This window comes from Gopherus evgoodei, chromosome 14 (assembly GCF_007399415.2).
Source record: "Gopherus evgoodei ecotype Sinaloan lineage chromosome 14, rGopEvg1_v1.p, whole genome shotgun sequence".
Classification (NCBI taxonomy): Eukaryota; Metazoa; Chordata; order Testudines; family Testudinidae; genus Gopherus; species Gopherus evgoodei.
In genome coordinates, this window is record NC_044335.1 from 4,081,977 (window position 1) to 4,186,259 (window position 104,283).

The 104,283-nt window shown below is 45.9% G+C and overlaps 2 protein-coding genes across 3 annotated transcripts; both read right to left on the reverse strand.

Annotated features, from left to right (window-relative positions):
• Positions 1-27,516: 27,516 nt before the first annotated feature.
• On the reverse strand, positions 27,517-64,991 carry GMEB2 (glucocorticoid modulatory element binding protein 2). Of its 2 annotated transcripts, XM_030533238.1 has the most exons (10): positions 64,888-64,991; positions 54,656-54,849; positions 42,977-43,074; positions 41,541-41,668; positions 39,637-39,740; positions 36,578-36,735; positions 34,562-34,633; positions 33,512-33,649; positions 29,919-30,041; positions 27,517-29,649 (listed from the first exon to the last, which is right to left on the reverse strand). In XM_030533238.1, exons 2-10 carry the CDS (start codon positions 54,784-54,786, stop codon positions 29,000-29,002), a joined length of 1,602 nt encoding a protein of 533 aa, XP_030389098.1. In that variant the 5' UTR covers positions 54,787-54,849; positions 64,888-64,991; the 3' UTR covers positions 27,517-28,999. The 2 variants fall into 2 exon arrangements, with proteins under 2 accessions (XP_030389098.1, XP_030389099.1); XM_030533239.1 differs by lacking the exons at positions 54,656-54,849; positions 64,888-64,991 and having other exon boundaries at positions 41,541-41,663; positions 42,977-43,063.
• A 3,916-nt stretch (positions 64,992-68,907) lies between these two features.
• On the reverse strand, positions 68,908-101,040 carry STMN3 (stathmin 3). Its single transcript, XM_030533594.1, has 6 exons — positions 100,937-101,040; positions 99,741-99,859; positions 79,002-79,097; positions 77,913-78,088; positions 76,614-76,805; positions 68,908-75,574 (listed from the first exon to the last, which is right to left on the reverse strand). Exons 2-6 carry the CDS (start codon positions 99,757-99,759, stop codon positions 75,515-75,517), a joined length of 543 nt encoding a protein of 180 aa, XP_030389454.1. The 5' UTR covers positions 99,760-99,859; positions 100,937-101,040; the 3' UTR covers positions 68,908-75,514.
• Positions 101,041-104,283: the final 3,243 nt, after the last annotated feature.

The window sequence follows — 104,283 nt, forward strand, 5'->3', positions numbered from 1 at the left end:
CCGCCCCCTGCATGCACCATCCCCCAGCACCGCCCCTGCATGCACCGTCCCCCAGCACTGCCCCCTGCATGCACAGCCACCCCCTCCAGCACCGCCCCCTGCATTCATCGCCCCCCAGCACCGCCCCCTGCATGCACAGCCACCCCCTCCAGCACCGCCCCCTGCATTCATTGCCCCCCAGCACCGCCCCCTGCATGCACAGCCACCCCCCTCCAGCACCACCCCCTGCATGCACCGTCCCCCGGCACCGCCCCCTGCATGCACAGCCACCCCCTCCAGCACCGCCCCCTGCATGTACAGCCACCCCCTCCAGCACCGCCCCCTGCACTCATCGCCCCCCAGCACCGCCCCCTGCATGCACAGCCACCCCCTCTAGCACCACTCCCTGCATTCATCGTCCCCCCAGCACCGCCCCCTGCATGCACAGCCACCCCCTCCAGCACCGCCCCCTGCATTCATCGCCCCCCAGCACCGCTCCCTGCATGCACACCACCCCCTCCAGCACCGCCCCCTGCATTCATCACCCCCCAGCACTGCCCCCTGCATGCACATCCACCCCCTCCAGCACCGCCCCCTGCTTTCATCGCCCCCCCAGCACCGCCCCCTGCATGCACAGCCACCCCCTCCAGCACCGCCCCCTGCATGCACCGTCCCCAGCACCGCCCCCTGCATGCACCGTCCCCCAGCACTGCCCCCTGCATGCACAGCCACCCCCTCCAGCACCGCCCCCTGCATTCATCACCCCCCAGCACTGCCCCCTGCATGCACAGCCTCCCCCTCCAGCACCGACCCCTGCTTTCATCGCCCCCCCAGCACCGCCCCCTGCATGCACAGCCACCCCCTCCAGCACCGCCCCCTGCATGCACCGTCCCCCAGCACTGCCCTCTGCATGCACAGCCACCCCCTCCAGCACCACCCCCTGCATTCATCGCCCCCCAGCACCGCCCCCTGCATGCACAGCCACCCCCTCCAGCACCGCCCCCTGCATTCATCGCCCCCCCAGCACCGCCCCCTGCATGCACACCACCCCCTCCAGCACCGCCCCCTGCATTCATCATCCCCCAGTACAGCTCCCTGCATGCACAGCCACACCTCCTTTATGCACCCCCTCCAGCACAACCCCCTGCACACACAGCCATGCCCCCTGCATGCACCGCCCCCTGCATGCACAGCCACTCCCTCCAGCACTTCCCCTGCATTCATCATCCCCCCAGCACTGCCCCCTGCATGCACAGCCACCCCCTCCAGCACCGCCCCCTGCACGCACAGCCACACCTCCTTTATGCACCCCCTCCAGCACAACCCCCTGCATGCACAGCCACGCCACCTACACTGCCCTGTGCATGCACAGCCCCCTGCACACACTGTCATGCCCCCTGCACCGCCCCGTGCATGCAAAGCCATCCCCCTCCAGCACCGCCCCCTGCATGTACCGTCCCCTGGTACCGCCCCTGCATGCACAACCACGCCCCCTGCATGCACAGCCAGTCCCCCTAGCCTCCCTCCAGCCCTGAGAGCAGACCCAGCACAGCCCCCTGCATACATAGCCTCCAGCCTCCAGCACCATCTCCTGCATACCACATCACCCTCCCACCCCAGCCTCCCTCCAGGCCGGAGACCAAAACCAGCACTGCTCCCTGCATGCAGAGCCCCCATCTCCATGCCCGGAGAAGGCACAAAGCCAGCACCACCCTCTGCATACACATCCACCCTCTACTTGTCTCCAGCACCAACCAGCCCACTCCAGTCCATGCTGACTACCCCCATCTCCTTTCCAGCCTAGGGTGGGGCCAAGTCAGAGTCAGCACCACCCAGTCTCCTGCATGCACAGCCCTTCTGTTCCTCCCTCCTTCCTGCATCCAACCCATCACTCCAGGCAGCTTCTTCCCCTCCCGCTCCGCTTTACTGCTGCCCTCCTTGCCTTTCCATCAAAAATAACCCGGCCCTGAGGGGGCAGACAACACCCAACTTGCTGCATCCACGCAGTCTCTGCATAGGCACTGCCCCCCACAGAGCTCCAGCTGAGCGTCCTGCCTAGCCAAAGCTCCCCCATGCCCTGAACTGAAGCACCGAGCAAGTATAATGCCTGGGCTGGGTTACCGGGAATGGAATCCAGGACCCCTGCCCCTGCCAGCTTGTTATAAATGGTCCCTGGGATCCTGAACTTGGGCTCCTGGGTGGTAAATTAGATCCATAGATTCCAAGGCCAGAAGGGCTCACTGGGATCAGTCTGACCACCTGCATAATAAAAGCCATGGACTCTCCCTGAACTAATTCCTGTTGCCCTAGAGCAGAACTTTTAGCAAAACATCCAATCTTGATCGGACAATGGCCAGTGCTAGAGAATCCATCACAGCCCGTGGTGAGTTGGTCTAGTGGTTAATTACCCTCGCTGTTCAAATGTTGCACCTTATTTCGAGTCTGAATTTGTCTCGCTTCCACTTCCAGTGATTGGATCTTGTTCGACCTGTCTACTAGAACGAAGAGCCCACTGTTAAATATTGGTTCCCTATGTAGGTGCTTACCGACTGCGATTAAGCCAGCCCTTAATCTTCGGTCTTTGTTAAACTAAATAGATTTGAGGTCCTTCAGTCTATCACTTTAAGGCAAGTTTTCATTAAAACGTGATATACATTGACTTTAGCAAAGCTTTTGATACAGTCTCCCACAGTGTTCTTGCCAGCAAGCTAAAGTATGGATTGGATGAATGGGCTATAAAGTGGATAGAAAGCTGGATTGTCGGGCTCAACAGGTAGTGATCAACGGCTTAGTGTCTAGTTGGCAGCTGGTATCAAGCAGTGTGCCCCAGGGATTGGTCCTGGAGCCTTTTTTTTTTCCAACATAGATTCATAGATTCTAGGGCTGAAAGGGACCTCGAGAGGTCATTGAGTCCAGTCCCCTGCCCTCATGGCTATCTTCATGAATGATCTGGATGATGGGATGGATTGTACCCTCAGCAAGTTCAGGGATGACTTTAAGTGAGGAGGAAAGGTAGATACACTGGAGGGTAGGGATAGGGTCCAGAGTGACCTAGACAAATTGGAGAATTGCGCCAAAAGAAATCTGATGAGGTTCAACAAGGACAAGTGCAGAGTCCTGTACTTCGGAAGGAAGAATCCCATGCACTATTACAGGCCGGGACCGACTGGCTAAGCAGCAGTTCTGCAGAAAAGGACCTAGGGGTTACAGTGGACGAGAAGCTGGATTTAAGTCAGCAGTGTGCCCTTCTTGCCAAGAAGGCCAACGGCATATTGGGCTGCATTAGTAGGAGCATTGCCAGCAAATCGAGAGAACGATTATTCCCCTCTATTTGGCACTGGTGAGGCCACACCTGGGGTATTGTGTCCAGTTTTGGGCTCCCCACTATAGAAAGGATGTGAACAAATTGGAGAGAGTCCAGTGGAGGGCAATGGAAATGATTAGGGGCCTGGAGCACATGACTATGAGGAGAGGCCGAGGGAACTGGGGTTATTTAGTTTGCAGAAGACAAGAGTGAGAAGGGATTTGATAGCAGCCTTCAACTACCTGAAGGGAGGCTCCAAAGAGGATGGAACTCGGCTGTTCTCAGTGACGGGAGATGACAGAACAAGGAGCAATGGTCTCAAGGGGGAGGTCTTGATTGGATAATAGGAAAAACTATTTCACTAGGATGGTGGTGAAGCACTGAGAGGGGTTACCTAGGGAGGTGGTGGAATCTCCATCCTTAGAGGTTTTTAAGGCCCGGCTTGACAAAGCCCTGGCTGGGATGATTTAGTTGGGGCTTGGTCCTGCTTTGAGCAGGGGGTTGGATTAAATAACCTCCTGAGGTCTCTTCCAACCCTAATCTTCTATGATTCTATGGCTTACATTCTTTGTTCCTCGATGTGTGACTTTACATTTCACTGCATTAAAACACATTGTTTGCTTGCACCCATCTTACCAATTAATCCGGATCACTCTGTATTAGAGACCTGACCTCTTCATTATTTACAATTCCCCCAAACTTTGTTTCATCTGCAAACTTTATCAGTGTTTTCTTCAGATTTTGTGTTTTCTTCCAGGCCATTAATAAAAATGATAAATAGCGTAGGACCAAGAACTGATCCCCTCAGGGCTATTGAAAACACACCTGCTTGATGCTGTTCCCTGCATGGTTACATTTGAGACCTATCGGTTAGCTGAGGTGTAATTAATTTAATGTGTGTGACCCCAGCACACTGTTAGTCCCCGATTTTCCCCCAGAAATGTATGTCCTGTTCTGCTCAGCCCTCTCCTGGACAATATGACTATATTATGTCCGTTGTTCCTGTAAGGAAATAATATGCACACAACTTGCTACCCCAAATGGAGTCACCCAGACAGTTCAACCTGAACACGCTGAAAACAATAAAACTAGTTTATTAGCAACAAAGAGAGATTTTAAGAGAGTAAAAGTATTGAGGCATTGAAAGTTAGAAATAGTTACAAGAAAAATACTGATAAAACATTTATGAGAGCCTAACTTAACAAACTGTATTAGATTCAAGCAAAGTTTCTCACCACATGCTCCAGCAGCTTAGTGACCAAACTCTCACGTCAGAACCACACTCTCCTCCCGACCAAGTTCAATGGCTTTTTTTCTTTGACTTGGGTGAGATGCCAGAGACAGACAGGGACAGAGAGGGGGGTCACCCCGTGGTAATCTTTAAAGCTGGTAGGAGTCAGGTTGTGGCTTCCCGATTGCAGTACGCACAGACATAGCTGGGAGTGATTTACATGCTGGAGATGGTTTGTGAGCAGTCCAGGCTGGAGGCTCCAGCATCAAAGGCATTGCAAAAGGCACCCCAGGTACAGGGCAGAGGTGACACAACTACGCCTGGACTGTACCCTAGTATGCCACTGGGTGTCAATTGAGTTTGTATCATTTTAATTTCTTAATCAAAATGTTGCGTGTCACCAGGGGCAGCTCCAGGCCCCAGCACGCCAAGCATGTGCTTGGGGCGGCATGCCGTGGGGGGGCGCTCTGCCGGTCGCCGGGAGGGCGGCAGGCAGGGTGCCTTCGGCGGCATGCCTGCGGAGGGTCCGCTGTTCCCGCAGCTTCAGTGGACCTCCCGCAGGCGTGCCTGCAGACGATCCCCTGTTCCCGCAGCTTCACTGAAGCCGCGGGACCAGCGGACCCTCTGCAGGCACACCTGCGGGTGGTCCACCGGAACCGCGGGACCGGCGAGCGGCAGAGCACCCCCTGTGGCATGACGCCGTGCTTGGGGTGGCAAAATGTGTAGAGCCGCCCCTGCGTGTTACCAAGTCAAATGCCTTACAGCAGTCTATTACATCAACTCTATTACCTTACCTTGTAATTTCATAACAAAAATCACGCTAGCTGCCTAGATCTATTTTCCATAAGTCATGTTGAATGTCATTAGTTATATAGTCATTGTGGAGGTGAATGCCTGGCTGCGAAGATGGTGTCGCCAGGAGGGCTTTGGCTTCCTCGACCACGAGATGCTATTCGAGGAAGGACTGCTAGGCACAGATGGCGTTCACCTTTCGAAGAGGGGAAAGGCCTTATTTGCGCACAGACTGGCTAACCTAGTAAGGAGGGCTTTAAACTAGGTTCGACGGGGACAGGTGAGCAAACCCCACAGGTACGTGGGGAACAAGACCTGGGAGATGGGTTGGAAACAGGAGGGAGCATGGGCTATAATGGCAGAGAGGAAGGAGGGTCAGGGCAAAGCTGGGAGGCAGGATCAAACCAGTATCTTAGATGCCTATATACAAATGCAAGAAGTATGGGTAATAAGCAGGAAGAACTGGAAGTGCTAATAAATAAATACAACTATGACATTGTTGGCATTACTGAAACTTGGTGGGATAATACACACGACTGGAATGTTGGTGTGGATGGGTATAGTTTGCTCAGGAAGGATAGACGGGGAAAAAGGGAGGAGGTGTTGCCTTATATATTAAAAATGTACACACTTGGACTGAGGTGGAGATGGACATAGGAGACAGAAGTGTTGAGAGTCTCTGGGTTAGGCTAAAAGGGGTAAAAAACATGGGTGATGTCGTGCTGGGAGTCTACTACAGGCCACCTAATCAGGTGGAAGAGGTGGATGAGGCTTTTTTCAAACAACTAACAAAATCATCCAAAGCCCAAGATTTGGTGGTGATGGGGGACTTCAACTATCCAGATATATGTTGGGAAAATAACACCGTGGAGCACAGACTATCCAATAAGTTCCTGGACTGCATTGCAGACAACTTTTTATTTCAGAAAGTTGAAAAAGCTACTAGGGGGGAAGCTGTTCTAGACTTGATTTTAACAAATAGGGAGGAACTTGTTGAGAATTTGAAAGTAGAAGGAAGCTTGGGTGAAAGTGATCATGAAATCATAGAATTTGCAACTCTAAGGAAGGGTAGAAGGGGGTACAGCAGAATAGACACAATGGATTTAAGGAAGGTGGATTTTGGTAAGCTCAGAGAGCTGATAGGTAAGGTCCCATGGGAATCAAGACTGAGGGGAAAAACAACTGAGGAGAGTTGGCAGTTTTTCAAAGGGACGCTATTAAGGGCCCAAAAGCAAGCTATTCCGATGGTTAGGAAAGATAGAAAATGTGGCAAAAGACCACCTTGGCTTAACCACGAGATCTTGCATGACCTACAAAATAAAAAGGCGTCATATAAAAAATGGAAACTAGGTCAGATTACAAAGAATGAATATAGGCAAATAACACAGGAATGCAGAGGCAAGATTAGAAAGGCAAAGGCACAAAATTAGCTCAGACTAGCTATGGGAATAAAAGGGAAACAAGAAGACTTTTTATCAATACATTAGAAGCAAGAGGAAGACCAAGGACAGGGTAGGCCCACTGCTCAGTAAGGAGGGGGAAACAGTAACGGGAGACTCGGAAATGGCAGAGATGCTTAATGACTTCTTTGTTTCGGTCTTCACTGAGAAGTCTGAAGGAATGTCTAATATAGTGAATGCTTACGGGAAGAGGGTAGGTTTAGAAGATAAAATAAAAAAAGAGCAAGTAAAAAATCACTTAGAAAAGTTAGATGCCTGCAAGTCACCAGGGCCTGATGAAATGCATCCTAGAATACTCAAGGAGTTAATAGAAGAGGTATCTGAGCCTCTAGCTATTATCTTTGGGAAATCATGGGAGACGGGGGAGATTCCAGAAGACTGGAAGGGGGCAAATATAGTGCCCATCTATAAAAAGGGAAATAAAAACAACCCAGGAAACTACAGACCAGTTAGTTTAACCTCTGTGCCAGGGAAGATAATGGAGCAGGTAATTAAAGAAATCATCTGCAAACACTTGGAAGGTGGTAAGGTGATAGGGAATAGCCAGCATGGATTTGTAAAGAACAAATCGTGTCAAACTAATCTGATAGCGTTCTTTGATAGGATAACGAGCCTTGTGGATAAGGGAGAAGTGGTGGATGTGATATACCTAGACTTTAGTAAGGCATTTGATACGGTTTCACATGATATTCTTATAGATAAACTAGGAAAGTACAATTTAGATGGGGCTACTATAAGGTGGGTGCATAACTGGCTGGATAACCGTACTCAGAGAGTAGTTGTTAATGGCTCCCAATCCTGCTGGAAAGGTATAACAAGTGGGGTTCCGCAGGGGTCTGTTTTGGGACCGGCTCTGTTCAATATCTTCATCAACGATTTAGATGTTGGCATAGAAAGTACGCTTATTAAGTTTGCGGACGATACCAAACTGGGAGGGATTGCAACTGCTTTGGAGGACAGGGTCAAAATTCAAAATGATCTGGACAAATTGGAGAAATGGTCTGAGGTAAACAGGATGAAGTTCAATAAAGATAAATGCAAAGTGCTCCACTTAGGAAGGAACAATCAGTTTCACACATACAGAATGGGAAGAGACTGTCTAGGAAGGAGTATGGCAGAAAGAGATCTAGGGGTCATAGTAGACCACAAGCTTAATATGAGTCAACAGTCTGATACTGTTGCAAAGAAAGTAAACGTGATTCTGGGATGCATTAACAGGTGTGTTGTAAACAAGACACGAGAAGTCATTCTTCCGCTTTACTCTGCGCTGGTTAGGCCTCAACTGGAGTATTGTGTCCAGCTCTGGGCATCACATTTCAAGAAAGATGTGGAGAAATTGGAGAGGGCCAGAGAAGAGCAACAAGAATGATTAAAGGTCTTGAGAACATGACCTATGAAGGAAGGCTGAAGGAATTGGGTTTGTTTAGTTTGGAAAAGAGAAGACTGAGAGGGGACATGATAGCAGTTTTCAGGTATCTAAAAGGGTGTCATCAGGAGGAGGGAGAAAACTTGTTCACCTTAGCCTCCAATGATAGAACAAGAAGCAATGGGCTTAAACTGCAGCAAGGGAGATTTAGGTTGGACATTAGGAAAAAGTTCCTAACTGTCAGGGTAGTTAAACACTGGAATAGATTGCCTAGGGAAGTTGTGGAATCTCCATCTCTGGAGATATTTAAGAGTAGGTTAGATAAATGTCTATTAGGGATGGTCTAGACAATATTTGGTCCTGCCATGAGGGCAGGGGACTGGACTAGATGACCTCTCGAGGTCCCTTCCAGTCCTGGAGTCTATGAGTCTATTACTTATAATTAATTTTTATCAATCAAGTCCCATATCAGCCATTCCATTACTTTGTCCAGGATCAATGTCAGACTAACAGGCCTATAATTGCCTGAGTTGTCCCTTGTACCCTTTTTAAATACTGGCACAACATACCTTTCTTCCAGTCTTGTGAAACTTCCCCAGTGTTCCAAGACTTCTTGAAAATCAACACACATGGTCCAAAGAGTTCCTCAGCCAGCTCTTTTAACTTTCTTGGACGTAAGTTATCCAGACCTGCTGATTTTAAAATGTCTAGTAGTTGCTGTTTAACATCCACCTGAGTTCTTGTTGGAATGGAAAGTAATTCATTTTCATCAATTATGACTAAATCGTCTAACTTTTTCCCAAGCACAGAACAGAAATATTTATTGATCACTTCTGCTTTTTCTGCAATAGTAGTGAACGTTACACCATTGTTACAATTCCTTTTGTTCCTAATATACCTTAAAAACTTCTTTTTATTGTCTGTAACTCTGCTGATGATTGAGTTCGCCTTCTGTCTTTTTGCTTCCTTTATCAATTTTTTACAATTCAGAGCTTCTGATTTAAATTAACTGCTTTCACCTTCCCCTTTCTTCCAGTTGTTATACATATCAGCTTCCACTGCCCTTCTAAGTCAGGCTGGTTTTTTTTAACCGGTATGACTTTCTTCTTTCTCAGATGAATCTTCCTAGCAGGTTTCAGTAATACCAACTAGATCAAATTTATGCTCATAAATATGCAATTCCAATTCCTCTTGTTTATTACCCAGGCTCCTAGCATCAGGTCAGCAGACAGGGGGTCAAATGGGGCAATTGCCCAGGGGCCCAGGTGATTTAACAGGGCCGCTCCTGGCACCGCTCCAGGCACTGCTCTGGGCACTGTGCTTTGGGGGGCCCATGGGCTGTGCTGGAAGTGACAGATTTGTCACTTCCACCCCAGACCATGCGCCCCCCCCCCCCCCAGGAATGGCCCTGGCCCTGGGAATTTCTGTCTGCCTAGCATTGGTGTATAGCCTTAGGCAACTTAAGAATTTCTTCTCTTCACCTATTTTGGTGTCTTGATTAATTTTGTTTGTAATATCTTGATTTTGTTGTAAAGAATGCTTGTTTGTTCCCTCTTTTCACCCTCTTCTTTTGTTACTAGCTTAACACCCTCCTGTCTGGTCCTACCGCCTCTCTTCAAGACGACTGGTTCTCCTTCTAAGATAATAAATAGTTATAAATAATTTCAGGGACCCAATTCAAAGCACCTTTTACTGGTATAATTGCATCCACACTAAGTGAGTTGTAACAGCTTAATTATGCCAGTGCAGGTAAAAGTGGTTCAGTTTTTGCATGTAAACAAGGTCCAATCAGTTTCCCTTCTGTGGATAAATCAGTTTCATTTTCCATTTCTTAGTGCCACCAGCACTATTGCACAAGATTGCAGAGGAAAGTTCAAATCCAAGCCAAAGTCATTTATTTGAATTGAGCACAAGCCTCAGTGTCAACATGCCTGTTCATAGCAGGATCTGTAAAACTTTTAATCACAAAACAAATTTTGGGCCTAGCCAACAGGGGGCCTGATCCTGAGAGGAGCTAAATACCCTCAATTCCCACTTCAGGAGGTACCTGGCTCCTGGCAGGTTTGGGCACAGAGTCCCTTTAGCATTTGATGTTTTCCTCCCTCCCAGTGTCGGTACCTGGGTGTTGTATACAGAATTTAGTGCAAAGGGGATCTGGTCAGAGCAGCCTTTAGCTGCCACCTCAGTACAAATCATAATGATCAGGAAAGTTACTGAAGAAAATGCCAACTCCCGTGACCCCAGTGATAGCTGCTTCCTGTGTGCCTTCAGGTCCTGGCTGCTCACTTTACTACCAGCACTAAATGTTTAATTGTTTATTCCTCTTAGCCCTGCAGCACCAATACAGCTATGGCAGAGAGAGCGGGATTCTGTCCTGCCCTGCACATCATTAACAAAAAACAGCTGAGAAGTTCCTATTGTGCAACTTCATTAAGAGAGATGATGCAAGAGGCAGAAAGAGGGTGGCTGGGCTCTCTGGTCACTGGAGAATGAGAAGCAATGACATACAGAAAATTCCTGTCTGGACTTATAAAGTGAGCAAAGAGGACCTAGTAGCGGAATAAATACACAATCCCACTGTATCATCCTTGCAGTAACTTTCCTGTCTGTAACTGCCTGGAGGAGGGGAATAATCAGAACGAACTAAGTGCAAACCGAACACCCCACTATCAGCTGAACTATGGCTGAGGAATTTGTGTAAATAGCCAGTCACAGACATGTGATTATGTATCATGCAGGGACGTTCAGGCCCAACCATATTCTCACTCAAAGACAAAATAGTCCAGAATGAGGGACATAGTTCTCATGTATAATGCCCAGCTAACCAGCAGAGTTATGTCATGTGAACTCTTTGCACCAAGGGTGGCCCCTGATCTTGTTACAACAGTTCCATTGTGCACTCCGTGGACAGGATCTTATCAATGGTCCAGAATGGTGCTTAATTCAGGAACAGTGTTAAGGCCCCCTGTAGCAGGGTGAACGGCCCCTTGGTTGTTCACAGCCAGAGGCCATGTAAGAACAGCTGCTTGGGGCTGGGAGAAAAGATTATTAAACCCAGCTAGGAAGGGGTCAGGTGAGTCTTATAAAAGGGCTGGAAGTGCTCCCTTAAAGGCTGTAAGAAGGAGGTTATTTCCTACAGCAGATCCTGGAGGTGGGGAGAGATGCAAGAGGAAAGGCCTCCAGGTTCCTGCAACCTGCTTGGGTCAGTGGAATAGCTTGTGATGTTGCTTTGTGTTTGAAGAACAAACTGTGCCCTGAAGGAAGGGCCCGAACAGACTCTGGGTGCAACATGCATCCTTCCTGGGCTGAGGAGACAGGCCAGCCGCCAGCACTGCCTGCCCCATGGAACCAGTCCAGGAGCCAGCCATGTCAAACTGAGATTCCCCCACAGCGTTCTGCTTGTTGTAGCGGGACAGTTCCACCAGCAGCAACGTCATCCTAGTCCTGCACATGCCATGGTTTCTACTCATGCTGCCTCCAGTGGTGCTCCCGCCGGGGGGATTATGGCTGCAAACAGTGAAGGTCTCAGCAGTGTTGAGAGCTCTCATGATTTCATCATGAATCTTACACTCTTGGGTGTTTTTTCTTAAAACTCCAGCTCCTGGAGTCATGGGATTAGGGAAGAATTTCAGCTTTCTTTAAAAAACAAAAGTTTCTAGACCTCATTGTGGGGGAGAAAGCTTGCAAAAGTGACCTATATAGGCCCATGAAAACAGAATTTTCCCCCACCCACCACCCCTGCAGCTAGGGTGACCAGATAGCAAATGTAAAAAATGTAAAAAATCAGGAAAGGCGGTAGGGTATATAGGTCCTATATAAGAAAAAGCTCCCAAAATCAGGACTGTCCCTATAAAATCGGGATGTCTGGTCACCCTACTCCCAGCATTTATTAAGAAATCATATGATTTTTTTAAAGCTAGTCTCATAACTCGGGGGTGGGGAGGCTTGACTCATTATTTCAAATCTTTGGCATTGACAATGTTGTCTTCATGTCTGCTTCAAAAGCTGGCTATAAACACCGCCCAAAACCCAAACAGAGGCACAAAGGGAAAGCAAGAGAATGGCTGAGGTGGCCTGCTGTTTGGCCAGCTGTGCTCAACAGGACTGTGGCCATAGGAACCAAGAGGAAACACTAAAGGACCACTCCACCATGGCCACAAAGGTACATGGAAATGCTGCAGTTCCCAGCTTGATGCTCAACAGTTCAGTTCTTGAAAACAGAGAAAAAGCAGGAGAGTAGCTATGATCCTGATGGGTGATTTCACAAAGACGGGAGTGGGGAGAGAGATTCTGAAAAAAAATCGAGTCACTGGGAGTCAGAATTTGGTTGTTATGAAACACGATGCAAAAGAAACACTGCAGGAAGTTACAAGTTTCTGTTTCCATTTCTCACACTGAGCAGCTAGAAAACAGGCAGCCTCCGAAGCTGTGTTGATGTAGTTTTCCCTGCCACTCCTCCCAGAGGGAGGGCCTTTGTTTGCAGAGACCCAGGGATGAGGAACGCCCTCACGCAGGCTCTTACGCAGGCTGTTTCTGGGTTTGATACGAGAGCACAATGTTGCAAGACAGTCAAGAGAACCCAGCAGCTCCTAAGTGCTGAATACTCAATAGCCAAGGAGAACAGCCTAGCCAGGGCAAGATTCCACCTGCTGAAGCTGGAGGATGATGATGGGAGGGCGAGGGGGACTTTGCAGTCCTCCTCCCCCATCAACACCATCCTGCTGAGGGCAGCATAGGCTGCAAGCTGCTAGGAGACTGAACATACATCTTAGCTGGCAGTCCACGGGCCCCGGGGCCTATTATTTGTAGACTAGTGTAGTAGTCGGGGGTTGCTCCTGGTTCGTAATCGAGGCCAGCAAGACTTCAGCAGGAGAAACGAAACCTAGCATGTTTCCCAGCTGTCACAGAAATGTAATCAAGTGTTTGAGTGAGTCAGCGTCATGCTGTCAGCCTCATAAGTCTCTTATGCAAATAGAGTGGTGCTCATTATTTACAGGCTGTTGTTCGGGACTAGGTCACTCCTGGACGCTAGCCACCTCTGTGTGGGCCAGAGGAATGCCACCCTACTGCAGGCATCGGAAGGGGGAGAGAACAGCAGTATCCGACAGCTAGCCGGGCATTTGGGGGTGCATAAGTGAACATGGTGGCTGACATAGGCGGCAGGTTATATACATTTGCGGTGCCCGGGCTTCAGGAATATTCAGGGCCGGGTGCCCTGCTCCAGCAATATTTGGAGCTGGGTCTCTCTCCCGGCCCTGCCTGGATTGGGCCCCGGCCCCTGCAGGCCTCCCCTGCTGCGTCCCTGCCTGGAGCAGGTCCCAGCCCCTGCCTGCCACCCCTCCCCCCACCGCGCCTCTCCCCTGCCGGCCTCCCCTGCTGCGTCCCTGCCTGGAGCAGGTCCCAGCCCCTGCCTGCCACCCCTCCCCCCACCGTGCCTCTCCCCTGCCTGCTCCTGCTGTCGGAGCAGAGCAATTCCCAGCAGAACTGCTGTCTGCTGCCCTGGGGTCCTAGTGCCTGCCCTCCACTAATGCTAAGGCAGGCTGCCCTTACTCTGCCCTAGCCCTGAGCCTCTCCAACACCCCAAACCCTCATCCCCAGCCAGAGCCCTCATCCCCCTGCACCCTAATCCTCAGCCCCAGCCCTGAGTGCCCTCGCATCATGAACCCCTCATCCCTCTGCACCCTAATCCTCAGCCGCAGCCAGAGCCCTCATCCCCACAGCCCTCACCCCTGCACTCCCTCCTATCCCAACTCCCTCCCAGAGGGTGCACTCCCTCCCCACACACGCCTTCCCACCCCCAAACTCCCTCCCAGAGCCTGCACCCCTCACCCCTTCCTATGCCCCCACCCCCAGCCCAGAGCCTGCACCCAAACTCCGTCCCAAAGCCTGCACCCCTCACCCCCTCCTGCACACCCACTCCCTGTCCCAGCCCGGAGCCTGCACCCAGCACTCAAACTCCATCCGAAAGCCTGTACCCTGCACCCTAATCCTCAGCCCAGGAGCTGCACCCGAGACCTCCCCCTCCCAAGCCCCCTCCCAGAGCCTTAGGCAGGTGGGGGTGGAGTTGGAGGGCGGGTTCTAGGCATCACCAAAATTTCTACAAACTTGCCCCCCATAGCGGCTGAATGAGCCATTCTCTGGCAGTCAGGGTAAAGGACGGACACCCGGGAAACCTGGGCTCTGGGCCCAGCCCTGCTTTGTGGTCTTGGACAAATCATTCCACCTTGGGGGGCATATTGTCACTGCACAGCTAGCCTAGCTTGAGAGAGAGCAGCCACACTGGGAACTTATCTTGAAGTTGCTGTGTCCACACTAGCACTGTATTAACCATATGTGGGCCTGGGGTTTTGGGGCGCACTTCCCATGCTTCTTTGTGCTGTGGTCAGCTGAGCCTCTCCGTGAGTTCTTCCCCACTAAATTGTGAGAGATCTTATCTGTCCTTTCCAGACATCTGGACAGGAAGGCACAAGGACGACTAGGGGCATTAGCCTGTGTCCACACTGCAGAGCCAGGTTAGCTGCTGTCAAGCTGTGTTCACTTAGGCTTTAGCCTGTCCGCTCGGCCAGCCCAGCCCACCTGAGTTAAGGTTTGTGTGCGTGGACGGGACGGGCTGAGTTATAAATTTAAGTTAACTTTGCACTGAAGCCAAGCCCCAGATCTCACTTTGAAAAGGGGGATGCCTGTCTGCTTTGTGAAGTGCTTCCATATCCATGGCTGCAAAGCACTAAGGATAGTAGTAGCATTAGTACAGATGTAGACTTTTTCACAGAGCCTGTAAACAAAGATTTTTACAAATCCATCTACATTTGGTCTCTCCACATGGGGAAAGCGTTGCTCTGGTCCCTAGTTGACAGCAACCTTGCTTTGTCCCTAATTAAAGGGTCACCTACCTGATGAGTTTTACAGACACGGTATTTAGGTTTTCACATTAGATAACAAACATGATTCATATTCCTTGAATACCAAAACCAGCCCTCTTTTTGATTTCTGAGGTCAATGCAATGTGGGTTGTTTTTTTTTCTTTTTTAAACTTGCACTAGAGAAAACATGATTCCCTGAGTGTTGTTGCCCAAAAATAGGACTTATCTCAAATATACAATCCCTAATTAAGCAACTGTAATTGTTTCGTCAGACTCACTTTGAAAGTAAAACAGGGCAGACACTGCTGCCAGGAGGTGCCCAGCACGGCAGGGCATTTGGCTATAGGCAGAAACACCTCTGCCAAAACATGGCCAAACCCATGACATGTATGTAATCTGACAGAGGCAAGACTAGGGAATTCTATCAGGTGTGTCATATCCCATTCCCCTTGTGTGGATCCAAGGTGACAGTCCATTCCTCACTGACTTTCTGCTGTCTTTTCCTAGTGTGTTCACCATTCTCCTGCCTCCTGTCTATAATGTGATTATGCTGCCGTGTAAATAGACACATGTGACGAACTGGGAATGTTCTTAATGTTGCTCTGAATACTGTGTTGGTGCCTCAGTGTCCCCTAGGCAGTTCTTAATATCTAGGTGGTGGAATCAGGGTGTGTGATTGCTGCAGAGCAAAGGGCCAGTGCACCTAAATGCCTGGCACTCCGTCTCCTAGCAACTGATGGCCTGGGCCCCTCCTCTGCAAAGGTGCCAGCTGAAGGTGTTGGAGACAAAGGGATCAGGTGACCTTCTGGCCCGGGAAAGGAGCTGAGCAGAGAGGAGGGGCTGGAGGGGTTGTTAGTCTGGAGCTGGCTGAGGGCAGACGTGGGGGTCTGGCTCACTGCCCCCCAGAATGGACCCGGCCGAGGGGTCTGGTTCGCTGTATCTACAAGCTCTGTTTTAGACCCTGTTCCTGTCATCGAATAAACCTCTGTGTTACTGGCTGGCTGAGAGTCACGTCTGACTGTAAGGTGGGGGTGCAGAACCCGGTGGCTTCCCCAGGACCCCGCTGGGGCGGACTCGCTGTGGGAAGCGCACGGAGGGGCAGAGGATGCTGAATGCTCCAAGGAGAGACCCAGGAGGTGAAGACGTGTGAGCTTCTTGCCCTGAACAAGTCTGCTCCAAGGGAGAGGAGGCTCCCCAAAGTCCTGACTGGCTTGGTGGGGAGCTGTTCCAGAGCATCACCCGGGGACTCCGTGACAACACAGAACTTCAGTTTTTTTTCCCTACCACTTAGCTGTGGTCTAAAAATGTAAGGCTCTCATTTGTTTTTTAACATTGTATATATTCTAATCTGTAGTGCTTCTGGTTGCAAAGAAAACTTCTGAGAGCGAGCTGAATGCAATCAACACAGCAGTCTTTGCCTAAGCCTACAGCTATCTCAGAGCAATAGTTCTGAGAAATGTGTGAACTGCTTCCATTTATCTAACTTGAATATTAACTCTGAAGCCTAATGTCGGCAGGCTGAATGTAAGCTTGGTTAACAATTTAACTGTTGATAATTTTACCAGAAACAATGAATAACGAACGACCTCAGGACAGGGTGCATTGGAGCAGCTAGTTACTGAGTGAGAAATAAGGAAGTGAAATCTTTCCTCCAGCTTTAAAGAGCCTCCACTCCTGGCCAAAAGAGGATGAGATGCATTCCTCCTTCCCAGTACCAGAAGCCTCAACTGTCTCCTAGCCAGCAAGGCCGGCTCTAGCCATTTCGCTGCCCTAAGCATGGCGGCATGCCTCAGGGGGCGCTCTGCCGGTCGCCGGTCCTGCGGCTCCGGTGGACATCCCGCAGGCGTCCCTGCGGAGGGTCCGCTGGTCCTGCGGCTCCGGTGGACCTCCCACAGGCGTGCCTGCGGATGCTCCACTGGAGCGGCGGGACCAGCAGACCCTCCACAGGGACGCCCGCGGGAGGTCCACCAGAGCCGTCTGCTGCCCTCCCGGCAACTGGCAGAGTGCCCCCGGCGACATGCCGCCCCAAGCACGCGCTTGGCGTGCTGGGGCCGGCCCTGCTAGCCAGCAAACCCCAGTGCTCCTATGACAATTTCAGCAATGTAGCCATGACATCATCTGCCATTCACCATGAAATGCACCTAAGCACCCCTAAGCTGTTCTGTTGAGTGGAATGGGAGAACTGTTGAAAGATCTAGCCTCTTTCCCTCTTTGAGAATCAAGCATATTGTATTTCAGTGCAGAATATTTTAGGCCCCTGATTTAGCAAAGCACCTGAGCACCTGATTAAATTTCATTTAAATCATTGGGACTTAATTACATAATTACCTGTGCTTTGCTGGGGCAGGTCTTTGGCCTGGCCTATTTTGGCTAGGGATGTGATTTTTTCCCCCCCAATAGTCAAAGCAGTACAGCCCCTAACATGGGATAGTTTTATCCAGGCCTTTTATTCCCATACAGACGGTTTTGTCTTAGTACTTATGTAGCCCCCCCTCACGGGGATATCTGAGCACCTCATGCTCCGCCGGAGATTTAGCCTCATGTCACCCCTGTACTGTAAGGGAGGGCTATGGTCCCTTTGTACAGATGGAAATTGAGGGCCAAAGACACTCAGGTACATGCCCAAGGTCATAGAGTCAATGGCAGAGCCTGTACTTGACCCAAGGTCTCCCAAGGGCTATGCCAGCACCCTAACCTCTGAGCCATCCTTACTCTCAGAAGAGATTGCTCTACCAGCAGAGTCCCGACAGTAAGCTATATCGCTATAAGCTCTCTTATACCAATATAACTGCATCCTCACTAGGGGGTTAACTAGAGAGGTGCAATTAAAGCAACTTTGGCTTGCAGACAAGCCCTCGAGGGGATACTTAAGCATGTGCTGCCATCCTCCCTGTAACTTACTGTCCAGTAAGCAGCGTGGCTCAGTCCTGCGTATGGAGCGGAGAGTAAGTACCCTTGGATGACAGAGGAACCTATCAGCAAGACCAAAGACACCTGTTCTGCAAATGCTGTGATAGTGCAGGGGAAACCCAAATTGTTATGAAAGTGTATGAGACCTGCGCAGCCACAAAATCTGCTCACCTGCCTGTACCATGGTGTTTGTGACAAGGACTCTGACTCTGCTGCTTTTACAGAGCCTGTTTTTACTCCCGTCAGACACTTATTCTGCTCAGCCCAAGCAGAATTTTACAAGGCTGGACTAGAACCAGAAAGTGGAACTGACCAGTTCTGTTGCCCTGTTTGTGCTGAATGAAATGCCAAAAGGAGAGATTCACCAATAAAATACAGATCTACTGTGACAATCCTTCACATTGCACTAACCTCAGCTATTGATAATCACAGGTATAGATTTTAAGAAAATTACACTACATTTTTTGTACCTTGACATCACTCCTGTGAATTACCACCAGGGGATTTGCACAAGGTAGGCTCTGCCTGCTCACTGAGCATTCGGAGTCTGTCTCGCAGCTGATGGATGTTGGCACAGATGCTTTATCAGCAGAGAATCTGGTCCCCTGAGCCTGGGGGATGCTGGACCAAAACTCCAAGTCTGAAGAAGCAAAACAAATTACATTATGCTGGGGAAAAATAAACCCAGCAAAACCTAGTTGCTGCAGGGTGTAACGATACCATCAGGTATCACTCCACCTAGGAGTGCCACAGATAGACAATCAGCTGCCGGAGTTAGGTTTTAGAGTATTTCTGGCAGGGTTATTCTGGTCCTTATGCCACACCCTCTTGTGTCCTACTGATAGCTATGCGGAACACAATATTTGCCAGACAGATTGAAGCAGGTCTCACCTTCAGTCACTACAATCAGAACGTGTCAGGCACTCAGGTCAACTTGGAACTAACAGCAACAGGCTTGTCTTTAGTTTAAAAAATCTGTATTTTCATAGGTAGGCAGGTCCTTGCTTGTAGCCACAAACTAATGGTGCAGGTAGTGACTGTCACCATATTTACTGCTACCATTACTATTGAGAGAGGAAGAATGGTCCACTGGTTAGGGCCTGAGACTTGGGAGACCCAGGTTCAGTTCCCAGCTCCACCACAAACTAGCTTGTGTGACCTTGGGCGAGTCACTTAGGATCACATTTTCAAAGGTATTTAGGCACCTGGCAATGCAGATGGGAGTTAGGCCTCTAGGTGCTTTTGAAACTACTGCTAAGCACCGATTCACATCTTTACACACCTAAATCCCTTTGAAAAACTGGTCCTTAGTCTCTCTCTGCCTCTGTTCCCCATCTATCTAGCAGGGATAATAGCACTGCGCTATCTCACAGGATACTGGGAGGCTAAAGCCATTGAAGATTGTGAAGTGCTCAGATGCTGTAGTGCCGGTGTGTGTGTGTGTCAGATAAATATCTCAGATTGATCACACTGATGTCCACCCAAAAACCTAATAAATCTACCTCCGTCATTTGGTATGACAGGATAAAATGTTGTCACAGAGTCATTGTCAGTTTCCATGGAAATAAGGGCCACATTTTCAAAGTGCAGGGCTGGGATTTTCAAAAGATCCTAAAGCAGACAGGAACTTAAATCCCATTCAATTTCCACAGCAGCTGCTTAATTCCTGCAGTCTCCTTTGGAAATCCAGCCTAGCAGTGCCCCACAAAGGGCAGCATGCACATTTACAACACAAGCTTGGGTAAAGGCATCTAACTTGTCATGTGAGCGCTCATTTATCTGTGTGAGCGCTCATTTACCCAACCTGCATATGCAATCACCATAGCACAGTGGTTGTATATTTGCATGCATGCATGCATCTCTGGCTCTCTCTACTGGAGAATTTTAACCCTAGATGTCTCAGTATATATGTCACAGCAGAATTATCGAAAGACAATGCTCTGTTCTGTTCTTATCCAAGTGCCAGGGAAGGAGAAAAGCACTCTCTTTCTTATAAAATTTAGAAAGTAAAGATTTTAAGACTCCCAAAATAGTAACATAGTGTGTGTTTGGGTTCCATAATTACAAATGAATGCTGATTTTAAAGATTTAGGTTAAAGTCATTGACTTTTTCACTTATTGCCAGGACCCGAATTTTGTGCTCTCAGTTTTTCCTGTGCACACTTGATATCATGGACCTTTAAATAGAACAGGGAGTTGTGCTCTCACTATATCAATGGTACCTTCAGCTGTATCAACTGCTAGTAATAACTACTATTTGCAGTATTTGAGCCAACCAGTCAATCGTGATTTTAAAATATTTTATATATTATATAATATATTAATATTATACAGATATGGATATTTTGAAATCTCAAATCTGTCTACCTGGAGAGAGGTTTCTTTTCCTTTTGGTTTCTGAGCTTTAGGATGTTCTTGGGTCCCTTTATTTATTTATGAATTTTTAAAGAAAAGATTTCTGTTCTGCTGACTTCACCACACGAATAACTCTGCGGTAATTGAGGTCAAACCTTGTTGTACCATGCCTTATTCTTGCCTCTGTGTGCAGATAAACAAGCAAACAAAAAAACCCTAGAACCACATTAGAGAACTGTGTTTCTCCGCTGATAGGCCTCATTTACCCAGCCAGATTATCACCCATAAATTCACACCACAGGTGCAGCATCACCATGGCAACAGCAAATGCCGTAGTGTAGACAGGGCTCAAGCAAGTAGAGAATATGCTGGTAAAAGCGCTGTCTACATGACCAGCTTCCACAACATGAGGGGAGTGTCTCATGTTTGTCAGGGCAGACAAAAAGACTGCCATCAAGGATAAATCATATGAGGCCATCGCTTGGCCACAGTCCTTTTTTCACAGCTATGCTTACACATGGCTGATTTTGTAGCACAACCTGGGCCACATTCAGCATCTTCTAGCCTGTCTCTCATGTATTAGACAAAGGCAGCCCTAGTGGGTACTTAGGTTACTAAGGCTGATTTTACAGTTGTAGAAGATGTTTGGTGGCGTTTACCAAGGCCACGACAGCAATGGATATTAATCTTACCGTTCTAGTTTTACCAAAAAATATAAATAAATCACAGCGCAGACAGCAGATGGACGACATCTTTTCCAAACTGCGCTGTGTTGCAGATTTGCAAACCGAACACATTAGAACTGCACCTCCAGTGCACATATTCCTTATGAACAAGCAACATACTCAACCCTAATCCAAATGAATAATGAGATACTGTAAACGTCCTTTGACAAAAATATCCTACCAGATTAATGAAATTCAGACACAGAAAGGGCACTAATTTTGCTGACAAAGCATATCTGGAATAGCAAGATTCCACGCAACATGGCACAACTAACAGTCACTGTTTAGGCAATCCAGGATTTGCGTATGCGCTGAATTAAAAACTGTTAAAATTGTAACCTATCACTTGAAATTTCAAGAGTTTTCCTGGTCCTGCTTGCAGGGTAGGGGGCTCTGGAGGGAAGCACACAATCTGGATCTATCAGAGTCAGTCTGCAAAAAGCCAGCATACCTAGAACAAAGTAGATGAGCCATGCCTTGCCGTAGGGAGCAGCCTGCTTTGTGTGTCTCTGTTTTTGGTTCTTGTGTGTGAAGATTTTGGATTTTAAGAAATAAAGTAGTGATACATTGCAACCTACAAGAAAGAGTATTCCATAATTGTATCTATTTCTTTGTTTGTATGCTGCGAACATTACAGAAAGAGAGAGGGGCTATTGATCAGAGCTGAGGAGCACTGGCGAAGTTATGTAGGGAAGACTGCAGAGCATCTGTGTATAAAGACCTGTCTGTGCAAGACAGACAGACCTATTAAGCAGTATCATTCAACCCAGGGTGCAGTTATACCAAATCCTGCCTGCCTGGAGTATCCTGCAATACATGAGCCTGAAGTCAGGTGCCTTCTCCCACTTAAGAACAGTCACTGCGCAAGATTCACCCCTGGATTAGGCTGGATTCTGGCAGCATAATCCAGATAACAGAGTTGCAAGCAGCAGAAAGTTTGGCTTGAAGGGGAGTACAGAAGGATAACGTACCAGCAACCTTCACTTTCCAGAGGAAGCCTGAAGTAGGCTAGTACCACCTAGAACTGGTCACAGGTGGGAAATACAGCAATTAATGGGAAACCTAGTGAGGCCTTCACTGGCAGCCTCTCACCCTTCAGGCTGCCTGCCCTTTTCTGACAGCAAATCTCCCTGGGTCACTGTGTTCACTGTTGGGGCAGAGAAGCAATTTGCACCCCAGCTGCTAGTGTGGGTGAATCAACCCCATTTACTACCACTGTACTTAGGATGCATCATTGTCTTTACAAGGCATGTTCTGTTATACTCTTGGAATGGCTGTCATAAGCCAGAAATTCTTCCTATCACATCCATTGGATACAAGACACATTAGAACATCCCCATATACTTCTCTGTATTCACCCTTGACACCTCCAGGTCCCCGGAGCCTGTCCTGCTTGCAGCAGAATCACAGGACACAGCCTAGGACCTATGGGCCTGGCTAATGCTCACTGAAGTCAATAAGGGTGTCTACACTCCAATTACTACACTGCCAGCTGCTTGGCCTGAGGGGCTGTTAAATTGCGGTGTAGACATTTGGGCTCAGGCTGGAGCCTGGGCTCTAGGACCCTGCAAGGTGGGAGGGTCCCAGAGCTAGGGCTGCAGCCTGAGCGTGAACATCTACACGCAATTAAAACAGCCCCTTAGCCCAGGGCCGGCTCCAGGCACCAGCCCAGCAAGCAGGTGCTTGGGGCTGCCAACGGCGAGGGGTGGCAAGTCCGGGTCTTCGGCGACGGATCCCTCACTCCCTCTCGGAGTGAAGGACCCGCCGCCGAATTGCCACTGAAGCAGCGGCAGTAGAGCTGCAGATCGTGATCGTGGCTTTTTTTCCTTTTTGCTGCCTGGGGCGGCAAAAACCCTGGAGCCGGCCCTGCCTTAACCTGATCCCTTTGAGTAGGAGTCAGCTGGCATGGGCCAGCTGCAGATGTCTAACTGCATTGTAAACATACCCTGAGAGTCGTTCCATTCACATCAGTGGGAGCGGGACCAGGCTCTGTGAAAATGGAGGGACTTTCAGGAGCGTGGGTAGGAGGAACAATAAAAACAGACTGTGCTGGCCCCACATCATTGTCAGCACGCCTGCTCTGACTCGCTTGCACAGGGCTGGGTGGTTTGAACCAGCCCTTCCCCCTCCTCAGTGTCAGTTATAGAATAGCAATAGGCCTGTGGGTTAAGGTGGAGTGTGAATGCTTAAAGCAGCCTGACTTTGCTCTGTGCTGGTAACAGATCCACACCCCAGTCCAGCAGGTGGAAAATAACCCCAACAAGGGGATGCACACACCTCTTCTGGCCTTTGTGCTCCTAAGGTACAGAAAAGGGCAACAAAAATGATTAGGGGTGTAGAACAGCTTCCACAGAGGAGAGATTAATAAGACTGGGTCTGTTCAGCTTGGAAAAGAGATGACTAAGGGGGGACATGATAGAGGTCTATAAAATCATGACTGGGGTGGAGAAAGTAAATAAGGAAGTGCTGTTTACCCTTTCACAGAACACAAGAACCAGGGGCCACCCAATGAAATCAATAGACAGTGGGTCTGAACCAAATGAAAGGAAGTACTTCACACAACCGTGGAACTCTTTGCCAGAGGATGATGTGAAGGCCAAAAATATAACTGGGTTCAAAAGAGTATTAGATAAGTTCATGGAGGACAGGTCCATCAAAGGCTATTAGCCAGGGTGGCCAGGAATGCAGCCCCAAGCTCTAGGTGTCCCTAAGCCTCTGACTGCCACAAACTGGGACTAGATGACAGGGGATGAATCACTTGATAAACTGCCCTGTTCTGTTCATTCCCTCTGAAGCCTCTGTCAGAAGACAGGTTACTGGGTGAGATGGACCATTGGTCTTACCCAGTGTGTCTGTTCTTATATTCAAGGAAGTACAGTAGATTCCACTTAATAGCAACCTGGACATTAACAACTTCTGATTAATAGCACTATTTTGCTAGGAACCAATTCAATCTCACTGACTTTAATCTTAATGGGATTTGGATACTGGTAACAACATGTTGCTTATTAGCAACATGTTTTTGGAAGAAAGGGTCCATGATAGGCAGATTTGCAGGGCTGCAACTAGAGAAGGAAGCACTGGGACCTGCTTTCCCTGGCTGCTGCCTTGCTAACCTGCCTGGAGCCAGCACTCAGCAGGTCCCAGTGCTTCTTTCCTTCAGGGAAGCCTCACAAACCTGCTTTCTTCTCATTAGCAACTACCAGAGAATAGCAACTTTTTTTGCTGGAAACTGAGATCTGTTAATAAGCAGAATCTATTGCAGTGAAGAAAATGGAAAAGCACCGATTCTCTCAGGACACCAGGACTTAGGTGTATTTGTCCCTATACACTGAAAAAAAGTGTGCCATGAAATATTAGAAAGCTGGTGAGTTAAGGCCCTAGCAGCCAAGCCAAGCCAACCCTTTTACCTACCAGGCACATGTCTAAAGACCACTGGATTTTAGCCAGCAGCTCCTAAATCACACTTTGGTGTGTAAATCCAGACAAGATCCTGCCTATGCAGCCTACTGTCACCCAGATATACACAGACAGAATAAATGAATGTTAATGGCAGTCATACATATGCATTCTGGGGGAGAACAGACCTCTCCCAATCGTCTCTCTTTTATTCCTGTCGATCTTTTGGCTGCTGTGCTCTGGCAAGCGTCACAATATGCTTCTCTCTAGCCACACCTACTGGCCGCCGGCGGAAGTGCTTCAATAAATTTTACTCTCCATATTGCATTATAGCTCCATATCAGCTTTACAGTGTTTACGACTGTATTGCCAAAATATATGAGGAAAACAGCAGTCTCCTGACTATCATTAACAAACATTCCTCTCACACAACACTTCTTCACAACCTTGGGTATCTCATATCCTTGGGAAAACATTGCAAAAACCTCAGCAACAGACACAGTGTCTCACACAGCAAAACAAATGAAGAATCCTGATTGGATTTCCTGGAGTTGTCAGCGTCTGGCCACTAAACAGTTTAGAGCTTCCAACAAAGCGAGAGAGGGGGGATCAGATACTGAAGCAAATTTGGTTTAATTAGTTTTAATGCTCGACAGCCTCTGTTTATTTCGTTATGCTCTAGGTGCATGCTGTTAACCAGAGGTTGCAGACACACAAAGTAATCCCTGAGCAACATCCTGGCTTCACGTTGCAACATTTGCATAGAGATCCAGCATCTGTGTGTGACATCACAATTTAACAGCCTAATACAGTAGCACACAAGAATACACCCTGAGATATTTAAAAGTCAGTGATTTAAGGCCCTAATATCCATCATGCCAAGCAACACTTTTAAGCTGTGGGTGTCCAGTCAGTAAAGGTCACAACCATAATGTCAGGATGTCACACTGGGATTGTTTAATGGCTTGGTGATGCTATTTAACGTAATCTCTCCCTTCCCTTCCTGGTGAAAGTATGTGTTTTCTTCCTCTACTTGTACCCAAATGCTTAGGAGCAGAGGGAATCCAACCATGCAACTGCTTTTATTCCCATCTCCAATAGGGATAGGGAACTAGCTCCCCACACATTGGAAGGTCATCCCTTCCCTCCACATAATGGGCAGTGGAGAGCGTTCCTGATGTCACCATGCTGCCTGGTGTTGGAGATACAGGCAGTATTGATCAGAACTCCAGGCTCATAAGTGGCAGGTTAAATGCCACACGTGAGAGGCACACAAGGGACATATGTGCTTCCCATGATTATTTCAGCTGACAAGAAAGGTCCCCAACATAGTTAATAGCTGTGCTCTCTCTTTCACCGCGTGGGGGGATGGGGTTGCTAGTATTTCTTTTCATCAGGGGTTCTCAGACTTTTGTACCGGTGACCCCTTTCACACAGCAAGCCTCTGATTGCGACCCCCCCCTTATGCATTAAAAACACTTCTTTATATATTTAACATCATTATAAATGCTGGAGGCAAAGCAGGGTTTGGAGTGGAGGGTGACATTTCGCGACCCCCCCATGTAATAACCTTGCAACCCCCTGAGGGGTCCCGACCCCCAGTTTGAGAACACCTGTTTTACATCTCTGCCAAGCAGATCTGTGGACTCCAAGCTGTTGCTTCAATAGCTTCAATGGAGTCTGAACTCAGTAAAACAAGAGCTAGTGATTCCTGAACCATATCCCTGTGGCTGATTTCTGAACCACAGTCACCTGCTAGGTATTTCTGTTGCTTGTCCCTACTGTGCCCCCTCCACCCCCCATTTAGGGATCTGGGGCATAAACCTGTCTGGGGATTTGGTCCTGCTTTGAGCAAGCAGTTAGACTAGATGACCTCGAGGCCCCTTCCAACCCTGATATTCTAACTAGAGGGAAGGCAGCATAGGGTTCAAATCTTTCATCTTGCCATTTCCTACCCCACCAACCCTCTCTAATTTCTTCCCCATTTCCACCAAGCACCTCTCGTCTGTACGGGCACAACTGCTTTCTCATAGAAGCATCCTAATTCCACCCATTACTGAGACCACCCTCAGCAGCATTTCATAGCGAAGCTGGGGAAGAGAGACAACAAAAGTGAAAGGTCTTTTGAGGTTTGTTGCTTCCTATCCAAAATAGTTGGTTAGGTTTGCATGGTTTTGTCATAAATGTTTCCTGCCTCCTGGAGTTAAGAGCATCAGCCACAGAGAAAACCCTTTATGTAATTAATAACAAGTCTTGGGCTAAGCTTCTTTTCATTCACAAAATAAGGTGATGTCAAGGTTATAATTCACATTTCTGCAAAGCCTTGTTCTGTTTGCTTGCAGATTCCTGCCCTCTCCACCACTCAAAAGAAGAGAAGAAAGAAGACTCTCCTCCTATCATTCAAATTCTATTTCTTAATTTATTAAAAGGCCCTAACACCTTTAAAAATGCTATGTAAAGACATTAACAATAACATGCCTTCACGCATTCTTAGAGTTTTATTAGCACCAACATATGGAATTCCAGGCTGGCCTAGAAAAAACAGTGGTAAAGAAAGCATCAGGGGATGCTAATCTCAAATCTAAAGCTTTGCCACTACCCCTCTACTCCAATATAACGCCACCCGATTGAACACAAATTCAGATATAATGCGGTAAAGCAGCGCTTGGGGGGCTGGGGGGAGGGGGAGAGCTGCATACTCAGGCGGATCAAATCAAGTTCGATATAACGTGGTTTCACCTATAACACGGTAAGATTTTTTGGCTCCCAAGGAAAGCGTTATTGAGATAGAGGTGTATTAAATCTTTCCAAAGGGTTAAGGCAGCAAACAAAGGACACTTCTTTCCTACCAAGCCCCAGTCTAGGTTTCCAGTGACATTCCCTTCACTTTGCTAACAAACTAGTCTATGCTCATGTGAGGGAAAGCACCCTTGGCTTTCTCCTACCACCACAGCACTAGGGAAATAACTTCCTAAGGTATAACCCAAAACAGTGTATTGCCAAAATTTTGGAAGGATTGGCAGTATTTGTTTGCAGGTGTGTGGGGGGGGCATGAGGAGAAGAGGAAGAGGATTCTGTTCATTCTTGGAGCCAGTTTTGTGCTTTAGCTGTAACAATCAGACACAGACAAGGAGATGCATTAAGCCAGCAGCACTCTTTCAAAAATATTTATTAGCTTATTAAAGTGACCTGTTGTTGCTGCTGCTGCTGCCGCCAGATCAAGTTGATAGAAAACCCACACTGCAGGAATCCAGCCCCTTTAACACTGTTTCTAGCTGAAATGTCACTTTCTCTCTCTCTCTCTCACACACACACACACACACTTCTTTTACAAAAATAAGGACAGTAGCGAACCTCTCGGCGAGCTGAATAATCAAGAGTATTTCATATTTGAATATTCTATTTGCATATTCAAACCTTGCAGCCCACAAAATATCCTTTTGAACACTCTGGGACGGGACAAGAACACGCAGCCACACTAGATAAGGCTCATTGGCTAGATGCTTCTGATAAGAGGTTAGCAGAGACATGGAGATGATTAGATTCCACAGTTAACACCTGCTAAGATGGAAGTAGTTCAGATGTCTCTCAGTGCTATTATTTAATTGGTTTCTCTACATACTCAACAGTACAACTGTGCCCCGGACATCATCTTCACAACCAGAAGGGCCACAAGAGTTTCCTTTTTTTAAAAAACCCCAAAGAACAGATTTTTGAGAAAACAGAAGGAGACCCTGAATCCTCAGAAGATACAGATTTTCCACACCTGTCCCTGGATGGAACCAAACCTTTAATAACTGTCCCCCATCCCGCTCTCAATGATCAGACCTGGGAGACCAGCTTCTCACTCAGAATGAGGAGACTGTACATTTGGTAATATTGAGACACCGCATTTAACTACCCAAACCCAACATTACGTGCAGAAACCAGCAACAAGGGTCACTTGGATCAGCCCTGTGACTGCCACGCATCAGAGAACCTTCCCTGGTCCAAGGCTGCTTTACCTCAACTGTCATGCACATTTTTCATGCCGAGTTATGCACTCTGTACCGGCCCACCCACCAGCTTCCCAAACTGCCCTCTGCTGTGAAGGGGAAGCAGCAGACTCCCTAGTATTGCTGGCCTACATGCGGTATTGAATCATGCCAGAACTCAGGAGTGCCCCTTGGCCACTTACCCCTTAGCTTCGGGTAAAATGCCTCATCATCTACTGTTTCCTTAACCTTTCGCTACTTTCTGCTCATTCCCTGTTCTCAGGCCCTGCCCACAAATGCTTCTCTTGACGCTCTGTTCCAGCTGAGATGTCTGGAGACGATGCAGAGCTAGTGAACTAGACATGAAGATGAGATGTGTTCCAGGAAAACATGGGAGGAAAGTTTTATATGTAAACCGGTTAATGGGTCAGTGCGATTCATTTCCCCCCCCTCTTTTTTGGAGGTCTCTTTTTCCCTTTCTTTGGCTCAAACCTCATTATTACTCCTTTTAGCCAATCTACCTCAGAGTCTCAATTCCCTGTGCCCTCTTTATACTGTTCCCTCTTCCCTCAGCGCAGGCAAAGAAAAGGCAGTTCAAGCCAGAGTACGTCACAAAAAAATGTCCCTTCAGGCATGTCCCCTTTTCATTTCTGCTCTGGCTCTTCTGCCACTGTTGTCACCTCAATGGTGGTGGTGTGTTCGTCTGACGCCGTGGCATCCTCAACGGCGCTCGATGGCACCGTCACAATTGTGCTCCCGCTGGGAGCCATTTGTGTTACGTTCTGTATGGTGGTGCCTAGTCCCGGGAGAGTGAGCAGCTGAAAAGGGCTCACCACTTTCACCACAGTGCTACCATCTTGTATGGCTGCCGTGCTGAGGACTGTCAGGTTGGAAGCGTCGGGATGGATCTCAACGGTGTTGGGGAAACTAGAGCCTGAGGAAGCCAGTACAGTATATCCTCCCAATAACGGAGAGGCTGGGGAGCAGGCTGAGGGAGCTTGTGATGTACTTTTCCCAAGCACTGAGGCTGGAAGGGCAGACACCACTTTGCTGAGAGGGAGGTTGGCAAGCTGAGAGACCGGCACTCCTGGGGCCAAGGCAATTTGTGCTGACTGGGTCAGGACTTGAGAGGTGATAGCAGCTGGCCCAGACGTGGCCCTGGTAAGTCTGGGGCGTTTTAAAGGTGCTGGGATGGAGACTGGAGTCAGAGTCATCAGCACGTTGTTGAGATGCTGCGATTTGTGCTTCAGCTCCTTTGCTCGCTTGCGGTGCTCGTCACATTGCTGCTCCAATGCTAAAAACAAGAGACCGTCATGAATGTTAGTATGGGTACTGTCCAACTTCACCTAGCATAAGCTTCCCAGTGGCCATCTTCCTAGTTAACAGCATAGTAACAACTGAAGTACCATAATCAAGGCAATGTAGCTAATTCTGTAGCATCATTCCAAGCTAACTTGATCTAGCATGCATTGGCTTACCAAAATCTACTTTCCTACAAAGAAAAACTCCAGGACAGTATCAGCGATGCTAACAGAAGAACACTGAAATTCCAGTTGGGCATACCTGCTAAATCCCGTGTGTATTGTTCTCTTGAGAGATCCATCTGGCACTTGTGGCTAGCTAGAACTTTCTTTACCAGGTCCAGCATGCCGAAATTCTGGACTATGTTGTTGAGTAAGACAGCATCTTAAAACAGAAAAATAAATACTGATCGTTGAGGAAAGAATCATTCCCCACAGAAAGAATACACCTTTTTTTTTGGTAAAACACAGATATGCCAAAGCAGCAGTTCTCAAACTGTGGGTCGGGACCCCAAAGTGGGTTGCAACCTAATTTTCATGGGGTCACCAAGGCTGACGTCAGACTTGCTGGGGCCTAGGGCCAGGGCCGAAGCCTGAGCCCAACCACCTGCTGGATGGCGGGGCTCAGGTTACAGGTCCCTGACCTGGGGCTGACACTCTTGGACTTTGGACCTCCCACCCAGGGCGGTGGGGCTCGGGCAGGCTCAGTCTTCAATCCCCCTCTTGGGGTTGTGTAGTAATTTTTGCTATCAGAAGAGGGTTGAGTTCCAATGACATTTGAGAACCGCTGCACTAAACTGACATAGCCAAACGTTTTAGGATAATGCAAGAGGTCAGAGCTTAAGAATTCATTAGTATTTATGCGTAAAATACTGAGACAGGAAGGGTGGGGAGAAGCATGAAGGGGTGATTAAGAGACAATAGTCCTTTCTTCCCAAACAGAGATTGATAAGAGAGTTCCTGGGACACATAGTTAGTTGCTATCTGGACAGCAAGCACTGCTGACAGGCTGACCAAAGCATGGTCAGAGGAGATAATTGCTTTCACAGGATACAAACTAGAAGCCTTTTTCTCCCCTCTTTACCAGTGCTGAAAATGCCTTCTCTAGCTCAGTTTATGGGAAGCATAAATCTAGATGAGTTTAGCAAACAATTACTTTTATTTTCATTCTGTTTTCTCAGTGCTTGTATTAAACCTTGTGCTTAAGATGACTGTTGTCTGAGTAATTTCACACAGACATCCCCAAAGAAAAGAAAATCCGATAATTGAAGGGCAAAGAGTTTCTCAAAGTGACACTGCCTCTCAGTCTCAGACATTCCAAAATATGAAGCAGTCATATTGAATTATTTTTTCTATATTCAGTGACATGTGTGAGTGGGAAGGACAGTCAGTTTCCTTCAACCTCCAACTACATCACATGATGCGTCACCTAACGATGCAGCGCAATGAACTGCAGAAACAGACTCAAATTAGCAGGGCATGTGCACAGATGGCAAAGCCAGTGGGAATCTGTTTGCCAGCTGCTGGAAACAAATTTTTACCACAGACTGCATTGCAGATTCTAAGGAAACTATCCTGCACCACTGACGCACCGTCCATATCGGCCAGTTATTTCCAAACCCTACCCTGCATGGGATGCCAGCAAAATAGCATAATTCATTCTGCTATAGTTAAGACTAGCCTTTTTTTGGAGTTCAACTCTAAGTGCTCAAAAATCTACATGGCTACTTGGATTGCCTTGAAATATGGTCTGCCTCATGGGGCACAGGGTTTCGTTAGTGATCCAAATTTGAGGTCATCTGACCAAGCAGGTTTCAAGATACATCTCCCAAAACAACAGTTGAGAGATTCTGGCAACTTTTTTTGGCTCACAGACAAAGCTCAACAAGCGCTCAGACCATTGCATGAGGGTCCCCCAACAGAGTGCATGGCACCCACCAGCCCTTGTGCGCAATCAAATCACACTGCTATTTCAAAAAGCTTTTGCTTCTTATCACAAGCTCCATGTGCTTATTCTTGCTCCTAAGGTATTACACTGAGCATGTGCGGCGTGAGAGGCTAACTATCTGGAAAACTACTTCCACGTCACAGGACCTGGGAGTTCTGAGGGAATGTAACCTGCACTGAATCTGATCTCCATCCCCGGCATTGTGAGTTCAAATCCAATCCAAGGAAGAAATCTGAAGTGAAAAAAGCAGACATGTTGCCCAATCTGCCTCTATCAAAGGGTTTTTTTTATTTTGGGGAATTGTAATCTGAATATAGCAGAATATTCAGAAGGTACTGCAAATATTTTCTGAAAATAAAATAAAATACACGTGAATGCAGTGGGAGAGGAGGCTAATTAGGGGTGCAAGAGTAGGTAGGAACAGGAGAAGAGGGGTTTGGTGTGGAGCCAGGGATGGAATAAATGGGAATGGGTGGCAAGGGAGGGAAGAGTGATTGAGGGGCTCAGATAAGGGGTGAGAGGAGGTATTGGGGAAGGGAGAAGGAAGTGGGTTGGAGAATGTGAGGAGTAGCAGAGAAGATGAGGGTTAGCCCTCAGTTCTCCCATTCAGTATGTGTGCTGGGATCTGCGGGAGTCTTACACCTCTGCAGGGATCTGAGCCCCTTTCCCTGCCCCTGTGTGTTCTGGGATCTAGGGGACCTTGCTTCTCTTGGGGACTCTGAGCACCTCTCCATACCCCTCCATGTGAGCTGGGATCTGGGCTGGGAGGACTGAAGGTAACCATGTAAACATCTGAAGTCCATAGGATGAATAGCTAAAATACATAACATGCCTGGGGAGGGAGCCCAGTTTGAAGGACGGGCGAACTGGATGGACATGGCTAGGGAAGCCTGGCTGAAGCAGAGTCAGAAATCTCAGCTGGAGGTGTGTAGTGGGAGTGGGTCCAGCTCAGTGTATAACCAAGGGAGCATATGGCCCTCTAGTAAGTTGCTGCCCGTGATGTGTACACAGCAGCACAATGCAGGAGATGGCAAGGAGCCGCTTCTTACATGTTAATGGCTTCTACATTGCCAACTAATGGCTTAATGGGATGGTGCACTGGAAGTGTTGGTGGGGAGGAGGGGACTATGTTTTGCAGGGAATAGTGAGGCAAGGATTAGAGAAAGAGAGAGACACCAGTCTCCTCTCACATACTTAAAGTTATTGTAACCCCTACGCAACCTTAACTCTGCCCCCCCGGAGCTGGCATAAGCCACCGGGCATTATCTGCATGCACTCCAGCTGCAGTCACTGCGTCAGGTGTAGTTGTATTGAATAGTGGAGGAAGAGTTGGAGCAGCTTGGAAGAGCTGTGATTGTGATGTGAGGAGATCTGGGTCTGAGTTCCCCGGTGCCGATTATCAAAGGAAAGACGTGCACGTGTCACTTTCAGTGCAGAATCGTCTCAGGTGTCAGCAGCAAGGGGGGATCTGAGAGCAGTCTACGGATCTAATGATGGGAGAGGGGAAATACAGGTTTAGGTGGCATACTGCACGCAGATGTTAAGGGTTGTAAAAGGGTCTGAAGTGGCTGTCAGATCAGATAAAATGTGGTACTCTGTAGGGAGAAGAGTCTCAGTATTTCAGCGCAGGTAGTGCTTGTCCACTACAGTAACAAGGCAGAGTGTGAGTGTGTTATGGGTGCTGTGGGGCAGTGCTCAAGGAGGGCAGAGTTAAGGCTGTGTGGGCCTTTACCTGAACTGTATTTCCTGGTTTTCAGAAGACTGAGTTTTGTTGAACTCGACGTTCTGGGAGGGCATGAGCTATCATCTGGCAACCTTAACTCTGTGTTCACAAAGGTTTTTTGCCATTTAATAATAATAATCAAGACACAGATGTTCCTTATTAGCTCCTGCAATTAGGCACTTACCACTGAGCTGTAAGGGAGGATCCTGGACCCGCTGCTGTAAGCCTTTCATGGTCTCCACAAGCTCCTGGTGAAACTCTTCGATCACTTCTTCCAGCAGCCCTGCATCCTTCAGACCTCGCCAGAATGCAAACGTGTCATCTAGGGGAGCAGCAAGCACAAGAGAACCTCAGACTACCAGGAAAAGGCTGTGGGGGGGCTGAATGACTGATACATCACCATGCCTTACTGTGAGGTAAAAGGGGTGTGCACATCCAGCAATCCCATCGAAAGGCAGGAGCTCACTCTAGACTTTGCTCTGGTGGGGTTTGAAGCAGGAGACATTCTATCTATAGGCAGGTGGGGATGGGGCAAAACCCCGTACGAACAGGCACCCCGAGGCAATGGGGGAAAAGCCAAGTCAATTGTGTAGCTTTAAAGGAAGAACATACTTTCCCTTTACAGTCCCCCCCATTCTCCATATCACACAGGACTGATCCTGCCCAAAGGGCAGAGAAGCTGCAGAAGAACCATGTGAGTCACTTTGAACCCTGAGCCAGGACTGAGGCAGAGCTCCTTCTAGGAGTTTGGCTCACTTCTCTTCCACAACTCAGCACAGGCAACTGGATGCTGCACCACAAATTCCTATCCCATTTGGGTGTCATGTGTTATCCTCCATGATCCTTCGTAATTCTGCTGAGTCAGAGACCCATGGGAGAAATCTCAGAACTCACATCCAGGTTTCTTTGAGGGCAGTGGCCAGAATTTGACCCATGCGTGGGTATTCTGACACTTGGAAGCAATTTCATGCCAAGACGACGTTGTGGCCACACTGCAAACACAAGGGACTTAGTTCTACACTACTATAATCTAAAGCTATGGCAAATAAATACCATGAAGATCAGGCAGCTGAGTATGGGAACACCTACAGGCAGAAACACTTTTCCTACTCACCCTATCTTTTCTTTCTCCTCAACCTTCTCCCCCTACATCCCTTTCAAATGTAGGTAGCCCACATGGAGTATGACAGGAGATATTGATAGCATTGTGTCTTGTGGTTTTCCTGAACTGTACCTCCAATGCTAGTAGTCCAATCACTGGCTTCCTCACAAGTTTCTATGGTGATTGTAGCAGGAGATCCATTTACTGCAACCAAGATTGAAAAGGAAAAGAAAAACACAAGTCATGGCTTGACAAGTCTTACCACATAGCATCAGGTTGTCCCTGCATTATATACCCACTCACTATGTTACATCCAAGAAAACAGGCAAGTCCATGCAGTACTCAATACTGTATGAACTTATCTCCTCCAGCTGAAAGCCAGACAAACAGAGACTCTGAAGTGGGATTAAAAGTCACATGAGACCATTGTGTGAGCTTTGCTTACCTTTCCATACAGCCAGGCAATACCCTGGGCACTATTTACACAACTCTTGCAAATTCTCTTTGCCTTGGGGAGAGTAATTTCTTTATAATAATAATAATAATAATAATAGAAAAATTGATGTAACTGAGGGCTGGCAAGTAGAATTTGTATCTGGTCTGGTAAGTGTTCAGGGCAATTACCTGGCTTGTTGCCAATCTACAGGACATGGAAGAGACAAAATTTTCAAGAGACTGCCTCTGACCTGTGGTTTGACAGGCCTGAAGACTGAACTGACCTCATCATTCCTACAGATAATACACACTGGGATACTGTTCTACCCTTGCTGCCTCTAGCATATATGACTGTGATCATACTCCCGCCCAGACACACGTGACCTCTGCTCTCCATAGCCCTTTCCAATCTCTCTGATACTGTTACTATGGAGATGAAGGAGTCACATGTCAGTTGAGTTGCCAGGAGGATGTCAAGCTGCATGCAGGAGCTGTAAAGCTCAAAATCTGGGCCAGAGATGCAGTGATCATTCTGGGAACACTAGAATGCTCTCCTGAAAGACATAAGCAGTTTGTAACACACTGTAGTTTTCAAATAATTCTTTCCCTGAGGAGTTTATTCCTTCCACTCTGCAAATTTGGTTTTTCCCACTTGTGCCAAATACAGCCTGACACCAACAGTGTGGAACTGCCCTGGTTTGCATGTTAACATCTTGGATTATATTAACAGGACTTCTCACAGCGACAAGGGTTAGAGCCCCACTGTGGGGTAGAACTACCACTGAAATAAACAATGGGTTACACATGTACAGCAACCATAAATACTAGCCCAAAGCATGGAATTCAATTGTTAAATGCTCTGGGCAGAGCCAGCACAAGAGTACAAAAACAATTTTTGCTTTTCTCCCGCAAAATCTATGGCTATCAGATTTTTTTTTTCTGGTAAATTCTCAGTGGTGAAAGGATTTGCAAATATAAGTATTTAGAAATAGGAGCACATTTCCACAGACCATTCCCTGCTTAAGGCAAATCAAATTTATAACTTAAACTCTATAGCAATGTTCTTTTAAATTCATTGTTGTAACCTATTTGTGTGAGATCTGATAGAAATTTAGAGAATTCTATGGCTGCATTTAATCTTTCATCAGACAAAAGCAATAAATAATTCAGAAACAGAGCCTTAAATGAAAATATCTAAATTATTTAGAAGGAAGTCAGTTGCCATCGTTGAAAGAAAGTGCAATAAAAGGGGCCTCAAATCAAGCATGCTGCGACACAGAAATCATGCTCATCTCTGCAGCCTACTGCCACAAACACTGAGGACAGCTAGCAGCTGATCAGATGCTGGCACTGAGGGATGACCACATCACGGGGGGACTACTGCGTTCTTGCGGATTATCTAGAGGCCACAACTTTGGCTATGCAGCTCCTAGTAAGCCAGGATGCAGTATGGGTAACTCTTTAGAATGTATATCATTGTTACAGAGTACCCAAGTGATTTCCTTCCAGGCTGCTACTGCTCTGCCATGCAGCATTACAATGGCTGCTTCTGCATGGTTCCAACATGGGAGACCCAGCAACAGGGGGAGGGGGAGAAGTGAAGGAGGAAAAAGATAACAAAGACAACATTAACTGCATTCATAAGGAAGCAGTAATAAAGCTTTGACTCTTAAGAGCCCCACTAGCGAAGGCTGTGGAAAGCACTCAACATACCATCTGCAGAGGCAGGGGTAAGAGGAATATACTCTGTTGACGTCTGGCTGGTCAGAGATACTCTGGCTCCGGTCAGGTCAATTTTAGTGCTTCGGCAGGTGTTTGAACAGACCTTAGTATGTTGGTAGAAATCCAGCTCTCCAGAGTCCATAATCTTCCTGCAGCACAAGGAATGAGCATGAGCACACACTTGTACCAGTATGTCACAGATACAGTGAGACAGATCACTGAAACACAGCTCCCCTTCTGAAGTTTTTAACTGCATTTCAAACACGTGAACCTCTCAAAACCCTGCACGAATTAACTCTGCACTTCAGCTTCTGCCCTTCTTTTCTCTTAAATTTTAAGACGATTCCAATTGGCCTGGTGGAGAGGAAGCAGGACATGAGATTGCCCTGCAGGATAATCAACTGCTGAAGTGCCCTCAGGACTCCTGCTCAAGAGGCCAATAAAGATCAGAGGGATTGGCAGAGGTAAAGGGCCAAGAGGTGTTTCTCTTTTCTCCCTATTATACAATTCTGTTGGGAACATTAACCAAATTAGTGGCCTATAAATGAAAGTGTGAGTGGGAAAGTCCACTCATTGACAGGAAGAGAGGGGAAGAATTGTTTACCAACAAGACAAGCATTTAATCCCCTTCTATACAGCCTTTACACGTGAGTTTAACAACTATACCACTCACTAGAGTTGAATAGCATGCTAATACATTGCGAATAGGGCAAAACCGTGTCAGCATATTCACATTCACAGATACATGCCAGCGCTTTGAATACAGGAAGCATGGTGGGTAATGTCCCTGAGTCGATAAGCAGGAGGTTAGAAGCGCTGATGGAGAAGTTAATCTGAGATTTACTGGGAATCAGGTTCAAGCACACAGAGTTCTCTGCCTACTGGCTGAACGCCCCGCAGAGGGGTCAGTTAGATGATAATATGCTCAGCTGAGGAAGGGAGAGAAAGTGGAAACAGAGCCATAATGGGCTTCTTTTGACAAACTCCAGGCTTAGTTATCAAACAGGAAGAGGGGTGGGAGAAGGACAAAGGAAGATCTTAATCTGGTCCTATTGGACATCTAATGCCAACACATGCTCCCATCATCACAGAACCTCTATAAAGTATGGCACAATGACAGCCTCAAATTAACAGTGAAATAGCAAAAAGTGGGTTTCCTCTTCATCACCCATTCATCTACCCCGTGTCCTGGAGACTCTCCCTCAGTGTAAAGAAGGGCTGGAAGTAGCTCCTTTTGGAATCTAACAAGGAGATCTCTCAACTCAGCAAAAGGACATTGCCAGAGTGGCACAGATGGTATCCTCACCCCTAGGTACTTCTAGTACTCTGAGCCTCTGCTGGCTGGAGACAACATCTTGAATTACTAGGCTCTGTTTGCCACTAGGTTACTGGGCTGGCCCTCACACATCCTTTGTAAACAGGTTTTGTTCCTCAGAAGACCAGCCTTACCAAAACACTGATGTATTGGGTTACAATGAGTAAAAGCCGATTAGCAATAATACGAGACCAGTTTGTGTAACTGCAGGAGCTCAGTGGGTGGGGCAGCCTTGCTATGAACAGAGCATGGAGCCATTGACAATTCCGGGGTAGGGAATGAGTTCTTTTTGCTTCTGACTATGGATGAAGAAACAAGTGGATTTGGTCAGATAGGAGTATCAAGCTGGTGCTCTGGGAGACCATAACGAAACGAATTTCTGCAGTCAAGGTCAGAGAAGAGGAAGGCACAAATAAGCATTTTGACAAAAAAAGTGGTTTAAGACAGACATAACATAACAGTATGGATAGATTAATCTCATGCAACAGCAGGTGCGGATTCAGTAGGTGGCATTCTTCTCTCAATCAGTAATGAACCAGTGCTCTGGAATGGTGTTCAGGAGTGCTCCACTGCACAAGTTCTGTCTTTTAGAAGAGATGTAAACAGCACAGTCTGACAACTTGTGGCCATTAAAGATCTCACGACACTATTTGTAAGAGGAGATGGGGTTTTAAAAATCAGACTTAAAGGTCAGAAGGGACCATTATGATCATCTAGTCTGACCTCCTGCACAATGCAGGCCACAGAATCTCACCCACCCACTCCTGTATCACACCTGTGACTGAGCCACTGAAGTCCTCAAATCATGGTTTAAAGACTTCAAGGTGCAGTGAACCTTCTAGCAAGTGACCCGTGCCCCACGCTGCAGAGGAAGGCGAAACCCCCCCAGGGCTTCTGCCAATCTGCCCTGGAGGAAAATTCCTTCCCAACCCCAAATATGGCAATCAGCTAAACCCTGAGCATGTGGGCAAGACTCACCAGCCAGAGAGAATTCTCTGTAGTAACTCGGATCCTACCCCATCTAACATCCCATCACAACCCACTGGGCATATTTACTGCTAGTAGTCAAAGACGAATTAATTGCCAAAATTAGGCTATCCCATCATAGCATCCCCTCCATAAACTTATCAAGCTTAGTCTTGAAGCCAGATATGTCTTTTGCCCCCACTGCTCCCCTTGGAAAGCTGTTCCAGAACTTCATGCCTCTGATGGGTAGAAACCTTTGTCTAATTTCAAGTCTAAACTTCCTGATAGCCAGTTTATATTCATTTGTTCTTGTGTCCACATTGGTACTGAGATGAAGGTAAGGAAGGATAAGGAAATTAACAATTGTCTTTCCAAATTTCCTCCGCATTTCCAACTGGATAGTGTATTCTCTTTACTTCCTGTTCTAAATCTGCTGAGCGCTATTGCTGTGTGGCTGTTACACTACTGCCATGTACCACCTAGAGGCAGCTGCATATCATATTGTTGCCCTGGGACTATGACAGACAGTGACAGTCCCTCATTTCTTAACCACCTCTGCCTACCTGCAACAAGGAAAACACTTACATAAAACTGATCATGAGATGGATAGACAGTTATTGGGACAAATTTTCAGTGTATTCAGTGGCACACATATCCACTCAGTCGCTTAACAGCTGTATCAGAGCATACGGAACATCCTCCTGGATTCTCGCAGAAAGAAGAAACCATGGCCATCCAGGCACATATACAGGCAAGCAAAAAGACTAACCTGAGCATGATCCCATTCATTCGGATTGCTCGCTTCCAGTCCTTCAGGGTTGACTTGCCAGCCAAGTGGACAAACTCTTTGGGACTAATTAGGTGATCATCATACTGCAAAGGGGAGAAATGCAACATGGTGTGAGGCAGCAGGAAAAATGTGGACTTATTCCACATGAGAGGACAGGCATATGTTATACCTGGGTGCATAGACTGTATTTAGCACTGTGCCCAGTGACAGAGCAGAACGACCCTGATGGCCAAGTTTTAATATTATTGTTAAAACCAAAGCTGGGCTCAAACCAAAACTCCTGATCTGAACAACCCAAAAGTTTGATAGAACTCTCTGGGCTAGGCCCATCTCTAGTGAAAATCACCCATTAAGATATTGTGATTACACTGAAATATATCCTAACAGGAGCCAAGAGTCTGAACTTTGGCAGAAATTGGTTTCAAATTCTTCTCCTAACCCTGTACACACCACAAAGCATCAGACAGGAAGGCCATACAAGATCCATCCTAATGCGGTTTATGCAAAATATAATTTGCATTATAGTGTGCTGCTCCACACCATGTGCAACTAACACACTATTTTATTTAGCTCTCATCTGCTCCCACTAACTAACAAGCAAACTAGTGACAAAAAAACAGATTGCTCCCACCCACCATTAGTATCCAGTCTTCCTAACAGCATGATGCCCAATGGTCAACCCCACAAGGCACCTCAACAATGACTTGGCTAGAAGAGATGCTAAGACTCAGGTTCTTTGGCTGCTCAATTTTTGGCCTCTGCAGAGTTAGTCAACAAGCACAATTAGTGCCAGTGACAGCAGCCGCTTTTATGATGGGGACATCTGTTCCACTGGGAACCAGATTGAGACAACCAGCATATTTCATATTGAATAGTCATGTGACATCTTTCCCTCATTACTGACCCGGTAGATTTGAACTGGTGACCTAGGACCCCTTCTGAGCTAGACAGTTCTCCTTTAATAAAACTTCTATGGGGAATTCCAGTAGGGATTTACCACCTCCAAGGCTCTTTTCATTCCCTCCTATGTTAAAAGTAAATCTAGTATTTCCAGCTGCTGCATGACAGGAACCATTTATCTACAACAGGAACCAGAGTCAAGTGCAAAGAGGAAGCTGATCTCTGGTGGTAGCAGGCACAACTGATCTGCTCCAGTCTCTACTGTTTGCTTTGGAGAGAGAGACACATGGAAAGATCCATCTCTCCAAAGCAGGGGGAGTAGCCATCTCATCAAAAGCTCTCTGGCAGCACAGCCTGAAAGTAGACAATTCTTAAGGGGCAGATTATTGTTTACCATTGATGCCTTACTGTGTTTTCATTTCCAAAACATATGTTTCATGATAAGTGCCCCCCCCCCCCACTCCTAAAGAGTTTTTTTCACCCCCAACCATCTGGGGTGGAAAGAGTGGAAACAGGTCAATACCATCTTTACCAAGATTTGCATCACCGTATTAATTTCTCTTAAACTGAATTGATAAAGGGAATGTCTAGCTTTTAGAAAACTGCGCAAAGGGAGAGCCAGATTGAAGTTGAAACTCTAGCCAGAGCTGCTCAGTTTTCCCATGAAGCACTAAGTCACAATAATGGACTGTGTGAAGACAATGGTACTTCAAATATTTTCCTCTCCTTTCCCCTTTAAAGCAGGAGCTCAACTTAGTTATAACAGAGCCCTGCATCCTGACACAGTCAAAACCACATATGGATGGAGTTTAGCAAACAGGTAGAGTGATCTACCATAGCAATAGCACTGGAATGCTAGAGTTCATTAGCATCTGTGGTCCTTATTCTCCTTTCTGGACCAGGAAGGTAAGCTAAGAGCACACCTCTTATCTCTATACATGCAGTCCTTCCTTAGGGACCTTCAAAGAACTCTGTACCCTCACCTGGACACATTTCACATTAATGCCTGGGCACACGAACTTCCTCCATATCAGGTTGGCTTTACTATCTCCACAGGTGATGGGATAAACAATCTCAGCCTCCAAGCTGTCCTCCTCTTCAGCCATCTTCACTTCTCACAGGGAATGAGAGGCAGGGATTGAGGCAGGTCAAAAGGAAAATGAGTTATAACTATTGATTACCGTCAAGAGTTAAAGACATTTTGGGACAGAGTTTTAAAGCTTGGGAGCAAAATGAGAAGGCAGTCAGGAAAATCAGGCTCTTCAGACAATTTTTTAGCCAGCCTTCAATACCAAGCAGCCAGATGACCACAGGTAAAATGAACACATGCCTATTTTTGGTGGTCCACAACAGTCAATATGAAAGTTTAGTGGCTGTGACTGAACATTTGACCCTTTATGTGAATGTAGAAACACATGATATAGTCACACACATTATTATGGTGCAACTGTCTATTTTCAAGGTGGTGGGTCTTCCACTGTTCCCAAAGGAGGGCTTATAAGCAGGTAATCATGTCTTTTGCAAAATTAAACACTTGCAAACCCACTTCAACTCAGTTGGTGAATATCTCCTAACTGCCTACACTGGAGTGAAGCCACTGAAGTGAGAGCCACAGGAACATTCCAAGATACAAAAGCATCATTGTCCAAGCCCAAGCATCAATACTTTATTACAGGGATCTGAGAGCTTTGGGGAGTCACCATTTTTATTACTAGAGTAAATTCATTAAACTTAATACAAATAACGAAGAGACCAGCAAGCCCAAGGGAGACTTTCCAAACTAAACTGGTTTATGCCACTTCAGCCCAATTGGCAGAGACATTCTTACAATTTTTGAGTCATAAATTCATCTTCTGCTTGCTTCTGAACCCTGTAATGCTCTTGTAAACAGACAATTTGATGATCCCATGGCTGAACTATGGGCAAAACACACAGGTAGCAGATTTAATGGGGAATAAATTCAAGCAATCCCACTCTTAACCAGGAGAGGGCAGCAGTGTGCTATAAAACCGTAACTGCCCAAAGCACCAGAGAGTCCCGTGGCACCTGATAGAGACTAACACATGTATTGGAGCATGAGCTTTCCCACTTCGTCAGAGGCATATCTGCCCACTCTCCCTTTTGGGCCTTCTCACCTTCCTTTTTGTCACATGCACTTAAGAGGCAGGATTATGGCTCTACTGTTCTGTTTCCTTGAGCAAATAACAGCTACAGTGATGCCTGCAGGAAATGTGTGAAACCATGATCTGATCCTGAAGGTTTCAGTCTGCCTGCCTCTCACTGGCAGTGTGGTGTGCTCCCAGGCAGCTGAGCTAGGCAGACCTGCAGCACCCAAACTCTCAAGCAGCAGGACTGCTGATGCTGCAAACCTGCCATGAGGAAGGTTGCGGTAAAGGCTAAGGCGGTACACTGAACCTACCTAAGACAGCTTCTTTCAGATGCGTGGAAGCTGTGAAGGCAGCAGCGGCTGCAGCAGCTGCATTTTCTGTCTCCAGGGTGTCTTCATTTAGGTCGCCACTGGTAAAAGAGTTGGAGATGAAAAATTAAGGAATTTAGATGAATCATTCTCATTTCTGATCTCTGGAGCGAGCACTGTTTCAAAGGTCATTTGTAATACACTTTGGTGTGAGCCAAAAGATGTCCCCATAATCCCTAGAAATGCAGATCTCTTTCCTTAAGAAAGTATCCACTAGCAAAAGGTAAGTTATCTTTTCCTCACTTAATTAAAAAATTGCAGCCTGATGTTGCCAACTCCAGCCCAGTACAACAACACTTGTGTGATCCCTGTGCTGCAATTTCCTGATGCGCTCATAGGAAGCTGGCTATTTCCCTCCGCCAGCACAATGGAAATCAAAAGCAGACTGTTGCCAGTCACTGGCAGCCTCTTTTAAAAAGATTCCCAAAGGAAGCAAGTGGGCAACAATCCTCAGCTGGCTAGAGGATGGACTAGATGACCTAATAGGTCCTATTTTCCATCTCTAACTTCTATGGTTCTATGCTTCTTAGGAATAGGGCCCCGAGAGGACTGGAAGAATAGTAGAGTATTTCATTTTTCCCCCAGTAAGGGTTAGGCAAAACAAGGAGGAAAGATTAACAGACTTCACCTGGAAGCAGGATTATATTACCTTTGTTTCTGAACTGGAGTGAATCTTGGTGATGTTGGAAAAATGTGGCAGCAGCATGGTGTGGCATGTCAAAAGGATTCAGTTTGATCAGCACCTACAGTAGCTGCTCATTCTGAATTGATGGATAGACATTTGGCATGTCATTGTACTCCAATGAACTTGCCCAGTGTTAAAACGACCAGTTCATATTGAATGGGAAAAGAAGAAGGGGCAAAACAAACATATAGAGGCCCCCTCTACATAGGACTTTTAACCACAATCTGGAAAACTGTGCTTAAGCATGTTTTAAACTTAGTTGTCTGGGTTATAACTAGTTCTGCCAGCTGATGAATGAGAGCAAATTATGTCCAATTATGATGTCTAATGTGTTTTATCCCAGGGGGAGAGCGAGGCTAGGACTCTAAACCTGGATTGAATGCAGTTTGATTCTGTCCATGTTGACAGATGAAAGGGCTTGAATTCATACACCCAGTGAGCATAGGGGCCCCAAACCATGAATTTCTGCAACATTTGTTTTAAATTAAGCTTCTAGACTTTATGGTTTCAAGGATAATTCTGCAAATGTGAACCAAATGCAAACCAAGGCAGTGCTGCTTCCTGAGTCTGGACCCAGACAGCTCCAGTGCCTCAGCTGCTGCGCAGTAACTTTGACCAAACTTCAGAGAGAAATAAATAAATAAAAGTCTTGCCAGTTTCACTGCGTGTTTTCAGAAACTAGCTGTGCAACTGTCAAGGGCCATGTCAGTGTCACACTGCTGCTGCTGGGGAACGGTTTATGCAGCAGCAGAGACAGGAACTATGTTTACTCACAGGGTAGGAGGATCCAGGAAATGGAGACCTGAGGAAGGAGTAGTGAAACCTGCCCTGCTTGCAACAACCAAAAGGCTCTGGAGGAGCAAAAAAAAAAAAAAAAAAAAGGAATCTATTCTCTGATCCAACTGTAAGAGGGAGGCATATCTTTCATTTTATCTACTAACTAGAGGCTGATACATGATATGGCACCTCGAAGCAGGAACTGGGGGCAGGAACTGGTAGAAATCCCACCCAGCCGCTGGAGGAGGCGGCAGGAGATGCTGGGCTTCTAACTGAAGTGTTCCACCTGGATCTCACAAGTGGTGTTACCCCTCCTCTTGCCATGTCCTGGCACACAAATGAGTTACACCATGGTCGGCCTGATTGTTAAACATGGTGAAGACAGGACTGGAAGAAGAATGAAGTGTGTGTGCGCATGCTGGAAAGGGATTACTCATACGTTCCGCTTTAAGAAAAAAGGGCTAAAACAAACCTTACAGTTATGGTTTCAGAACACAGTATGCACATGCGCAATGTGCAGAACTTATCTTACAATACATTGGTATTTGGGGACAAATCTGAAGACCTACAGAGTAGTTCATGTCATTGCTGTCCCTCCCCACTCCTCCCAGTCACTTAGAGCAGAAATCAAAGCAGGAGTTGCTAGCCTCAGCTCCCTCCGTGCCTGGAATACCTGCACTTGCTGTGATGATGGAAGTCAGAGCCCCTTCTAGGTTTTAGTTGGCTCATGCATCACTGGAGAATTGCAAGGACATGTTCAATTCTCTCTGCTGGATACTTAGGCCTTGTCTAGCTACGGAGTTTTGTTGACAAAAAGTAGCTTTGTTTGACAAACTAGTGAATGTGTACACAATGCGATGTGACTTTTGTTGGCAAAAATGCCATTTCATCAGCAAAATAAAACCACCCAGATGAGAGATATAAGGCTTTCTGTGCAAAATTTTGGTCGATAAAGTGCCAGTGTAGACACCACGCTGGATTTTGTCTCTCTACTTGGCCTCCAGGAGGTGTCCCACAATGCCCAATTGGACCGCTCTGGTCACCAGTTTGAATTCCACTGCCCTGCAGCCAGGTAAACAACCATGTGCCTCTCCCTCTTAGAAGCCCTGGGAATTATTGAAATTCCATTTCCTGTTGGCTCGCCATGGAGAGGTCTCATCGCATCGTCCCAGGTGACCAGGGTGGGTTATCGCAGCAAATGCTCTCCCACTTGGACCACTGCAGAGTTGCTGGATCTGATCAGTATATGGTGAGAGGAGGCTGGGCAGTCCCAGCTGAGCTTGAGACGTACGAATTTTGATACTTACAGGCAGATCTGTCAAGGCTTATGCTAAAAGAGCTACAAATCGACACACTGCAGTGCAAAGTGAAGCTAAAGGAGCTGAAGCAGGCGTACCATAAGGCAAGGGAGGCAAATCGTTGCTTTGGTGCTGTACCTAAGACCTGCCTGTTCTATAAGGAGCTGGATGCTATCCTCGGTGGTAACCCCACCTCCACCACCAAGAGCCCCATGCATACTTTGGAGGAAACAGAGGCAGCGGAAAGAGAACCTAACCCAGAGGATGAAGTCATTGATGAAGAGGTGGAGTTTAGATGATGATGTGGGGCTCCTGGTGGGGTAGGCAGCCAGGAACTGATCAGCACTCCGGAGTTGTCTAGCCAGTCTCAGCAGTTGCTCTCTGGTGAGCAAGAAACAGGAGAGGAGATGCCTGGTAAGTGGCTGTGGTTTGTGTCGTGTGGAGGTAGGTTCAGGGCATAGAAATGTGGGAGGCTGGCTGTCTCTGTGTGCTGGACGTTTCCCTGTGCAGCTAATCATTACGGCAGAACAGGGAATTGATTCACACTGAGATCTCACAGGAATCCCCCAGAGAGACCTCTAGGAAAGGTTCCTGGAGGTACTCAGCAATCCCCTGCTGAAAATTCCTTGGCAGAGCAGCTTTGTTCCTTCCCCTCATTGTAGGAAACTTTCCCGTGCCATTTGGCAATCACTTATTGAGACCAAAGTGGCACACAGGCAAGCAGCATACGGACCACGGTGGAAGCCACAAGCATGTAGTAGATGTATCCTTGCTTCCCTGCTTACCCTCAGCAGTGACATATCTGCTACAATGACCCGTACCTGTGGAAAAAAGTGTGGGAGAATTTTAGAATTTTTTTCTTGTTGGCTGCCCCGGAACCCTTGCGGAGCACCCTTTTCCTCACGTAGAGCGCCCCCGGCAGCCAACAGTCACCATGCTTTGGGTTTTCTGGCAAAGAGGCCCAGTCTAATTACCGCAGCACATTCTCTCCATCTCTCTCTAAAGTCCTGGGGGTGGGGAAGAGAGGAAGGGGAAATGATAGTTAACAAATTTCCTGACACTTCACTCTGTATAAACTGGGTGTGCTAAGCAGGAGTTTATGGAGGATGTAAATCTAAAGTCTGGCCAGCTCTGATAAAGAGGAGGAGGGAGGGAGGGATTGAAGTGACTGACTGACTCAGTGATTCATTGGCTGATTACATAAGACAGCGCTAGGCTACACAGGAAAGTCAAGTTCAGGAGCTACCGGTTTTTCCCTTCTGAGTTCTCAGCATATGACTGTAGGGTAGAACTACAGTGTCAAGAAACTGCTCTCCCTTCCAGCCGCAGGGACTAGTCTCTTGTTCACACAGATTGGCGTAGCTATAATGTGGAGATAGGAGATCTTCGGTGGGAGGCATCTCAGAATCATGAGGTAGGTGAAAACGCTCCAAGGCTCTTCCAGAGTTCCTGCTTTGGACAAGTAACAGCATGGGAGAGGAGGACACAGGATATTCTGATACGCAGGTCTCTCAATCTCTCCTGGTGAAGCTGTTCCATTGTGTATAAATAATTAAATAGCCAATAGAGTAGGGAACTACCCAAAAATGAAGATGCTAGTTAGGCAGAAATTAAAAAGAGCAGTCACAAGGGTATACAATAATGCCACTATATAAAAACATGGTTCCTGAATAGTGTGTCCAGTTCTGGTCTCCCCATTTCAGAAAGGATACAATGGAAAGGTTCAGAAAAGGGCAACAAAGATGATCCAGGATAAGGAACGACTTCCATACAAAGAGAGACTAAAAGGATTAAGGGTGTGCAGTTTAGAAAAGATATGACTAAGGGCGGATATGTAGAGATCTAGAAAACCATGAATGGTGTCGAATAGAGAAGCGTTATTTACCCTTTCCCACAATACAAAAACCAGTTGTCACCTGATGAAATTAATAGGGAGTATGTTTAATACAGAAAAGAGGAAATACTTTTTCACACAATGCACAACTAGCCCATGGAACTCACTGACATAGGATGTTGTGATGGCCAAATGTGTAACAGGGTTAAAAAAACAACTGGATAAGCTCATGGAGGATGGGTCCATCAATGGCTATTAGCCAAAATGGTCAGGGAGGCAAACTGGTGCTCAGAGTGACCCTAAGCAGGAGTGGAAGACAAGGATGAATTGCTCCATAATTGCCCTGTTCTGTACTCTCCCTCCAAAGTTCTGCTATGGGCTACTGTTGGAGACAAGATACTGGATAAGAGGGACCATTGGCTGACCCAGTATGGCAGTTCTAATGACGTGAACCTGGTCATGTCATGAACTTGATACGAACTCACTCCCAGGTGAGTGCCCTAATCACCAGGCAAAAGAGTCACTCTCAATCTCTCTCTGGCCCTATGACTATTTAATTATTTATACTTAGTGGAATAGCTTCAATGGGACAGAGCCCCACATCAGAATATTCTATAGCTCAGTGGTTAGGCTACTTTCCTGCTGAAGGAGACCCAGGTTCAAATCTCTTGTTCACATCAGGTAAAGAGGGGAATGGAACCTGGGTCTCTCACATTTGTATGAGAGTGGCCTGACCACTTATAAAGAAGGTATACACACACCCCACCCTACCAAAACAATTTTTTCACCCATCTCAATCCCTGACAACCTACATCAACAATTCACTGGCCCAAATAATTTTCACGACGACCTACTGCAGAACATGTCTATTCTGTCTGTGTCGGATTGTCACATTCATGTTTACCATGAAGGATCACTTTAAGTCAAGTCATACTCCAAGCCTCACCCACATATACATTTTACTTCTAAGGTAGTGCTGTGCTTTCCTCAAGTCTTACTAGGCATATGGCAGGCCTGCAAACCTGCAGAATCATAACTGCAGATGCTGAGCTGACATACAGGGAAGACTGTTCAGGGAAGAGAGTCTAACACTAGAGAAGAAAGGAAGAATTGTAATTCAATAATTCACCAGTTTGCCACAGGACTCCTTCCCAGCAATTTGTTAAATTCATTTAGGGGAACAGCCAAAGTGCATTTCAGTTGGACCTGCCTTCTGGTAGCTGCAAGAGAGACAGATCTCTCTCTTACATACTGAGCACCAATACACCATGGGCCTGATTCAGATCTCTCACACGGGTGTAAATTAGAAACAAAAACCAGTGTATGTGAGAGAAGTGTCAGGCTATATACCTTCTATTACTTTTAGCGATGACTTTTGGCAGGGGAAACTAATCCAGCTGCATCTTAAATCCCAACCTCTAATAACCTTCAACAGTCTTTGAGACAATAACTCATGACACTGTTGAGGCTCCTATAAAATGATATGTTTCCTGCAGAGGTTTAACTGGGAGAAAAAAGGCATTTGAAATGGAATATACCAATTTTCCTTCTCTGCTTTGCCATATCCCTTGCTCTCCCCTGCCTCTGTTCCCCTGTGCAGATGCAGGACAGTTGTGCGCCTCAGCAGACAGAGGTGGGTGGGATGGGAGAGTACTCAAATGAGTTTCTCCAGCTATAACAGTGCGTCCCGCCACCAAACAAGTAGTTGCATTAGCTGGTTGCCATGACAAAGTTGTGGGAGGCAGCCGCTGCTCACATTTCATCAGACAGGATCACCCAAGTTTCTCCCCAGAAGGAGCCATAAACCAGAGGAGGAAAAAGACGAAATTAAGTGCTCATGAAGTGACTGGCTCATTTCTTCTTTCTCAATTGCTTTTACTTAGCAGCAGAACCTTAGACCATTTCTAATCACACACCAAGTGCACTGCAGACACCTGCATTAGCTTCTGTACTAACTCTGAGCCTCCCAATCCCACACAAACAAACTGGGCAAGCTGTGAATTGCCAGGCGTTGCCATTTTTTGTTTTCCTCTGCACTTCCCACTTGTTTTATTAAAAAGTTGTTAAACTAATACATTCTTATGCTTTAATTGCAAGTTTGGTTTTTATAGTAAAAATAAACCCACAATAGCATTAGAAAAAATGCATTATCCAGAACACTATCTTGACAGGGCCATTAATCTGGATGCTGTTGTTTTAAATGTCACATGGGATAAAAGCCAAATTCAAAGTTTGTTTCACAGGGTAGACTGGGACCCACACAAGGCAGGAGGATCCAAATTCAGGTTCCTCGGTTATTCTTTTATGCCAGCAAGCATTGGAAAGCGAGACTGAAAGGGTAGGAACCAAACTGACTATGGAATCTTGAGAGAAGATGGGAATCCCTGCAGTGGCAGCCCAGAGAATTGAAAATGAGTCTCATCTACTATTGATGCTGCAGACCTGCTTAGAGAGATGCATTCTGTCTCACAGTAATAATCTTCTATGAGTTTCACTACGCAGGCCCAAAAATGTGTCTCCTTCTGAGGTCATGCCTACATGCTAAGGTTCCAGGTGGGAAGGAAGGAGAGAGAGAGAGAGAGAGACACAGACAGACAGACAGAATGCAGGTTTTGGATGTCTCATAAAAGAACAAAGAATCTCCTAATCACACCCACCTTGACACCAGAGAAACAAATGGCTCTTATGGCTATGACTGAATAAAAATAGATATCTTCCCCCCATTCTGTGGAATTACCCCACTCCTGATTATTAAAGACACAAATGGACAGATGAAAAAATAAATAAATAAAATAAAGGTGCTTTCAAAACTGCGTGGGGAGGGGAAGAAAAAACGAACACTCACACCCAAACATTTCCTTAGCCAGAGCACCAAAAGCATATTGCATTGCTTTAACTGGATCTACAGGATCACCTGGCAACAAACACAACAAAAACTACTTAGCACCCATCTTACACAGCAACTTCCCAGTTTCATGTCTGGCTGCTTCCCTGATGGGCAGCCTATGGAAGTTAATGCAAGCACAAACGGCATGGAACTTTACAAAAGGCAAAGGGGAAAGAACTGGTCCATTCCTTCCCATCACTATCTATTAAGTTGGGACATAACAGCTCTGCCAATAGCTAACAAATAAGCATCCAGGAGATGTCAGATGAGAAAAGTCAATTCCCTCACATTTGGCACATTAATTGCATTTACCATATCACACCCTCCTTCCCCCCAGAATTCCCATCCTCACTTTCTTGGGGATGAAGGAAAATAACACACCATCTCTATTGGGCAGATTGAATTGGAAGCCAATGGAATGGCTCATTTCTTACTGGCAATGGCCTATTTCATAACAGTCTGTTAACAAAGATCTTTAAGGCTGGTTTCAGCAGAACGATAGGAATGGTATTACCCTTACTGACCCTTCTGGAACATGGACATTGTAACCTGATGCACTTCCCCAGAGCAGTAAGAAGAATGTGATACAGTTGGAGTGGAATGTATTTGTGGAAACAGGATAAGCAAATGCAGCAGACTTCCCAATCTAGTTCAAACAAGAGATTGTTTTGGTCAAATAAATCTATTTGGAGCCAGTTGTAAATATGAACACGGATTTCCTGCCTACTGAAAATCCAGAAGCTCTGGAAGCACCAACATGTATACATGCTCTGGGTATAAGACAGAGATGTGCCAAGGAAAATTCAACCAGGTAACACAAACAGCCCTTCCCTACTTTGGACTTCTGTGTACAAACAGGTCATTTTCATTTTGTGAACACAAAGAGTTAGCCAATGTAGGAAAGTCTAGGAAAATAAGGAACCAACATAAACCAGGCAGTACAGTATCTAGAGTATCAACTTAAAAGCTGATTTCAAACATGAGAGAAACAATATTTTACAGCCATTCCAAGTTCACTGTTATGTAGGATTTTGAGAAGCACAACTCTGTTCTATATCTCGGTAGTGTTTTCATTGACATCTGTCATCTTTATTGCTAACGGCCTATTAGTAATTCCTGCTGAAAATTACAGGAAGAAGGTTCCTGCAGAATGCTGCTAAAATCCTGGACCCAAAAATACGCATTGCAAACAAAAGATTTAGCTATATCACAACATGAAAACAGTTCTGGATCAGTTTCCTGACATGGAGCACACAGTTTAGTGAATAAAACACTGATTTAGTTGCCTGTTTTCACTCCCAACTGCTTCATGTCCACCTTAACATGCATAGCTCTGAAAAGTGACCATTCAAAAATGGCACTTTTTAATTAAAAGACATTTTCCTTATGTGTACAAAATCCTATCTGCTTAGTGTCCAAAAACAGTTTGTACTGCTTTTCTACTCTAAGATAGAATGAGCTGTGGTTTCTATTCTAGTTTGAGTATTAAACAGAATTACCAGTAAGTTCCAATCATTACAGCTGTAGAGTCCCACTGAAGATAGCAGGCTTACGGAGATGTCACTGAGTGCATAATTTGAAGACAGAGGAATTGCACAGATGCCACTGTGGTCCTATTGGTCACAATGATGCATGAGATAGAAAGAGCCCAGTTACTCCCTCCAAGATGAGTTTGTAGGGATGAAAATTAGAAGCAGCATCTTTTTACTTATGAACTACATATCCAAAGTGGAGTCTTTGAGAAACAGTACATATGGACTCTCATGGCATCCTTTTTCCAAAGTCATTTTGTAGGAGAGGTTTGTATTTTAAGATCCTCAATTATGTTAGTTTAGAAGGCTTCAGCTCACACCAGAGGGGATGGCGGTTCTTACTACTAAAATACACCCAAACCAGCAGGACACGGTGTGATCTGTTTTTGAGGAGTTTAGGAATAAGCTGGCAAGGGGACTGTATTGCCAATTACCTCAAGGATAAATGAAGTCAATGGGAATTTGAAATGTGCAAGGAATGCAGCATCAGACTCTCAGAAGCTAACCCAGTTATCTCAGTGTGGTCTACCTATACTATAGCTGAAGCATTGCTACATAAAGGACTTCAGCATCTAATAGACTCTTCACTTCATTAGAAATATAACCTTGCCTCTATGTCCAGCACTACAGTGAACTATGGCCTTAACATAATAAAATCTATGCAAATACAAGTTGGTCTGCACAACCTGTTGATGCAAATTTGGAATAAGAGAGTTAAGTATTCCAGTGATAAGTTTTGTTAGTGCATTATGCTTAGAGGGACAACCCTACTAATCCAAGGTAGGCAGTGCAGCGTGTTATTTCAATCAATTTCCAGTTTTCTTAAAATTAGATTAGCATAGGATCATCTGGAGCTACCTACTGTTATTTAAATTTTTGTTTCAACCATTTTGTTGACTTGCAATGATTATTTAATTGCATTTAACAGACATTTGCTGACCTGAAAAAAGAAAGAGGAAAAACAGTAAAAAAAGATGTAAAATTCAGTACACATCTGGATGTGTAAACATGTGTTAAAAAAAAAATTCTGCACTAGCAAGGAGACTGGCTCTGTCTAGGTATTTATATGACCTTGAGCCCCTGCTGAACACTATCAAATTTATCCTCCGTATCTGTGAGGGGTAGGAAAGTGTCATTATCCCCATTTCACAGAAGATGAACTAAGGTACAGAAAGACTAAGTAGCTTACCCATGGTCAAACAAGCAGTCTGGGCATAGCTAAGAATTTTGCCCAGATCTCCCTTGTCCCATTCAAGTGCCTTTACCATAAAACCTCCCCACCTCCTCTCTAGGGATAAACTAGCATGTCTATTCCAGCTCTAAAATATATGGTTCTCAAACTAACGATACTGCAGTAGAAGAAGAAGAGTAAAAGACTCAGCAAACAGTTAATGTTTCCACAGTACAGCAGATTGAACTAGTGGTCAGTTAACTGCTGCCCAAGAGAAGGCCCTCTCTCCTTACCTTATTACTTTGTATATTTTAGCAAGTAAGCACAAGGGTGATTCAAGAAGAAAACCCACTGGAGTCCTCTGCACTGTTCCTAATATGAGAAGAGACACCGTGACACCTATTTGATGTCAGCAAAATGCTGGGAGGTGAGAGTGTGGGATTGCAAAAGGATTTCCTCACACGATTTCATGGAGAGGAGAGTGCTGTACCCTGTATTCTTTCCCCACTCACCCAAGTAAAACAGCAACATTTACTTTAAATTTTTTTGCTTTAATTTAAAGCCAGTTGTCCATTTTGAATGTCTGGGAGGAGATACCCCTCTTTGCTTCAGGGCCTGTCTGCAATACAGTTTAAGACATTCCAGCAACTAACAGTCTCTATGGCCACTGTGGACATGAATGCATCACACTTCCCTCAACCAAGAACTGTTTTAAAACCCTGCTGTAGTCTCCATCCACAATACAAAAATGAAAGAGCTTAACAACAGTGAGTAAACTCTACTATACCTGAACCAAGATACAATACAGTTTAGCACAGCATGTATGGATAACACCAACCAAATTCAAAAAAATCAAAGCATTAGCTCAAGCAGAAGCCCAGTTTTGTCTTTGCAGCAATTCCTACAATATCAGGCAATTTGGTTATCCCCTGACCCAGGTACAATGTGGCTTGGGTCTGCAGGGTAGACAAAACCAAAGTGATTTTACCATGGCCCTGAGTCTCATATCATGTCAGCCAAAGTCCAGGATTGTAGCAGAATATGGTTAAACCCTCTTTGGGAACAGTGTATGCTAAAAAACCATACCATGTTTTAACAATGTCAGTGTTGTAACTAAAGTTCCTTCAACGCAGTAGAAATTAGAGTATAGACAAGACACTCAGCTAAAGCCCAGTTTTAACCCAACTTGGTCAGTCCAAAGTTTAACAGCTGTTGGTAAACCCTGTTTTCCTGGTATCCAAGGTGGTAGGAGAAATCTTGGTCCTCCTTTGTCAAGGAACAAGTCAAACCACCACAGCACAGGCAGGATCATAAGGGACTGACTCTCACTCCTACTTTTGACCCTGTATTTCACGGGTATTTGAGGTCTGCTTGGGTTGAATATTAAAGCCCCAACCTCCATGTCACTTCTATTGCATATGGTGAAACTATTTCTTACCCATGTTGAGACAAGTTTGTGGTCACTAGCACAGTTTTCACTTCTTCCACACCACTGCCATCAACCACATTGTCAGGTGTCGTTACCACGACCACCTCCTCCATGTGAACGCTCACATCTGGGGTTGCCATGGCTAGGCAGGAGAGCACTGAGATCACCAGCTGTGTGGAGAGGTCCCTCCGTGAACTGGTTTCCTGTCAAAAAAAGAAAGATAAAAAATGTGATACATCTCTACCCCGATATAACGCTGTCCTCAGGAGCCAAACATTCTTACCGTGTTATAGGTGAAACTGCATTATATTGAACTTGCTTTGTTCCACCGGAGCGCGCAGCCCTACCACCCTCCTCCCCCGGAGCACCGCTTTACCGCGTTATATCTGAATTTGTGTTATATTGGGTCGCATTATATTGGGGCAGAGGTGTATGTGAGAAGATTCCCACTATAAAAACGGCTAGGAATATAAGAACCAACACAGAACAGGACCAAGAGCTTCTCAAGGATTTCACAGGTAAATCCTGCATCCCAGATAAAATATTAGTAATTCCCATCCCACTGGTTCCATCTTGAAAACAGTCTAAGTGAAGAATATAAGAACCACAAGATGAGATATTGAAAAAAAATGTACCAAGTCTATACATAGGAACCCAAACACATTAGTATTGGGTGTAGGATTTTAATAGGCTTTGTTGCTGTTGTGTGGTTGCTACTTCAGAAGCCATTTGAGACAACAAAATTACATGGTAGCTGGACTTCTCCCAGTACTGCCTATGTTCATAAAGTGAAACAACCGGTAGAGGCAAGACCTTGCATTCTTGTGGCCCTATAAAATGGCACCCTGGGAAAAAAACCATTCAAACAGTAGAGCCTGCCCATATCACTGGTATTTATAAATGTACTCCCAACACTGAAGAACTACTGACCAGCAAGCTATTGTCCGAGCATTGTATGCCTTGTGACAACTGGACTGCATTTTGCAATCTGAGGCTCCTCTCTGTTGTTATTCCTTCCTCCCCACATCTGTTTTACACTGGGGAGAGAGGCTGATGCATGTCATCTCCTGCTCCCATCTGGACTGTTATTGAGTTGCAGCAGTCAAGGTCTTCAGGGCCCAGCATCCTCTTTACCAGTTCCCATGGCACTTCAGACCACAGGAATTGCTCTACCAGCTCAAACCAATGGTCATTCTAGTTCAGTATCCAGTCTCTGACAGTAGCCAGTACCAGATGCTTCAAAGTAAAATGCAAGAAACTTCAGTGATTACTTTGTCATGGGCAAAGGAAGCATCTTCCTAATTCTATCAATTAGGAGTTCGCTTCAAAGTGCTACCTTTACTAGCAACTTCAAGGCAAAAGATACCCCAGGATCCTCTCGATTGTTTCAAACAACAACCCTGGCTACTCTGTTTGGAAAACACCCTCATTGTATAATGTCTCTCTTTTCTTGTTAATGTCTTGTTTGAATGTCACTAAAATTATGTTTAAAACTTTGTGTGTTTCCTGTTTTAATGTGCTTAAAACTTTTACACACTACACTTTTCACCACCTGTGTTGTGAGCACCTGTTACCCCTTCTCTTCCTCTCTCCCCTTGAAGCTTGCCCACTATCCAGTCACCACAGCTCCTGACTTACTTATGCCAGTCCCAAAAGCCCTAGGTCTCCAGTCCATCTCTGATGCTGCCTAGGATTTCTCCACTGTTAACACTTGCACATCCTCCTGCTTCTCTGGTACACTCCCGTAAGATTCCTATTATTATTTAACATTTATACTGCAGTAGCAACTAGAGTCCCACCAAGATGGGGCCTCATTGTCCTCGGTGATTCCAAAATGTGTCTTGTGGTATTCTTGTAAGGAGCAGAAGAGAATGTCTTCAGGTTTCTGGAGGTCATAGTGATTTTTGGACACTGATTCATGGAAACCGGTCAGCTCCAGGATGTAAATGCAAATTCCTTCCATTCTCAGAAGTTTTAGCCCAGAACAAAACTTTGCAGAATTGAAAAGCACAAAGTGACAGAGAAAACTGTTTTCAAGTCAATGTTTCTAAGGGATCAGTAACAAATTTAAGAGAAAAAAATATTTTTCAAGTTCTGATTTTAATGTTGATGCTGTCCCTTTAAAGGCATAACTGTCTCAAATATCTCTTGCTATCAGCTTTCCATAGTTTCTTTCCCATTACTACAACAAAAAGGCTGGTGGCACCTTAAAGACTAACAGATTTATTTGGGCATGAGCTTTCGTGGGTATTTTCGTAATACATTCCCATTACTAGCTCGCCTCTTAGCTGCTATTGACTGAAGGGGAAAAAAAGACTCCCTGAAGAATCAGAAGACTTCTCTGCCTTACTAAATGTATCTCCACAGGGAATCCCTCTGTTAGTTTCACTGATATAGACAAGATTATGTTGAGCAGTTAAGCTGTGACACTGCACCTACACACAGCTTAACACTTTCATTGTTCTGCACTACAGTGCTCTGCTAGAAAGTCTGTTAACATTATCATAATATCAAGATATACCATGTATAATAGACTGCACTGCAGAAGTGAGTCTCCAGTTATTAATGGTACTATTTGTCATTTAAAGTTCAGTTCTATTCTGAAATGTGATTGTGCAAAAATGGCATTTTCATACTCAGTGGATCTGTTCCTTCGGTGCACTGTCTCGCTTTACTTACCAAAGTTATTACAACAGTCATCCCTGCGGAACTTTAGTCTGCGAGAGTAAACCTGGATACTTTTGGCTCATGTACCATGAAAAAAAAACTATTAACTAAGCCCCTGTTTTAGGGCTATGTGCGTAACTCTCCAAGCTTAAAATTACACTATTGTTTATATTTGTGCAAACCCACAATAGTGCTGCATAACTGTAAGTGAGACCAGCATTTGCCCTTTAGAAAGTTTATTACTGGTGAAAGAGCCAGAAAGCTTGGTATCTGAAGGCCATGCTGTGTTCTGAGCTTGAAAGACTGACAATTCGAGGAGAAAAAAAATTATTTACTTGTGAAGTAAGCAATATTTGATATACTACATGTGGAACCACATCATGCTTTTAAAAAAAAAACAAAAAAAAACACACCACCAGCAAAGTTACTTTTCAGAGCAAAGTGACACCACACTTAAGGATGCCATCTTAAACACCTCTGGAACCACTTTCTCCAGGTGCAAACCAGATTGGTGTAGATAGTTTGGATTCTAGGATCAGAGATTCAAATGCAAAAGAGTATAAGTAACAAAACAGGACAAAACCCTTAACAGAAGCCCTACTTATTTAGTGCGCTCTCTCTCCCTCTCTTACACACCCTCTTCTCCACAGCTACATTACGCTATACTACACTACATTGCAAACACACACAAAAGCTATTTCTATTGCTCCCAGGTTTCACACAGGGTGCCAATGACAGCCCTTCCCCTCCTTACCGGGCTGAGCATTGGTGCTCACAGCTGCTGCCCTTGCTGTCTCTGCCTTCCTGGTCACATACCCTGCCACTTTATAACCCCAAAGTGCCCAAGCCCTGCCCCTAGAGCCTGGAATCTCCTCTGGCGTAAGAACCACAGATCTCTGAATCATCAGCTGCCAACATGGGGCAAGAAGCCAGCCTGGGAATGGCTCTGCAGCATGCGGGGAGCAGGACTGCTGCTGAACAGCTCCAGACCCAGGTTCTGCCCACTGTCTCCCCAGGCTCTCTGTACTCCTGTTCTGTGCCTTCTATAATCTCCTGGCTTCTCTTGTACCCTTTTTTTTTTTTAACCTATTTGTCCTTCTTTCTTTGACAGTGTCTGGTATATTTACCCAGAGCCCTGCTTTCCAAAATTAAGGCACTCTTCTACACATGTACCCTCATGCTCACGTAAAGCCCCAATGAAGTCAGCAGAGCTCAGCCCAGAAAGAGGGGTCCATTCACATGGTGCTTGTTGCAAATTGGAACCTCAGTTTTAAACTTCACTCATCCTACAGAAAAGCAGAGCAGGGGAGAGGCAAAGACAATTTAAGGCTCTTTACAAGAACAAGACTCTCAAGCTGTTTGCCAAACAAAAAACAAAAACAAAAGAGAAGTTGCCTTGGGTCTTTCCCCACCCCCCACTTCTCAGCCAAGTTTATTTTAAAAAAAGAAAATTGTGTTGCATGTCCCCTCCCTCAAGGCCTAGCTGCAGATCTGCTCTGACCTACATTTAAAAATCCTGGGCATACTAGTTGACCAATATGAAGATGAGACAGAACTATTCCCTGCTTCAGCTTCCTTGTCAACACTACCAGTTATGCCCCATTATGGCACTTCGGAAAGAGCATTACAGTCAGCTATAGGCTTGCTTCCCAAAGGCCACGGCAATCTGAGCTGAGCCAGAACAGGAATTTAGTCAGGCAAACGGGCAGATAGTTTTTTCTACCAGTTGGTGCCACTTCCCCCACTGAGGTGGGAGGCCAGTTTTTATTTTCAGATCAGACACAGTTACAATTCAGGCTCAAATCTTCAAAGAGCTGTACGTCTGTAAAACGGGGACTGTACTTCTTTTCTCCCACATCTGTCTGTCTTGTCTACTTCTTCAGGGAAGGAAATTTCTCTTACTATGCATGTACAGCACCTAGCACAATGAAGCCCTGCTCTCGGTTAGAGCCTTTAGTTCAGAGGTGGGCAAACTCTGGCCCATGGGACCCTCCTGCCCAGCCCGAGCTCCTTCCCTGGGAGGCTAGCCCCTGGCTGCTCCCCTGCTGTTCCCCCTCCCCCGCAGCCTCAGCTCGCCCTGCCACTGGCGCAATGCTCTGGGCAGCAGGGCTGCGAGCTCCTGGGGCAGTGCAGCTGCAGAGCCCGGCCTGACCCAGTGCTCTGTGCTGCGCGGTGCATGGCTGTAGCGCCGCCAGCCACTAGTGCTCCAGGCAGTGTGGTAAGGGGGCAGGGAGCAGGGGGGTTGGATAGAGGGCAGGGGAGTTTGGGGTGGTAGTCAGGGGGCACGGGTGTGGAAAGCGGTCAGGGCGGTCAGAGAGTGGGGAACAGGGGGGTTGAATGGAGGCTGGAGTCCGGAGGGGCAGTCAGGAAAAGGGGGGTTGGATGGGGTTGGGGGGACAGTCAGGAGCAGGGGTTCTGGGGGCGGTCAGGGGACAGGAAAAAGGATGGTTGGATGGGGCAGGGGTCCGAGGGGGAGGGAGCAGTCAGGAAGGAGGGGATGTTGGATGGGGTGGCAGGGAGCAGTCAGGGGCGGGGGTTCCGGGGACGGTCAGAGGACAGGGAGCAGGGGGGTGGATGGGGCAGGAGTCCTGGGGGTGGGCCGTCAGGGGGCAAGAAGCGGAGGGGGCAGATAAGGGATGGGAGCGGGCCACGGTCCCCTCCCCTAACCGGCCCTCCATACAATTTCCAAAACCCGATGTGGCACTCAGGCCAAAAAGTTAGCTAGCAACTAGAGCAGGGGCAGGCAAACACCACTAATAAATCACATATGAAAGTACGAGAACTTGCAGACAAAATTTCCAAAACAGCTTTATCTCTGCCCTATTATTCCCAGCCAAAAACTTTCCCACCTAACGGTCAAGATACAGAAAAAGAACACCACTCTCCCAAAGGAAACACTTCATACTGGATTTTAAGTTGTAACAAAGCTTGTTACTAACTTATGACTAGGCAACCTTTTCCTCCATGTTTTCCTAGGGACCACAACTTTCTGTTCTATATAGGTTCTTATACTATGCTTATCACCATAGTATCTGAGCACCTTCCACTAGTGCATTAGTGCATCTCACATGTCCACCTACTAACCATTCAGCAACCTGCACCCACTCTGGATGAAGATCTCATTCCACCCTATTCACGCTCCCAATATTGGCCAGAGACCCTATGCTCTAGCTACTGTACAATCCAAAGAGCAATCACTACAATGGCCCTCCCAGTGCTGAAGATACTGAATTATAAAACAGTTACAAAAGGAGAACTTAAAGAGTTGTTAGAATCATAGAAATGTAGGGTTGGAAGGGACCTCAAGAAGTCATCTAATCCATCCCACAACACTCAGGCCGGCTTAAGTATGCCTAGACTATTCCTGACAGTTGTCTGTCTAACTTGTTTTTAAAAACCTCAAAATGACAGAGATTCCACAACTTGTCTAGGTAACCTGGTCCAGTGACTAACCATCCTTATAGTTGGAAAGTTTTTCCTAATATCTAATCTAAGTTTCTCCTGCTGCAAACTCAGCTGATTACTTCTTGTCCTTCCCTCAATGGAAATGGAGAACAACTGATCACCATCCTATCTATGACAACCTTTCACATATTTCAAGACTTATGTCCCCCCCCCCCTTTTCTAAAACTAAACATGCTCCACTTTTTCAACCTTAAATAAGTGCTCTTCCCTCCCCCCCAAGATTTTGGTGGTTAAATTAAGTATTCATGAAAGACGGGCTCTCTCACAGCAACAGCTTGAGCCAAAAGACTACAAGGAGCTGCTAGGAGAGTGCTCACTTTCGCTTTCCGCATACCTCCAGTCTTATCAGCAACAGACTGTTGTTCCATCACAGGATATTTTCTGAGTTAGGACTGCCAATCATGCCAACTTATATGGTGCTTTTAAGATGTGAACAGTTAGGAAACAGGATGAGATACAACAAAATTAATTTCCTCTTGAGACCTCAGCAAATTTCTACAAGGACAGTAACAAAAATTCAAACACAATGCAGCTTCTATTTTCTTTTATAACAAATGAAAGGAATATTTTGTGCCAACAACTACAACATGGACCATGATGAAACAATCATGCAATCTTCCTGAAAGTCTGTATTTCATCCACTTAAAATTTATGGTACTGTTTGTAGTGCAATTAATGGCATGCAAAGTTCTCTGCTTCCACCCCACAGGACTCCTGCCAGAATGCCATACTAACTGCACATCTGAAGTAACAAGGGTTTTATATGATTGGGGGTGAGGGAAGGTTGCTTATTGTTTTAAATAGACGCACACATTTGGAGAGAGGGTAAAGCAGATCGAAGGCTAAGAGAAACAACATTTAAACTTTAGGCAGTAACAGGTTAGAAGCTTATGCCCAAATAAATCTGTTAGTCTTTAAGGTGCCACCGGACTCCTTGTATTCTGTGTTGAAATTAACGAAGTGTACAGTATTAACTTTATATTATTTTTATTACAAATATTTGCACTGTAAAAATGATAAAGAAATAGTATTTTTCAATTAACCACATACAAATACGATTGTGCTTTCACAATAACGAGATTGCACTACTTACAAATATAGATTTTTTTGTTACATAACTGCACTCAAAAACAAAACAATGTAAAACTTTAGAGCCTACAAGTCTTCTCAGTCCTACTTCTTGTTCAGCCAATCGCTAAGAGAAACAAGTTTGTTTACATTTATGGGAGATAATGCTGCCTGCTTCTTATTTACGTCATCTGAAAGTGAGAAGAAACGTTTGCATGGCACTTTTGTAGCCGGCATTGCAAGGTATTTACATGCCAGATCTGCTAAACATTCATATGCCCCTTTATGTTTTGGCTACCATTCCAGAGGACATGCTTCCATGCTGATGACGTGCATTAAAAAAAAATAATCTGTTAATTAAATTTGTTACTCAACTCCTTGGGGGAGAATTGTATGTCTCCTGCTCTGTGTTTTACCCACATTCTGCCATATAGTTCATGTTATAGCAGTCTCAGATGATGACCCAGCATCTTGTTTGTTTTAAGAACACTTTCACTGCAGATTTCACAAAACACAAAGAAGGTATCAATGTGAGATTTCTTAAGATAGCTACAGCACTCGACCCAAGATTTAAGAACCTGAAGGGCGTTCCAAAATATGATCGGGACGGGGTGTGGAACATGCTTTCAGAAGCCTTAAAAGAGCAACACTCCAATGCAGAAACTACAGAAACCGAGCCACCAAAAAAGAAAATCAACCTTCTGCTGGTGGCGTTTGACTCAGATGATGAAAATGAACATGCGTTGGTCTGCACTGCTTTGAATCATTATCGAGCAGAACCCATCATTAGCATGGATGCATGTCCACTGGAATGGTGGCTGAAGCATGAAAGGACATATGAATCCTTAGCACATCTGGTACATAAATATCTCATAACGCTGGCTATAACAGTGCCATGCGAACACCTGTTCTCGCTTTCATGTGAGATTGTAAACAAGAAGAGGGCAGCATTATCTCCTGCAAATGTAAACAAACTTGTTTGTCTGAGTGATTGGCTGAACAAGAAGTAGGACTGAGTGGACTTGTAGGCTCTAAAGTTTTACAATGTTTTGGTTTTGAGTGCAGTTATCTTTTGTACACAATTCTACATTTGTAAGTTTAACACTCATGATAATACAAATACTGTAGTGCAATCTCTTTAAGTGAATTGAAAAATATTTTTACAGTGCAAATATTTACAATACAAATAAATATAAAGTGAGCACTGTATACTTTGTATTGTGTTGAAATTGAAATCAATATATTTGAAAATGTGCAAAACATCCCAAAATATTTATATAAATAGCATTCTATTATTAACAGCGCAATTATTCATGCAATTAATGTTTTTAATTGCTTGACAGCCCTAGTTAAAGCCACTATCACTGCAGCTGTCTGCCTGACCACATGGATGAAAAGAGGGACAAAGAAGAGATGCTGTGTTTAAAAAAACCCGGATATGCGGAAAGATTAAAATTCCTTTGACCTGACTTCAAACAGCCAGAAGGAAAGGTAGAAACCTCCCCTCCCATCCCCAAACACAAATTGCACTCTTTGGAAACAGGCATAAAACTGCTTATTCTGGAACTGCTAACGGGTTCCATCCCCAACCCATTTCTGAAGAGTGTCCAGCCCTGAATTCTGCATCAAATCAGAAGGTACACAGCAACATAAAATGCTTGGAAACAAATTTAAACACAAAATTTTAGATTAATGTAATTATTACAGAGTCAACAAATTTATTTCAATATTTAATTATGTATCTGTGCTTTTCATGATACCACAGATATTCCATTTCGTGGCAGTGTTCAACACCAGAGCATCACAGTAACTCAGGGAGCTGCCAGTAACCCTGTTTTGGGGGGGTACTTGAGCTGAAGGCAGGGTGGGGGAGGGCACAAACTGCCCAAGGTGAACACACTGCATACAATGGCCGGGGAGATCTTGGCCCTTGAGAGGTATAGGGGTATGGAGACTACAATAATGCCAGCAGGTGTGTGAGAGAAAAGGGCTCCCACAGAACGTCTGAGGTATTTCTGACTACAAGGTGGTGCACATCTTACCTACACACTCTGTACAGTGCCCAAGGACATGTTTGCAATTGGAATGATGGCACAATGCATGCAAAGTAACAGGGGCTGGTTGCAATGAAAGGTTATGGGGTGCATTTCATATAATGCCTGGAGGAGAGGATTTAAATGGGGGGTAGGGTGCAAATATTATTGCACATAGGGTGACCAGACAGTAAATGTTAAAAATTGGGACAGGGTATGGGGCAGTAACAGGAGCCCATATAAGAAAGACCCAAAAATCTGGACTGCCCCTATAAAACCAGGACATCTGGTCACCCTAACTGCACATAACACCTAGAGAGGGTGGTGTATTACAGTGTAAGAAGACACTAAGGGAAGGGGGTGATGTGAGCGGTGCCCAGAGGAAAAGGCCCGGTTACTCAGAGGCGGGTCTGCTGGCAAGGCGTGGGTGCGGAGAAGGCTCTGCTCCCGCGTGCAATGCCCGGGGGGGGGGGCAGAAGCACAAAGGGACGCAAGCTGGTGCAGACAATCCTCCCTCCCGTGCCCGGGGAGGGCAGTGCACAGCTAGGGGCGGGGTGGGGCCCCGGGTGGCGGGCGTTACAGCTGGAGGCAGGGGGTGCAGACGCTACGCGCCACGCCAGGGGGTCCGCGCGCGCCGCTCGGCTGCGGGCAGTGCCCGGGGAGCCGCACGGACATCGCGCGCAGCCCCACGGGCGGCATTTCCACAGGCGGCGCGCGCAACCCCGCGCGAGCTGCGAGGAACACCCGCCCCTCCCCCCCGGAGTGCCAGCGCAGGCGGGGAGGGGGGGGAGGGAAAGGTTAAGGCGGGGGCGCGCTCACGCTGGCAACGCCGGACGGGGGGCGGGGGCGCGCTCACGCTGGCTGCGCCGGGTGGGGGGGAGCGGGGCGGGCGGCCGGGCGCTGCCGCCGTCTCCCTGCCGCTGCCGTAACGTCCTGACGCTCCGCAGGGACCCGCTGGCCGGACGGTGCGTGCAGAGGCCCAGCGGCGGCGCCGGGCCCGGCTCTTACCTCAGGCTCGGGCTCCCGCTGCCCCGCGCAGGCTCTGGCTCCTTCTTAGGCGGCGGGTGGGAGAAGGGGGAGCCGGGCTTCGGCGCGCGCCGCTCTGCCTGGCGCAGGCGCAGGCGGGGGCAAGGCAGCGCTGCTGGGACTTATTTAGCGGGGGCGGCGGAGCCGGCCGGGCTGTGAAATAGGTGCCGGCCTGGCCTAGCGCGCCTGCGCGACAGGATGGCGAGGGAGCTGGCGCGTGCTGTGAGGGCGGCCTCCGTCCGCGCGCTTCCCGCTCTGCCTTCTCTGTGCGCAGCGCGCGCTCGTGCCTGCTGCTCTTGCAGCAGCTGCTGCTGCGACGGGCTCGTGCATTGGGCCACCTGCCTGTGCATGCTCCCAGGGCAGTGGGCGTTGTGCCTGCATTCCGTGCGCGGGGCCCTGGTGCACGTACCTCACTTGGTGCACGTTCCGGTTGTGTGCTGGCCCTTCCCGTTCATATTAAGCGCTTATATGGCCCTGGCATTTAAGTGCTAATCTGCCTGCCTTGGGTTTGTGCAAGCGTCCTGTATGTGCACGTGCATTTCCTTTGTGCTTGCCTTCACCTTGGCCGCTCTCCGTGCATTGCACCTGTGCATGCATTCTCTTTAGGATTGGTGCTGGCTGAAATACGGTGCTCGTGCAGATGTAATATTAAAATGCCCCAAACGGCCTCGCACTCTGGGCCTTACCACTAGAGCTTGCAATGAGTGGGCATCTAGTTCCTGGTGGTGGTGTTTTGTTTTTGTTTTTTTTTAAGTATAAAGCATCTCTGCTAAGGCACTCAGGGTGCTGCACTGATAGTTAAAATAATACACAAACCTCACTAGTCCAATAACATTTAAAATATTAAGTTTAATTCAGGTTCTTATACTGCCCTTTTCAGCATAGTATCTGAAGCACCTTCCAGCAGTGCATTAAGCGAAGTGACTAACGTTTGTCACCGTGTGGTTCTTGACTTTTTTCTCTTGATTAATTTTTTTGTTTTGTTTGGTTGTCTGCTCCGCTTCATGTGTATATATTGAAGGCAAGGGTTTAAAAAAAAAGTGCATCTTGCACTTGGAACAGAAAATGATGATGCTTAAGATAGTTCTTGGATCTTGTGATGTTTGTTCCACAACCTGTGACTGGCCCCTGAGCAAGTTCTGTCCCAGCACAGATTAGCTTTGTCCATGTGAGGGACAGCTCCCTCATGCCTGGCCTGACTCCTGAGAAGTGGTGCTGTCATCAGTACCTGAGCATCAGGCAATCAGGTATCCTGGCATCCAGTCTCTTGAAGATCAGGTCAGGTGTAATGTTATCACCTTTGAAATGCACCCCAAAAAAAAATTTAAAAAGCTGCCACAAGGCAAGCCCACCATAACCCCCATCACAAGGCAACTCTCCAATTTCCCACTTCAATCGCTGCTAATAGTGTCTCAAACCCTCTCTCACAGACATGCAGTGCACTTACATGTTTGTTGAAAATACAGCAGCTGTCTGCTCACCATTTTGGGCTGTTATTGCTTAAACTGTGGAAATGGGAACACCTCAGCATCTTTAGCTGGACATAGAAACTTTTAATATTAGATATTCCAGTGTATTATGAGAATAATGCAAATCTTTAGGCCCATGGTTTTTTAAAAAAAAAACAAAAAACCTGGCAGATTAAATTATTTGTATGGCAACTGGCAAATCCATTAAAAAATGGCCAGGCTGGTCAAATACTGGCCAGGTGATCCCATTAATGACATCTAACTAGGGCTCTTAGGGGAGGTAGCATAGAGAGCAGGTTTGATGCAATCGCTATAGCCTGTGTTGTTGAGGGGAGACGCTGCAGCATTCTTTGTGCTGGGGTTTCCTAAGGGCTGATGGCTTCGTGCACAGGTGCATTGCACTGTTTTAGTCCATCCAGGAGGTGACTAAGGCATGAGTTACTGAGGCCAGGTCAGTGTTCACTAGGATGGGATGGAGTCTCCTAGTGAGCCTGAGATACTCCTGGGGGAATTCTGCACCACTGCGCACCCGCAGAATTAATATCCAGTGTGGAATTCTTTTCTGCACAGAAAATGCATGCTGCCTAAGTGCTGCAGTTCTGCCTTTTGCCCACCAGAGGTCACTGTGCGCTGGAACACCAGCTGTAACAGTCAGCAGCTGGCTGCGTTCATCATGGGGTCCTGCCCATGGAGCCAGGTTAGGAGGGATGGGGACATTGGGGAGGGGGGGAGACAGTGGGGCACACAGGGCTGCTGGGGGTTCAGAAGGGTAAGTGGTGGGGACAGTCTGGGGCGGGGGCTCAGGAGCTAGTGGGGTGACAGCATTGAGCCAGCGGCTGAAGGGGAGAGGGCTGCAAGGCCACAGAGGGAGGAGGGTTCAGGGATACATGGGGGCGGGAGGTGTAGGGACACGTGGGAATGGGGCAGATGTGCCTGACTGAATGGGAAAGGCTTCATGGGACTGTGAGGATGACACAAGGAAGAATCTGGCCCTCAATGACCAGCTGTAGGAGAAACCAAGGAGAATAGGGTTACTTAGTTTTCTTTACACATATCTAGACTAACTTTTGTGATGTCTAAGTGCCATGCCTATGCTCCTGGGGACGGGATCTAGTTTTAACTTACTGTGATTTTTTTTTAATAAGAATTCCTGAGGCAGGATCAGTAGTATACTGTGGAGCATGTAGAAAAACAGAGGCAGCGCTATCCCTCCAGTAAGGACATAGACTGTTTTCAAAAACAGGATTATTGTGCTGTAAAGGTAGAATTCCACCTTCTGCAGGCTTCATGCGCACATGCAGAGGATGCCCTGGGGCCTCAGGCTCTTCAGGACTTGGTACATAAATGTTGACACAGTCATTGGTTCATGACTATTTTCATTGTCCTTCCAAAATTGGTCTTATGGAAGACTTCTCCATTAGGAAATGGAGTCCCTTATTTCTTATAACATCACCACCTCATGTCTTCCTCTCATTTCAGTTTCTCATCTACCAAATTATGTTGCTTGAATTCTGCCACAGTTGTGCTGTTTTTGATGGGATCTTTAAAAGCTTTTGTAGTCTAGATCGCTATCCATTTTTATAGATGATTCCATACAAAGGGGTAGGATTGTGACATTGGCCATTTGCCAAATTAGCCAAAATCTCATCCAGTGAAAGCAACAGTGGATGTGAGGTGAAATGTCCAGAGCATACAGGGAATTTAGCCAGACATCTTCCATTTAAATGGAGAAATCCCCTGGGCCACTTTGAAAAATCTCAGCTGCAGCTCCTATTTCTTCTCTCTAGATGTCCTTCATGCCCTTCCCTGCATATGGGCTTAAGTGCAGGTAACTCACTAGGTTTAAAAGACCACTATTGCCCTTTATATCTCCCATCCATGACCGTGTATATTCCATTGTTTGTGACTTCTGGTTCAGGAGCTGGTTTACTGGGCTTCCTGGATGTTTTATTAGAGCCTGTCCTTGTAAGACATTGACCTTCAAATACCATTGAAGTTAATAGGCACCCAGTGACGTGAGGCCTTCTCTTGTAGCCCAGGATGGAGGTGCCTTTCCAAGGAGATTTGAGCAAGTATAAAGTACAATGTTTTGGAATGAGGTTGCATTTTAAAAAAATATTTTTTTTTACATAAAAGCTACTTCTGCCGAGCTGAGCTAGGACCAGCGCTAAAAGATGTTTGTAGGTTTCCCAGAATGTTAACCCTATTTTGGACAACTAACTGCTGAGTCTTTGATCTCTCTGTCCTCATGAAAGGGCTTTGAACTCTTCACTTCCCCAAGGATAAGGGAAAATAAGGGTGTTATCTGCATTGAAGTGTTTCATGAGGTTTTTTTCTGGAGAATGTAGTTGAATTATAGATCTCTGAGATGTCTTTAAGGATGGGCAATAATTACTATTTAGTTCAACAAAACTCTAGATTCCATACTTTATCTTTGAGCCGGTTTTATATTCTGCCAAGTTATTTTCCCAACAAGAACATAAGCCTTGGAAGAGTAAGACAAATTGGGTGTATTAAGAGAAATGGAGACATGTGGTTTCATACCAAGTTTATTTCTTTTAGTTTTTCATAATCACTTCTTTTGCACAACAACAACCTCAAGTTGACAATTAAATGCACGTGGTAGACCTAAAGGAACCAGACACGGCTCCGTTACAGTGATGGAAAGTCTGTTCATAACACCATTTACAGTATCTTATTGAGCTGTCTATTTGGGAAGAACAAAGATAGCACACACTGGGTCATGAGGAGTGAATCCTGCACAAGGCCACTGACATTCAAACCCAAACTGGCTCCAGAGAGAACAAGAGGGCAGCCTGGGGGAACTGAATGGGACCGTTGTTTAATTTTTGTCTTTGCAGGGAAGTGGCTGATGATGTAATAGTAATAATACTCAGCACTTGCAGAGTGCTTTCCATCTTCAAAGTGTATGCAGACATTAACTTGTTAATCCTCTCAACACCCTGGTGAGGTAGGGAAGTAGTATTATCCCCATGTCACAGATGAGGGAACTGAGAGACACACAGAGGTGGAGGGTACCTCTACACTGCAAGAAAATCTGCGGCAGCAAGCCTTGAAGCCCAGGCTCAAATGATGTGGGCTTATGGGGCTCGAGTGATGGGGTGAAAAGTAGCACTGCACACATGCCTGCTTGGGCAGGGGCTCAGGCTCTGAAACCCAGCAAGGGGGGTGGGTGTTAGACTGAGCAGGAATGTCTACTTTATTTTTAGCCCTGTAGCGCCAGCACAAGTCAGTCGATCTGAGCTTTGAGACTGCTGCTGCCGTGGTTTTTTTTTTGTTTTTTTGCAGTGTAGACTTACCCCAAATGACTTGCCCAAGACAGCCAGGATAAGAAGTCAGGCATTCCTGGCAGCAATTCCTGTGTTCAGATAACTCATCCCTCCAGCTTCCAATGAAGTCAGTTATCCCCTCATCGCCCAGTAGGCTCTGGATTATAGAAACCTAAATGTTGGTCCGTGCCCCTTATCTACATTACTTAGACACCTGTACAGAGATAGAGTTTATTGGTCCTAATATGTCATGTCATCCCTAGCATGGTTGGCAATAAGTCTCTATAGCACCATAAACAGCCATTCCCTGACTCTTGTTTCAAGTTTGATGTGATATGTGGGTGTATGCATAACACACACGCATGTCTGTGCGTGCTCACCATATGTGAATACACGCGTCACCACCGCAAGTGTGCAAAGACAGTAATGCTGCTTAATGGAATTAAACAAATTACGTGAGACGACAAAGTTAAACAAATGGGGTAAAAAGTCATACTGGTCCTTGCAAGAGAAAAACCTGAAATTTACATTTTACAGGAGCAGTGTCACAGCTCTGATCCCTATTGTAACATGCATGCAATTGTCTGAATCGCCAGTGGCACTAAAAGGGTAGCATTTGGGGAACTCCCACACTCTGACTGCAAGGTTTGTTTGACAACACAACAACAGCATGGAGTGAGAACTTCCAAAATAGACATGAACGAGGAGCACTTCATTGTCAGTTTATGGGCCATACAGCCTTGAGAGAAACCCTTTAAAGCCAAATCTGAACACTTACTCTACATAAAGCAAATGGAAGGTCTAATATTTGGAACATGAGCCAGACTGTTCTAGTTCTTACCCCAGAATTGCTAATCACCAAAATGCTTGTGACACCTGGGAAATAATTTGCCCAAGGGAACAGGGAGGGAGCTAGGAATTTGAAATGTGTATACACACTGGTGGTCTTTTGCCACCACGGTTCTTTGGGTTACACCTGGAATATACACTAGGCTAAGTTCTCTGCTGGTGTAAATATTGACTTCATTGAAGTTACACCTAAAGAGACTGGGGCCCAAAGTAGATCTGCTGTTACACAAGTAGATATGTTCTTACAAGTGGCCACTAACAGCAAGTCTAGTTAGAAATTCCCCTCAATGAGTGTCTAAGGGTATGGCTGCACTGCAATAAGACACATGCAGTTGGCCTGTGTCAGCTGACTTTGCCTCCTGGGCTCAGGCTCTGGGGCTATAAAACTAGTGCAAACATTCAGGCTTGAACTGAAATGTGGGTTCTGGGACCCTGCGGGGAGGGAAGGTCCCAGAACCTGGGCTACAGCCCAAGGCTGAATGGCTACGCTGCGATTTTATAGCCTGACAGCCTGAGCCCCATGAGCCCAAGTCAGCTGATATAGGACAGCCTCGGGTATTGTATTGCCAAGTAGATATACCCTAGAAGGCCACGGAAGGAGCTGGAGCCCAGTCATAAGACATGGTGCCCCAGGAATTTGTAAATTGCATGCCATGGAATACCCCTGAAGATGGCAACATGAGGGAATGGCTGAAGAGCCACAAGAAAAATGAAGTGTGATGGAAATAAAAGGGAGTAAGAAATCCCTATTCAGGCACAAACTAAGTGTTAGCAATTCTGAGAACTCAACAGGAATGAAATAATTGTGAACTAATACGGATTTGTGAACTGAAGATCAAAGCAATGTATGATGCTGTCAGGCACAGAGTTCAGGCATGTGTCTTGCACCTGTCATTAACCTCTCTGCTGCAGTCGGGATCATGCAAACGTTTCATCTGCAATGTTAGTGGAATGGCCCTCCACGCAACAGAAATTCCATTCCAGAGGCATACAGCCGCAGAAATCACACACGTTTCCCTGATACAGCCAATGACACTGGACAAACTCATTTCCCTGACACATTCAGTTGCATGGGGCAGACAGCTCCTATTATACCTGATTCACCTGGGCACACCAGACAAGCGTTTTTCCCTGACATGACATATCCCATCAGATGTAACAAACCTTTCCCTGACATTACTGATGCAAACCTCTACCTGACACTTCCGTTTCTCTGCCTGATGCATCAGTTTATCCTGCACTAATGCATTTTCCTGACATGTCCACAGTACCTCACAGCACTGAAAGTGTTAAGATGAAGAAAATGAGGTTCCCAGCTCTCCTGTCTGCACAAGCACTATATCCTAGGCTCCTCTCTAGCCAGGTTTTGTGTGTATCACCAATTTGAGTGTTTGTCAGGCAAGTTATTACAAGAATAAGTCTTTACCTGAGATCAAAATTGGCCTGTAACTGCATGGAGGCGATCTTAAACTGGGAGCTTCACCCTGAAAGTCTGAGATGGAAGATACAAGCAGAGGCAAAAATTTAGACCCGGTGACTGTACAGGATAAGGGAAGGAATGCCCCCAACAAAGCACAGTCTGCAGCTACCCACTTTCTTCTGCATCATACATATAACCATCCATTCCCTCAGTCTTGTTCCATGCTTACAGGAAATAGACTGGACTACCTTCCCAGAGGCAAGGTTGAATTAACACTAAATTGGATCTGGCTCCATTACATTTGAGGGCTGTGTTTGAAACGTCGCCCCCCTTACTAGATTTTTTTCTCCTGACCCTCCTTCGGCCCCACTCCTGGAATGGATTCTCCCAGTTCCCACCCACCCTGGCTGAAGGACTCTTGGTCTGCCTCCTACTCCTGAGTCCCTGATTTACCTTCCACTTGAAGCAGCCCAGCCATCTCTGCAGGCAGCAAACAGCTATGTACTGTGCAGCTACTTGCCTCTCGGATGTACTGCTCTCTCTGGGCCTGGATCCCATGGCCCCAGGCATCCTGTCCTCACCTGGCCTTGCCTCCAAATTCTTTTGAGCCCAGTGGGTAATCCAAGTGGAAATGGTTGTTTCTTGTTTGTTTTAATCTCGTGCTCATGAGTACAACATTTCTGATAATATTAATCATTATCATAGTACTAAAAACAGTATTTACACCAAGCTTCAGGTCAGAATTACACACCAAGCAAACACTCAGCACTACAGAGAGTAGGACAGGGATAATATCTTGCAGACACCTTCTCAGCTCTCACCGGTGTGAGACACGGACATTTGACAGTTTCAACCATTTCTTACACACAAACATTTTATTTATTAACTTTTTAAAATTTATTGTCACTATATGGATGAGATGATTCTGGCGATGATTCTGCAGTGTACACAGATGCTTATCTAAGACAACTGCTACTTATAAACTGATCATTAGCTACTGTTAAGAAATTCAACCCTCAGTTTCCTTTCCTTTTCCCCACCCTGTCCCTAACATGCTTCCTGTCCCTGGATACTACTGGGGCCAAATAACAGTCCTGGCCTTTCTCTGACCCTGGCAGAGGGGTTTGTGGCTAAGCTAGCCCTTCCCTTTTTGAGCAGAGCTTTTCCCTAATATCCATAAACATGTGGCCATAGAGGGATCTTCTCTAGTTAAAAGGAGAATTTATTCTCGGGTAGGTTAGGGAGAGGCTAGTAGCCTTAGTTCCAGCAGCAGCTGCCACTTCTTTACCACACTATTGGGTTTTTGTGACCAATTGCCACCTATCTGGTTTGGGGCATGGCAGATTCCTTACACTCTGCCAGCTCATTGTAGAGGGAAAACCTGCAGCTTCAGAACTGAGTCAGCAAATATTTGTTTGGGGTGTGTGTGCAAGGGGAACTTTATGCCAAATATGAAATTCCTGTCTGCTTTGGCATCTTGACACCACCTTTGTGCTAGATGACATTCCAGCCCTGCTTATCCCAACTCTGGTCTGTGGCACCCCTCAGCGCCTTCCAGGAATCACTCTATGTACAGTAAAAGGAAGCAGTATATACATGTCTTGCACCCACTGTGCCCCAGAGCATACAGTTGTTTGCACGAGTTATTCTCCTTGGTGACATTGCCTCCGCAGAGGTGCACCGGAGGAGTGTGCCTCACCTATAGAATGGCTTTTTGAGGCAATGTCTGCAAAGGACACCAGGTACTAGTAAGTAACCTCCTGTTCCCCTTGATGGCCTGTTTGTTAGTTCATCCTGGGTTCTGAAACAGAATCCATTATGGCCATTGGGAGAGGGGAAGTTTGTGATACAGTGAAGATGAATTTGAGTCCACGATTCCTTCCTGTATCTGTGCCTATATTCCTGCTTCTGCTGCCTTTCCCTGGAAACACTGCACTGGTCTGGAAGAAAGGTACCAGTACACTGCAAAAGTTGGAAGGTGGAAGGAAGGATTCTTTGCTGCTCTGTGTTCCAAAAGGAAAAAGAGCTGCCAAGTTCTCCTCCACAAAACCCTCCCACAAGGGAATGCTCTTGGGCAAGCTGAACCTGCACAAACACCCTATAGCAAGTCTTCACTGAGTTTAAGTTGATGCCCTCTTGCATTTCAGCCAGACATAAAAACTTCAGCCAGTTGATTTATCAAGTCAAATTCAGATCTGGCATTAAGTGTTTGCAACTCTACTGACCTTAGTGATGGAATGGCAGACCCCTTACAGTTTGGCTCATCATCTGCTTTTACAGCAGCCATCTCTGTAAACAATGACCTTACATTTCTACTGCCATGACTACACCAGAAACAGGCACACAAATGTCTCCTAACCCCTTCTGCCCTCTCCCTGATCACACCCCCCCCCGCCTTTTCCAAAGCTGCTCTTCTGGAAATACCATTGCAGAGATCAGTGTGTCCTTTGCTACGATGTGAGGCCGAAGAGCCAGAGCTCTCTGGTTCATTCTGTGATCTTTGGTCCAAATGTCTCTCCTGTAATGGTATTGAAGAGTCACGTCCATCTTTGGGAAGAGGGAACAATAATTCTCCCAAATTAGAGTTTCTCTAAAGGCCTGTGGGCTGATTGGCAATCACATACCCTTTCTAGTTTATTTATTTACTTATTGAAGTGAAATGTTATTGGTTGTGAAAAGTGTCAGATTGACAGCCTTGGAAACTGAGCCACCCCGATCATCTATAGAATCAGGTTCAACACAGGCAGTAACAGTGCAGGCTTCCCCAACACTGCTGAGCCAGTGTGCCCCAGTCCTGCCTCTACAACTGAGGGGGTAGTTCAGCCTACAGGCTTATTCAACCTGTGGCCAACTAAGATATCCACTAATGCCTGTGGTGATGGTATTTTTTGCGATATGGGCACTGGTCCACTAGGCTCTGAGACCCCCAGCTAATTTCACATGGGCTACCAAAGCACCGTCAGCAAGTAATGACTAAGTCACTACCTACCTGGGCTGACTTCAAACCAATGACCCAAGGTGAAAGGCTCTGCATGACATAACCAATTCCTTGAGCCATCTGGTCCCCTTCTCCATCTGCTGGGAAACAATGGATCCATTAACCACTCCCCCCCAAGGAAGAAATCCTCACTATTTACTGCCCATTGTCTTGACACTGATATCTGGCTCAGAGCAAATGCCAGGAGTAGTATAAGCTCCGGATAGGGAATCCAAATCTCCATGGCACTGCTGGCTGAATTTATTAGTATCTGAATTCTTTAATCTGTTTCAGAAAGATTTTTTAAAAAGAACAAAATCCCAAAGAGAAGCTGTTTGATTGGTATTGACTGATTCTATACTTCATATGAACTAGCTGCTAGTATGCTTAGAGGTAACCCATGGCCTGTGATCCACCCCAAGTACTGAACAGTTAAGGATGGAGAGAGAGAGAGAGACGCGTGTAGCTGGGGAACAAACACCAGAGGGTTGGGGGAAATGGGGAACCAAATGTTGCATCTAGACAAACAAAATAAAATGTGTTGGGTTAGTTGGTTGGTTGGTTAGTTATCAGGAACCAGGTGCTAGATGTGTAGAAAAGCCCTTTATCCAGAGATCTCCTCTCGCTGTTCCTTGTTCCTGCGAACCTCAGCTGCATGCAGTTCCTGCAAAGACATGGAAAGTGTTACAGCACCTGCAGGCTGCATAGGGCAAACCCAAGGCTGTTTCCCATCTCCCCTCAGTTTCATCTACAATTTAACAGTTACTGGTTTTGTACATGCATCCGTGCATCTCCTCTTCCTCCGGGGCCTGGCACCATCAAATAAATGCACTAGAACATTGTCATAGTTGGTGTAATTCCACTGAAGATACTAGACTTACACCTAGGGTAATTTTTGCCCACTCCTATGCAGGACTCAGAAGACCAGGCACATCACATGAATGTTCTGTGAATGGGTCTTCAGTACCAGTGTTCAGAACCTGTTGCAGCTGTCTCAGAGAAGGAGCCCCACACAAATGATGACCTGTCCCCACAGAGACCAGAAGAGGTTGTAACCTCTGGCCCCAGAGATGAGCAGTTATCACACCACAGTACAGCAGAGGCGGCCTGAGTTCACTGCTGCCTTTGGGCTCCCAAGCAAGGGCCAGCAGAAGATAAGGTAAAATTCTCTGCCATTAGACCGGAGGTGAAGGAGCCTGAGCCTGCTACACTGATCTCAGGTGCATGTCTTCTCCATCTCATGGCATCCTGAGCTACTGCTGAAGAACACTCTTAGTACCTGTTCTGAGGGAGGAGAGGTCAGATGTGGCAAGAAAGAGCCCAAACCTCAATACTCACTTTCACACAGCCAAATACAGAGTCCCACCACCCTCCAAAACCCAAAACAAGATGGTATGAGGCAGCGAGAGAGAGAGAGAAAACTGGGAAGGAGGGCTCCAGAGCGAAGGGGTGGGGAGAGCACATTGGACACCTTGAGGAGGGAGAGTTGCACAAGCTAACCTAGGAAAATGGTGGGGCAGAAGATGCAGATTGTATCCAAAGCTCTGCTCTCGTGGTGATCATCCTAGCTGTGTTTGAGGTCAGCAGACCCGGCTACAGATGCTAGGCACAGGCTTTGGTACCAGTAGCCACTATAATATAGGCAGGCGTCCTTGCCCTGCCCATTCTCTAGGTGTGCCTGGACATGGGAATCTAGCACTTGCCTTCTCACGCAGTCGCTCCCTCAAGGCAGCTAGGTGAGCTTCGCGGATCTCCTTGCTCAGCTCCATCTTGTAGTTGAGCTTCTCCTCAGCCAGCCGGCTGAAGTTATTGTTCTCCTCCAGGGCCTTGTGCAGCACCTCCCGTTCGTGCTCCCGCTTCTCCGCCAGCTGCTTCAGCACTTGAGCCTCTTGGGTCTGTGGGTAGCCAACAGATCAGGGGTGTGTGTTTGTGAAAGGAACACTTCATGTCCCTTGTCGCAGACAAACTTCCTTGATCTGATCTGGAATGTCTTCCTGGATGTGCCACAACCACCTCCTTTGGGTGTCTGTCCAAAACCTAACAGCTCTGTTATAGGATTTCCACTCAATATTTACTCTAAACTTATCTGCCCCTCTTAAGGTTTTGACCATTGCTTTCTGTCCAACCATCTTGCATTAATGTGGCTACCCCCCTCCATCCATTAGATGATATTTAGATACTGTGACCATGTTCTCCTCACCCACAAATCCTTTCTAGATCACATGGAACACATTTTCAAACCTCTACATTTGTACCTGCATTTCAGGCAGGTAGATGTTAAACATCCAAAATTATATCTTTGCTGTGTGAGCAACACTGTTGGTGCAATTTGCAAGCTATGTAGAGACTCCTCTGGAAATCTGCCCCTATACATTAAACTGCCTCTTCTTCTGCTCTTACCCACAAATTTTTGTAGTGTTGTGGTTTGCCTCTCTTTATAGTTTCTCTAATTGTCCAAAATTTTTCTCCCTTAAGACTTTAAATTATGCTCATAAATGAAGTGCAAAAAGAGCATTGCCAGCTGTTAAAAAGCAATGACATGGTGCAAAAGGCACTGATTCTAAGCTTTATTGGATGTGTGGCTTATATTTTTATCTCTTATATGGAGAGCTAGTCGTAGAGATTTTCATTCTGCAGCAGCATAGCATCACACATATAATACTATATGAAAATCTAAACCAGAGGACCACAGGATTCCATAGATCCATAGATTTTATGGCCAGAAGGGACCAATGTGATCATCTGTTCTAACTCCCTGCATAACACAGGCTAGAGAATTTCATCCAGTGATTTCTACATCAAACCTAACAACTGGAGGTTGAACAAGAAAACACAGCAGTATTACCAATCACAAGATATGGCTCCTAAGTAAAATCAGTGTTGTTTACCTCCAGCACTATTTCAGTTTTTCTGCCCCCAATTATGAATTGGGGTCACCTGGGGGGCTTGGTTAAAACATGATTGGTCATGTGAGTTAGCATTTCCCTGGAATATCCTGTTACCTTCCTCCTCTCCTCTGCAGCCTCCAGCCTCTTCTGCAGCTCCTCCAGGGACAGGTCCTTCTTCTTAGGAGGAGAAGAGAGGACTGGACTCTCAGGGGACAAGTCCGAAGGGGACTTCAGGATCACTTCAAAGCTCTGGCCAGATGCCCTTTTGTCCAGCTGTTTCACCTCCATGTCTATGAAAGAAGAACAGAAGCACTTGATGGACTATGGGACACTCATGAAAGGGCTAATTTGATAAAGGCACCTTGAAGAAGCCCTGAAGCTGTGATCACCCAGTGAAACGTGGTTGTGATGATACGCTTCTAAATGGGGTGTATTGTCATTTGAGTCTCTGCTGGAGGGTTTCAGAGAGGTGAGAATTTGAAGTCAATCATTAATTGCTGGTAAAAGGAACAATGACACTGTACAGCCTAGAAGTAGGAGCATCACTGTCAAATGTTACGGTGCAGAGCAACAGTAGGCAGTAGTGGTCAGAAAGTGAAGGGGATTCAGGGATTCAGCTGAACCTGCAGGGGGAATTTTGGGAGGCAGAATGGAATTACCCATGTTGGAATTCGGCCAGGACACCAGAATTAACTTCCCTGCTCTTATGAAAGAACCATGAGGCCTTTGGTGACCACAGGAGGTCAATACCTTGGTCTTACATTTTATCTGAAAGACCCAGCAGCAGCATCTTTCTGTCTGCTCATTCAGGGGCTTTTCACAGGAACTGCATAAAGAAATGTGTTGTGTAGCTAATGCAATTAATCTTACAGCCATAGAATAAGTACAGCCTAGCTGATGGCAGCCACAGAAAGGCCATACTGCTGATAAGATCAAGAATCATATCCCAGGATATGTAATGGTGCTGTTTGGTAATAGTCATACACTTTCTTTGTGGGTAAAGGTAGGTCACATGTTAATAAACTATTCTAAGGAAGTGGACCAAAATACCATGCTCCAGTAATACAGAAAACTTGGGTCAGGACATGAAAATGGTCTCTCCTCCAAATCAGGGTCCCAGCCTAATGTATTGAAGTCCTCCAAGGTTTACAGAAGCTGCCTGCAGATTGGATCTACAAGAGCTTCTTCGCATATGTCATTTACCTCCATACTGGTAGATGGTATTGGGGTGCGGCTGAGTGTGGAAACAGGAGCAGATCAGTGAGAGCAAGGACAGCTCCTTCATTTTCTCCTTGTAGGCTGAAAAGAAAGAAACAGCAATGAGTGGAAAGGTCTACTGGCAATCTCATGGCTCTCTCGGGGAAGGAAGCAGAGGGATACACAGAGACCCATTTGGGGCTATTGGACTCTCTGTAGGCCTTTCCAAATAGCCAGATGCAAGCTGTACAAGCGTCTCCCACATCCACTGGTGGTACAGTAAGCTACACAGGGAGATGCCTTAAAGGTGTTTTACGGTCTCTGCAGGTCTGAATCACCCAGGAGGAATCTTGCCCCCAATTGCAAGAAAAGCAGCTTGGGAGCTGGTGAATTCCAGCATTTATAAATAACTACACAGTGAAGGCTGCTCAGATACCTCCCCTAAACAGTTCCAGACTCACTGATTAAGAATGACATTTTAAAAGCACCACTGAAACATCGCCGATCAGTGCCTATAAATGGTACTTGACCTTTGGTGGGGCAAACCCTGCAGCCTGTAGAGAGGGTCCCCTCGATTTTATGATCCTGCATTTCTGATGTCAATCAGTAATTTACAATAAAAAGAAGAGATATGGCCAGGTTTGTGGGGAACCAAGGGAAATTTGGGTCCATGAAGCACTGCTGAGCACTGGACCCATGATGCATGTAAATGGCTTTTAATTATAGCTTGCAGGGTGAATGAAAGTGAACACAAACCTGGCTCTCGCTGTGTCCTGAAGCCACAGCCCAGGGACAGAGCTCTGGACTCAGGGCAACAGAGACTGAGTGATGCTAAGGGTTGCCTGGTTGGTAATTTGATGATGTAAAGAGGGTTGCCATAGGTTAACTGGGTAACATTGAGGACGAAACTCACCACATCTAGGGGTACTACTGTGCCTCTGACCTTCTAGCTCAGATATGCAGGATTGTCAATGACCCTAAGTTTTGCAAGATAAGAGTTGTCCACTAAACCCCCATTGTGCCACTCTCCATCTTTGTGGCAGGTCCACCTGTCACATGGGTCATGACAGTCCCAGGAAAAGGGACTCCTGCTGGAGGCACTGACCCACAAAAAAAGAACGCTGATTCAGCACATGGTGAAGCCAAGAGCCTGGGAGGGTGGCAGGCGCATAGTGGAGATCCCTGCACCTCTGACTTTCCAGTGCGGCAGTATCTCTTCTGCAGCTGTTCCAGTCCTTTATCTCAGCAGTAGATTAGAGATGATTTAAATGGATCCTGTCATTATCCTAGGAACCCCGCCCCTTTCAGGGAAGGTTCCTACTGGTCTGCAATGATGGTGAAACCTGCCTGTTTCTCCCTCCTCACAACTGTCTGAGAGCGAGGTTGGGATACATGATCCTTTCTGGCTCAGCCGCAGGGCTGCTGCTAGCATGGGCTTCACTCGCCATTGCTGCGACAGAAGGTTGCAGCTGCAGCAGTCCCCAGTGGCAATGAACACACTAGGCTGCTGCCCTAATCAGAACAAAACATGCACAGTCTGCAGAGTCTGCTTTCCCAGCACAGCCGGCACCCACATTTTTTGAGTTTAACCCTTTCCTCCCTGTACAGAGATGAGCTCTTGGAGTGAACCAGATGAATCAATGCAAAATATAGCAAAAAATACTTAATACTTCTACGTGCCCTTTTCCCCAATTAGAGTTAATTAACCCTCACTGCACCATGGCCAGATGAGGAAGCACACCTCTAACTCGAAATAACGTGACCCAATATAACAAGAATTCGGATAGAACGCGGTAAAGCAGCGCTCTGGGGGGGGCAGGGCTGGACACTCCAGCAGATCAAATCAAGTTCGATATAATGCGGTCTCACCTATAACACGGTAAGATTTTTTGGTTCCCAAGGACAGCATTATATTGAGGTAAAGGTATATTATCTCCATTTTACAGCTGGGGAAATCGAAATATAGCACTTGCCTAAAGGTTTGACAGCAAGGCAGTGGCACGCTTCAGGGTAGAACCTGTGAATCTTGACCCATAGCCCCTCCCCTGCCCACTAGACTCCGCTGCTAATACAATGGTCAAATCATCAGGGGCATGGTGGGAAGAACATGTAGACCGATGGAGGCCCCACTCAGATGCAGACAAAGAACACTAGTTGTTGGGAGCCAGAAAGTACACAGCCTTCTGGGGTTGGATTTTATTAACAAAAAGGAGAATTATACAAACCCCAGGAGTGGCTGTTCCTAGGGTCCTGCCATCAGGACCAACGTGCTGCAGCCTCTGGTCTCCCCAGCAGTGGCCTACTCCCACCTTGCTTGTATGCAGGATACAAAGGAGCCACAATGACCTCAGTGAGTCAGCAGTGATGACTCTCTGTAGGGCTAACAGGGGAATGCTACTGCTGAAGTACACTTCAGGCCTCTACAAAGTACCAAGTTCCCTTCACTCTACTGAGTCAGCTATGTAACCTTGCAGGGTAGGAAGAGGCTCATTAGAGATTTGTCTGGGAGAGGTTTTAGAGGAGCTCCAGCACTAAGGCACTCATTTTCTAACCCTGTCACACTGTTTACCATGTCCCCTCATGGACACCTCACTTCCCAGTCTCCCACCTTGATCCCTCGTCTTCCCCCTGGCAACAAGTGTTTGGAAAGGTGACAGGTACAGGACTGTACTAAGGACATAAGAGGAACATACTCGCACCTCACTGCCATGTGGTTCTTTTGTACTTGTGTTGTTTACTTCCTTTCCCTGGCTGTAGCTCTGCCTTTGCTACCCCACAGGCCCCACTGCTCAGATTTCTCCCAGTCACTTTACAAGCCCTTCCAGGTCTAATACCAAAGACAAGGCTGATCATGTTTAAATTTACCCCAGAAAAGACCAGCTTGCTGCAGCAGTGCAAGGTGCAGAGAGGGGCAGGTAGTGGTTGTTTTAATTTAGCTCATCAAAAAAGCTTTTGGAAATCCTATGAGACCCCTATACTGGGCAAGAGCCAGCAGCAAGCATCACTGCTGGTGACTGATAGATGCTTCACCAGTATGACAGAGGCAGCTTTGAGAACCACCCAAGAGTGCTTCATGGGGCACTAGTAAGCTCAGAACCACCGAGCTGAGGAGCTGTTCTATTTCCTACAGGCTGTGCAACTGTAACAGCACATGGCTAGCAGGTGACACCAGGAGAAAGACAGTACGTGCCTGAAAGAAAAATATATATAGGGGGTAAGTTCTTATTTCAACCTGCCCTTTCCTGCACAGAAAGCTTGTTCTTTCAAGGTACATCTTGTCCTTCTGGTCAGTCTGGGCCCTCTGTACCTGGGGAGAACAGAGGATTTGGGCTGTTCTCCATGGACATTTTGGATTTTCTGTCCCCTGAAGATGCAGGCATAGTGTCTTGTTGCTTTAATGTGCAGGCTTAGCATGCTCCTCCTGAAACTAGGACTGGGAAGAAATTTTCCCCTGAGCATTTTAGCAGGGATCTTTTCCTCTTTTTTCTGGCAAATTGAGCAAGGATCTTCCAGGAGGATCAAGTGTGTCATTCTCTTCTGACTGCAGGGGGACCAGGCACTGTTAAATCTTTGGCCTTTCCCATCTCGTCCTTTCGGAGAAAGTATACCTCACCCTTTCTGGCAGACTGAGCAAGGATTTTACATGGGGATTAGGAAAGGTGGGTCAGTTTCTTGTGATTTCAAGCATCTGGCTAGACACTGAGACCTGTGGACTTTTGCTGGCAGATGCGACCGTGTAATTTGGACATACATGTTTGAATATTCTATTGAAAGTAAGTAGGTTTCAAACCATTTCAGGGCATACTGTTTCAGCAGCCATTCAGTGTCACACTATTGCCATGGTGTGGCTGTTGTACCTTAGTGCTGCCAATGAACCCAAAAGGAGCACCCACTTGGCTATGGTAAAAGAATTTATCATTGTAACAGAAACAAACCAGACCATGAGGCCTTTACTTCCACATCTACCTCAGGAGCTGTGTGTGATAGAGAGGAATTAACAGAGAGCCCTGGTGCATTGCACACTGATTCCACTGGCTGGTAACTCTCATTTTCTTGTGTTTGGTTATCTAAACTTTACTCTGTCTCCACAGAGCCAGTTTCCTGGTCTCCCTTCAGACTCTTGCAAGATACAGCTTCTTCTTTTCAGCAGTTCTAACCCAGTGTTCACCAGCTGCACCCATTCCATTTGGTGCTTTCCTTCCCTTACTCCCTTCTGCAAATTGGCCCTTTCTGTCAATTACAATGAAAAGGAGCAAGAGGACAAAAGAACATTGGTTAGTCGAGCTGCTGCCAGCAGCCTAATGAGCTGGGAATGCCCTGTGTGAACATCTCCTGGCACTTGAGACTCTGCAGCTCCATCCCGGCGCCAGCTACCAGAGGCAATTAACAGAATCCAGACGCACAGGTCAGGGGAGGGGAGCAGGAGGCTCTTAGCTTTGGAGGGCTCAGCAAGTGTGTATGTGTGTGTGGGGGAGCCACTGGGGAAAAATCGGAGGAGCTATGACCTGTGGTTTGTCTCTTGCTACTCAACAAAGAACAAGTCAAGCTCTTCTGCTGGAATAATATCTTGGAGCAAAGCAGTGTGGAGAAAACAATGGGATTATAAAGGGGAAGTGGTGGAAATCCCTCTGCTCCTAGAGGCATTTTCTCCTTGCTATATGGGTACCAAATCAATATGCTCTAAGGCTGTATCTATACAATGCACTAGGGGGCGTGATTCCCAGCTCGCATACACATACTTGTACTAGCCTGATGAGGCCTGGCGCCTGTATCAGTCATGGTGTAGCTGTGGTAGCGTGGGCAGTGGCAGGTTAGCTGTGCTGGGCAGAAGCCCGCCTTGGCTAAGCCATGCTGCTGCTACTCATGCCACTGCGGCTACACTGCTATGTATACTTGCAGTATGTCTCATCGAGCTGCCCTGAGTATGTGTATGCGGGCTGGGAATCACACCCCAGCATAGATCTAGCCTTGTTATTACTCAAATCTGCCTGTTGGAGGAGGCAAAAGAGCTTAGTGGGATAGGCATGATTGGACAGTGGAGCTGTCCATTCAGCACCACCCCACAGCTATGGCTGGCCAGCCTCTGAACGAGATAAGAATGGTAATGCATGCACTAGCACAACTGGTTTCCCTACACCTGCAGCTTTGAACTGAACCTGAAAAGAGGGCAAACTGGATCAGTTCAGCCCAGTACGGCAGAAGCTGGGACTGTCTCTGGAACCAATAGGTGGGTCAGAAATAATCACTTGTGAACAAGAGGGGATATTCAAAGTCCACTATATGGCTTCCAGGCTGTCAGAATGATACTGTACTCCTCTCCACAACCTTCTACCCAAGGCTCTCAAAGTCCTTTACAAACAGTAACTGAGCCTCACTTTGGAGTTGCACAGGACTATCCCCATTCTCCAGAAGTTTGAAATGGAGACATGGCAACAGTAAGTGACTTGCCCAAGGTCACACAAAGGTAGGGATAGAACAACAGAAGAGTCCTCACTCCCAGTCCCCTTCTCTAATCACTAGGTCACACTCCCATCCCAGAGCCACATATAGAATGAAGGAGTCCTGCTTTCCAGCCCCCATGTTCTAACCCGCAGAGCGCACACAGCACTTCCTCTCTTGATGAGAGGATGAATATATGGGGATCCAAACAAATCTTTAAGTCTCCTTGCCTTGTGTTTGGTTATCTGAGCTTTACTCTGTCTCCACAAAGCCAATTTCCTGGTCTCCCTTCAGACTCTTGCAGGGTACAGCTTCTCCCTTTCAGCAGCTGGACCCATTCCATTTGGAGTTTCCTTCCCTGCTCTCCCGTCCGCAAACTGGCTAACGCTGGCCTCCCAACTATTAGTCCCAGAGGCTGGAACAATTGCTTCCAGAGAGTTCTGTCAGGCCTGAGGTGAAAACACCTCAGGTGGGTAAGGGTACCACATGCTGACTGCTCGTTAACAGGGCAGAGATAAAGGGGAGCTTAAAGCAACATAAGTAAGCCACATCCAGATGAGACTGTCTAATGATTCCAATGATCTTTGGAATCTAGAATGGCCTCAGTGTAAAGTCCTGGACTGCTTGGAGCGGGGCAGCCCATAGCCCCCTCCTTGCCATGTGGCACATTCCTTAGACTCCGTTCTGTCTCTACAAAGTGCAGGGGGCCCAGAGCAGTGACTCACGCTAGCCAGCTTTCCCCAGCTTTTCAATGGGGTTAGAAACACCCGAAGTTTAAAATTGGGTTATTCTTTAAATTCCATTTTAAGGAGCCCAGATTCTCAGTCAAGTGAATGAACACATGGCTGTTTTGCCTGCCTGATACCTGAAATAGCAGCAAGCCTGGACAGTTACAGACACACTGTGGCTTGGATTTTAAAATAAGACTCATGCAATGGCCTGCTGGTTACCAGTGACAGCAAGCTAGCATGGCAGAATACTAGCAAGAGGGGAGGAGCAGCACAGGCCTGGCTCCCCAGAAGGGTTTAGTCATCTTGCCAGGAGATGGGGAAATTTCACAAAGCCTTGTGTCATTTTCTGACAGATTCCCTCCCCACTGCACTCCAGCAGCTCCCAGACAGAGCTAGGAAGAAGCCAATGGAGAGTAGTACAGTTAGGTTAGCAGAGGCACCACAAACAGATGGTCCCTGGTGCCATCCCCGTTGTGCTATTCTGGAAGTGCAAAGGAGACTGAGAAGCTAGCTGCACCAATAGGGTAGCTGGGGATTCCTCTAATATAAGTTAGGGTTTTATGCCACTTACTGTTCCTCCTCCCACTCATGTTCTCTGGTGGGCTGAGAGGAACAGGAGATGGTGTGTCCAAAGCTGGAGCTGCTTTAAGTTAAACCAGGGTTGATTCAGTCCCCAGTCAGCCTCAGGTTTGGAGAATGAAAGGGTGGCTTCTTCCCATTCCCCACAGGTCCTGCAGCAAGCACAACTCATCTAAACTTGGAGATCTGACCCCAAGATTTCTGAAGAGAATCTGTGTACTGCGTGTGCATGAACATTCACACATGCTAATTGTGCAAACATTAGGTATGCATATAGAACAGCACCATCCAGGCAATCTAGGTCATGCCCAATGCAGAGGAGCCCCTGGCAAACCCAGAATTAGAGTGATTTCTGAAACATGGAGAGGAGTGAATGAGGCTGCTTCAGGGATGGAAGGGTTGTGGGGTCTGCTCCAAGCCCTTTTATCCATAGTAACACTCTTGGTCAGCAAACACACACACATTTTTTTCAGCATCCAAAATGGGGTGAGCATCCACCTTTCCACCAAGAGCAGTTTAAACTGGTGTTACAGGGCTGTCTTTCTATAGAGCAAGGGCATGGAAATATCTCCTGTACAGAGGCCAGACTTATTCACACCTACCTCCTTCTTGGTACAAACCAGACACTTACTGGAACTCAGAAGTGGGACAGAAGCTCTATTTGTGCATTTTACTGAACAGTTCTCTGATTTCGTTCACTCCTCTTTCTGTTCCCTTTTCCCTCTTGTAGGCCTGGTCTACACACAGGTTTTGTATGGATTTAACTATTCTGGTTAGGGCTGTGAGAGTCTACTAAATAGTTAATCAGTTCAGCACCTACTGGGGATGCAGCTTTGGTGCCTATAGTAGGAAAGCTTATTCCTATTCCCTTACGGAACCTTTATATTGATATAATTGCATCCACGCTACGGGGAATTGCACTTTTATTCCTCAAAGAATAAAGAATAGCATGTCCATAAAGGCAAGCCAAGCCTCCCAAAGCAGGAATATTTCTAATTCACATCTGTTCAGAAATAATTTCCAGGAGGCCAAAAGACCAACAATTCTAAATGCTAGCGTAATGGAGTTACTAAACCTCTCATTTTGATATAGCTGCGTGCAAATTGGGATGGCAATTTTGCACCTACTTATTTGCATGTACAAATTCTCCTTTTTTGCACATAAATGTGAGGTTTTGTGGGTATAATGGGCACATACATTTTTTGACACACCTATTGCACCCACATTTGATAGTTTGCTATTCAGAGTAACAAGCATGCACACAGGATTGTGTTAGAAGCAGATAGAGCTCTCTACTTAGTCACCCATTTGTATTTTCCAGCTTCCATTAGGTTTTGAAGGAATGACAAGGTCAGCTGAGTTAACATTGATATTATATATGTGTACAAATTAAGGCAAGATAGCTTCCAGCCTTCACTTTAAATGCTTTTATAGATTTAAGGATCAGAAAGCCAATAACCAACTCAGAGAGGAGAAAATGCACATACACAAATTGCAGTTCCTTTGTTATGCTGCATTACCTATATCATTAAATTGGTAAACGTTTTGTGAGCAGACAAGCTTTTACTCTTCTCTTGGTGTCCCCTCCATGTCCTTCTTCTCTCCTATGTTTCATTCTTATGTCACCTTCTAAACTCTCCTGCTCACATGCAGTGGGATTGAAGGATGTGGCAGGACAGTGGAACAGCTGTTCCTGATATAAAGTTACTGCTCTCTGTCTTCTACTTCTATATGTCTGTTGCACAGACATCCTCTTTCTAACAAACCCCTCTCTTTCATTCTCACAAGTCATAGACTCCTAGGAGACAGAGAGAGACAGACCAGCTGATCACCTAGCCCACTTTCCCCCACTCCCCAGATTTGATCCCTACAACTTATTGCTAGTATTTGCCCAATCAGATATTCAAGCTGTCCAGGAAGTGGTTTCTCCCATTCCCTTTGGGAGACTCTTCTGTAGTTTTTCCAAGATCAGCATGCAGACAGTTAAAGAACTTTCCTGGCAAACTGTGTGTTCCAGCTAGACCATGTTTCTTTTGTGTTCTGCAATCCTTTGTGTCTTTCTACAGTTTTAGTGGAATTTGCTTGGCAGCATACCCAGATGAGAGAGGGAATAAGCAGCAGGCTGGGGGGAAGCAGCAGAAGAATATGTCATGTGTCTGCACAAGGATGCAAAATTATCTCTCTGATAATTGCAAAGCCTGCTTTAGATTTCAAGCCTCCCACCTTTTGTATTTGAACAGGGCCTAGGATTAGCACCCACACACTCTCCCAGGTTAGAATTTACAGTCTCTGAGCACAGTGCAGAGGTCAGCAAAGGGAAAAACACACAACAATCAAGCTGCCCAGCACAGGGACGGCCCAGCAGGGTCTATTTAATAGGCAACATGCATGATGATCCATTATGGCATGCATCAGAGAGGCGACTGGCAGGGTATGTCTAGTGAAGGGGACAGCGATGCCTCCTAGTTACTATCATGGAATGGTTAGTGGGTAGCTTGGGATTCTCTATGCATCTTACATTATAAAGCTATAAAACACTAGGTATTAGAACTGTGTATTACCAGGACATAACTGGTTAAACAACCACAAACAAAGAGTAACTATTAATGGAAAGATGTCATATTGGAGGGAGGTCCACAGGGGTTCCACAGGGATCTGTTCTGTGTCTGGTGTTTAACATCTTTATTGATGACCTGGATATAGGAATACAGAGCGCACCGATCAAATTTGCAGATGACACAAAGCCAGCAGGGGCTGCCAACACTTTGGAGGCTAGAACTAAAATTTAAAAGGATCTTGATAAATTGGAGAACTGGGCTATAGACAGTAAAATGAAATTCAACAAAGACAAATGTAAGATGTTACACTTATGGAAGAAAAATCAAACGCACAAATACAAAATGGAGGATAACTGGCTTGGCATCAGCGCTGCTGAGAAGGATCTGGGAGTTCTGGTGCGTCACAACCTCAACATGAATCAGCAATGTGATGCCGTTGTAAAAAAAGAAAGGCAATTTTAGGTTGCATTACAGAGGTATAGCATGGAAGTCATGGAAGGCAACAGTACCGCTCTACTTGGCACTGTTTGGTGTTACCTGAAGTACTATGTCCAATTTTGGTCACCAATGTATGGAAAGGATGTAGAGAAACTGGAAAGGATCCAGAGGCTAGCGACAAAGATGATCGAAGGGATGGAATCCAGTCCATATGAGCAAAGGCTGAAGGAACTCGGTATGTTTAATTTGGAAAAGAGGAGATTATGGAGAGACATGATCATGGTCTTCAAATACTTGAAAGGATGCCATAAAAAGATGGAGAAAAGTTGTCCTGCCCTCTGGCAAGAGAGAACAAGAGGTAATGGGTTCAAACTACAGCACAGCAGATTTAGATTAAATCTCAGGAAAAGCTTTCTAACTGTATGAGCAGTAGGCCAATGGAACAGAGGCCTGGGGAGGTTGTGGAAGCTCCTCCATTGGATGTTTTCAAAAGGAGGCTGGATAGTCATCTGTCTTGGATGGTTTAGACACAAATTCTGCATCTTGTGGTCCCTTCTAACCCTGTGATTCTATGGCCAGTCACCCCTTGGCCCCCAAACTTGTTTGTTGTCCTCCTTTCCCTATCTTCCTTTTCTCGGCCTTGTTTTTTTTTTTTAAAGGAATGTAAGCACTTCAGGGAAGGGATCAGGCCTTCTATTATTTTTGGAGAGGGCCTAGCAAATTTTGGACAGTACAAAAAAATAAGCAAATTAATAAATAATAATTGCTGTTCTCTTATAGTTGCTGGAACGTGATCTCCTGCTTCACCTGTACTAGATGTAGGCTGGTGTCAAATTTCTCTCCCTCTCACTCACACAACTCAATTCAGATGAATAACTCAGTCTTCACAAACTGTTATTGCAGCCAAGAGAATGAACAATGCAGCCAGAATTCTGTAGCTCTCAATCCTAAATAAGGAATGGGAATCCAGCAGTCTGCGGCTCACTTAAATGGTCTCCACTGTGTGATCAAATTTCTGGAATGAACCCCTTCATACAGGTAGTTCCATTATTCAGTGTCAGGCTTTTTTGGAATATGTATACAGCAGTGGTTTCAGCCTTTTTTCATTTGCAGACCCCTAAAATATTTCAAATTTGGAAATCTAAGACATATTCTATGGACCCCAGGGGTCCACGGACCCCAGGCTGAAAACCACAGGTATACATGATACCATGATACATCTCCATTAATCAGCTGGGGAAGAATTTACAATTCACCAAACAAAAGGAAGGAAACTGCCCTCTCAGCCACCACTTGGAAGGCAAAGCCAAGGTCTCCTGGAGCAGGAATATTTCTAATTCACAGTTGCTTCAGAAAGAACCTGCTTACAGTATCCAGGAGACTAAAAGGCCAACAGTTCCAAATGCTAGTGTAATGAGGTTTATACACATTTTGATATAGCTGTATGCAAATTGGGCCAGCAATTGTGCACCTACTTATTTGTATGTACTAATTCCCCTTTTGTGCACATAAATGTGAGGGGTTGTGGGTATAAAAGTGTCATAAACAGATAAGGAAGAGTTAATAGAACAAAAGTGCTTCATATCTCTTTTGCCTGGAAAGGGTTAACAAGAACAGTGAGCCTGGCTGTCACCTGACCAGAGGAGCAATCAGGGGACAGGATACTTTCAAATCTTGAGGGAAGGAAGTTTGTGTGTGTGCTGTTAGTGTTTGGTGGTTGTTCACTCTGGGGGCTCAGAGGGACCAGATGTGCAACCAGGTTTCTCTCCAATCCCCCTGATACAGGTTCTTATAGATTCAAAATAGTGAGTGCTAGGTAGAGAAAGCAAGTTACGCTTATGTTTGTTTTCTTTATTTGCAAATGTGTATTTGGCTGGGAGGAGTTCAAATTTGTATTTTGCTGAAAGGATTTTAATTTGTACTTTAATACTTAGGCTGGGAGGGTATTCCCAGTGTCTATAGCTGAAAGACCCTGTAACATATTCCACCTTAAATTTACAAAGATAATTTTTACTGTTTTTTCTTTCTTTTATTAAAAGCTTTTTCTTGTTTAAGAACCTGATTGTTTTTTTTTATACTAGTGAGACCCCAAGGGACTGGGTCTGGATCCACCAGGGAATTGGCAGGGAGAAAGGCTAATTTCTCTCTGTGTTAGGATTACTTTCTCTCTCAGGGAGAATCTGCGAGGGGGAGAGAGAAGGAGGGGGAAAGGTGAATTTTCCTCTCTGTTTAAAGATTCAAGGACTTTGAATCACAGTGATCTTCCAGGGTAACCCAGGGAGGGGAAGCCTGGGAGAGGCAACGGGGGGAAAGAGTTTACTTTCCTTGTGTCAAGATCCAGAGGGACTGGGGCTTGGGGGTCCCCGGGCAAGGTTTTGGGGAGACCAGAGTGTACCAGGCAGTGGAATTCCTGGTGGTGGCAGCGCTACAGGTTCTAAGCTGGTAATTAAGCTTAGAGGAATTCATGCTGGTACCCCATCTTTTGGATGCTAAGGTTCAGAGTGGATAATTATACCATGACAAAAGGGCACATACATATTTTGCGGATACACCCATTGCACCCACATTTTACAGTTTGCTGGTCAGGGCACTGTACCGCAGGCTTGTTATTTAAAATAGGATTGTGTGATTATAAGAGCACATTTTTACACATTTTTTAAATAGCTGGGTAGAAGCAGGTGGAGCTCTCCAATTAGTCACCCATTTGCATTTTCCTGCTTCCATTAGATTTTAAAGGAACAACAAAGTCAGCTGAGTTAGCATTGATATTATGTATGTGTGTAAATTAAGGCAGGAAGGCTTCCAACCGTTCACTTTAAATCATTTTTATAGATTTAAGGATCAGAAAGCCAATAACCAACGCAGAGAGCAGAAAATGCACATGCAAATAGCATCTCTTTTGGGACCTCACTTTGAGTCTTGGTGAGATTGGAAATGTCATGGAGCTGGCACCCAAGGCTCTTACTCTGACTACAATGGAAGACGTTATTACAAACAATAGTTTGTAGATGCCCTTCCAAGGCAGAAATAGCCAACATTTTACTTTTCCTTTAGACGGACAGGTGTAATACAAGAATATGCAAGAAGTTCACTAAGCCTGGCTGTAGATTTCATCACTAAGCAGCAGAATGTTTTTGCTTCACACATATCACTGGGGTGATCCATTGCGAATGGATGAGTTTTGCAAATTAGTAAGTGAACAAACAATGTAAAAGCCACAGAAAACACATCACAAAATGAAGAGCCTGATCTCACAAAGTGCAGGGCATTCTTATGTCCCCTTGCCTTCAGAGAACAATGCCTTCACAGCCCTTTGATGCCACAACCTTACCACAAAAAGTGTGCAGTTGGTCTCTGAGCTCCTGTGGATATAGGCAATTCAGTTATGCTCTCATTCTGCTCCATTCATATCTCATTACATGACTGGCAGAACCCGTTGATAAACCCCTTGTGCAAACCTGCATGTGCACCGTGTATGTTGCATGAACAAAATGACTCTCTCCCTATTGTATTCTGAGTGAAGTAAACAAGCAGGGAAGAGGAGTTAACTGGATTTTCATTCAAACAGAGCTGCTAAGACGGTCAGAAGAGCCACCACCTTGCTTTCTCTCAATCGACTCACCCCGGAGTTCCCCCTAGTGTACTCTAGTATGATTGCCATGTATTCACTCCTGCTCTTTGCCATTAATATTAGCTACAACACTCACACATTTTAAAATATTTCTCTAACAAAGTCAATTCCTGGGGATCCTACTCTAGTCAGCCCCTGCCTCACTTTTAAATAGTAAACAGAGACTAAAATAGATTATCTGGGGAGATCCACAACAAATATATAACTGGGATTAATCCAAACAGCTATTGTCCTATCCCAAAGCCTTTAGTATGTAAAGGAAATATTAGAGGTAGCATGTTACAGTGTACAAATATGCTGGACTAGGATGCAGAAGACCATGGTTCTATTCCTAGCTCTGTCACTAACCTTCCGTGTGAGCTTGAGTGAATCACTTTGCCTCCATGTACTTCTATTTCCCTTCAATTTTACTATTCAATTAAATATATAGGTTCTTCTACTGCTCTCATCACCATAGTATCTGAGAGTTATAAGTGCATTAAGCAATATGTCTAATGTCTATCATGTGTTCATTCTCTCATCCTCTCCCTAAAGGCAGAAGTGTGTGCAGCGGAGAGGAGTGTTTTGTTTTGGAATTTATATATACACACATATACATGTTGCTATATGTTTATGTTAGATAAGGCACAATGCCAATCTGGGCATAGAGAAGTGTAAGAACAGAGTCTGAGATATCCTTTTCTATAGAGGTTTGAATACTGTCATATAAGATAATGGTCAGATCTTCGGCTGCATTGCTTCTGTGGCACCTATGCCAGAAAACAGCCTTATTAGGGAAGCTGGGGATTCCGCGTGCCTAGGGAAATTCACAAATCACAAGCCAGCACAATCTCAAGGCTTCCCCAGCCACACCCAGAATTTAAACACAACTAGTCTAAAACTACCTTCACTTCCTTCTCCTCCCCTCCTCAGGTGCACCAAGCATACGCCTGGTACACCTGCAGCTCTGGCCCAACACATTGTGAAATCCACAGGAAACAGAATGCAAAAGAACGAGTGAAACTACTTGAGATTCCTGATCAGCTCATAGGCCAAGGCTGACAGAGATCTATTTGAATTCAACAGGAAAGATTATCTGTATTAATGGACTACTACTACACCTTGTTCTAAAGTGAGCTGTTGCACAACACAACAAGCAGCAATGCAGCAACACCTGGTAAATTGCAGTTTGCTCACCTTGAGATTTCAGATGAGGTAATAACACATAATGATCCACAGCTAATGAGTATCTTATTTAGGCCATTCTCTTTCATATATGAATTCAGGTACTCCACACCAAACCCTTATTATGCACAGCCAAGAGGCTAACAGAAAAAAAAAACAGTGAAAACAGCAAATAAAAGCCCTGGTGAATGCAAGGGATCCATAGTTAGTATTGTCGGAATACTGCAATACAACCTGCAATGCTTTATTAGGATCATGAGCCCAAGAGGGCTATAATGCGTAAATCTTAACCAATCCTGAGAAGGACCTGTTTTGAGAACAAGAAATGGTCATGTAATAAAAAAAATAATTGAGGTTCTAGGGCAGTAGTCATGACAGATGTCCAATAAGAGGCAGAATGATCCTCTCACCCCTCTGCTGGGGTTTGGGGTTGCTTCTCCTGAAGTTTTCATGTGTGTGTTATTACTTGGCTGCAGGAGTAGTGTGTTATTTTTAGCTAGCATGATGTTTTGTTTTATTTGTATTTGACTTTCAAAAAGAAAAAGGGAGATGTAACAGTGTCGGAAGCTACTGAACCCTGCCATGTGACAAAGGTATTCATCAGCCTTTTGTAACCCTTCAGGAGACTAGCCAAGCCATAAAGATCAGTCTCTTCCCAGAACTCCTTGTTTGAGTATGTAGAAGATCTTCAATTACAGTTTTGTAGAGCGGGTTTTGCTGATATGTGGCCAGAGTCTGACGGGCCCCATCTGGATGTTCAAGGAGAAGAGGGCACAAGAAGCCTTCTCTCAACTTCCGATCCCTGCCCAGGCAGCCAGCATCAATGCAGTCACTTCTAGCAACTCCTCTCCTTGTCTCATAGTCCTGCCAACTGCTGCACCAGCTAGTAAAGCTGGCTAGGCACAGAGAAGGGATAAAAGTATGCTGCATTGTCCTAAGGGACAGTACACCTGATATGCTCCCCCTGCACGCCTGTGAGATCCAGGAGGGGTTGAGGTTCCCAAGGCAATGCAACTCTGCACCACCCCTAATGCAGGGATGTGTCTATCAGGCACAAGAAAGCCCATGCAGTGGAAGTAATTTATTCAATGCATTGGAAACACAGATTTAATATGGTAATAGCCATATACTTCTGAGACTGCATCTGCCTGTCAGGAACCTATTTAAGATCTCTGGGGAAAGTCTGAAGAGTGCCACCCAGGAGGCGAGCTAAAGACTCATGCATACTAACCATGATTCAGGAAAGAGAGATGAAAATTACCCATCCCCCAGCAGAGACATAATGCAAAACAGAACTGTCATGGGAGTTGGTGAGAGACAGAGAAGGAGGGAGAGACAGAAAGAAAAAGAATATGAGAGACAGAGACAGAGCTTGTGGGGCCACAGGTAAGAACTTGGGCCCATGTGCCCACATAATGCGGGGGCCCCGTGCATTTGGGCTTAAGGCTTTCCTCTCCATTTCTACTTCTAGGGGTCTAGCATGGATCAGAATATTATTTACCTCCCCCACATCGGGTTCTAGTGCCAAAAGCAGGACTCAGACAATGCCTTTGTGTGGGTTCACAGGGGCCATGGTAGTTGACTGAAGACATCCCTTGAGACAGCAAGTAGTACAATGCCATTTGGATGAAAGGCAGGAGAGATATAATAGTGAAGGACAGTCTGGACTCAGGGAAGGAGAGAGCAGTTTGCGCCATTGGGACTACCTCTTTTTGTTCGGAGTGACTGGAGAGAAAGAGAGCAGCAGAACTCAAGATCCAGTGCAGCAATGCCTAGGCCCTCCCAATAAAAGAATTAGCTTGTGCCTATCTCTCAATGAGGCCATGGAAGGAGAACGATCAGAGCACTGAGGCCCAGGTCTGGTGGATTAAGTGGGCTGGATGCAGCAGCTGAGTCAATGAGAAACCACAAGTCTACTTAGTGAAGGGGAGGTGAAAAGGGAAAGAGGCTATTTGGGGGTAGGGTACTTGAGAAAGGAAAATCAAGGTGTCCAAGTGGGGGCAGGTGACCCAAGGTTTTGGGGGATATGGTACCTATTTAGGACTAGATCTCAGCTATAGCTGAGATGGGGAGCTACCCAGGAGCCTAGAGAGGAAGGATATTCCAGTGGGTAGGTTGTTGGCCTGAACTATGGGAGACCTTGGTTCATGTCCCTTCTCTGGCACAGACGCCCCGTGTGACCTTGAGCAAGTCACTTAGTCTCTTTGGTTCCCTATCTGTACAATGGGGATGATAGCACTGACTGACCACAGAGGGTTGTAGTCAGGATAAGAAAATTAAAGACTGTCAGGTGCTCAGATGCTAGGGTAACGGAGGCCATATAAGTATTTAAGGTGGATAGAAGACTGCTCTGAAGTACACCAGCTGATAATGGACTTTAAGGAGCTGTTACCCAGCTGGGAAATGCTACAGTGCACCAGAAGAGGCATGTAAGCCTGGCTGTTTTTTTAGCCCCTTTGCACGCCCAGATCCAGCTGAAGATGTGATCCTAAATTCAATCCTGCATTAGATGAGACTCTTTATGAAAACCTTGCCATGAACCTAAAAGAATGAGGCATCATATCATAAAGGGAGGGAGAAGATCAAAGGGCTGAAGTCAGAAAGGTATGGAGTTTCCAATGAACTTCAGTAGAACTGGGAGACAAACTGTTGGAGGCTTGCTGAGCTTCACCAAATTCCCAAAACACCTTTTCAGACTGACTGGATCTCTTGAGTTTCACCCAAGAGTTTGGCTCAACAGCCCTTTGACCCAGTTTACACCTGGATGGTCCATAGTTGTCTCTTGTGTCTGAGAAGAAAGTGGGGGGTTGGACACTTGTGAACATGCTGGCTGGGACTGTGCACAACTGGTGTTTACAGAGCATTGTGGGTTGTTCTGGATACAGTAAGTGTACAACAGATAAGTCCAAAAGCTTTTATTTCCCCTTCAGCCTTCCTTCTTTGCCCTTCCCTTCCATCTATCTGTCAATTTCAAACTAACTCACCTACCTCTCCCATGTCCAGGGAGGTGAGTAAGGAGGAGTGGGCATTCCACACTAGAGGCAGTAACCAGAAAAAGATTTCTAAACTTCATGGAATGCAGCTTGGTTTATTAATCAGGGGGTTTCTGGGCCTACCCAGAGCAGGAAGGCAAAACTTCTGTGCATCTTGCTCCCTGTCTCCAAAATGACCAAGCCCAAATGCTACTGCCTACACCAGTGCTGCACCACTCCCATATGTACTCCTCAGAAGGAAAGTTCACAGAAACTTCCCAAAGCCATGATGCCACTGAGTCCTTACTTTTCCTTTCCAGAAGAAGAGTCTATTCACTTCATTAAAACAATACATTCATCAAATCTGTACCAGCACTTGGATACCTCAGAGAAGGTTCCTTAGAAATATCTGAGGGATTTCAGAAGCTCTGCAATGTGCAATTAATGGAGACCTGGTATATAGACTGAGAAATAAATATTTTCAAATTATTTGGAATCCTGGTTGGATACAGTGGCTTAAAAAGACTATTCCTTTAATTCTACTCCCTAGGTTTATAAAACTGAAGTCCTGCTAGCTGTAACAGGAACCTCAAAGATGAGCCTTGTACACTCAGTTCATTAAAGAAATGTTTAAAGGAACTAAAAAGATACCATGGAGATGCATAGACAGGATGGATAGGAATGAATCTGATTGGGGCCTGTGTGTGCTATTGCAACATTAATATTAAAAAATATTAGATACATGCCAGTGGTACAGAGTGTCCACTAATAGAGTCCAGAAGAAGAGATCATGGGGACCCACCAGGGCCATATAATGCCAACATCCATCTAGTGAAGAGAAACCTCTGGGATTTTCCAGTGCCATGTGGTGTCCACTTGTGCATACCAAAATGAGAGACACCAGTCATTCAGCCTGGTTCCACCACAGCAGATGCACTCATCTATCAAAAAAGAAGAATCCACAAGGCTTCCACAATACTGCACCATTTCATAATCCCTAGGAGAGGTCACAAATATTCCTTCGCCTGTTCATATGCCCAAACAAGGCTTTCAGTGATGGATGAGTAGACACAGCTGTGTGGCCTGGACTCCTCTTTACGGCTATACAAAAAGGAATAGTTTAGTCCCAGTGACTCTCTAAGGATTCACCAGAGCATGTGTGAGGGCTCCACCTCTGTCAGCATAGCATGGCCACTGCTGCAGCTGAGCCTCCACTGAGCATGTGCTGCTGCTTCTACTGCTTTATCACTGAAGTTGACAATCATGGCAAGAAGAAAGTGCCTAGAGAGGCGGGTGAGAAATTGAAACAAACTAGTGAAGCAGGGCATGTATGACTGGTTTCCTTTTCATCTGAGAAATTTATTTTAACAGACCCAAGGATATCTTCCCTAGGGATATAAGCCCTTGGGCATCAGTTGCAAACAATTACAGCTGCTCTCTCTCCAGCACTGATTTGTTTTTGCTTGGGATAAAGAGAGAAATAAAGCAGAAACAATAAAGGAAAAAGACCTTTCTCTTTCATTTACAAAATCTGCCTGTTTTTCCTGCCTTTGCAGCCTTCATTCTATTCCTATTGTAAGTGCAACATTGAATAGAGAGCTGACCCCCTGCAAAGTCCACTGGATGAGACTCAGCCCTGCTCTTTGTCATATACCAACAGTTTCCATTTTCTCTCTTCTCCTTCCTCTATAATACCGCTGTCTCTTGATTCCTCTGCTCTGGTACTTATGCATGTCACACCCACCATCTCATTTGTGTCAGGTTCAATACAATCTTAGTTTAGATTGCTGAGCTCCCTGCAATTCAAATTAGACCAGAACCAATTCTGTAATAGAGCAAGATGAATGGGTGCGGCCTTCAGAATAAACACTAGCATACATTCAATGACACGGGCATCGGGGTGCTCTCTCTCTCCCTCTCCCATGCCTGCAGATTTTCTAGCATAAGGGCAAACATTTTTAACAATGGCTAGTTTTGGTTTCCTAATCATATACAAAGCCTGCTTTGGATTAGCTGCATCCCTGCACACATCCCCCAACACCCTCTCCCAGCCCTCTTTTCCTTCCCCACTCCCGGCTCTAGTGGGCTTTTTAAAAGGAGAAAAGAACAGAAAATGCACTGCAGGAAACACAGGGGGAAGCTAATGAATGCACCAAAAAAGGCTGCTCTGTCTTCCTTTCAGCAAGTCCTCTGGATGGGAGAGGGTCTGGAACAGGAACAGCTTGTCCTTTCCTCCTCCATTCCAACCCTTTATGATTATTTTGCCTTCCTCATCTTTCATAAAGCCCCCTCCTCAGTAATGCAGCATAGAAAGGAATCAGAGCTGTTTCAAGAAAGAGACTTTTTTTTTTTTGAAGACTCTCAACAAGCATCCATTGTTCAGGTGTAAATCAGCGCTTTTATTTTCTTCCTTACTGAGCTCCAGTTCCATCCACGTGAACCCCGCCCTCATCCCCCACCTGCGCAGCTTCCCCAGCAAGGTGCCGCAAGACCCATCTCTAGGAACCAGATTCACAGAAAGGGTGCAGCATTCTCGCCACAGCCTGACATGCTGCAGGCTAATATGAATGTCAGATCCAGATAGTGCCTAACCTGGGAAAACAAGAGGCAGAAATGCTATTATTCCCAGTATTACTGCAGGAAGGAGGAAGGGCTTCCCTTGGAGCACTGGATTTCACTCAGCACCATCAGAGGACCGCTCCCCTATAGCACTTTATAATGAAGCAATGCATCCTATGGATGCAAGACTCTGGGAATGCACAGAAAGCTAGCTTGATTTTTTGTAAAAATAATTTTCAATTTTTTCTTTATGTCTCTTTCCTTGACCCACTTGTACAGTGCCTGGTCTTTATCAGTGTAAAAATGCAATTCCCAGCCCCTCCTCATCCCTTCTTTCAAAAATGAACAGATGATTTTTTTAAATTACCGTGTGATGTGACCACAAAATATTACTTGACAGGCAATATTATTTGATATGCATTAAGCATATCTCAAGTGTCACATTTTAAGGTCAGGAATTTTTTAAGTTGGCAGGTTTTACAATGGTGGATACAGGTGGAAAAAAAATCCCACCCAGCTTTCATACATCAAATGGGGAAAAAAAGACAATGCTGCCAAATCAGCTGTCTGTCCCTCAGAGAACCCTCCCAGCATGAAAGCAAAATCCGCACTGGAAACAAACAATAATGATGTTTTACAAGATTGATTTAAAAAAAAATCCATGCTGGTCCTACCTGACACAGTACTGGCCATGGTGGTGAGGTGGGTAGCAGAGTGGATGCTGTAGAGGAGATGCAGCAATCGGGAGGAGAGAAAGAACGCCTGGCTGGCTTTCTGCTGAAGTGCTGCAATGCTGTGGAAAAGAGGAAGAACTGACTCAGCTGTAGGGGGCTGCAGCCATCTGAAGGGAGGAGAGAGAGAGACTGAAAGAAGTGGGTGGAAAGAAAGAGACGGGGGTCACCAGTTCAGAATATTAATGAGCGAATCTGGCCTTCTTTGCTGGGTGGCTTTGGTGTCAGATTCTTCCCAGAGCCAGAGTTTTACTGCTATAAATACAGAAAGAATCACTGAGGAGGGAGAGCAAGAAGCTACACCCAATCTTGGGCTCTATCGAAAGAGATTTTTCTCTCTTTCTCCTTCCCTCCCTTGTCTGCTGTAGATGGACTAGCCTGGCACTCTCTCTCTCTCTCCTTTTTTGTCAATTGGAAGCTAAAGTATGTATGCAGATTCATGTAATTTATTTTTTCTTTTAAAATGGAAAAACTCTCTCAAAGCCAGCAACCACTTGAGGGGCTATGGCTGGCATCCAGGAGAACCAGCAAAAAACCCGTCAGCTGCTTTACACAGACAGTGAAGGGGAAGAGTGACCTGAGAAAAATGGGAATCTGTAGGTCTGATTCTCCTCTTCCTTGTAAACCAGAAGTTCTGCTGGAGTCAAGGGGGCTACACTGCTGTTAAACTGATGTGAGGGAGAGGAGAATCAAGCCCTTTAAATCCAATGGAGCTTTTTTTTCTTCTGGGTGTTTGGGCTTTTACATTTTGTATCACCTCCGCTCTGGTGTTTGTTGCTAGGGGCTGATACACTGTATGTTTTATGATGGTTTCCAAGTCTATTCCACACACCCATTCAGGAACCAGAAAAACTCCCCCTCTTTCATATTAATTGCCACAGGCACCCCTGTATTATTCATCCAGTTGTGGCAGTGTGGCAGTATGATCCTCACCACATTATTCTTACCACCGTTAACCTCATCAGCTTTAGGTCCCTCACACTATTCTGCCAGCTTTCACATCCTCAAACACCCCAAAATTATCCAGTATGCTGCAATACAGATACTCCCAACCCATCCCAGCAGCTGCAGGGAATTACAGCTTGATCAAGCAGCCACAGACATCCCTGCTTAGCACAGAAGTCACAGACAGTACCCACCTCTCAAAGGAAATTGAAAAGCCAGAGATTTTCCCCTTCAGCTAAATTCTACCTCCAATCCCTGTTTGTCCTAATGCCTTAAGGTTGGTGGGAAGGGAGGGTCTCTGTCATTTGGAGAGAAAAAAGTACAAATTAAAATTTTAATTCAGGAAAACAATATTATTAATATATCCCCAACTGTAAAGGAAGCTGGACAACAGTGGACTATGGAACAGGTTTCTTTGTGGCCTATCTGGACACTTTGTTACCCTCCTTCCAATGCCTATTTCATGGCTATAGCAACTACAGTCATCCCCACACCCACTTCCTGGGCTGAAAGTTCTCAGACTTAATAGGTAGTCCCAAGAAATCCCCCAAAAAGCTTGTAGCTGAGGCCAGCAGCCTAAAGTTAGACAGGCATACCTTATAGACATCTACAGTTCATTTCCCTATTTGCAGATGCAACTGGAGTAATTTTTGCTCTTTACTTAATAATAATGCTTTCTTTGATTTACCCAACCATTCTGACAGGATCTATTTTCTTCTTGCCACATCCCAGTTTGAGTCCCTTTACTCTGAAAAGCGTTGGAACACTGTCAACCTGGTCTTAGTTAGCTTTGTAGCATGTGCCTTGATTACATAACATTCTGTGGCACACAGGAGGAGAATGGACAGATTAACTGGTGAATGTGCTATGATGCTCCTTCTGAGAGACTGGGGAGTTGTTTGGGTGGCAACAAAAGCTATTGAGATATAGATGGTAATATGGGCCACTGGATTAGACAATGAACTATGGCTCGAGAAATGTGGGTTCTGTTTCTGGCTTGCTGTATGATCTTTTGCAAGTCATTTCACCTCTCTGTGCTTTTGTGCCCTTTCCATGTCTTGTCTATTTCAAATACAAGCTCTTTGGTGCAGGGACTGTCTCTCACTACGTGTCTGTACAGTGCCCACCACAATGGGGCTCCCATATTGGTCAAAAGCCTCTAGGTACTCCTGTTTATATAAACAATATTCAAATAATAACTGTAGGTAGATGTCTAATGTTCCAAGTTGTTTTCTTCCCTATTTTAAACAATTTATTTTCCAAGCTGCTCCTGATTTGGGTCAGGACAAGTTAGAAAGAATCAGGCAGAACAATTTCTGCAGTATTTTATGATGGGATTCAGGAAATTAGGTGTGTATATTCCACTGATGTGACTGGTCCCCCTCTGCCTCCATGGCATGTGATATCTAACCAGGCAGATTATCAGGAATGATGGGTATTCAGGTAGAATCAGCAGAGAGACTGGTTTGTGGCATGCATGTCTTTCAGACGTTTCCATTACGAATAATGTGACTTTTAAAAAAAATCATAATTAAAATGTCCTAGACTTTTCCTCTATGGGAAGCTTTTCTCTGGCACGTCATCCTTTCAGTGGTGCTGAAAAGAGCTCCCAACTATGCACCACATGAAAGGTGCAGATCATAAGCAGGAGGTCTCTGATTCCCCTTTTAGTCTATGAAGCTCAAAAGGTCAATTTCAGAAGAAAAATCCACCTGAAATTTCCCATCCTTCCTCCTGACAGGAGCCTCCTCAATACATTCTGCATCTCAATAGGAACCCATAATAATCCCCTCTCGGGCTTATTATCTTATAAGACACATATGGTGCTGATTATCTAGGATCTGGTAAAAACAGATACAAGGATGGAAATCATTCAGTCTGTGATGGTAGAGAGTACATACTCTAGTCACTAGCATGTGAAATACACACAAAGTAAACCAAAAACAAACAATTTAAAATAATATTAAGAATCCAAATTCACATCACAGGTACCAGAAGACACAAAATTAAAAGTAGGCTATAGTAATCGTCTATCATGGGCATCAGAATGGTAATAGTCTTAATGATCTTGCATTAATTTAGTACCTTTCCTCCAGATCTATCCCAGTGGGCTTTAAGGATTTTACCATCTCTTTGAATTTACAACATAAATACTAATCATTTTCCTCAACACTGAAGGGCAGCCACCTCTGGGAGGAGGGGGGACAAAGGGAGGGAATACAATGGCTGTTTAATCAGCAAAATGTAATTACACACAGTTGAATTTGTCCGTGACACCGAGGTTAATGTTCTTGGCATCTCAAGATGTGCAATCACGGCAAAGTAGAGGAATGGTGGGCATGGACCTGCTCCTCTCAGCACTGGCCTGCGAAGTTAACCAGGCAAGTCTGTGAAGCTGGCTGCAACATCCAAAAGAATAGTGCAGTGTGAGTATTATCCCAGATCACTGGGGTCCTCCGGAGTCACAATCTCTCTCCGAGTTTCATGTGGGCAGTATCTTCTTTGCAGCTGGGTGAATAATGGATTTTTCAGTTTTCTGGCAATCAAAAAAGTGGGGGGGGGAGAGGGAATCATTTTGGTTTTGAGCATTTTAAAATGTTTAAAAATGAAATTAAAGGATATTTCAAAAAAGGAAGTTGTTTTGAATTGAAAAAATCAAAATGTTTCATTTTAGAAAATGCTGAAACAAAACATTTCAATTTTAATTTTTTTTTGCCTCTATGTCACTAAAGCTAATATCAGTGTAGCGCCTTTCAGCTTCTGTCTTCCAAGCTGACTTAGCCAGTGAAGGTGTTGGTGTCACTAAGCATAACCCTAAGTAACTCAGGAGGGTGGAAGGCCACAAGGGTATGGAGCCTTCCTGGTTTTAGACCTCAGCAGACAAAAGTCCCTCCATGTTTGAACTTTAATCGACCTAAAAGGCCAGGTGTAACAGCCGTTATCAGTTGCAACAGTTCTAATTGGTCTAAAGCAGAAATAATGATGCCTGTGCACCTTTAGCAGAAGGACAAGATAACTTGCAGAAGGAAAACTTACTAACGAGCGGCCACGGCCAAGATTACTTAATACACCTGCGCATATGTAATTGCTACAGGGGGAGGAGGAAGAAGGAGGAGGAGGGGGGCGGGGAGAAGAAAGAGAAAAATAACTTATAAAAAAAGGGAAAAGCCGCTTGTGTAGGGGTGCTGGATCTGAGGCATGCTAAGTCTCCCAGCACCGCTTTGAGATCTCAAATAAACTTTGCTTGCTTCTCCACCCTGGTGTGTTTATTGGCGCTACGCACTCTGGGCAACGAACCACTGTTGCTTGCCTCAGGCACCCTCTGTGCCTGCAACAAAGGTCTGTTTGATCTGTCTGTGGGGTGTGCAAGGCACTGGCCAGTTTAAGCTATGGCATAAAGTAATTGTGCTGCTAAGTAGTATAGCTTCAAGTTAGAGAGGGCTATACTACTATATACAGAGTAACTACAGGTTTGATAAAAACAACGAGGAGTCCTTGTGGTACCTCAGAGACTAACAAATTTATTTGGGCATGAGCTTTC

Bases quoted from the DNA above. Each gene is read 5' to 3' on its own strand.
- GMEB2 (XM_030533238.1), bottom strand. From the start codon at position 54,786: ATGGCAACCCCAGATGTGAGCGTTCACATGGAGGAGGTGGTCGTGGTA. The intron at 43,075-54,655 runs GTAAGAAATAGT...CTCTTTTACCAG, and splicing joins ACAAACTTGTCTCAACATGG to TGGCGACCTAAATGAAGACA. The intron at 39,741-41,540 runs GTGAGGGTACAG...TCCCCTTTGCAG, and splicing joins TTAATGTGAAATGTGTCCAG to TATGATGATCACCTAATTAG.
- STMN3 (XM_030533594.1), bottom strand. The intron at 76,806-77,912 runs GTAACAGGATAT...GGCTACCCACAG, and splicing joins CTGCAGAGGAGAGGAGGAAG to ACCCAAGAGGCTCAAGTGCT. The intron at 75,575-76,613 runs GCAAGTGCTAGA...ATGTCTTTGCAG, and splicing joins GGGAGCGACTGCGTGAGAAG to GAACTGCATGCAGCTGAGGT.